Consider the following 142731-nt stretch of genomic DNA (forward strand, 5'->3'; position numbering starts at 1 on the left):
GGAAGGCGGGGCCTAAGTAGGCACCTGCGCACTAGCTGAAGTAAGGCAAAATGCCCGACTTTGGGGGCGGGGCTTCTGGCTACTGTACTGTATACGCACGCGCAGAGGCGACCTCCCCTCTGCCAGGTGGGAGGGGCGGTGACAGGGGTTGCTAGGGTCGCGTAGCGCCCTTTGCGCCTGCGCTCGGGCGCAAGGTGGGGCTGCGGGCGCCTCACAAGGGGTGCGCGCGGAGGTAGGGGGCAGCTGTCACCTGTCACCCTAAAGGGGGTGGTGGCGGCGGGATGGCGACGGCCCCTGGGTCTTCGGACTTGGCCGGCTCCGGAGCGCCCTCACCTGGCGGGGGAGTCCAAGCGGCGGCGGCTGAGGAGGAGGAGCGAGAGGTGGTACGGGTTCGAGTCAAGGTGAGGTTCGCTGACGCTCAACCAGACTGCCCGGGGCTATCTTGGAAGGAGAAGGTGGTGGCTGTCCTAGGATGGAGGGCGGGACCTGAGATTTGGGGTGTTGCCTTGGGGGCGAGGCTTGAGGGCCTAGTGATGGTGGCAGGGATTGGAGTAAGGTGGAGCTGGGAATGTGGGGCAAGGCTGGAAGGCGTGGAGACGAAAATGGAGGGGTAGGGGCCTATGGAGTTGAATGAGTGGAGATTATAGGTAGAGAAGAGAGGCTATAGGGTTGGAGGAGGGGGCTTAATAGTTGAGGAGTGAGGCCCTGAGCAATGGGGGGTGGGTGATGTGTGAAAAGGAGGCACCGAAGTCAGTTAACATGTATTGAGAGTACACTTTTGTGCAAGTCTCCACCTGGATGAACTGACATGACAGTTCGTGGGGGAGACGAACAGCTACATAAATGAGATGCTGTGGACACTGGCGAATGTCATGAGGAAATAATAAAAAAGGTTCTGAACTAGGGTGTTACTTTACCCAAGGTTGTATAGGGAAATTCCCAGAGAGGTACTGAAGAAGCAGAGACCGGAATTAAAAGGAGTCAGCATGTGCCTATGGGGGGGGATGAGTGTTCTAGGTAGAGGGAATAGCAAGGGCAAAGGCTGGGAGGTGTGGATTAGCTCGGCATATGCCCTTAGGTTCCCTTATTGCTGGAGCCAAGAGAGTGAGGGGAAGAGTGGATGAAGGTGAATCACAGAGGTGAGAGAGGGGAGATTGTGAAGGGCCTTTGATGTGTACTCTTAGTAAGAAAGCTGTTAGCCCTGGCTGGTGTACCTCAGTGGATTGAGTGCAGGCCTGTGAACCAGTGTTGCTGGTTCAATTCCCAGTCAGGACACATGCCTGGGTTGCAGGCCAGGTCCTTAGTAGAGGGCACATGAGAGGCAACCACACATTGATGTCTCTCTCCCTCTCTTTCTCCTTCCCTTCCCCTCTCTCTAAAAATAAATAAATAAAATTTAAAAAGAGAAAGCTGTTACACCTAGTTCCAGCAAGCAGTGATGGTGACTCAGACTAGGGTGGTGGCACTGGTGGTGTTAAGAAAAAAGTAGATTCTGGAGAGGAGTAAGTGCATCTCTTCAGTGTACTAGAGAAAGCTCTAAGGTAGAGGTTTGAATGTTCAGAAAAGAGATGATACCTGAGCTGAGTGAACCATTTGAAGAAAGTGGGAAGGACCCCCAAGAGAACAGAATCAGCACAAGCAAAGGCCTGAAACCAAGGGTGCATTCCAAGTAACTTTCAGCAGCTTAGTAGTACCAGCATGTAAAGTTATAAAAGCTGACAGGAGACAGGCTGGCTACGGTCCTATAGGCCCACCTGTTGGGGACCCTTTCAAGATATTTAAGCAGGGAAAATAGGGGAAGGGTCATCAAGGAACATGTATGAAGGGCACATGGACAATGCCAAAGTGGGTAGGATCGAGGGTGGGAAGTGAGGATGGGTGGGGTAGGGAGAGGTAGTGGGGGAGAAATGGAGACAACTGTACTTGACCAGCAATTTATCAAAAGATATTGAAGCCGGGAAGTGTTGTAGCTTGATGTACTAGATTAGTTGCAGCATGTGGGACTGATTTAATAAAAGTCAGACTGGACATGATGATCCTGGCAACCATTGTTGAGGGGATATAGAAAAAGGACTGAGTGCCTGGACTATTGTAATAGCCCCCTCCTCACTAGACTGCTGCAGTCTCCCTTGCCCTCCACTCTGTTCTAGACAGAGCAGCCAGAAGGATCCTGTAAATCTTAAGTCAAGTACATCCTTCCTTTCTCAGAACCCTCCCAATGCTCCCACCTCACTCAAAGCAAAAACTTAAGTCCTCACCATTGTCTAGAATGCCCACCTTGATATGCCACTTCTCTGACCTTGCCTCCTACTGCTCACTCTACTTCAGCATGATGATATGCCCCTGATAGCCTACCCCATGTCTTCTCTCCTCAGAAATGTGAGAACTTCTTGCCACCTGAGTTCCGTTCTTTTGCTGTTGACCCCCAGATCACCTCACTTGATGTGTTACAGCACATCCTCATCCGAGCATTTGACTTGAATGGGTGAGTAATAGGATGCTGGTGATCCACCAGTGGGCAACCTACCTCAAAAGCAATTGTTTGGATTTCTGTTGTTGTTGTTTGGTAGGTTATTTGTTTGTTTTATTATCGTAAATAAACCCACAGTGAACAGCCATATATGTGTATCTTGGAGGCTTTGAGGAAATCTAGTCATGGATTAAAGGGTGTATGCTTTTTATTTTTTAAATTTTTCCAAAGATTTTATTTATTTATTTATTTATTTGTTTATTTATTTATTTATTTTAGAGATTGGAAGGGAGGGAGAAAGAGAGGGAGAGAAATGTCGACGCGTAAGAGAAATATCTATTGGTTGCCTCTCATATGCCCCCAACTGGGGACCTTGCCCACAACTCAGGCAAGTGCCCTGACCAGAAACCAAACCAGTAACCACCCCCACCCCATCCAGTTCACAGGCTGGCACTCAGTCCACTGAGTCACACCAGCCAGGGTGGGTCTGTGCTTTTTAAAATTTCAATTAATTGGCCCTGGTTGGTGTGGGTCAATGGATTGTGTACTGGCCTGTGAACCAAAGGGTTGACAGTTTGATTCTCAGCCAGGGCACATGCTTGGGTTGCCAGCCAGGTCCCCAGTAGGGGGCATGCAAGGGGCAACCACACATTGATGTTTCTCTCCCTGATGTTTCTCTTTCTGTTCCTCTCTGTCTAAAAATAAATAAAAAGTCTTTAAAAAATTTCAATGGATGGTTCCAAAATGCTCTCCAGACAGGTTTTATCAATTTACAATCTCACCAGCAGCATATAAAATATGTTTCCCTGACACCCTCATAAACGCTGGTTATTAGAAAACACTGGAAATTTTGCCAACCTGATGAAAAAGTGGTGTCCCTCAGGGGCAAGTGTGATGGCTATTTTGTTGTGGTTATTTTGGAGGAATACATGCACATGGTAACAAAACTTAAAAGAGTACAAAAGTGATGGGTATTGGATGTTTCCATGGTTACAGTAGTCATCACATGACACACCTCTTTGCATAGTTACACAAGTGTATCTGAAGAACAAATTTCTAGTTATTATTTGACCTTTTTTTCTTAAACATCTTTTGTTGTGAAAAATGACAATCATACAGATTGCTTTTTTATGCAGAAACAAGACTGCTTTCTTTCCACTTCTATCCTTCAACTACCCTGTCACCCTCCCTAGAAGGTACCAACATTTTACCAGTTTCCAATGTGTCCTCCAGATATAAGCAAGTGTGTGTCTGTTTCTGTTTGTGTAACAAAGATGAACAACCTGCTCACAATCCTTAGCATAATACCTAGCATATAGTAAATAGTTGTCAACACCATCTACCACCCCTTGATTCTTTTGAAAACTGTCCCTGAGGCCTCCAGGGCAACTGGGGCACTGAGAGCTGCCACACCTCTCACGAGCAGGAAGAAGAACTTTGGCATCAGCTACCTGGGCCGGGATCGGCTGGGGCAGGAAGCTTACCTCTCACTCCTATCTGACTGGGATCTCAGCACGGCTTTCGCCACTGCCTCCAAACCTTACCTGCAGCTGCGTGTAGACATTCGGCCCACTGAGGACAGTGAGTACCCAGTGTCCTTCACAGAATTGCTCTGGGACCTACCTACCATGTCCCCATATGATGACTCTACCCCTTGCAGTACCCTCCTTCACATCAGGCTAGGGAGCAAAGTAGCCTAGTTCCAAGTCTTGGCTTGGCCACTTTTCTTTACCTGTAGACTTAATGGTATCTTAGGGCTATCGGGAGGATTAAACAGGGAAATTTATGTAAAATACCTGTAATAGTGCATGGCTGCATAGTGAATACTCAAAAAGTATTAGCTCTAATAACAATAATTACCATTTTATATTTACCATGGTAGCATATAATCTAGTAATATACAATTATATAATGCAATATAACAATAGAGCTACTGATTGTATGTTTCAGTTATGATAATATGTAAATATAACAATGCTGATTATAGTAATGATAGTTGTATTTATTCATTCACTCATCTTATACTCATCCATTTGTTTGTATTCTTTTTTAATATCAATACATTATAGTTTCTATGATTTTTAAAATTTTTATTGTACTTTTTTACAATTTGTATTATTTTTTATCTTTTTAATTTTTTAGATTTTATTTATTTATTTTTAGAGGGAACTGGAGAAAGGGAAGAAGAGAAACATCAATATGTGGTTACCTCTCACGTGCCCCCTACTGGGGACCTGTCCTGCAACCCAGGCATGTGCCCTGACTGGGAATCCAGCCAGCGACCCTTTGTTTCGCAGGCTGGGACTCAATCCACTGAGCCACACCAGCCAGGCCTGTATTCTTGTTTTTTAAAGATTTGTTTACTTATTTTTAGAGAGAGGGGAAGGGAGGGTGAAAAAGAGGGAGAGAAACATCGATGTGCAAGAGATACATCATCAGTTGCCTCTCCCCCATCCCCAACTGGGGACCTGGCCTGCAACCCAGGCATGTGCCTTGATGGGGAATCAAACCAGCAACCTTTTGGTTAGCAAGTGGGCACTCAATCCACTGAGCCACACAAGCCAAGATGATTTGTTTGTATTCTTGTTCACTCATTCATTTGTTCCCTTGATCTCTCAGCTACTTGTTTTCTCATATTTATTCCCCCACTCTTGCCTGTGCTGGTCCCTCAGAACACACAGATTCACTTCAAAATTATATGTATACACACAGAGAGAATGAAATTAAGCAAATATGCCAAAATTGTCAATAGTTAGATGAGCTAAATGAAGGATGTATGGATGTTCAATGTATTCATTTTTTTAACTTTATTATAGATTTGAAATTCTTTAAAATAAAAAAAATTGTGGATTGAAAGACATGGTTCCCAGCCTTAGGGAGCTCCTGTGGCCATTTGGGGTGACTGAAGCATTTTATTGACATCATAATAACATATAAATAGCTAATGTGTTGAGTGCTTGGGGCCATTTTACACACAATAGTTATTTATTGGATTGTCAAGACAATCTACAGGGTAGGGCCAATTGTTATCTCCATATTATAGATGAGGCCACTGAGGCTCAGAAAGGAGACAGAACTCATCCAAGTCACACAGTAAGTGGGGGAGCAGGATTTGAACCCAGGTGGAGATTGGAATGACGCCTCAGTCTTTGCTCATAACCATTTGACTGTACAAAATTTTGCCCTTGTTAAGATTGGCAGCCTTGAGAAAAGAGAGATAGGAGAAAGACAGAGGTAGAGAGTGAAACAGGAGTCAGAGAAAGATGGCGACAGAGACAGACAGAGAAACAAATGGAAAAAGACAGGTAGCCAGAGGTACAGGAACCTCTGCCCCTGAGCAGCCCTATGTGCTTTACTCATGCACTTAACTTATTCTTCAAGCCTTGCCTTCCTCCCTTGTAAAATAGACAGTGTAGTGCTACTTCAGCAAAGAAATTAAGTCTGCTCAGCTAATAAATACATGAAGAAAATTTCAACTGGGTAAGAACTGAGAGGAATGTAAATAAAGCAGGGAGACAAATTTTTTTAAAGAGAATCAACTTTCTGGTTATCAATGAGTCCATTCTTTTCCTCCTGTTGTCTTATTTACCAAATTCCTTCACCTATACAGGCTTGTTTCTAAATTCCTGATTTTCCAACCTTGATCTCTGTTAAATCCTAAACCAGTTCCACGTTGTTTTAATCACATAACTTTATGGTATATTTAGTGATTTCCTTTCTAAATTTTTTTCTTGATAATTCTGTGTACCTACTGTTCTTTTCACTTAATAGAATTAGCCCTGGCTGGTGTGGCTCAGTGAATTAAGGGCCAGCCTGTGAACCAAAGGGCCACCTGTTTGATTCCCAGTCAGGGCACACGGCTGGGTTGTAGGCCAGATCCCCAGCATGGGGTACGTGAGAGGCAACCACACATTGATGTTTCTCTCCCTCTCTTTCTCCCTCCCTTCCCCTCTCTCTAAAAATAAATAACTAAATAAAATCTTAAAAAATAAAATAAAAATTCCAGATAGTCAATTATGCCAGCATGATTTTCATTGTTATTCTATTACAGTTGTCCCAATTTTTTCCCTTTGCTCTCCTCTGCCCATCCCACCCCCCACTCCCAAGGTCAATCCCCACACCATTGTCCATGTCCATGTGTCATTTATACATGTTCTTTGACTAGTCCCTTCCCCTTCTTTCCACCATTATCCCCCTCTCACCTCCCCTGTGGCCACTGTCAGTCTGTTCCATGATTCCATGCCTCAGGTTCTATTTTGCTCATTTGTTTATTTTGTTCATTAGATTCCTCATAAGTGAGATTACATGGTATTTGTCTTTCACTGATGGCTTATTTCACTTAGCATAATATTCTCTGTTCCATCCACACTGTCACAAAAAGTAGGAACTCCTTCCTTCTGCTGTGTAGTACTCCATTGTGTAAATGTACCACAGTTTTTGGGGGTTTTTTTTTTTTTTTGATCCACTCATTTACTGATGGGCACTTAGGCTGTTTCTAGCACTTGGCTATTGTAAATAGCACTGCTATGAACACAGGGGTGCATAAGTTTTTCTGAATTGGTGTCTCAGGATTCTTAGTGTATATTCTCAGTAGTGGAATCACTGAGTCAAAAGGCAGTTCCATTTTTAATTTTTTGAGGAAATTCCATACTGTTTTCCACAGTGGCTGCACCAGTCTGCATTCCCACCAACAGTGTAGTAGGGTTCCCTTTTCTCCACATCTTCACTTGCACTTGTTTGTTGATTTATTAATGGTGGCCATTGTGACAGGAGTGAGGCGACAACTCATTGTAGTTTTAATTTGCATCTCTCTGATGGCTAGTGATGTTGAGCATCTTTTCATATGTCTACGGCCATCTGCACGTCATCCTTACAGAAGTGTCTATTCACATCATTTGCCCATTTTTAAATTGGATTGTTTGTCTTGCTGGTGTTGAGTCATATGAGTTCTTGACACTTTGGAGATTAAACCCTTGTCCAATGTATCATTGGCAAATAGGTTCTCCCATATGGTCAATTACCTTTTTTTTTTAAAGATTTTATTTATTTATTTTTAGAGAGGGAAGGGAGGGAGATAGAGAGAGAGAGAGAAACATCAATGTGCGGTTGCTGGGGGTCATGGCCTGCAACCCAGGAATGTACCCTGGCTGGGAATCGAACCTGGGACACTCAATTACCTTTTTATTTTGAGGATGGTTTCTATTTTTTAAAAAAGATTTTATTTATTTATTTTTAGAGAGGGAAGGGAGGGAGATAGAGAGAGAGAGAGAAACATCAATGTGCGGTTGCTGGGGGTCATGGCCTGCAACCCAGGAATGTACCCTGGCTGGGAATCGAACCTGGGACACTCAATTACCTTTTTATTTTGAGGATGGTTTCTATTTTTTAAAAAATATTTTATTTATTTATTTTTAGAGAGAGGGGAAGTGAAGGAGAAAGAGAAGGAGAGAAACATCAATGTGTGGTTGCCTCTTCTGTGCCCCCACCCAGGGACCTGGCCCACAACCCAGGCATGTGCCCTGACTGGGAATTGAACCAGCAACCCTTTGGTCTGCAGGCCAGCACTCAATCCACTGAGCCACACCAGCTAAGGCCATTTCCATATAAATTTTTAGAGTATTTGTTCTAGATCAATGAAACATGCCATTGGTATTTTAATAGGAATTGCACTGAATCTCTAGATTGCTTTGGGTAGTACTGACATTTTAATGATGTTAATTCTTACAGTCCATAAACAGGATATATGCTTCCATTTATTTGTATCTTCCTCAATTTCTTTCTTCCATGTTCTATAGTTTTCTGAGTGCAGGTCTTTTACCTCCTTAGAAAAATTTATTCCTAGGTACTTTATTTTGATTGTTGCTATAGTAAATGGGATGTTTTTCCTAATTTCTATTTCTTATAATTCATTGTTGCTGTACAAAAATACCATTGATTTCTGAATATTGGCTTTATATCCCACTACTTTGCCAAATTCACTTATTAGGCCGAGTAGTTGTTTGGTGGAGTCTATAGGGTTTTCTATGTATACTATCATGCCATCCACAAATAATGACAGTTTTACTTTCTCCTTCTCTGTTTGGATGCCTTTTATTTCTTTTTCTTGTCTGATTGCTGTGGCTAGAACTTCCAGTACTATGTTGAATGAGAGCAGTGGAAGTGGACATCCTTGTCTTGTTCTTGATCTTAAGGGAAAAGCTTTTAGTTTTTGCCCGTTGACTATGGTTCTGGCAGAAGGTTTCTCATATATGGCCTTTATTATGTTGAGGAATGCTCTCTCTATTCCCACTTTGCTGAGTGTTTTCTTCATAAATCGGTGCTGGATTTTATCAAATGTTTTTTTTCTGCATCTATTGATATAATCATGTGGTTTTTGTCCTTCATTTTGTTTATGTGATGTATTACATTTATTGATTTGCAAATATTGTACCAACCTTGAGTCCCTGGGATGAATCCCATTTAATTATGGTGTATGATCTTTTTAATGTATTACTGGATCCAGATTACCAATATTTTGTTGAGGATTTTAGCATCTATGTTTATCATAGATATGGCCTGTTTCTTTCTTTGTTGTGTCTTTACCTGCTTTTGGAATTAGGGTAATACTGGCCTTGTAAAAAGAGTTTTGGATTCTTTCCTCTTTTTGAATTTTTTTGGAGTAATTTGAGAATAGGGGTTAGTTCTTCTTTGAATGTTTGGTAAAATTCTCCTATGAAGCCATCCAGTCCAGGGCTTTTGTGTGCCAGAAGGGTTGTTTTTTTTTTTTTTTTTTTCTTTTCTTTTTAGATTTTATTTATTCATTTTTAGAGAGAGTGAAAGAGAAGGAGAAAAAGGGGAAAGAAATATCAACATGTGGTTGCCTCTCACATGCCCCATACTGGGGACCTGGCCTGCAATCCAGGCATCTGCCCCAGTCAGGCATCGAACTGGTGACCCTTTGATTTGCAGTCCACACTCAATCCACTGAGCTACACCAGCCAGGGCTGCCAGGAGTTTTTTTATTACTACTTCAATTTTGCCAGTTGTTATTGGTCTATTCAGGCTTTCTGCTTCTTCTTGATTCAGTTTTGGAAGACTGTATGTTTCTAGAAATGTATACATTTCATACAGGTTGTCCAATTTCTTGGCATATAAATTGTTCATAGTAATTTCCTACAACCCCTTGTATTTCTGTGGTATCAGTTGTTACTTCTCTTTCATTTCTGATTTATTTGGGTCTTCTCTCTCTTTTTCTTGATGAGTCTGGTTAGAGGCTTGTCAGTTTTATTCTTTTCAAAGAACCATTTCCTGTATTCATTGATCTGTTGAATTGTATTTTTTTTAGTCTCTATGTCATTTAATTTTGCTCTGATCTTGATTATTTCCTTCCTTTCACTCACTCTAGGCTTTGTTTTTTGTTGTTCCTCCAGTTCTTTTAGATGTAGGGTTAGGTTGTTTATTTGAGATTTTTCTATATTTTTTAGGTAGGCCTGTATTGCTATGACTTCCCTGGACTGCCTTTGTTGTGTCCCATAGGTTTTGGACTGTTGTGTGTTCATTCTCATTTGTTTCCAGAAACTTTTTGATTTCTTCCTTGATTTCATTGTTAACCTATTCATTGTTTAATAACATGTTATTCAGTCTCCATGTATTTGAATGATTTTGAGTTTTTTCCTTGAGGTTGGTTTCTAGTTTCAAGCCATTATGGTCTGAGAAGATGATTGATATGATTTCAATTTTCTTGAATTTGTTGAGGCTTGTTTTGTGCCCTACCATGTCATCTGTCTTTGAGAATGATCCATGTGCACTTGAGAAGAATGTATATTTTGCTTCTTTGGGGTGAAATGCTCTGTAAATATCAATTAAGTCCATTTGATCTAGGCTGTCATTCAGTGCCACAATATCGTTGTTGATTTTTTGTTTGGAAGATCTATCTATTGTTGACAGTACGGTGTTAAAATCCCCTATGATGACTGTATTGTTGTTGATCTCTTTCTTGAAGTCCTCCAAGATTTTCCTTATGTACTTAGGCTCTCCTGTGTTGGGTACATATATGTTTACAAGAGTTATATCCTCTTGTTGGATATCTCCCTTAAGTATTATGTAGTGACCTTCTTCATTTCTTGTTATGGCCTTTGTTTTGAAGTCTGTTTCATCTGATATAAGTATTGCCACCCCAGCTTTTTTTCTCCTGTCCATTTGCTTGGAATATTTGTTTCCAGCCCTTCACTTTCAGTCTGTGTAGGTCTTTTGTTCTGAGGTGGGTCTCTTGTAGATAGCATATGTGTGGGTCATGTTTTCTTATCTATTCAGCTACCCTATATTTTTTGATTGGAGCATTTAATCCATTTAAATTTAAGGTTATTATTGATAGGTATTTATTCATTGCTACCAGCATTGGTTTTTAAATTGATTTGAGAAAGAAAGAGAGAGAAACTTCAATTTATTGTTCTACTTATTTATGCATTCATTGGTTGCTTCTCATATGTGCCCTGACCAGAGATCGAACCTGCAACCTTGGCATATCTGGATGATGCTCTAACCAACTGGGCTACCTGGTCAAGGCATGCCAGCATCTTTTTTAAAAATATATGTTTATTGATTAGAGAGAAAGGAAAGAAAAGACAGAAAGAGAGAGAGAAACATTGATTGGTTGCCTCCCACCATGCCCCAGCTGGTTCTCAAACCCACAAGCTAGATATCTGCTGTGACCAGGGATAGAACCCCCAACCTTTTGGTGTACAGGACAACACTCTAACCAACTGAGCCACACTGGCAAGTGTGCAGACATCTTTTTAAAATAACTACCTTTTCTATGGTGACTTGAAATGCTACTTTTGTGAATGTTGAGCTTCCATGTACACTTGGAATTAACATGTACTTCTAGGCTTTCTATTGCATTCCACCAATTGGCTCTCTTTGTTTATTGCATGCTAACATCATATTTTTATCAAAATGCTTTTGTGGTAAATTTTAATAAGGCAAGCTTTGCCATCCTCCCACTATTCTTTTTCTTGGCTCTTCTTTTTCTTAACTATTCTTAAATATGAATTCTTCCATATGAACCTTAAAATAGTTTTATCCATGTCTATAGAAAACTCCATTAGATTTCTGATTAGCATTGCACAGCATTTACATATTAATTTAGGGTTTGGGAAGCTTGATAATTTTATGATGAGGAAATGCATTACATATAGCATATATTATATAATACTGCAAACAGGGCCTGAGGTCACACCCTATAATGAAACACTTGGGTGTTTCTTCAGGAAAATGTGTGCATATTCACACTTAGTGGGGTTACATAAAGACTATGTATAGTCTCGTGTTAGTTCAGATCAGGTTTTGCCACTAGATGAGTTTGTACTTGTAGAAATCCTTTACCCATTTTATTAATGGGCTCTTTCTTTTTAAAATCAATATAGATTTTCTGTAATGTTTTTGGCCTCAAGTGATGCTTTTTTCTGACATTCATATTGCTGTTCTTGCTTTCTGTTTGTATTTTCCAGGTACAATATCCCTTCAGGTTTCTTCAGTTTTCATCTTTTCTCTGTCACCTAGTTTTGGGTATATGTCTCATAAAAATCCCATAGCTGGATTTATGCTTTTTTACACAATTGGCAGTGACATCTTTACAACACTTTTCCACTCCAGTGTTCCCCACCCTCCCTAGCCCTCAAAATGGAAGCTTTGGCTTTGGAACACTTCTACTTGTAATTCTTCCTCTGATCCCTAACCTTTAACTTCTGGGTTTTTTTTTTTTTTTTTAAGATTTTATCTATGTATCTCTAGAGAGGGAAGGGAGGGAGAGAGAGAGAGAGGGAGAGGGAGAGAGAGAGAGAGAAACATCAATGTGTGGCTGCTGGGGGCCATGGCCCGCAACCCAGGCATGTACCCTGGCTGGGAATTGAACCTGGGACACTTTGGTTCCCAGCCCGCGTACAATCCACTGAGCTACGCCAGCCAGGGCTAACTTCTGGGTTTTTTTAAGACAGTAATTTTTGTTTCTTTTTAAATTCCAGGCTATCACTATCTTTTCTTTATAGTTGGTTACTTATGTTTCAGGAATGCTAAAGTAACACTTAAGATTACAAACTCCCAATCACAGTGTCTCTTTCAGCTTATGTTTAACTATATATGTTACAAACTTTTGGCCCATCACCCTTTACCCTTCCTTTGCCTTCCCTACCTTAAGCCCTTGTAATTGTTTCCTTAGAGAACTTCTTTGTTCTCTTCCAATAAGATACATGGGTTAGATGTACTCTAGTGATCAAAAATGTCTTTCTTTGGCCTCCATAGATATGTACTGTTTTGGCTGGGCATGGAGCCCTTGGATCTTAGGCCTTTCTTCTCAGTGTTCCATAGGTACTGCGAGCTACTGTCTTCTTGCTTCCGGAGTTGTGGAACAGAAGTCCATCACCATTCTGACCTTCTTTCTGTTGTAAGCAGCCTCATCCTTGTCTTTGGAAGCTGGCAAGAGTTTTTCTTCCTTCTTGGAATTTGGGCACTTCACCAGCATCTGGATAGAGTCAGAGGAGGCCTGCTGTATGTGTTGTTTGTTAAATAATGCTATCTAAGATTTGGTGAGTCATTTCTTCATCTCATGGACCTTCTCCTTCATGCCTGTACAATTATACTGTCTCCTCCTGATCCCTGTTTCCCCCTTGCATTTCCCAGTATTTGTGTATTAGGTCTCCAGGTCTCTCGACTTTTTCACTCAAATCATGATGAAGCTTTAGCTCTGTGCCTTGAAGGGGGTTTTCTAGGTCTTTCAAACCATTATTTTGACCTTCTTCATTTTACCTGTTCAGTAGTATGACCTCCATTTTATCTGTTGTGTTTTAATGCTCTCATTAATGTTATAGAAAGACCACTCTGGCAGCTGTCGGGAGAGTGGAAAGGGGTAAAGAGGAAGCAGGGACTGGTTAGGTGACAGTTTCAGGTGAGAGATATGGTGGCTCAGACAGGGTGACAAGGTACAAATGAGAGAGGTGGTAGAATTAAAGTATGTCCTGCAGGCAGAAGCCATGGGACTTAGCAAAGGTTTGGCCCTGGGAGTTGAGAAAGCGGGAGATGGCGAGGATGTCTCTCAAGTTTCTGGCTTAAGCAACTGAACAGATAGAGACACTGTTAACTCACATGAGGAACAGAGGAGGAAGTCATGTCTAGATGAATTCCCAGGCTCCCCTTTTAGACCCCTTAGGTTTACAGTCCACTGTGAGACATCCAAGGAGGGGCAGTGCCATCCAAATGCGGCCTAGGGTTTGCTTCCCCTTTAGCTCTGAGGGACAATGTACAGTGAACTCCATGGACATGTTGCTTAGGGATGGCACTTGCCTACAAGTGACAATACATTATACAAATCCAAGTTGATTTGTTTCCCATAACAGAGTTTGAAAACCACTGGATCTTGCTGTTGTTTTGCCCACCACAGCACATTTGAGGTGGAAGAAAGGATGCAAACAGGTTTAAAGATGAGAGAGAAGGGACAGACTTCTGCTGATGTTCCAAGGGCCAGAACTGGAGAAAGTCAAGCATAGCATTGTTTCCTCTGTCTAACATACACAACACACCTATTCCAAAAGTATTTTTTCTAAAATCTACATGGGCTCTGGACTAAGGCAAATAAGGTTCAGATCCCAGCCCACCATTGCTTAGCTGTAGAATCTTGGCCATTTACTAATTGTCCTAACCCTTTTGTCATTGTCTATAAAAATGAGAATGATCATGGTAAATTATATTGTTTGTGGGAGAAAAACTAGCATGAATATAGGCCTGGCTGGTGTGGCTCAGTAGATGAGCACTGGCCTGCAAACCAAAGGGTTGCTGGTTCGATTCCCAGTCAGGGCACATGCCTGGGTTGTGGGCCAGGTCCCCAGTGTGGGGCACATAAGAAGCAACCACACATTAATGTCTCTCTCCCTTTGTTTCTCTCTTCCTTCCCCTCTGTCTAAAAATAAATAAATAAAATCTTTTTTAAAAGAGTATGAATAGTTTTCAAAAACTAGCATGAATATAGATTAATAGTTTGGAAACTCCAGCTTTGGACCTGGGCTTCATTTTTTGGTTTGTTCACTCCCTACCTGTAGGGCTTTGGACAACTATCTAGTCCTGACTATGCCTGCTTTCTCATAGAAATTGGCAGTAATAATAGTGCCTAATTTATAGGGTGGATGTAAATATAAAATAAGCTAATATTTGCAAGGGCTCAGAACACCTCCTGGCACTTAGCACTATGGCAATATTGTCTAATATTCTTATTGTATATATCAAAAGCTAAGACCTTTTCACAGTACCTGGTGCATAGTAAATATTACTTTTAGAATCTGCCCAGCAATTTTGTGAGACAGTTACCTAATATAAAAGATGGTCTAATAGAAAAACAGTTATGTATGGCTCTGTTTTTTTTATGATTTAGATGACATGGGAAGAGAAAGTGGGAGTCACTCATTGTCTTATGGTAGCCTGGCGTTGGTAGGAGAGGAACCGTGCCTGGAGGACTGGAGTTCTCATCCCCATTCTCACGTTGTTTCATTCCGTGTGTCCAGGCCCACTGCTGGAAGACTGGGACATAATCAGCCCAAAGGATGTCATTGGCTCCGATGTGCTGCTGGCTGAGAAACGGTCGTCACTGACAACGGCTGCCCTGCCCTTCACTCAGTCCATCCTCTCTCAGGTGGTTTCAGGGACCCCGGGGCCCTGCTGTGGTTGTAGGGCAGGAACTACCTGGCTCCCCTCATTCTGAGCCTACTGGTTGGCACCATCCCTAACCTGCCCAACTGACAAGTGGTCTCCCTCCCTCCTTCACAGGTGGGCCGCACCTTGTCTAAGGTCCAGCAGGTGCTAAGTTGGTCATATGGGGAGGATGTCAAGCCCTTCAAGCCACCCCTGAGCGATGCTGAGTTCCACACATACCTGAACCACGAGGGCCAGCTCTCCCGCCCTGAGGAGTTGCGCCTGCGGATTTACCATGGAGGTGTTGAGCCCTCCCTGCGAAAGGTGAGCTTCCTTGGCCACTCATTGGGCCCATCGCTCCTGCAGACATGAGTAATTCATGAGACACCTGCAGTGGACCACATAGTAATGGAATGGAGTGGTGATGGTTCAGTATAGCAAGCTCTCCTTTACCAGGGGCTAGGAGTCAGAAGTGAAAGGCAGATCTTTCTGAAGGAGGACAAAGGTCCAGGGCAGGTGGGTAGGTGGTGATAGATATACCCTGGGATGTGGTGGCTCATCTGTAGAACTCTAGCCTCGTCCTTTTTGTCCCTGGCCAGGTGGTGTGGCGATACCTGCTGAATGTGTACCCAGACGGGCTGACAGGCCGTGAACGGATGGACTACATGAAACGCAAGAGTCGGGAGTATGAGCAGCTTAAGAGTGAGTGGGCTCAGCGAGCAAGTCCTGAGGACCTGGAATTCATCCGCAGCACTGTCCTTAAGGATGTGCTGCGTACCGACCGGGCCCACCCCTACTATGCGGGGCCTGAGGATGGCCCACACCTGCGGGCACTGCACGACCTGCTCACCACCTATGCCGTTACCCACCCACAGGTGTCCTACTGCCAGGGCATGAGTGACCTTGCCTCACCCATCCTTGCTGTCATGGACCATGAAGGCCATGCCTTTGTCTGCTTTTGTGGCATCATGAAGCGCCTAGCCGCAAACTTCCATCCTGATGGCCGTGCCATGGCCACCAAGTTTGCCCACCTCAAGCTGCTGCTGCGACATGCTGACCCTGACTTCTACCAGTATCTGCAAGAAGCTGGTGCTGATGATCTCTTCTTCTGTTACCGCTGGCTGCTGCTCGAGCTCAAGCGCGAGTTCGCCTTTGATGATGCCCTCCGCATGCTTGAGGTCACCTGGAGTTCATTGCCCCCAGATCCTCCTGAACATGAGGTAGAGCTTGTTGGACCCCCCAGCCAAGGGGCAGAAACTGGCTTCGGTAGCCACAGGGGGCGGCCCGTACGACAGAGGCACATGTTAAGGCCTGCCGGTGGGGGAGGCAGTGCTTTTGAAGATGCAGTTGACCACTTGGCCATGACCAGCCAGGGGCCTGGTGGTGGGGGGCGTCTCCTGAGACAGGCCAGTCTGGATGACCTCCAGCAACTCAGGGATAACACCGGACCCAAGAGGGACCCCCTGGTCCAGATGCCCCATCCCATTTCCCTCATCAGCTCCAAGTCCCTTTCCGAGCCTTTGCTCAACTCCTCAGACCCACTGCTCTCCTCCTCTTCCCGCCCTGATTCCCCATCCTCATCATCTCCTCCATCCTCCCAGGAGGCCTCTCCTGCTGGTGATGCAGCTATAGGATCCCCCTTGATACCAGAGGTGGGCTCCCCACAAGACCCTGGGAAGTCCCTGCCACCCCAACACCCATTGGGCTTGCCCCCACCCCAGGAGTTTGGCCGGGGGAACCCATTCATGCTGTTCCTCTGCCTCGCCATCCTGCTGGAGCACCGTGACCACATCATGCGCAATGGGCTGGATTACAACGAGCTGGCCATGCACTTTGACCGACTCGTGCGAAAACACCACCTGGGGCGCGTCCTACGCAGGGCCAAGGCTCTCTTCGCTGATTACCTGCAGTCTGAGGTGTGGGACTCAGAGGAGGGAGCTGAGGCCACAGCCTCATCTTGATTAGGCTCCCTCCGGCCCACCATCAGCCCCACCACATCTCCATTCTTTGCCATGAGGGCCTCCACATGAGACCCCACCTCCCTGCCTGTCAGCCCTAGATCTGTTGGAGTGTGAGAGCCTCTCTCTGCAGGTCTGAGAGTACGGGGCTCTACTTCAGCACTGTCCCATTGAGACTACAGCCTCTTTTCTGTTTTTGTTGCTTTGTTTTTAACAACTGTAATTTGCACACATGAAGGTCACTGTGGTCTATTTATTTCTCTGTCCTCTTTCTGGTTTTTGTTGTAAGTGGCATTCTCAGGGTCTTTTTACATGATGGAGCTGAAATAGTTCACTTGGTGGAGGGCAGGTCATGCAGTGCCTCCTTCCCCAGTGGTGGAAGAGTGGATGCTGAGAATTGGTTCTAAAAGGTGAGCCCGGGGCAAGGACTGCTTGAGGAAGCCTTGAGGCTGTTGTGCGGTACATATGTCTGACTGTATGGATCTGGATTGTGGTTGTGAATGCATGTTTTCAGGACAGGCACCTGAATGAGGAATGACAGAGATCCAGGCTCGAAAAGGGCAAGATTTATACAAAGACTAAGGAGTATGGCTACTTAGAGAGAAACATTGGGCCAGCCACCTCTAGCTTTCCACACGGCATTGGTTCCAGGATCCAGACCCTTCCTTATGAGTCTTCTGCAGTGGTGCTGGCAGTCCTAGGCAGGGGTTTAAGGCTCCTATCTTGTTACCTGCTATAGGGCTAGCTTGAGGGACTGGAGCCTTGCCATGCCTAGGGCCCTAAGCCCTAAACTGGATTTCCAGCTCATGGGTACCTTTCTTAACTGTTTCACTAATACATACCTTTTATTTTCCTTCTCCATCCCACTACTGTGGACAAACAAATCAAGCACTGATAAAGCTCGGGCCCTAGAAGAAGTCACCTACTTATTTAGAAGTTAGTCACTAAAAGAAAGTCCTTTTTCCCACCTACATTCTCCAAAGGTGGATTGTGTCACAGGTCAGATGCTGTTGTCCACAAGGATGTGGCAGACAATGGGTAGGGTAACTGGGGACCTACAGGTGGTGGCCTTGCTGTGCTAGGTTCTGGCCAGAAATTGCTGCACAAGGCAATGTTAACAGAGATGAGGGGCATTACAGCAGTCATCTTCTCATCTGTCTCCCCAAGAATGCCATGTAAAGCTGAAAATCACTCTTAAAAGGCTCGTATCACATCTCAGTATTGGAGGGGAAGCTGACCATTCCTCAGATAAGGGCTCAGTCACTGGAAGAGCAGGACGAGACCATTCTGTGCATGGGGTGCTTCAAGGCTGTGGGTCTAACAAGTACATATAAGGGACACAGGTAGCCCCACACACATATACCAAGGAGCATCCAAGATATTGGGGTATCTGGCCCTCTGAGGACCTGAAATGTTCCTCACCTTCAGTAACCAGATGACACCCTCCTGAGTATATTCTATGATTAATGATCTCATATATTTGAGGGGCAATACAAGTCAATTCTATGTATGGCAACTTGGGACCTCTGAGAACCAGAGGAGTCCTTTCTGTGAATAAGAGGCTGAGATAAGCCTGAAGGGCAGAAAACTCTATTAGTCTCTGAGGATGCCTAGCTGGGGCATCTGGTTCCTGCCAAGATGGCAAACAGCACAAACCATTAATTCCCTTGCCCGAAAGGAATTCTGGAGAAACCACAGAGGGAAACAGAAGTTCCAGAAACTTGCACAGCTATGAAGACCCATAGGGAAATGGAAGACTGTCTTTAACTGGCCAGTATTTCGAGTGGTAGATGGCTAGAGGTAGCAAATACAGAATAGGTTAGAGATTTAAGTTCTGGCTCTTACCTCTCCTCTGTGTTGCCTTGAGAGGGCCCTTGTCTGCCCCATCACTGCAGAAATCATCCCAGCCACGAGTACAGGTATCTGGGGGTCTAGTGTCAGGGCAGCAAACAACCTGCTGGTGGTGACACCTAGGGTAATGACCTTGTCTGAGGGTTTAAAGATGAAACCCCTGCCATAGGAATTGTCAGGTGGTGTGATAGCAGATGGGACTGAGAGCTCTGTTTCTGTGGTGCCTGGGACTGTCCAATCTCTGGCTTGTCTCCCCACATATCCCCTAATCCCTTGAAGTCCAGGTGATTGAACAGAGTTGAGTCTGGCCTTCAGCCTTCCCTTAAGATGTTTTTCCAGCCAGAACAGCTGCTCATATCAGGGGAATATGCACTCAGCACCAAAATAACTAGACACTGGGACAGTATACCTCCCAGAGAAAAATAAACTGGATGTATTGTCTATTACTGCATAACAAATTACCCCCCAAACTTAGTAGTTTAAAACAACAAATCACTTTTCTCAGTTTCTGAAGGTCAGGAATTTGGGGGCAGTTTAGTCCAGTGGTCCAGGGTTTCTTTTGAGGTTTCAATCAAGTTGTGAGCCAAGACAGCAGTCAGCTGAAGGCATGACTTGACTGAAGGGCCCACTTTGAACATAGCACACTCATGGGGCTGTTGGTAGGAGACCTGAGCCTCTCCACGGGCCTCCTCACAGCTCATGGTCCCAACAAACAGGTGAGAGACTATAACAAAGACAGAACCACAGTGTCTATTTATAACTTAACCTCAGAAGTGATATTCCATCACTTCTGCTGTGTTTTCTTAGTCACATAGACCAGCCCTAGTGCAACATTGGAGGGAACTATACAGGAGGCATGGATTGTTGGGTGCTATATCGGAGGCTGCCTTCCACACTGGGTGACATACAATATCTAGAGCAGAAGTATTGAGACAGATGAATAATTTTAAATAAGTATAATAGATAATATAAGAAAGATAAAACAGAAACACAAGACATAAAAAACGCCCAAAGAAAATAGGCATGAGTATGATGGTAGAAAAAAAGGAACAGAATAACACTAACTGGAGAATATGAAATGATATGTTAGAAGTTTTTTAATTCTTTTTGAAAAGATTTTATTTATTTTTAGGCAGAGGGGAAGGAAGGGAGAAAGACAGAGGGAGAGAAACATCAATGTGTGGTTGCCTCTTGCACACCCCCTACTGGGGACCTGGCCCGAAACCCAGGCATGTGCCCTTATCTGGGAGTTGAACCAGTGACCCTTTGGTTCACAGGCCAGCACTCAATCCACTGAGACACACCAGCCAGGGCTGATGTAAGAAGTTTTAATGGTAATTACAAAAACAGAGCACAGAGACCTCCCTCACTGGATTTTTTTAAAAGGTCCAGTGGTATATACACACATACAAAGATTTAGAAATGTTGAAAATGAAGGAATGAAGAAAGGCTACAGCAAGGGATTTGTAATTGGACCAAGGGGCCCCTGAAAATCAACAAGAAGAGAAATACTGGAATATGGGAACTGGCCTAATAGGAACATGAAGAAGATATGAAGAAGCAATTTCATGAGGAAACCCAAAATCAAACAAGTACATGAAAAGTATTCAAAATCATTATCAATCATTTTGAAATACAAGTTAAAAAATTATGAAATTTGTACCAGATAGACTGGAAATTTTTATTTATTCTTTTCAGTGCAGTGTCAGAAAGGAGACGGGAATGGAGGGGGTGTGCAAGATGCAGGGTCAAAGAAGGAGAAGAAAGGAGAGGGGGAGAGAGTGGAGGGGCAACTGAGTGAGCGGGAGGAGTGAAGCGGGGAGGATGGGCAGAGGGAGTGGGAGCTAAACTGGAAAATTTAGAATGCTGGGTAATGCTAACTGTTGACAGAGACAGGGGAATGTAAGCACCTTCATTTGTTGTCCCACTCATTCCAGATAACAATCTGGCACTGCTTACAAAAATTAAATATGTACATCTCCTATGCCCCAGCTTATTTTCTGAGTACACATCCAAAAGAAATTTTCACACTGGCCCATAAGGGAGCATTCACAAGGCATTATTTATCGAAATGGGGGTGTTGGAGGCAGCCCAGTGTGTCTTGTTGGGAGTACCCAGGGATAAAATGATGCAGTGGATGTACACGTTGGAGTTTATTGCAACCATTAGAAGCAACATATAAGCCCTGGCTGGCGTAGCTCAGTGGATTGAATGCGGGCTGCGAACCAAAGTGTCGAAGGTTTGATTCCCAGCCAGGGTACATGCCTGGGTTGCAGGCCATGACCCCCAGCAACCGCACATTGATGTGTGTGTGTGTCTCTCTCTCTATGTCCCTCCCTCCCATCTCTAAAAATAAATAAAATAAAATCTTTAAAAGAAAGAAGCGACATATAGTCTAGATGCACCCATGACAACACAGAGAAATGTTAACATAATGCTAGCTGGGGAAAAATATATAACTACCATTTAATTAAGAGCATGGAGAAAATGTGGATTTTATATGATATAACAAAAAAGATACACATTAAACCCAATAAATTGGTGAACTGTGGGAGGAAGAAAATGATATTCAGGTGCAGGAATAAAAGAATAAATAAAATGAGATTTGCATGGAACAAAAATGACAATGTGTCATGAACTATGGAATATGATCAGAGGGCAGACACTTTGAAAGGCAAACAAGCACCCCCTTTTTTTGCATGAGGCTCAGATTCTCTGAGGGTTATCCAAGACCAGTATGTATGAGGACAATGAAATCTGTTTATATCCATCCTGGACATAGGTCTGAATATGGCAAAAGCCAAACAAGTTCATTTTGTGGATGCATATGATACTGTACTCTGAAAGTTAACAAATCTAGTCTGTTTTGGGGGATGGGGCTGACCCTTAGAAAACTACACAAGTCCGTTCTATGGATGAGAAATGTAGTCTTTGAAGGCAAACTAATCCATTCCTCCTGGATGGAGAGCTCAGAAACGAAGTCTGTCAAATGCATTCACTGCAAAGGTAGCTAAGACACGCTGAAGGCTGCACAAGACCAAATTGTGGGTAGTAGATTCAGGCACACCTTGCTTTGGATAAGTCTACTGTGTACTGTCAAAGTTCTTCCTGTGGATCAAGGGCTCAGTAGCCCTGAGTGACAGCAAAAATTGTTTCGTGGACTGGCAATTACTTCCTTCGGAGACTGGAGCATCCAGTTTTGTGGAAGGCATCTCACGCAGTCTACTGGTGGAGAAATCAAAAGACAGTCTTCAGGACGCTGTCAGATAAAGATGAGGGCTGAAGTCAGAAATAAGAAGGAATGATGCCAGGAAAACGGGTACCATAACAGGCGGCTAGATGTTAGGTACAAAGAAGAAAACGTAGAGGTCCGGATCAGACACTGAGAAAATGTAGGGTCTGATGTTAAGAACTATGAAGGGTCAGGGAAAGTGGGGGATTAAATATCGGGCCCTTGGGGTATAAACCATAGGGCCCTCAAAGGATATGAGGTTAGAGGGGCTAGAAGGTGAAGGACGTTATCAGAGGGCGGTAATGTCATCAGAGACATAAAAAAAAGACGACTGCGATCCTGAGAAAGTCGTCAGAACCAATGGGAAAATGACGTCAAAGGAGTAAGGGCAAGAACAGAAAGGGATGTGTGAGAGAAAAGGTTCATGCTCATAAGGGATGAAGATGGCTGGGACCGGAGGGATGCTTATGTCATTCTGCACAGACCACACAAAGCTCGCCTAGGTTCCAGAAGCATAATGAGCACTTCGCTTCCTTTGCTCGGCGGTCCTTTCCTTCCACCCCTCCCCTCGCTGGCTTCAGCCAATCGGCGCGCGTGGGGGACGTTCCGTGACGTGTATGATACGTACACTTTATTAAGCCTCTTCCCGCGCCCCAACCTCCTCAGTTGCTCTCCTCTTCAACGGTTGCTGTCTATCTGGCCATTCTACGTAATTTCTAGGTAAGCGTTGTCTGACTTAAGAAGCCTCTCTTCTCCTCTCGGGTGTGCGCCGCGCCGTCCTTGAGCAAGGCGCGCGAGTGGGAAGAGAAGCGGCTTCAGACACCTAGGGTTGGGCTTCTCTGGGGCGGGTGGGTACCGTGCTCCGAGGTTAAACTTTTGGTTTGGTGGGAAGCTGGCACATTGTATCCAAGCACCAAGAGTGCCAGGAGGGGCTGAAGGCATTGGTGGCGGGAGTGATCATGCGGTGGCCCAGACGTGCGGGGTGGGGGTGGGGGGTGGGGGGGGGGTGCTTTTCCCACGTGACTACCGCCATCTTGTTCTGCGGGAACAGAGTGAAAGTGTGGGTGTTCTGGGCCTGCGCGGCGTCACAAAATGACTGGCGTGTTGGCAGGGGATGTGGGCATGCGCGGAGGAAGCCCTCAAATGGCTACCTCTCTGAGCCTGTCCCACGGATTTCCGTCTTCTTGGTCCTGCATTTTCATTTTCCCCTTAGTTACGTGTCTGTTTTCTGTTGTGTCCTTTCCTATTTATCCTCTCTTCAACCACTTTCTCCCTCCCACTGCTCTCCCACCCTTTTCCATATTCTTATAGGACTCAAATTCACTGCCATGTCCTCTGAAGAAGGGAAGCTCTTTGTTGGAGGGCTCAACTTCAACACCGATGAGCAAGCTCTGGAAGATCACTTCAGCAGCTTCGGGCCAATTTCTGAGGGTGAGACGTGGGCCAGACTCATAATGGATGGGTACGGTAGAGGAAGTCTGGGGCCCCCGGGTTTTGGAGAATCTGATAACTTTTCATTGAGTCTTAGTGGGAGGGGTCCGTTCTCCACCTGATACCTGTCGCTTTTCCTCATGTCTATCTTCTCTTCCCCAGTGGTTGTCGTCAAGGACCGGGAGACTCAGCGATCCCGAGGTTTTGGCTTCATTACCTTCACCAATCCAGAGCATGCTTCAGATGCCATGAGAGCCATGAATGGAGAGGTGAGGCCTTCTACCTGCATTAGGGCCCTGCCCCCATCTCTGCCACTTCCACTGTTCTTTCTGTTTTTCCCTCTGTGTCTGCTAGGGGCAGCGCGGCCACCAAACCCCACGGTGCCCACTCACAGGAGCGTGACTGCCTTCTGTTCTAGGGGGTGGAGGGCAGCGGCAGACAGAGCCGGGCTGCCTGGGAGGCGACGACTGGTCCTGCATGAGGCCGAGAAGCCACCCGTGGATGGTTGACCTTGACCTGCCCTGGGCTTAGGTAGTAGAGTCTGCAGACCTGTGGGCCTGGCCCGGAGAGGACCTCGTGAGTCTTCTGGGATGGACTCTGAAGCCTCAAACCAAGAGAGGTGTCTGTCTAGCCCTTGTAGTTGGGCAGCTTAGAGGAGTGGGGAGGAGAACTCACCTGAGATCAGTCAAGATGTAAGTAGTAGCAGGGGAACATGGTGGATTCAGGTCATTTTGTGGGATTCTATAGCTCCTGATAAGGCCATTCTGGTCAGAGGAGCTTGTTGTGAACATGGCACCCAGAATCTGGTGCCCAGCAGGAGTTTCTGGGCTCTTTTGCCCACCTGCCCCACCCACTCTTTCCTCACCACTTCCCTGGGTGACCACCAAGCCATCCTCTTTGTGTCTCCTCATACCTAGTCTCTGGATGGTCGCCAGATCCGTGTGGACCACGCGGGCAAGTCAGCCCGTGGAACCAGAGGAGGTGCCTTTGGGGCCCGTGGGCGTGGTCGAAGCTACTCCAGAGGTGAGTACAATGGTAAGTTTGATCACAAGGTCTGAGGGAAAACCAACTGTTGGTGGTGTGTGTCTGGACAATTGCAATTTAAAATAATTGTTTGTCGTAGGTGGTGGGGACCAGGGCTATGGGAGTGGCAGGTATGACAGTCGACCTGGAGGATATGGATATGGATATGGATATGGAAGGTCCAGAGACTATGGCGGCAGGTGGGTAACCAAGGGGTTTGGAGCACTCTGGTGGTACTGCCTTTCTCTTTAAGAACTGGGCTGCTTGGGTGTTCATATATATATATATATTTCACTGTGGTGTTACTAATGTTTGTTTTACAAATTATAATGAAACTATAAAAGAAATGTGAAGTATAATACTTTGAGTTATGTGTAATGCATTGGGAAATTGTAAGGTACTATAATTGCAGTATGTGATGATGTGTATGTTGTACCGTGTTGGTTAGTTGTCTATTGCAGTAATGTTTAGTATGATTTAATGTACAATGTAAATTATAAGCCATATAATTATGTGATTTCTATATAATGTTCATATGCTTCATATGTCTTGTTTTGCAAGTATTAAAGTTTATAATGTGATGAAATATGTAAATATGGTTTTTACTATTATCTGGGGGTATCTGATACATTCCTGCAACTTTTTTCCCCAGAAGCCAGGGTGGTTATGACCGCTACGCAGGAGGAAATTACAGAGACAATTATGACAACTGAGATGAGGCATGCGCACCTAATGTAGGTGAGGCTTGTAGGTTGCCACTGAACAGACCTTGTTGTGTTCCCTCACCTTTACCCTGCCTGCATGTATGTCACCTGGCCCGCCTGACACCATTCCTAGACCTCCCTTGATCTCAGGTGCTTGTCAGGGCTATTCTGCCTTCCAGGGTATAGGGGAGGGGTATCTGAAAACCTTGTCCCCCTGTAACCTACTGGGCATGGAGATGAGGGTGTGTAGTTGTGAAGTCCTCAGTGTCCTTAACAACCCCAGGAGGTGAGCGTGTCAACTTGTTCCTTCCTGGCATCACAATTCTTCCTCTTCTTACTGTTCTCAGATACACAAGGAATAAAACTTCTGATCCAGGATCGTCCTTCCAATGGCTGTATTTATAGAGTTTTGGAGCTACACTGAAACATCTGTTTTAGTACATAAACATATTTTTGAATTGAGCTCCCAAGGTAGCTTGTTGAAGACCTTTTAGAAAGCTCCGTGTGTTTTTATTTTTAGTTTTCTCTCCCGTTTCAAGACAAATTCTGAGGCATTTAGTTTGTGCTCTCAGGATTGGTTCTGGCAAAAAAAAAAAAAAAAGTTTGACCAGACCTCCCCCCCCCCCACCCAGAAATCATGTGCATCTAGGGACATTTTAAAAACTCGTAGACAGTGTTTACCATGTTTAGGAAGCAATTTCCAAATGTAACTATAAGAAATTAAGAACATGATTACTTAGAGGTGGTGTTTTTTATTGAAATCACTGACCTGATATATAGATGTTTCTTAAAATACTTGTGAATGTCATATTTTTTTAATACTGGAAGAAAAATATTCTGTTGTGTTTTCATGTAGCATTTAGGATGTCCTTCATGGAGCTGATTAAAAAGATGAAACCTGAAAAACAAATCGATATTGATAGTGCTTTTATCCTTACTCAACCCAGTTTGTAATGTAAGAACAGGGAAGATCACTGGGAAGGGAGTCTTTGAGCAAAGGATTTAGTTGAGGGGTGGGGTGGGCAGAGATTGCCAAAAATTTAAAGTTTGGGATTGATTTGGGTCTATACAAGCACACAGTAGAGGTACTGTGGGTTCATTCTACACCACAGCAGTAGGGGTGAGAGTCTGACTATAAAGTGAGTCACACCCTTTTTGCTGGTGGAGGGCTTTGCTTTCCGTTTATTAAAAAAAGATGTGTGAGATGCAGTAGAATGGGGTATGCTTGAGGTGAAGTCCCCTAATAAACCAGAATTGGGTTTCTTCATGGTCCCATTGTCTTGATCTTGTCAGCATTTCCTGTTGAAGATAAAGCCCATTTATTAGGCATATGGAGCCATTGAAAACAGTTGGCCACACCTTCCACCACAGGGGGTCATAAGGTGGTGGCAGAGGCCTGGACTGCTTTTGTGCTTCTAGTTAATGTGAGTTCGTTCCTCAATTCTCCCTTCAGTCAGGATTCTGGTGGTTGCATTGGAATCCCACAGGGTTTAGCCTTTCATCCTGAATTTCTAATCAGTTGTGTCCATGGCTTCTGCCTGGCTGATGTTGAGCTTAAGTGCCAATAGATTTTGAAACAACCTAAACTGCCTTATTTTCACATTACTGGGACTTAACATTAATAGACTGATCATGTTCCCTCAAAATGTGTTGGAACCCTCCCTGATATAAAGGTATTAGGAAGAGAGGTCTTGGGGGGTTACTTGGGTTAAATGAGGTCATGAGGGTGGGGCCCTCATGATGATAGCTCACTTCCCTGCTCTGCTCCATGTGAGGACACAAGGCATTCTGGAAGAGGGCCTTCACCAGAGCTGAACCAGCCTGATATCTAACTTCAGCCTTTGGAACTCAGAAATTTCTGTGTCCAAGCCACCCAGTCTGGTAGCAAACTAGACTGACAGCATGGGTCCATGTATTATGAGTACCAGTGTTGGCAGCCTGGTTCCCAGGTCCACCAAGCTAGTTGGGACAGGCCCCAAGGACCCTTCCTCCCATCCAGATGGTCCTGCCAAGCCCACAGCAAGGCCCAGAGAAGGGCATTATGTGCTGGACCTTCAGGGACCCACAGCAGTGAACCACTATTAACTGCCTTGTGAGGGGGTGGGGAGAGGCTTCTCTGTTGCTCCTGAGGGAGTGAAATGTCCTCACCACCAGTGTGGCCTAAGAATAGAATCCCATAATTAACTACCAAATTCCTGTAACAAAATGACCCCCTAAGTGACATCAATAAAGACTATAAGTAGCCTCCTATATCTGAATGACACCTTGATCAGCTTGTTCTGCTCTCCTGGTTTAAGGTGCCTTGTAGTCTAGCCCAATCTCTATTTGCTCTAAGGAAAGGGCCCTAGAGAACAGTTGGGTTCTTTTGGCAGTGAAATTGCTGATAAAATTTCCTGACAAAAATGCCCATTAGTCCTCTGCTTAACCAGGATCTCAGTAATGTGCATGTTTCCCCAAGAACCTACCAAAACCAGAAACTCCCAAACACTCGCCTTGGGAACTTGTGTCCCAAGGCTTGTGAAGACCAGATTCCTGGCCTGCAAATACTTTAAGTTTTTTAAATATGTTTATTGATTTTAGAGAGAGACATCAATCGGTTGCCTCCCATACCCACCCTGGCCGGGAACTGACCTTCCAACCTTTTGGTGTACAGGACAACGCTCCAATCGACTGGGCCCCACCGGCGAGGGCTGCAAATACTTTTCAAGCCCTGGATCGAGCTCTTACCAAAAGCTATCTACAAACATCCCATAGACAGCCCCTGCACTTCAAGTTCCAGAGTAAATCCCAAGACCTGCCCCTCCCACCCCAGGCAAGCTGAATCACTGTCACCTTAGGTTCAACATGTATAAAAGGAATAGTGCTCACCTGATGGTGGGGTCAAGGATGTTAAATGCAACATGTATAGAACAAGGCAAATCCCTGATACCCCCATATCCCCCTCCCCATTTTAGATATAGGGGTGTAGAAAACCTTCAGATGGCCTTTTAAATAAAAATGCTGTGAATACTTAAGGTATGTCAAAAAACATTGGACAAAGATCAGTAGCCAGTGTTCTTATCACTCTGCTTATCAAGACAAAATATTCCCGGTTCTGCCCTGGCTGGTGTGGCTCAGTGGATTGAATGCCAGCTTGGGGTCACTGGTGTGATTCCAGGTCAGGGTACATGTCTGGGTTGTGGGTTAGGGGTATGCAAGGCACATTGCTGTTTTTCTCACTTTCTCCCTCCCTTTCCCTCTCTAAGTAAAATCTTAAAAAAAAAAAAACATGCCAGGTCCCTGTCCAGCTGCATACCTCTTCTATCTCCCCCCCTCCCTGGGCTAACATAAGGATTGTGATCCCTTGTAATTCATCATGCCCCAAGATCTGGAAAACCGGAAGGGTGTTTTGTTTGTTTTGTTTTTGGTGACAGGCCTGACCTGAAGCTTTTTATAATCTTTATTTTTTCCACTCAGTGTAGGATACACATACAGTATACTGGAGAAATGTTAGTGGTTATGGAGAGCCTCCCTAGAACCTGTGTGAGGTGGGAGGGGGGACTTCAACATAGAGTGAATGCACAAAGACAATTAAGGCTTCTAAATTGTTATATATAATCTGTGGAGCCCTGACCCGTGTGGCTCAGCTGGGTGTCTTACTGCAAAGTGAAAGGTTGCCAATTTGATTCCTGGTCAGGGTACATGCCTGGGTTGTGGGTTCAGTGGGGCATGTGTGTGAGGCAACCAATGGATGTTTCCCTCCCTCCTCCTCCCTCTAGAAATAAATTTTTTTGTAGTTTTTAAAAATTTATTTTTTAGAGAGGGGGAGGGAGGGAGAAAGGGAGAGAAACATCAATGTGTGGTTGCCTCTTGTGCGCCCCCTACTAGGGACCTGGCCTGCAACCCAGGCATGTGCCCTGACTGGGAATGGAACCAGTGACACTTTGGTTGGCAGGCCAGCATTTAATCCACTGAGCCACACCAGGCAGGGCTAAAATCTTTTTTAAAAGTGAAAAGATCTTAAGACACTTATTTAAAAAAATACCATGGCATTGTTCTGCATAGACATTTCTAATATGCCATCAAGTAAGATTTTTAAACTCAATTTTAAACTTTCTGTAAGCAAAACTCATCTCTGAAAGTTTCCTTTACTCTCTAGTTCTTAATAGTTTTCAAAGCACAGGATTTGTGACCCATTTTTAACTTTATGACTGCAGTCCACGGTGATAAGTACATTTTTCTTGAGGTACAGTCCACCCATTTATGTAAGTGGAAGGAAGCTTTAATGAATGAAATTTGCAAAGTTCCCTGATGGTTCTTAGTTTATTGTACTTTAACAAATTCAGCTAGACTGAAACCATACATATACTATGGAGGCTGCAGTCTGAAAAAATGCTCTGTTTATAATTGTTGAATCTGGGTGATTGGTACATGAAAGTTCATTCTATCAATACTAGTGTAAGTTTGAGATGTTCCATAATAAAAAGTTAAAAAACTGTTTGAGGTGTGGTTTGTTGGACTTCCACATTGGCATGGGAGGTAGGTAGCTGTCATCAGTTTTCTGAAGGCCTGCTTTGTGTCCCAAAGCCCTCTCCATAGTTGCAGGCATTTCTATTCCAAATGGGCCTCAAGACACCATGGTGTATAAATGCTAGCTTCTATTTCTTTCTTTTTTTAAAGATTATATTTACTTATTTTTAGAGAGAGGAGAAGGGGAGGAGAAGGAGAAGGGAAACATCAATGTGTGGTTGCCTTCTCTCGAGTACCCCCTACTGGGGACCTGGCCCACAACTGAGGCATGTGCCCTGACTGGGAATTGAACCGCAACCGTTTGGTTCACAGGCCCACACTCAGTCCACTGAGCTACACCAGCCAGGGCTATTTCTTGACATCTGATGCTCCTTAAGTTAATATTTTCCAGACAATGGCCCTAGAACCGCTTCCTGCTTCCCCACCCATCATGACCCTTCTGGCTTCTCCAAACAGAAGGAACATCTATTTGCCCAGCACCAGAGGTCCTGCCTCCCCTCCTCCAAAACCCAGGGCCTCTAAAAACCTGTCTCTTCACCTGTAATGTGGGGTATAATACCCATTAAATGAGTCAAGACATGGAGAACATCTAGAACAGTGTCTGGTAGTTAGATGTAGTCAGTAATGTTATATAGTGCCAGATAATAACAGGGACACAGCAAAGAATACAACATAATTTCCTTCCCTCAAGAATCATGCATGTATTAGAGGGGTCCACAGACAATAAAGTGGTAAACTGGTGCATAAGGTAACACGAGTGTCAAGCATTAAGGAAAATAAGGGGGGGGGTGGAGAGTGATGGGATGTGGTATTTATTTTTCACAAGGTGGTCAGGGAAGGCAATTCAGAGGAGGAGACTTTACAATAGAGACCTGCAGACAGAAGGAGAGCAAATGAGGAGGATATCTGGTGTAGGACAATGGTTCCGCCACAGTGCTCCGTGTGCCTCGCACGTCTCCACATAAGCCAGGTAGGCAAGCTGATCTAAGTATTGGCAGAACACTCCGTGATCTTCGGAACACAGAGCACTAGAGGCTTGTGAGGAAATGCTTTGAGGCCAGCTCTCATTAACCTCCCCATCTACCAAAGAAGCTGTCATGAGACAGTTTCTCATTGCCTGAGGTTCTGATGAAGTCAGAGGTGTCCTATCCCTCTCCTCCCCCCACCCCCGAATTCAGGCTATAGAACTGCTTAGTCTGGAGTGAGTTCCTCTGCAGCAGGGTGCTGTAGCACTCATGCTGTAGTGATCTGGCCCCTTGTATTTCAGTGCTACCTCCACGAGGAACATGACCTGGCATCTGAGACTATTCTTGCTTTTGCTGTCTATGTAAGTAGCAAACACCCGAATCGAACAAGGGCTCGTTTCTTTACTGGCCAAATCAGTCAGCCTTTCCCAAACCTGGGAAAGAAGAATTACAGGCAGAAGGAAAAGCAAGCTAGTACAAAGGCCCTGAGGTGGGAGTGTGGTTGGTGTGTGTGAGAGAACAAGGTCAGTGCAGCAGGAGCAGAGAGAGCCAGGGGCAGGGGGCAGGAAATGAGGTCGGAGAGCTGACAGGCGCCTGGTCTGTGGGGCCTCACTGGCCATGGGGAGGACTTTGGCTTTTTCTGTGAGAAGACTGGAGCCACAACATGGGTCTGAGCAGAGGAGGGCCTTGGGCTCCCTTGGGCTGTAACAGGACCCACTGGCTTCTGTGAGGACACATGAGGGGGTGAGGGCTAAAGCAGTGAGGAGGACACTGCAGTAGTCCAGGCAATGGAGGCAGTGGAGGCAGTGGACATGGAGAGGAGTCGGATTCTTGATAAATTCTGAAGGTGGAACTGATAGTATTTGCTTGCAGATCAAGTGAGGAAGGTGAGGGGAAAGAAGGTACTTGTTATGAATCCACACTAGAGGAGCTCACATGGAATAATTTGGCAGTTGGTGTTAAGTAGAGTAGTGATGCCCTGGGCAGGTGGCTTGGTTAGAGCATCTTCCCATACAACAAAATGGTTGTGGGTTCTATTCCTTGTCAGGGCACATACCTAGGTTGCAGGTTTGATCCCTGGTCAGGGGGCATACAGGAGGCAAATGATTGATTTTTCTCTCTCCCTTTCTCAAATCAAAACAAAACAAAACAAAAGACATATCCTCAGGTGAGAGTTTAAAAACAGTGTAGTAATTAAGAACAAGGATTCTGGAACCAGGTGACCTGGGTGTAACTTCAACTCCATTGCTTACTGAGTGCTCTTGGGCATATAACTGTTTGCCTCAATTTCCCCATGTATGACACAGGATAATTGTACCAATTTCACAGGGTTGTTGTGAGGATTAAATAAGGTTTTCTATGTCTGCAAAGTGCTTAAAACAGTACCTGGCACAGAGTGCTTGGTATTAGTAATATTACTGTGGGGTGAGTTGACATGTTTACTGCATGAGTACATAGAAGAGAGCGTTCCAAATCCCAGGAACAGTTTGTGCAGTTTTCAAAGGATGTGCAATTAAGTCAGTGTGACTGGAACATACCCTGATTGAGGAAGAACAAAGGATGAAGTTGGAGAGTAGGCCTATGAGATCAGCTTCTACTCAGAGCAGCTGGGGGCCACTGTGAATTTCAGGGTGGATCTACCAGTGCAGGAGAGAGGTTGGGAGAGAGACAGGAGAGAAAATTGATTTAGGACTTGATGCAGGAGCATGTACAGAGAGAAGAGAGAAAGGAATGGGCACTATTGTCAATACTGCTGGCTGGTTACCATGTGGTTTCTGGTGCCCAGGATGAGAAATTTAGTCCAGTTCTACTTCCTGCCTGGTCCAACTGCTAATTCTAAAAGATTCTACATCTGTGACCATGGGAAGTAAACCCCTTTAGGGGTCACTTCCCTCGTCTTCAAAGTGGGGCTCAATGTTGCACCTACTTCATTAGGGTGACCATGATAATTACCTTGATGGATGTTATAAGAGCTCAGTAAATGCAGGTTATTACCAAAAGCAAGCGGGCTTATCCCAGGAACGCAAGGGTGGCTTAACATCTGAAAAGCAATGAGATGTAATCCAGTGTATTAGCAGGAAAAAAAAAAATGGGAAGAACTAGGGGCTGTACCCATTTCACTATACTACCTGGGACTGAGGTACCAAACCCAGGGTCCAGTCTTTCCCGGGCCCACAGTCTGGCCCTGAACCTCTCACTGAGTCAAAGGAATTGCAAACCAAAGAGCAGAGCAGCCCTAGTTCCAGCCCCGCAAAGTGATTTCTTCCCCTCTGAGAATTGGTCACTGACTGGCCTCACTGGCCTTATCCACACATTCGGCATCCAGAGATGTGTCTCTGGTTCCTTTTTATTCTGGTTCCAGCTTAAACTTACTTCTCATCCCTTTCCCCATCCCACAGCTCAGCAACACTAAGGGAACTACTTTAATGACAGTAAGTACCAAATTCTAAACGATCTTCATTATTGCTTATTTTTTCAGTTAGAAGGGCATTTCCATGAGTGGAGACCATTTGTCTGAGTTACTGCTGTTGCCCCAGTGCCTGGCACCCAGTAGGGAATTGATCACTATGTGTTGGAAGGCTAGTTCCCTGTTTCAGTTTGCTGGGGGTGTTCAAGTGGTTTGTGAGGCTTTTCCTAACTGCAAGAATCTTGTTTATGACTCATGCCATGGAGAGTTATCATCATTCAGATTTTGGGGACTGTGAGAACTTTGGCTTCAGAGGCTAATGTTCTCCTATTAGGAAATGGTAAAATGTCCAACCCCCACTTGTCCCATATCGGAAGAAACTTCAGGGATAAGATAAATAAGGACTTAGCATTTACATTCCAGTTATACCTCAGTTCCATGTCTTCCCCAATTACTCTCTGGCCTTGATTCTTGTCACCCCCAAGCTACCCAGGCTTTCCCTCAAATCATGTTCCTTATTTGTTCCTAGGATGGACCCCAACTTCAGGTTTCATTTTAGCCTGTGTTAGTAATAAAAAGTGGACATAGCTCATGTGGTCCAGTGCTCGCCTTTGCATTTCTGAACTCTGGGGGCCAAATAGGCAGGAGGTGTATGAAGGAAGGAGTCCAGGACAGACATGGCCCTGCCTGTTTCTGCCACTATTTGAGTCACTATTGTGATGTGGTGTTCTCTTCAAACAGCTCTGGCTTACCTGTCTTTTCTGTCCAAATCTGTTTTAGTTTGTTCATTTGGCTAGGACCCTCAACTGTCATTCTGACAGTGAAATAGCCCTGATCCTGTTAGAGTGAATAGGACCTGTGGTCCCCTATGGGCTTGAGCTTCTTTTCCAGAGGTCATGAGATGGTAACCAAGGTCACTCACAATCTCCAGGAACTGATTCTCATGACTTGATACCACAGGCCTGAGACTCTTTTCCCTACCCACTGACTTGCCATTCATGGTGAGAAAATCTGCCCCTTCTCCCCAAACTCCCAACAAACTGAAAGTTGTCTTCTATCATCAGCTTATTATTCAAAACCTATTTTTTAATCTTCTTCCAAGGATATGTTTGTTGATTTGAGAGAGGAAAGGCGAGTGGAGGGAGAGGGGGAGAGAGAGAGAGAGAGACACTGACTGGTTGTTCCTGTATGCACTCCAACCAGGGATCAAAACTAAAACCTAGGTATGTGCCCTAACTGGGGATCAAACCTGCAACCTTTTTTGGTGTATAGGACTACATTCCAACCAGCTGAGCCACTCAGCCAGGGCAAATCCTATTTTTAATTCAGTGAGAGTGTGTAAAAGCTTAAGAAGAAAAACTGAAAAAATGCAGAACACCTAATAGGTGAAAGAAACAGTTGTGGTCATTCTTTTTTTTAATTTTTAAAAGACTTTATTTATTTATTTTTAGACAGAGGGGAAGGGAGGGAGAGAAACATCAGTGTGTGGTTGCCTCTCACATACCCTCTACTGGGGACCTGGCCCACAACCCAGGCATGTGCCCTCACTGGGAATAGAACCGGTGACCCTTTGGTTCGCAAGCCGCTGCTCAATCCACTGAGCCACACCAGCCAGGGTGGTCATTCTAATTCACATTAGTTCTGCACCATATCTACCCTCTGGCAGATAGATCTATTAATGGGAAAAGTTTTTAAAACATCTAACAGTAGCCAACATTTAGTGGGTATTGCCTCTGTTCCAGATGTTAGTCTAAACTTTACAAGTATTAACCTCATTTAGTCCTCCCAATAACCCTATGAGGCAGTATTTTCAGAGGGGGAGACTGAATCACAAAGGAGTTAAGTGACTTGCCCAAATACACAGAGCTCCAGGTTGGCAGAGCCTGTGGCAGTGATCAAGGTAGACTGCCTTGTACACATTATTGTACTACCTCTCAGAATAATAGCAAACTATTCACGAAACAGGTCTTATGAACACTTCTTTTTATCCTCGCCTGAGGACATGCTTACTGATTTTACAAAGAGGGGAAGGGAGGGAGAAAGAGAGGGAAACATCACTGTGAGAGAGAAACATCAATCAATTGCCTCCTGTATGGACCCCAACTGGGGACAGACCACACCAGCAAACTAGGCATGTGCTGTGACCAGGAATCAAACCAAACCTGTGACCTTTCAGTTTACAGGACAACGCTCCAACCAATTGAGCCACACCAGCCTGGGTATGAACACTTTTTATGCATTAGTTAATTTATAACAACCCTGTAATTGGGTTGTTTTATCTAGTATCTTATAGCCTTATAGGAATGAGGTTTTAAAAAGCTTTTGAAATTTTAACATACAGATATTGTAAAAACAACAAAAGAATCAACTCTGGTAGTGAGACAGTAAATCTCCCTGGCTTCTATGACTTTCCTGTGACTTCTTCCCATCATTTGTCTTTGGAAGGTGAGTGGTAGGATGAAGGGCACGGCTCTGTCCAGGGAGGGTCAAGGTGAATGGGAAAGGCACTGATCATAGCACCCTTTATGGTGAAATGCACATGGAAAAAAAAACCCAATGCTGGTCACAAATAGGGAACCAGTTTAATAAAAATGTCACTCTTGAACTCTCTGGGCTTCAGATTTTATCATCTGTAAAGTGGGGATAGTCAGTCATAGGTCCCAAAACACTCAGTTATCAGGATTAAATAGATTAATACATATAAGTCACTTTGAACAGTGTCCAGCACATTGTCCAATAAGTTATGCATTTGTGCAGTGAAATAGTTTATTCTTCAGCAATCATGAAATAGAAGGGTAATTAATATCCTGGAAAGACACCAGTAGCTTAGTTACATGGCAAGGGAGGTGCCAAATCCATAAAACACAATGTGGTCTATTTTTATTAGGACACAAAAAAAGGGCAATACATTTTTGGATGTGTCTCCTCATTTCAGGTGGCTTTAGAACATTTTTCAGATTGTAGTATTTGTGATAAAAATAGTGTAATAACAGTTTTGAGAATTGTATCAGTTGATGTTAAGATCCAATAGGAAGCTACTAAACCTTGTATTTCAACTTTGTAAATTGTATATCCTGACCACGTTAAGATGAATAGAGAGGTGGTTTCCTGTTGAAGTCGCAATAAGGATGATTCAGATAGGCTTCTGGGATTGTTGCGCTTAATTATTTAGTGATTCACGCCCATACCAAGTTTCCTGGAAGCACCAAGCCCAACGCCACACCCATCCGGCGCTGCGCGCGCGCAGGCACATACACACACTCCCGCTCTCCTCAAAGAACCTACTCTTCCCATCCTGGGGGTGTCTGGAGGCCCATCAATTACTCTAAGAACTGATGAACTTTGTAGGGCCCTCTGCATGTGTGATTGATTATTTTATTCTCTGCTTCAAATCTTGCTTGGCCAAGATTGTGCTACTAAAAAGCCGCTTATACACCACTCCTTTACAAGAAAATGTTTCCTTTTTTTGAAAGTCGTATATCTGATTTTTAGCGAGTGATTCGCATACTCGCCCCTGTCCCTATGGCCATTGGACATTATTCTTGTGTATACAAAAAGTGCCTTTAGGCACGGGGTGAATTGAATTTAAGGGGAGGAGCCTCCGCCCTGGTGACGGAAGCTACTGTACCTTAGAGCGCCTGCGTAGTTCTCCCACGCTATGGGGAAGATTCCCATCCATTCGCTCTACGCTTGGCAGCCCTTCCTGGCAGCAGGCAGCCATCTTGCCGGGAGCCTGGGAGAGGGAAAGGAGAGACAGAAGGAAAGGGGGACACTGGTCTCAGGGCCGCCCTGGGGGCCTCAAGAGCCGGAGGCAGCCCCGGAGGTGGTCCCTGATCTGGGCCCTGTTCTTAGACCCGGAAAGGGAAGGCGGACGGTGGGGGCAAGATGGGTGGGGATAGCCAAGGATTGCTAGACTGGGGGAGGAGCGTTGCTATGGCGACTGGGGAGGGGCGAAGTCAGGTCAGAATCCCTGCTGTGAGCCTTCCGGGAGCTCCCAGAGCAGGGTTGGGGTGTTGACCATGCTAACAGCCGGGTGGGATTTGACATTTCGGCGTGGAGGGACTCAATGTCTGTGGAAATGATCACCTGGCAGAAGGGGCGGAACTAGATCCCTTCACTTAAGACGCTGACATTCCAGGCCCTTGTCCTGCAGGCGCCCGCGGGCGGATACGGCGGAAGAGGAGGCCGGGTAATGGCCGCGGTGTGGCAGCAGGTCTTAGCAGTAGACGCGAGGTGAGACGTGGGGTCAGATCCCAAGGGAGCGGAAACTACTGTGGTGCATGCGCAATGGTGATAAGTGAGGCTGGGCGGGGAAGTTTCTGTGGCTGCGTGAGCTTGCTGGGGTTGAGCATGCGCAGTATCAGAAGAGCCGGCCAGAGAGGGTCCTAAAAAGCATGCTGGGAAAATGCAGTCATATATGGGCATGCGGAAAAAGAGTGTGTTATTAGAACCTTTGGGTGTGGGGGAGGTGATGGAGCTGACGCTGGTGACATCCTATTTCCCACCATTGCTCGCCAGAGTTAATCTTACTACCATCACTTCTCTAGTCTCACCCCATCACCATCCCATACTGATCCTTCCATTGCCCCACACTAACCATCACCATGTCAGACTGACCCCTACTGTTGTGTACATTGACCCAGTCACCCCATATCAAATTAAGCAAAGCTTCAGACTGCCTCCATCATCCCCATACTGATCTCATCTCCATGTCCATTCTTAGTAAAGACACACTCTCATCCCATTACCAGAGGAACCCCCATCACCACTGCTGATCACTTGCCATACTGACCCCTACCTGCCACACACCTCATTCTCCTTCCCTATCCCCTGAGCTGATTGATTCCCTCTGTCCTGTGCCTGCTGCTCGCCTGCCTCCTGCCATCACAGGTACAACGCGTACCGCACACCAACGTTTCCACAGTTTCGGACACAGTATATCCGACGGCGCAGCCAGCTACTACGGGAGAATGCTAAGGCTGGGCACCCCCCAGCACTGCGTCGGCAGTACCTGAGGTTACGTGGGCAGCTGTTGGGCCAGCGCTACGGGCCTCTCTCCGAGCCAGGCAGTGCTCGTGCCTATAGCAACAGCATCGTCCGCAGCAGCCGCACTACCCTTGACCGCATGGAGGTGAGCTCCCTCCACACCACCTACCATGCATACCATGTGGCTTCATGTATATTCACGCAACAGACTTGTCAAGCACCTGCTATGTGCAACGCATTGTTCCAGACTCTTAGGATGAGCAGAGGGCAAAAAGAGATAATATATGAGATAAGTCAGTAAATGGACAATAAACAAGATAAACAAGGTGATAAGTATACAATAAAGATAAATAGGTGCCCTGGCTGGCGTAGCTCAGTGGGTTGAGCGTGGGCTGTGAACCAAAGTGTCGCACTTTCGATTCCCAGCCAGAGTACATGCCTGGGTTGCAGGCCATGACCCCCAGCAACCACACATTGATGTTTCTCTCTCTCTCTTTCTCCCTCCCTTCCCTCTCTAAAAAATAAATAAATAAAATCTTTAAAAAAAGATAAATAGGTCAATAAACATAGCAAACCAAATAAACAATAATTACCATGGCTTATAGTGAGGCATGCTAAGATACAAAAATAAAGTAGACTGGGAGAACAAATCAGGACTGGTGTAGGAGACAAAGGGAAGCTACTTTTTATGGGTATGAAGAAGGAAATCCCCTGTGAGGAGTTAAAAATTGAGCTGAGACTTGAATGAAGCAAGAGACTGAGCTGCATGGTTTTCTGGAAGGCATTCACTCTTTATCTACTGAGTGGGGCAAGGGTGGGAGAAGGCTAACTAATGCAGAGGCCACCACAACACAGGTGATGGTGGTGGCACTGGATGGAGTGAGAAGGGATATGGTCCTGGATATATTTTGAATGCTCCAGACCTCATAGGTTCTTGAGGGCTGTTTGCAATATGTGCCCACCCTGACACTCTCCGTTCACAGGACTTTGAGGATGATCCTCGGGCCCTGGGGGCCCGCGGACACCGCCGTTCAGTCAGCCGAGGCTCCTACCAGCTACAGGCACAGATGAACCGTGCCGTCTATGAGGACAGGTAAGCACCAGGGCTGAGGGTTTGTAAGGAGGAAAGGAGCCATGGGGCAATGGCAGGCTGAACACTAGTACCTTCCTCCTCTCACCTCCTACTCCTGTTGGGGCCCAGGCCCCCCGGCAGTGTTGTGCCCACATCAGCAGCAGAAGCAAGTCGAGCCATGGCTGGAGACACATCGCTGAGTGAGAACTATGCCTTTGCGGGCATGTACCATGTTTTTGACCAGCACGTGGATGAGGCAGGTGAGCCAGTAGATAGCAGGTCCCATCACCATGAATTTTCCCCAGTTGTAACAACCACCCAGTATATCCTTTTCTGGAACACAAAGTCTCTGGCCCAACTCTGAGGGAGGAATTATCCATGAAACCTTTCACAAACCTAAAAGCCCTCTACAAAGTTGTCTGTAAAATCTCAGGTATTTTGTCTGCCATAAAGGGGCTCGGCATCTTAAAAAATCCCTTTGCAGAGGCTTCTGGGGTCACGAGTCACTTGAACAAGTTGAAAGCTTTTGCTGCACAGAAATCCTCTTGCAAAGGACAGACTGGGTCTGGCAAACTGCTAAGACCTTGGGAATTGTAAAGTGCTTGCTGAAATATAGAGGCCTTTTCACACTGTGGAACTCTCTCAATCCATACAGCACCTGCTAAGATGTAGGAAGCTTTTGGCAGAGGGCTTTCTGGGGTTCCAGCTCCCTTTCTCAGTGAAGGAAAGCCCTTTGGTTAGACTACTGTGCCTAGTGCAGTGGGTTCCTCCCCTCAGCTCACACATCAGAGCCTTTTATAAACAAAAAGCATCTGGTGAGTGTACTGACTCCCACAAGTGGCTCCTTGGCATTGCAGTCCCAAGGGTGCGCTTCGCCAATGACGACCGGCACCGCCTGGCTTGCTGCTCCCTTGATGGTAGCATCTCACTGTGCCAGCTGGTGCCTGCTCCACCCACCGTGCTCCGAGTGTTGCGGGGCCACACCCGCGGTGTCTCCGATTTCGCCTGGTCCCTCTCCAATGACATCCTTGTGTCCACCTCACTCGATGCTACCATGCGCATCTGGGCCTCTGAGGACGGCTGCTGCATCCGGGAGATCCCTGACCCTGATGGCGCTGAATTGCTCTGCTGCACCTTCCAGCCAGTCAACAACAACCTCACTGTGGTCAGGCTCCAGGGTGCCTACTCACTGGGGGTGGGGATGCTGGGCCAGGAGGGCTGTTCTAGGGCATCAGTATGCAGGGGGAGGGAGGGTTACCTCTAGTCCATCGCCACAGTCCCCTGGTAGTCAGACTCAGAGGGAAATAAGTCAGAATGAGGACATGCAGCTCTCAGTTTGGGTTGGCCTCACTGTGGTAGACTACAGGGGTGACTAGTTCGCAGGGGCAGAGTCGTAGGTCTGCCACTCCTTTGGTCCCATCAGCTGCAGTCCTACCATTTACCAACTGCAGGGGCTACTGGTTGGGGAGTAGGATTACTAGTTGGAAACCTAATCTCATCTCAGTGGAAGCTTGACTGAGGTCTGACCTCAGGATAGAGAGTCAGAGGGTGGGCAGTTGGGGAAGGACATGAAAAGCCTGGCCTGGCCCTGAGCGGGTAGTAGAGGGGAACTGGCCAAGTGGTCCTGTGCTCTGGCATCCTTTTAGTTGTGGCAGCAGCAGCAGCCCCAATGGAATCAAGGCTCCAGGAAGGGCCAGCCAGGGAGTGGATGAGCTATTATCAGGGGTCTGGGATAGTGCTGTATTTTGCTGAGCACAGGGAGCGCTGGCCAAGGGGCAGCACTATGGGTCTATGACCCCTGTAGTCCCTGCAGCAGCTGTCTACTCTGGTCAGATTGCAAGAAGGGCTGACTTGGGAAGACTGTAGGCCTGGGTCACCTCTACATTACCCACCACGACCCCACTGTGATTAAATTTCAGTAGGGAGAATTGAGTCCCATTAATAGCAGTCCCATTGTGGTCAGATTCAAGATGGGACTGGCTGGGAGCAGGATGATGGTATGTGGTTCTCATCCACAGGTGGGGAATGCCAAGCATAACGTACATGTCATGAACATCTCCACGGGAAAGAAAGTGAAAGGTGGCTCCAGCAAGCTGACAGGCCGCGTCCTCGCTCTGTCCTTTGACGCCCCTGGCCGGCTGCTCTGGGCGGGCGATGACAGAGGCAGTGTTTTCTCCTTCCTCTTCGACATGGCCACAGGTAGGCAGGCCCCAGGCCTTCATCTGAGTGCTTGCACTCCTGCCCTCCTGGTACACAGGCCTCCCCCTTACTTTTGTCTCCTGCCTCCTCCATGGTTGCAGGGAAGCTGACCAAAGCCAAGCGTCTGGTGGTGCATGAGGGTAGCCCTGTGACTAGTATCTCCGCCCGCTCCTGGGTCAGCCGTGAGGCCCGGGACCCCTCACTGCTCATAAACGCTTGCCTCAACAAGCTTCTGCTCTACAGGTTGGTCTCCCTATCCCGCCACCTGGAGATGTAGGGCCTGCCGCCTCCATCAGACTAGGAGGGGAGGCCTATCTCCTTCAACAGGTTAATTTCACTGAGAAAAGAGGTCCAGGTTCCTCCCTCTCCTCCTTGTTCTTAGCATCATAATATAATGATGAGCTCAATAGTGGCAGTAATAGAAATAGTAGTAGCTGGCACTTAGGTAACAGTTGCTGGTACCAGGTCCTATTCATAGCTTCTCATACGCATCACCTCATTTAATCCTCATAACAACCCTGTGAGGTGGGTGCTGTTATGACCATTTCACAGATGAGCGAACTGAGGTGTAAAGTGGACTATGGCCCCTTAGAAGAGTGACCTGTTTTCCTTTCTCTCTCTCTTTTTTTTTTTTTTGAGGCAGAGTTTACTGTTCCCACTCACATGTGTCATGTTTCTCAAATGCAGTTCTCAGCCTCCGCCACATGCTGGAATGACCTGAAAGGCTCCCAACATTCATGACCAGGCCCCAATCCAGGTCAGGGATTTCAGAAGCTCTTGGGCAGGCTGGACATCAGTATATTAAAAGTTCCCCAAGTGTTGTCCAGCCAGGTCTGAAAACAGCTGCCTGACAGGATGCTTGCCATTTTGCTATTTTATTTTTCTTCTCCCCTTAAAAATTATTTTATACACAAACACTGACAATTTTTAATTTAAGTGTACTCCTGAGTTTCTTGCCTCTTTCCCCCATCCTCTGCCTTCTCTCATCCTCATTCCTGCCACACTGGCCGCCCCCTGCCATAGTTAAGCATAACAACTTCATATGTACTGTTCCATGCTTTACTCCCTCTCCCACAGTCCTCAGCATGTACACACCCATGCATTTCTAAGGGAGAGTCATTATTTTACAGAAGTGGGTTCCTTTTACATCCTTTTCCATGTCTCACTTTTCTCACCAGATGACGCTATGGACATGCCTCAGTTGATGCCTTTCAACAGCTGTGGGGTAGCCATGGTACAGGGGTGCCAGAGTTTGGTCAGCCATTTCTTCTCTTTGCACACATCTGAACACCAGAGCTCTCAGAGGCCCTCAGAAAGAGAAACTAGTGAATTATGCTGCAGAGGCTTCCTATTTCTATCAACATTTAAAGTGTCCAAACTGTCACTAAATCACATACCAGCCCCTGCTTTACAGGTTTCTGCCATTGTCTCAAAACTGGATTTCATGAACCTTGAAAAGAACTCAGGCACGGGGGTGGGGACACTGGCTAATGCACCATGTGTTCACCTCTGGGCTGAGGCCGTGCCCTGACCTGCTCTCATTCTCCCCTCAGGGTGGTAGACAATGAGGGGACCCTGCAGCTGAAGAGAAGCTTCCCCATCGAGCAGAGCTCGCACCCTGTTCGCAGCATCTTCTGCCCCCTCATGTCCTTCCGCCAGGGAGCCTGTGTGGGTGAGTTACATAGGGTCGGGGTGTCTGGGTGACTGGGGAGGGGCAGGCACTGGGGCTGGTGCTGGTGTGGCTCATATATCATGACACTTTAATGCCCTGACTTCTGGGCCTTGAGACCTGTCATACCCCAACAGCCTTCCACTTTGAACACAGAGCCCCAACCAGCCCAGAAACTTCACGGCATAAGAAACAGACTTCCCAAAGAGCTGAGAGACCTCACTTTCTAGACACAAAACCAAAACAGCCAGTTAACCTCCCATCTAAATAGGGCCCCCCCTAGACCTCCCCAGGCATGCTGGGACCTCATACCTTGGACATGACTCCCTCAACACCTGAGTCACCTCAGAGACTTCACGTCACCACATGCAGCACCTTCTGATGACCTCTCCTTCTCACCTGGGCAGTGACTGGCAGTGAGGATATGTGTGTACACTTCTTTGATGTGGAGCGAGCAGCCAAGGCTGCAGTCAACAAGCTGCAGGGCCACAGCGCCCCTGTGCTGGACGTCAGCTTCAACTGTGATGAGAGCCTCCTGGCTTCCAGTGATGCCAGCGGCATGGTCATCGTGTGGAGGCGGGAGCAGAAGTAGGAGCCTCCCGGCCCTGCCATGTCCACCTTCCCACCTGGCCCATGCTCCAGCCTTGTGTTTGTAAATAAAGTTCCTGTGCTTGTGCCGATGGCTGGCTCCCAGGGCTGCTGGGGGCAGAATAGTGGAGAGGGCAGCTCTAGGGCCCAAGATGGGAATGGGTTCACTTACTCATTCACTCATGCATGTATTAATTTATTCCTTCCTTCAAGAACCATTTACTGAATATCTGCCATGTCATGGGCAACAGTTTAAGTGTTTTACGGTCATGCATTGGACGAACATTACTGAGTATTCACTGTGTGCCAGGAACTGTTCTAGTCTCTGAGGGTACTGCTGTGACCTAAACTGACAAATCCCTGTCCTCCTGGGGCTTGCTTTCTAATGGAAGCAAGTAGGTAACAGAAATATTTAATAAGTCAGCTAAAAATGATTGTTGTGAAGACAAATAAAGTGAGGACAGGAGATACCATTGCAGGAGTGGAAGGCTGGGCTCTTTTTGATGTCATGATCAGGGAAGACATTCCTGACTGTGGCATTTAAACAAAGACCTGAATGTAATGAGAGGGAGCTGTAGTGCATGGCGGAGGACAACATTCCAGGCAGAGAAAAGGCAGTGCAAAGGCACTGAGGCTGGAGTGTGCCAGGAGAGTGGTTGTAGAAGCGGGTGCTGAAGGTGATGAGGTTGGCCAGGCCCGATCCTGGAGGGCTCTGTGGACCATGGTGAGAACTTGGGCTTTTTATCTGAGCAAGGGGTGAGTGACCAAGCAGTTTCGAGCAGAGGATTCCTCTGTGTGCTGTGAAGAGAACATACTGGGGGGCAAAGGTGGAAGCAGGATGACCTGTCAGGAGACCCTGCAGTAGTTGAAGCGAGCATGATGAGGACCTGCACCCGGGTGGGGGCAGTGGAGGAGTTGAAGTGGTGAATGTTGGCTTCTACCACAAGGTTTCATCCTAGGAGTTTGCAGGGCTCTGCTGCCTCAGGGAGGCCCAGGCTTCTTCTAGCCACTGCCTGGGCCTCATATCTATCTATGCAGCAAGCAGTCTGTTGCCTACAAGCATGGAGCTGAGGACTTGGAATACGCACCAGTGTGGGACCAACCATGGACTCAAAAGCTGAGCTAGTGGCTTCTGCTGGGAGTGGAGGGGATGGGGCCTCTCTCCATCCCCAGAGGAACCCCAAACCACCCATACCTCCTGTCATGCCCACTCAAGACCCAAAGTCAAGGCCTGGAACTGTTCCGAGGCTACCAAGTGATGTTCATTATTTCAGGGGAGCCCTGAATGAGGAGAGAAAACTTGGGGTATAGATGGGACAGATCACCAAAATCCCTTGTCAATGACCTGAGTCACCAGATGTCAAAGTTGCTGGAGATGTCAAAGAGTCTCTTGGTCCAGCTGCCCCCTTTCCTTCACCTCCATGGGCTGCCGTGTCTAGATGCATCAATGGGAAGGGTGGCTACCACCTTGAGTTCTCAGCATCAGTCCACAGAGTCACAGAGACTCCAACCTGGCCCAACATCATTGAGCTGCTGAACTAACACCAGCAGTCTTGTTGAGGGAGGAAAATAACCTTCTGTTTTTTTTAAGCCACTGTTATTTGACCATGTGGTTACTTCAGAAGCATTTCTACCTGGTACAGCAGGTCCTTGAATAATATTTTGTCAATGTCATTTTGTAGAAATGTTGATGAAATGACATAGCAACTTTTATTTCTATCAAGTAGGTTATGGTAAAATTGGTTTTATTATATGTTGTTTCACTTAAAGTACAGAACCTATCGACAGTGTTAAGTGAGGACTTGTGTACTTCCATCTGAGAGACCTTAAGGTAAATGATGTGAGATGGGGCCATCAGAGAGCTGGAGTGTTCACAATCAAGGTTATGTATGCATGTATGTTGGAGGGCCTCAAGACTACCCATACTCAAGGATTTGCTAGAAGGACTCTCATTCTCAGTGTACACATGACGATGATTTCCTCCAGCAAAAAGACACAGAGATCAATCAGCAAGGGGAAAACAAGTCCAGGGGAGACCATGCACAAACCAGGGATCCTCTCCCAGTGGAGTTGCACAGGATACACTTAATTTCCCCAGTCCTAGGTTGTGACAACACATGGGAAACATTGCCAATGAGGGAAGCCCCTTAAGAGACTCAGCATACAGTGTTTCTAATGGTAGCCGGTCACCTAGGTAACCTCTCGTAGGCATATACATAACTTCCAGACTCCCAAAAGGGAATCAAGAGTTCAGCATAAACCACACTGCTTGTATGAATGGTGAGAGAATGGTAAGAACCCTTCTGAAGTCTAAGTTTACAAATGCCAGCTAAGGGCCAACCTTACAGCAGACCTTTCCAAGGACAGCAGTTTAGGCCTGCTCTGTTAACTCTTCTTCCCAGTATGCAACACTAAAAAGATGCTCAGTTTCAGCAAAGGTCAGTGTATGGGCAAGATCATTCGGGAGAACTTCATTTATCTGTTAACACTTTCTTCACACTCTTGTTCTTTATTGAGTCTGGATTCAAGATGGCTGATTATGGATATTGTTATACATGACTGTGGGTTTTCTCATTGTGAAATTAATTCTGAGGTGGCAGAGTTAACATCCTATTTTAAAATCATCTTCATGATATCTTTTCTTGATTTACAACCTATGGGGAAATAAATAATGAGCATGTAGTAAAAATAATCTTATTGATCAAATTTGGGCTTCTGTTAATTTGTCCATCATCACTGTGCCTCTGGTTAAACATCAGATCTGGAACTCTTAACCATTCTGCCATCAATGCCACTCTAGTCTTGCCTCAAATCCAGGTCTTCATTAACTGTTCCACATTTTTTGTCTCACTTGAAATCTGTGTTTTTTACTTCATTAAGAGCTTCTCTGGTCTGAGCTTGAAGCTGGGCCTTAGTTGACTATTATCCCATTAGTGTACCACTGGTCAGTTCTCAAACCAGTGTCTCTCTGTGAAGTTCTGCCAACTATAGTCTTCTGACCTGACTTTGAATTTTGGGATTCTGTTAATTGTCATGAGTGCCTTTTTGCTCCTTTCCAACCTTGAGGACCCTCAGTCCTGACCTTGAATCTGAGCATCCATTAATTATTTTACCATTAATACCCTCATGGTGCCAATTCCACATTGGGGTCCACATCCTACTCTGTTGCCCCAAGCAGGGGACAGTTGAACTGTAATGCAGGCCCCACAAGACCTTGGTGACCTAGTGGTCAGCTCTGAAGCAACCACTGCCAGTCAGAGCTCAGGCCTGTTGGGAGGAAATGCCCAGCTTCGTACCTCTTCCCAGCTCAATCACCATGTGGAGTGGCCCAGTCAGGGCATAACCTTGGGAAAGGTGGCTCTCCAAAGCTGGGGCCAACCCTGTGGAGCTGACAGTTGCCCAGCAAGCACTTCCTTGACAGGGGTCTGGGTGGTGCCAGGAAAGTCATGAGGAAAGGGGCTGTGAAAAACAGATATGTCACTTGGTAAGTAACTGGGGACCCAGGTAAAATCCTGGTCCCTCCATTATTCAACCCATGGTCATGAGTCAGTCACCTCACCATCATTCTGTGCCTGTTTCCTCCAAACTCAGTTGAGGGTTCGAGAGTCATTTTATTTATTCTGACATAAGTTGACTAAGTCTCTACAGTGTGCCAGGCACTGTGTCAGGACTAATAGTGAACAAAACAAGCAAAACCTCTGCCCTCAGGAAACCAACATTCCCAGTCACCCTTAAAATCCATCCAGTGATGCAGACTCGGATCAGAGGTCACCCCTGGCCTCACTTGAGATGATTGTTAGACACACAGTAAGCACCATGGCTTCAATGCATATTCAGACAAATGACAGGGGCTGGTGTGGAAGCTGAGGAAACAATCGGCTGGATTCACATAGTAATGGGAGGGAGCCACAGCAGGTTCTTGAGCAGGATTGCAAAGAGGTAAGTGTGGAGTTTTAGAAAGGTTATTGCACCAGCAGTCAATAACCAAAGTGCAGAAAAAAGAACTCTTTACTGCATATCACCCTTCTAACATAGGTCAAATAAGGGAAAATGTATAGCCAAGGCCAGGCCACACTGCGGGTCTAGCTCTATGTTAAATGTTCGTTTTTGGCTGGTTTGTAGCCAAGTTACTGCCTGTCAGTGGCAGCAATGATTGGGGTTTTACTTTATGATCTGACCATTTGGTGAGCTCTGTGAATGAATGGATGAGCGAGAGACAACAGGGCAACTGGTTTGTTAGTCTACATCACTTGCAGTTCTTGCCCTGGGGCTAACAGTGTAGAAAATTGAAGCTTTAAGCTCTCTGTGTCTATGTGTCTGTCACTCAGTATGCTGTGTAAGTGTATAATGTTTTCCTGTCTCTGGAAGGCTTTAACAAATTATTTTGTGAAGTCTCTTAAATTAAAGGAGCTCTGTTCTGATTGGCACATACAGAGAAATAAGCACTTATATATATATTCCTAAAATTCCAAGAAAATGAGGAAATTGAACTTCTAATACTTTAAGTGCACTAGACTTAAAAAGATTCATCTTTCAGAAACTAACTTAGAGGCTTTTAAAGAATCCAGGTTGAGGCCCTGGCCAAATAGCTCAGTTGAGTAGAGTGTTGTGCCGATATGCCAAGGTTGTGGGTTCGATCCCCAGTCAGGGCACATACTAGAATCAACCAATGAATGCATGGGTAAGTGGAACAACAGATCTCTCTCTCTCTCTCTCTCCCTCTTTTGCACAGTGACAAGAATTGAACAGACTTTGTGGGATGATTGCATTTTGAGCTGTGTACATGTCGAATTGCTGTATTGTACACCTGAAAGTAATATGCTATTGTATACCAAATGTACTTAGAAAAAATTTTAAATTTAAAAAGTGTTAACATTCATTTACTACCTGCCCCCTCAATCCCTCTCCCTGCCAAACACCACCACTATCCCCTTCCTCCTGCCTCCTGTTTGGAATAAATGTAGAAAAACGTATCTTCTGTGTCTTCTCTGGAATTTAAACAGTAATTGCTGCATTCCTACAATTGTGAGCTTGACTGCGCCCTTGCTTTCCATGCACCACAACCAGTGAGGAGGAGAGCAAGGGGCCTCTGGCAGAAAGAGAAGGGAATGTAAAAAGAAAGTCTGTTCCTTATCTGGCATAGCTTGAGACTGACCTTGGGGTGCATGATTCCCCCACATTGAAGAGCCAAGAGACCCCATTGGAGTTGTGGAACAACAGTCTTTTTTTTAAAGATTTTATTTGTTTATTTCTTAGAGAGGGAAGGGAGGGAGAAAGAGAGAGAGAGAGAGAGAGAAACATCAATGTGCAGTTGCTGGGGGTTATGGCCTGCAACCCAGGCATGTACCCTGACTGGGAACCGAACCTGCAACACTTTGGTTCACAGCCCGTGCTCAATCCACTGATCTACACCAGCCAGGGTTAGAACAATAGTCTTGAAAATCCTTAGAGGACGTAAACATGGCCCAGAGACTGCCTGACACCCGATGTAGAGCCTGTGGAGGCAGTGGCTTGCCCTGGGTACTAGTGGCAAAGGACACACAAGAGCACCTGCCCACCACCTCTGCCAGTGCTGAGTGCTCTAGACTTGAGGTGGCCTCACAGTTGGAATACTGACAAGTGAGAGCTGATACATGGGCCTATGCATGCAGTGCAAGCCCAAGGATCAGCAGTGGATTGTTCAGACCCAGGGCTTTGAACATGGCCTGTAAACAACATGAATGAGGGTCACTCAAAATCAGCATGTCAATACCACACTGATGGCCCAATCTCATGAGATCCGGTGAAAGAAAGCCACACTAGCCAGCAGAAGTGATCCATTTGCTAGGTCAGATCCCCTGGAGCTGCCACAGAGCCCTGGGATAGCCTCATAGGGATAATAAATACCAGAGTTCATCAGGGAATCTGTCTGACCCCCTACATAGGGTAAAGAAAATACCTTTAAAAAACAAAAAGTGGGGATCAGGACCCACTTGGGTCCTGGTCCAGACTGAAGGCACCTCTCTCAAATGAACTTCTGGCCCTAGCCAGTCCCGGCCACTAGAGGGAGTTTTAGACCACTTTGAGGAAGGCAAGCCAAAGCATGGGGCCCCCTGCGGCCCAGGACCCAGAGCAGGGGTCCTACTGCTTGCTTGTGGCTTGGTTCAAGGTATACTAGGTTCCATAGGGTCTTACTTTAAGGAATTATTGAAGCCCTGGCTGGTATGGCTCAGTACATTGAGCGCCAGCCTGTGAACCGCTCAATTCTACTCCCGGTCGGGGCACAAGCCTGGGTTGCGGGCCAATGCCCAGTTGGGGGCGTGTGAGTCTCATTGATGTTTCTCTCCCTCTCTTTCTCCTACCTCTCTCTCTCTAAAAGTAAATTTTAAAACAAGTGATTAAAGAGCATTAGCTTGTAATATATTAGTGAGCTGCATTTAAAATATGTCTGTAAATTCTTTGGTACTCCCATATTGAAGAGATGGTGCTTAATTCTCCTCCCCTTGAGAGTGTGCTAGACTTAGTGACTCACTTCTAACAAATGGAATTTGGGGACATGACAACCTATAACTTAAAAGGCATCAAAGTTTTTTTCCCTCTCTTTCTCTCTCACTAAAAAAAAATAATACTGTCTACAGTGTAAAGAGAGTCACATAAAATAATACACACAAAGTACTTAGCATAGTGCTTGTAACATGGTAAGTGCTCAGTGAAAATTAGAAGTTATTGTCAATAATCATTATTGAACAATGAGACATCTTGGTACACCTAAGACAAGGTGTTGTAGGTTGAAGTATGTTGCCTCAAAAAGATACATCCAAGTCTTAATGCCTAGTACCTGTGAATGTGACTTTATTTGGATCTCAGGTGTTTGCAGACGTAATTAAGATGTAAATTAAAATGACCATGGTGGACTGTAAACCCACTCACTAGTACCCTTATCAGAAGAAACAGAGACACCCACAGGGAGAGTGCCATGTGACAATGGGGACAGAAATTAGAGTGATGTAGCTGCCAGCTATGGACCACCAGGGATTGCTGGCAACCACCTAAAGCTGGAAGAGGTGAGGAAGGATCTTCCCTTAGGGCCTTCAGAGGGTGCATGGCCCTGCCGACGGGACACCTTGATTCCAGACTTCCTCAAGACCCCCCCCCCCCCCGTTTTGATGACTTGCTTTGAAGACTCCAGACTCCATGTAGTCATACTCACAGCGATGATTTATTACAGTGAAAGGGCACATAGCACCATCACCAAACGGAAAAGGCCCATGGGTGAAGTCTGCAGGGAGCCAGGAACAAGCTTGTATGACTCCTCTCCTAGGGGGAGTCACACAGGCCATGCTAACTCTTCCAGCAGTGAACTGTGGCAACACATCAGAAAAGGAAGAACCACCTGAGCCAAACAGTCCAAGGCTTTTATCAGAGGCCAGTCCCATAGGCACCCTCTGGCTAGCATATACCAAAGTCCCAGGAGGAAGGCAGGTGTTCAGCATAAACCACAGTGTTTGTACGGTTTAGGCACAGTGTGAGCCACACATTATTTACAGAGGGGAGGGAATCCCTCCTAAAATCTGAGCTCTCAGATGCTCAGGCTGCCTACGAGACAGCACTGACTGTGTGGCTTAAACAACACGCATTTGTTTTCTCACAGTTCCGAAGGTTAGAAGCCCAACATCAAGGTGCCACCAGGGTGGGTTTCTGGTGAGGACTGCCTCTCTGGTTTGTAGATGGCTGCTTTCACACTATGTACTCTCTTGGCCTTCCCTCTCTGGTGCAGGGGAAAGAGTGATCTCTGGGTTCTTCTCCATATAAGGACACCAGTCCTATTGCATTAGGGCATCACACTTGTGACCTTATTTAACTTTAATTACCTTCTTAAAGGTGTCATCTTCATATATAGTTGCTTTAAGGGGTTAGGGCTGTAGCATATAAATTTGGGATGTGGAGGAACACAATTCAGTCTATAGTAATAACCAAGGGCCAACTTGCAAGCAGGCCTTTCTAGGACAAGTCTCAGGCCTGCCATGCTCTTTCCTGCACAAGCTCCGTACCAGATTCCAGAAGCCTTGAGATGGCTGCCAATTACATTGCTCCCTGGGAGGAAGGGGTTCCCATTTGATGCTTACAGTTCAGATTACAATGGCTCTCTCCTTGCTCATTGAGAACCTTCCTGCCACCTTGGCTACAGCTGACGAGACCAGAGGTTGATGTGTGAGCAGAAGGCAACTCTACATGGAAAGAACCTAACAGCTCATGCCAACAGAAGCACTTGTATTTGGTGGCTGTGATAAAAGCCTGTCTTTGGGAAGTGACATGAAAGGGAAGCATGTTGGACATCAGTTCAATACATGGGCTTTAGAGTAAGGAGGCAGTTTGAAGTTAATGCTGGATTGGATTTCTGGCTCTGAAACTCTTATTGGTACAAACCATGCTGCTCTTTAATGAATATTTGAAGAGTGCTTGAAATGCATGTCTACCCTTGGTGAAATTAATTCTTTAAGTCTTGGTTTTATCATCTGGAAAAATTATGATGGTAACTCGTTCAATAGATTCAATAATTTAATGTCATTTAAGTGCTTTTTCACAATGCTTGGCTCTGAGTAAGTGCTGAAAAAAGGACAACTAGCATTCTAAATGGTTAGGGAATTAAGTACTATAAACTAAGAATCACATGAATGCAGGTGATTTCCCAATGCTGCTGCTATAAGCCATCAGCTTTGGAAGTGACTGAATTCCAAATGACTGGGTGGATGGTGAAATAATATTTCTGATCTTACCACATATTCTCATGAATCCTTGCAGAACAAATCTCCAGCATTTAATATGTTTATAGTTGGAGTAGTTGGAGTCTTGGAAGCCTAAAGAAAAGGAGTGCACAAATAAATAAACACTAACTGAAAACATGTCATATGCTCAAAACATAAAAGTATGATATTGTTCAACATTTAGCACTGGAGATCCAGAATGACTCCACAAGCACATACAGTGCTAAAGAGAACAGTTCATAATAACGCTATAATGTCATAAACCTGAATGTACTCAATAATAGAGTGGCAAGATGCAAAATGTATAACCTCCAGGAAATGCAAGAAATAAATAGAAACACAGCAGCAGCCCACTTACTTACCTTTGTCAGCTTGGATGGACTCAGTAGTTACAGCACAAATAGTATAATTAATAAAGCTCCAACAAGCTTATTCTTTTATAACAGTGGATGCATCTTTTAGTAACCATGGTAAATTAATAATCATTGAACCTAATATTAGGCCACGAAGAAAATTTCAATAAATTCCAAAAGGAAGAATGGATATACATTACATTCTCTGGCCATGATATTATAAACTGGGATTTTAAAAACAAAATCACAAAAGTCCAATAGCCTCGAAAAAAATTTTTAACATCTCTCTTAAGCAACTCTTGCATCAGTGTACAAATAAACCAAAATTTGAAGGACTGGAGTAATAATATTGAAACAATTTTCTGTTATGAAAACATCACATATCAAAATGTGTAAGATTTAGCTAAAAGGAATCTCAGAGCAAAATGCATAGTGTAAGATATACAAGATATAGTTGAAAAACACTAAACAACTAAATGTACCCCAAAACAAATTCAATAGACAAATGTTAAGCTGGGGGAAATAGCTGCAACACTTGAAAGACAAAGGGTGTGATATTGTGATTTATATTTATATTTGGTCTTTGTCCACAGTTCCTGGCTCACAGCTCCCAAAACCCTTGGAATTTCCCAAGTGATGGGGGTGATAAAGGTGTCTCTTATTATGTTAATGAGGTTACTTTGCAAGTCACCTAAAGATTGGGGCTGGTTGCCAGGGAAACCAGCCAAGTGATTAGAGGATTACAATTTTTCAGTACCACCCCCTGGCCTCTGGGAAAGGAAGAGGGGCTGGAGATGGAATTCAATCACGGAAGGCTGTGATTTACTGTAATCAGCTATGCCTCTGTAATGAAGCCTCCATTAAAAAAAAAAAAAAGATGAGGTTCAGAGAGCTTCTTCTGTTGGTGAACACCAGGAGATTTGGGGAGAGTGGCATGCTAAAAGAGAACATGGAAGCTCTGTACCCTTTGCCCAAACCTTGCCCTAAGCATCTTAGTGAAACAAAGGAAGGGCATACGGTAGAAGAAACAATAGGAAAGACAAAAGAAGCAATAGTGCAACAAAAGAAGGGCTTATGGTAGAAGAAGCAGCAGGAGAGAGTTTAGGATGTACTTTGTTTTGACACTCTAGAAACATTCCAGGAAAGGAGTGAGCCATGGTGGGGCTGCTGTTAGCTCACTAAAACGTCAGAGAAAAGGGGGCCTTGGAGGCAGCTTCAGGGACGAGCTGCCCATAGCTCACCTGGTTGCAAGTCTCCAGGGGATCCTTATACTTTAGGAGAGAAGTAAAAATGCACACCTGAGAAGGAAGAAAGATGTGGGCATGCTTCAGAGAGAGCCCACCCAATTTAATACACATTTTAACCCAAGAATTCCACTGCCAGGAAGTTACTCTTTAAATTTATTTTTAAAACATCTACCTGTCTAAATATTTTTAATGGAAGTGTAAACCAAAACATGTATAGACAGCTATTTTCAAGAAAGTCAATTAAAAATAAGGAAGATAAAGTGAGTGCCTATGAGAGAAGGGGAGGAGACAGGGAGAGAAGCTAGATTTCTCAATATAACATTCTATTATTATATTGGGAACCATTCAATATAATATGATAATCATGTTACAGAATTATATTCTATTTCAGAAGTCTTGTCACTCCAATGCAAGAAAATTATTGAATATTACTGGGATCACATCAAGCAGGTTTAAAAGGCTTCCACTTGCCAAAAATGGAGCAATTTGAACATCGAAAAACGTAACTTCAGGCCCTGGCTGGGTTATTCAGTTAAAGAGTTATCCCAATACACCAAGGCTGTGGGCAAGAATCAACCAATGACTACATAAATAAATGGAACAACATGGGGGGTGGGCTGGGATGGGAGTAAAAGGCAGAAAACTATACTTGAACAATTAAAATAAAAATAAACCAACCAACCAACCAACCAACATAAATAAATAAATAAATAAATAAAACTGATGTCTCTTTATCTGTCTCTCCCTCTTTCTCTCTAAAATTGACAAATAAAATTTTTTAAAGGAATAACTTCAGTGAATTGAAATATATCAACTAGGCATGAGATGATGATGAGGCTAAAAGATATCACTGGCTGCCTTTGGAGGATGCCAGTGGACCAGCGTATTATCCTGAAAACTGGAAAATACAAAGAAAAAGTAACTGACTAGATAATTGAAGATATTAAAGAACTATTATTGAATTTTTGAGATATGATAATGATGTATAGCTAACTTGTTTAAAAGAGTTCTTGTTTACAGGAACATCTTGAAATTTATGGACAAAATGATATGATACCTGCTTAGTTTCAGAATAATCCAGTGGGGATGGGGGAAAGGGTGGAGACTATAAATGAAACAAGATTGGATGTGAATTGATAACTGTAGCAATGGAGTAATGCATACATGGAGATTTATTGCATTATTCTCTCTCCTTTTCTATGTGTTTGAAATCTTCCATAGTAGAAATATAATTTTATGGATGCAAAATTATATTGAGAGCGTGACTTGAGCTGACACTGCTAACCATGGTGTTTTAAATCATGTTTGCTTTGGTTTGTTTTAGAAAACAAAAAGAGGTTAAAACCAGAACTGCTACAGAGAGAAGGGACATGTAAGCAATGTCTTTTTTAAACATGAGTAATTTTTTACCTACAATTCCAAGCCAAAGATGGACTGTGGACAAATGCATGGCTACTTAGAATTCTATGTCATTTCTGGGAGAACTGAAAATTACTTCTGGAGCCAGATAGCCTAGGTTCACATCTCGTTTCTGCCACTTACTCCCTGTGTGATTCTGAGCAAGTTATTCAACCTCTCTGTGCATTAGTTTCTTCATCTGGAAAACGGGGATGATTGTATCTAACTCATGGGTTATTGTGAGGATTAATAAATTAATATGTGGAAAGTATTTAGAACATTGGGTACCTTGCACATAATAAGCACTTGATAAGTACTGGCTATTGTGATTGCATTTATTGTTGGAGTGTATAGTACAAGGGAGAAGTGATGAGAGATGAGGCTGGAGGAAGTAGGTAGTTTTGCAGGTTAAAGGAAGGAGTGTGTCTTCTATTTGGCAGAAATTCATTGAAAGGTTTTGAGGCACTGCTGACTGAGGACAGAAGCTTCATTTCTCACAAGTAGTTGATGAAACATGAATATTTCTTTTTTTAATCCTCACCAAGGACATTCTTATTGATTTTAAGAGAGAGGAGAAGAGAATGCGATGCATCGATGTGAGAGAGAAACATTGTTGCTTCTGTTATGTACCCTGACCAGTGACTGAACCAGAAACCTAGACATGTGCCCTGATCGGCAATCGAACCCGCAACCTTTCAGTTCATGGGATGATGCTTCAACCAACTGAGCTACACAGGTCAGGGCAACATGAATTTCTTACATGTACCATTAACTATGAAATGGCTCAGGGCAAGCTGAGAACTTCTGATTGTGTTTACCAGAACCCTATGAATAAAACCTAATTCCAAATTCTAAGTGTGTATAAAATGCAGCACCACACTAATTCAAGTCTGTCTTTACTAGAAAAAGAAAAGCTAAAGGTGGACTGAACTGCTATCTTCTTAACAAGTAAGTTGGTGCCATGGGTTTGGGAAATGATTCATAAGTGGTGACATGACTCAGGATTGTCTAAAACTTCAAGACACATTTTAAGAAAGCTCTAGGTATACAAATTATAGAATTGGAGTATGTTCCAAGTATGTGTTCAAGGCTAGCTCTGAATTAAGGGCACTATGCATTTAAAAAGCATAATTCAAGTAATCAAATTTTGTTTCCACTTTTTATTATGGCAAATTAGAAATGTACACAAAAATGGAAAGAATAGCAAAATAATCAACATTCCTTACTCATCACCCAGCTCCAACCTTTATGAACTTGTGGTCAATCTTATTTCATCCACATCCCACCCACTAGGGACCCCTCAGCTATTTTGAAGCAAATCCCAATATATTATTTTCATCTAGAGTATGTAAGTATACATTTCTGAAAGATAAGGACTCATTACAAAATCTAACCTCAATACCAATTTTTCAACTAAAAATAATAATTCCTAAGTGTTGTCAAATATCCATTCAGCCCTGGCTGGCATAGCTCAGTGGATTGAGCGTGGGCTGGGAACCAGAGTGTCCCAGGTTGGATTCCCAGCCAGGGTACATTCCTGGGTTGCAGGCCATAACCCCCAGCAACCACACATTGATGTTTCTCTCTTTCTCTCTCTCTCTCTCTCTCTCTCTCTCTCTCTCTCCCCCTCTCCCCCTCCCCTCCCTAGAAATAAATAAATAAATAAATCTTTTTAAAAAAAGAGTTTAAAATAAATAAATAAATAAATAAATAATATCCATTCAACATTCACATTACCCCGATTTTTAATATAATTAGGCACATACTGTTGGTTGTCTCCGTCTTACTGATGCCATCAGTCATTGGTGAACATTGGATCGATCCATTTATTCACAAGGGGATGATAAAATGGAATATTTTGACCTCTCCTTCCTTTTTCAGTTCTTAGCTCTAATATATTTATAAAGAACTTACCCTGGCCAACTCTTTGGCTTGTATAAGAAAAAAACAGGATAAATGCTTGATTATTCCCTGTATTTACCAGTTTTCAATATAAAGAATTGTTTCCCAAGCATCTTTCCCAAGGTGACCAATGATCTATCTTTATTTGTATCATCCTGAGCTTGTGCACTGTAAGCATGTTTATATTTAATGTGTTTCACGCCATTGCAATTACAATCCTTGTTGGTGTTTCAATTGTCCTATCTACAGTCAGTGGGATCATCTACAGCTTGCCTTCTGGAGCCTTTTCTCAGGACTTCTGGATTTTCAGCTGTAACAAAGCCTGCCTTTCTTTCTGGTATCAGGCTCATCCTGTTTGCCCACATGGCCTGCCACTTTGTCAGAGGTTCCTCTTGGTGACAGTGTTGCTCCAGAAATACTAACAAACCTGCATTTCCTCACCCCACCCCCATCTACACAGTCTCTTTTCCCACCCTTGGACTTAAGGAAAAAAAAAATGCTCCCAGAGCCAAAAGCTTCTGGAAAGGAGGCTGCCTGCTGCAGGGCTTGCGCAGGGTTTGCCAGAAACTTACTCACTGCAGCAGTACTTGCCTTTCTTCTTTGAATCTGAAATCAACCTAAACTGCCAACTCTCATCAGACATCAATTGTATAATTCCATTTCTACTTGACCTACGCTTTGTGAGTAGGCCCTAGTTAACCCCACGTTAGATCCCACAATTTTCCTGTGTTGTCAAGAAATGGCTGGAAGCTAAAGGCCTAGAGGAGAGCATCCACAGGCACCAAGCTGTGAGGGGCAGGGCTTCACACACCTTCTGGGCTAAGGATGGCAGTAAGTGTGGTCCTGGGATGCATCTGCAACAATGGGAACTTTTTAGAAATGCAAATGCCGAGACCCCTCACTCCAGACCCTTTGTGGCGATGGGGCTCCCAGCCTATGTTTTAACAAGCCCTCCATTGGATTCTGAGAACTGGTGCCCTAGGCCAGCTGTGCTAAGTGAGAAGTAACTATTTGGGACAGCCCTCAGAGGACCAGTCGAAAGGTCCCCATCAGTCCATTAGCTTGTCCCATACAATACACACCTGGAGGACAAACACACGGTTCTTACTTCTTTTACTTTAACTTCAGAAATAGTGTTTTCTTGTACCATTAGAAAAGTCATCCACACTGCTGGCAAGTTTTTCAGAAAACAAGGAGCTATGTTGCAGAAATAAATGGCAAACATAAACCCAACATCCTAGCAATAATTTCTCATTTCTTTATTTACATTTATATATTTTTAATCACTGTGTGTGTATATCTACATATAGATATACACACATATGCATATATATATATATATATATATATATATATATATGATTTTATTTATTTTTAGAGAGAGGAGAAAGGAGGGAGAAGGAGAGACAAAAACATCAATGTGTGAGAGATACATCCATCAGTTGCTCTCACAAAATTGGTTGCCCATGACACAAACCCAACTGGGGACCTGCTGTGACCCAGGCAGGTGCCCTGACAGGAATCCAACGAGCAACCTTTGGGTTCACAGGCCGGTGCTCAGTGCACTGAGCCACACCAGCCAGGGCTTCACGTTTATATTTACATAAATATATTTCTGTAAAATTGTGTTCACTTGTACATATCATTTTGGATCATACTTTTCCACTTCTGGCCTGTATTATTATATAATACAAAGTTTTTGCAGTAACAATAACTTATGAATGCATGTTTCACCATTTTTAAATAGAAATGTAATACTTGATTAGAGTGAAAAATTCAGGACTACAGAAACAAAATAAATATTTAAAATCTTAATGACTTTCTAGAAATATATCCAATAATATTGACTTGGTGTGCATAACTTTAGACTATATTTACATACAATGAATTATATCTAATACATATGAGCATGGATACAGAATGCCCAGTGCTCATCAGCACAATCCATATAATATTTATCACTCATTTTAGCAGGTATATTTAAGTACATATGTAAGCAAATTTACACACAATCACATTTTTCCCATTTATACAATCATGTCACATAATATTTCATTGCCTCAATTCATTATTTACCCTCATATTATAAAAATGTCCCATACAGTTATTCTCAAAGTGCCTACCTACTTCTTTATATTTTTAATAGCTTTTTTTTAAGTAGGGTTTATTCTGATTGGAAAGTCATCATTCATTTGCAAAGTTCAGAAAAATTTAAAATTGATAAAATCATTTACTTTATCCCTCATATAAAATTATACATTAAAAAATTTAGGTGCATTTCATTTTATACATATATAATTTATATTTCACATAAAAGTGAAATTGTTTTCTACAGTTTTACATAGTATTTCTGCATGCATCATGTTATGATGTTACAAGTTTTTATTCCACAAATTACCCCCAAAAATGAAGGCCTAATGACCTTTTAATCTAATTAGCATAATTATTTCATTTAATTAGTTGTATAACCTCTAACTTTAAGCCACCTATATATATATAACTAAAATTTTTTGAATTATTTTATGTTCTTTTTTTATTGTTGTTCAAGTACAGTTGTCTCCATTTTCCTGCCACCACATGCCCCACCACCCACCCTTACCTCCTACCCTCAATCCTTCCTTTTTAGATATCTTTTTTTTAACAAAATATCAATATATATTGTGGACAAAAGAGGGGCCACGGACTAAATCTGATAAGCTCAGGGAGACCAGCATGGTGGAACTTACAAACTCAGATAATGTAAGTGACCACACAGGATGGTCTGAAATTAAAACTTCCTAACTAAAGGCAGATCTTGGCAGGTAGTCAAGTCCTAAAGCAGTGTTTTTCCCTAACAAAGGTTAATCTCCACATTAACTGAACCTGTTCTCTTTTTGCATCCAGAATAACATACTTTCGGAAAAACAAAGTAATCTCCTTTTCCTATCCCCCTCCTCCAAAGCACTACCACCACAGGAGAGGGGAGACCACAAATCCCCTCATTGTTATTGTTATCATGTTAATTGTTAACTGTTAACTATTCAGTACTCACCTAAGTAAAAGAAGTATGTGCTTATTCATTTTACTTTTTACCCAGATGTTTTCCGGCTTTGCTTTCTCCCACCTCCCAAATCTATCACTAGTGGATTTCATGTAACATCTTTCCTTTTGATTCTGATGTATAAAATAAGTGGTAAAACTACCATTTTCTGGAGCATTTTCTCAATTTGTTGAAATTTTGCTTCCTGGCAATTGTCATAAGTTTGGCTAGATTAAACTCATAAAAAAATCCTTACAGGTTTGGATGTTTCTTATGTTGACAACATGTACATTTATTTCACTTCCAGGATTGGTTTAGGGGTTTTTATTCCTTTTCTCCCCCTCAATGGCTTGGAAGTTATATTTTCTATTCCTGTTTTAATGTTTATGTAGAATTCTTAACAAACTGAAACCTACACTTTTCCTATGAATAACTAGTTTATCAGTATCCCTGTTGTCTGCTTTTTAAAAACTTGATGTGTCACTTTACTAACAAGAACAGATTCATTAGCATCACAGAACAACTTCCTCCTATCCTTCATATTGATATTTTCAGTAATTTAATGTCTAGCTTGTTATCAGAAGTGTAAAATATATAATTACTGTTATCTTTTTTTTGATAGTCAATATTTGAGCCCTGGCTGATATGGCTCAGTGGATTGAGTGCTGGCCTGTGAACCGAAGGGTCACTAGGTTGATTCCCAGTCAGGGCACATGCCTGGGTTGCGGGCCAGGTCCCCAGTTCAGGGCGTGTGAAAGGCAGGGAATCTGTTTCTCTTCTCTTTCTCCCTCCCTTCCCATCTCTCTGGAAATAAATTAATTAAATCTTTTTTTAAAAATAAAATAAAATAAAATTGTTTTCATCCCCAAGTTTATAACAAACAAAAATAGTGGGAAATAACTTGAAAATACATCAAAATAAAAGCCAAAGAGTTAATATCCTTAATACAGAAAGAGTTTGGTTGTTACAAAAGACACACGTTTTAAACTGGGCAAATTATTATTTTTAAAAGTCCTCATTGGAGGGTATGTTTATTAATTTTTTTAAGATTTAATTTTTTAAAGATTTTATTTATTTATTTTTAGAGAGGGAAGGGAGGGAGATAGAGAGAGAAGCATCAATGTGAGGTTGCTGGGGGTCATGGCCTGCAACCCAGGAATGTACCCTGACTGGGAATCGAACCTGCGACACTTTGGTTTGCAACCCACGCTCAATCCACTGAGCTACGCCAGCCAGGGCTATTAATTTTTTTAGAAAGAGGAAGAGAGAGAGAGAGAAACATTTATGTGAGAGGGAAACATTGATTGGTTGTCTCCCATACATGCTCGGACCTGGGATCCAACCAGCAACCTAGGTATGTGCCCTGACAGGGAATCGAACCCCCAACCTTTTGGTGTATGGGAGGATGGTCCAACCAAGTGAGTCACATGGGCAAGAGCACAAAATGGAGTTTTTAAATTTTATTGTACAGTTACATGGCTTTCACCACATATAGATATTTGTGTGAGCACCACCACAACCAACATACAGAACAGTTCCATCACACCTGAAAAATTCCTTCACATTATCCCTTTCTAGATACACCCTGTCCCACTGCTACCCATTATAAACCACTGAGCTGTTCCCATCACTAGAGTTTTGCCTTTTCCAGCATATCATGTAAATGGAATCACACAGGATGTGACCTTTTCAGACAAGTTTCGTTCACTCAACATAAGGACAATGTGGTGATAATCTGCATATCCTAATGGCTAATGATGTTGACCAACTTCATATGTGCTTATTTGTCATCCTTATATTCTCTTTGGTGACATGTCTCTTCAACTCTTCTCCCCATTTTAAACATTGAGCTTATTTACTTACTGTTGAGTTCTGAGAGTGCTTTACATATTCTGGATACAAGTTATTTGTCTATGTGATCTATAAACATTTTCTTCTAGTCTTGTAACTGCTGAGCCAGTCACTGTCTGCAGTGGTGCTGAAACAACCGGAGACACTGTCAGATGGGAGCTTCTGCAGCTTGGCAGCCCCATGTCCCCTGCCCAACTTTACTTATTTCTAGCTGCAGCTTCCAAACCAGCACCATTTCAAGGGACATCAACACAGCAGCCAAGTTCACTGAGGCTGCCACAGTAGGAGTAGCTGGCTCTGGGGCTGGAATTGGGACTGTGTTTGGGAGCCTCATAATCGGTGATGCCAGGAACCCTTCTCTGAAGCAACAGCTCTTTTCCTACGCCACTCTGGGCTTCGCCCTCTCAGAGGCCACGCAGCTCTTTCGCCTGACCGTGGCCTTTCTCATCCTCTTTGCCATGCGAAGAAGCTGTCTCCACGTCCCATAACTCTTTCTCCCATGTCTCATCTGCCAATATGTTGTTGTCCTATACCTCCCCAGGCAACCTCGAGAAAGAGGTTGACTGCGGGTTCAACAGAGGGAAGACGAGTGAATACTTTATTAATAAGATGTTTAAAAAACACTTAAGAAAAGCATGGGTATTCTTAAGTGTTTTTTTAACATAATCAACAAAAGAAAAAAGCAAACTAAATATAATCAGAGACATTGAAATTAAGAAGAATCTGGCAGTAACCAGAGGGGAGTGGGGAGGGGACAGTGGAGAGAAGGGTTTTCAGGAACTACTGTAAAGGACACACGGACAAAACCAAGGGGAAGGGTGGAAGCAAGGGAGGGAGGTGGGTTTGGAGGGGGTGGGGAGAAAATGCAGACAACTGTAATTGAACAACAATAAAGTAATTTTAAAAAGAATATCCATTAAATAAAGAACTTATAGAAATATTTTACATGAAAAGTAAAATGTTTACTACCTAAAATTTCAATCACCTCAGGATACCCACTGTTGAAGTGTTAATACATATTTTTCCAGTGTTTTTTCAATGAATATTATAAAATAAAAATATTTTTCCTCAGAAAAGACAAACCATAGACTTGGAGAAAATATTTTCAAATCACATATGTGATAAAAAGGTCTTATATCCAGAAAATACAATGAACTCTTAAAACTCAATAAGAAGACAAACAACCTAATTTAAATATGGCAAAAGATTTGATTAGACATTTCAACAAAGAAGATATAAGAATGGCTAATAGCTACATGAAAAGATACTCAGCATCATTAATTATAAGGAAAATGCAAGTTAAAACCACAATAAGATACCACTACACACCATTTATAACGGCTATAATAAAAAAGACAGATAATACCAAGGTTTACTGAAGACAAGGTGGGGAAACAAATCCTCATACATTGCTGGTGGGGATATAAAGTGGTGGAGCCATTTGGAAGGGAGTTTGACAGGTTTGTTGAAACTATGTACATGAACTGACTATATGATATGACCCAGCAATTTCACTTCTAGGAATCTACCCAAGAGAATAAAAAACATGCCCAGACAGAGACTTTTATGGAAATATTTATAGCAGCATTATTTATAATAATCAAATTCTAGAAACTATCCAAATGTCCATTACTGGTGAATGGATAAACAAAAAGTGATATATCCATATAAGGGATTACTATCAGCAATAAAAAAGAACAAAATACTAATACATTCTACAACATGAATGAGCCTTAGAAACATTATACTAAGTGAAAGAAGCCAGATACCAAGGCCCACACAATGTATAACTGCATTTATATGAAATGTTGAGAAAAGGTAAATCCATAGAGACAAAAAGGTTGGTGGTTACCTGGGACTGGAGGGGCAGGGTTTGGGAGTGGGGAGTGACTACAAGTGAGTGAGCTTGAGAGCAATTTTGGATGTGATGGAAAAGTTCTGAAGCTGGATTGTGATGATGGTTGCCAATTCTATAAATTTACTAAAAATTATTGAATTATACACTTATAGTGGGTGAATCTTATGGAATATAAATTATACCTTGATCAAGCTATAAAAAAAATGTGGCTAGAACTAGGAAAGATGGATAGGCTTTATCTGGCCCCAGCAACCAAAGCAACACTAACCAGAGTTTGAGACCTGAAGATAAGCCTAGGCAGGGTTTACCCTCATGCCACACATGAGAAATGAGGACTAGGAGACGATGGTGCACCACCATGTTCCTGACCAAAGACTGTTGACTTCCTCAAGGACCTGTTATTACAATTATGAGAAGCCTTCCTAGAAGTCTTCACAAAAATAGTATTTCATTTTCTTGGCTTGAAATTAGATTTTTCCAGGCTTTCACCAGTAGACCAAGGTTTCTGTCTAGTTCCCTCTTTCCCCGCAAATCATCACCAATAACAAGTGAGGTACAGCCACACCAATTTCTTAAACCAAGAAGAGATCACAGGTGCTCCTGGGCCTTAACACCATGAAAAATACCTTTGTTTGTTGCGAAGTTTTACAAGTACCCCCAAGCTTATTTCCTTATCCCTTCAGCGGATGTCTCATCTTACAGAACTTGGAAAAGTAAAAGTTTCCTTACCTTTCTTCTCTCCTTCCTGTTTAGTCTTTAACATCTTCACGCCCATTCTTGCTTCCTCCTCTGGAGCACTAGACAATAATGTGGCTATGTTCTGAGATTACGTCCTTCATATTTTTAAATTATATTTTATTGATTATGCTATTACAGTTGTTCTGATTTTACCCCTTTTGTGTCCTTCATATTTTTATGTGAAGAGAATGTTTCTTTTGTAAAATGATGGTGAGAATAGTTAGAAGTTGAGACTTTGTTAGTTTGTTAGTGTCCTAAATTGGCAAATTTGAAAGTTAACCGACCTCTGCCCTCTCCTACACATACCCATACATGGCTACACGTGTGTGTGTGTGTGCATGTGTGTGCGTGTGTGTGTGTGAGAGAGAGAGAGATTCATTAGTCCATAAAATTTTTGACTAGTCTCCATATTATTCATTTAAATTTCCTTACACTTTAGCCCTGGCTGGTGTGGCTCAGTGGATTGAGTGTTGGCATGTGGACTGAAAGGTTGCTGGTTTGATTCTCAGTCAGGGCACATGCCTGGGTTGCAGGCAACCACCCATTGATGTTTCTCTCCCTCTCTTTGTCCCTCACCCCTCTGTAAAAATGGATGAAATATTTTTTTTTAAAGATTTTATTTATTTTTAGAGAGGGAAAGGAGGGAGGAAGGGGGAGAGAGAGAGAGAGAGAGAGAGAGAGAGAGAGAGAGAGAGAAAGAGAGAAACATCAATGTGTGGTTGCTGGGGGTTATGGCCTGCAACCCAGGAATGTACCCTGGCTAGGAATCGAACCTGGGACACTTTGGTTCCCAGCCCGCGCTCAATCCACTGAGCTATGCCAGCCAGGGCTTGAAATATTTTTAAAAATAAACTTTCTTCGATTCCCATCCAGGGTACATGCCTGGGTTGCAGGCCATGACCCCCAGCAACCGCACATTGATGTTTGTCTCTCTTTCTATCTCCCTTCCCTCTCTAAAAAAATAAATAAAATCTTTAAAAATAAACTTTCTAAGCCCTGGCTGGCATAGTTCAGTGGATTGAGTGTGGGCTGCAAACCAAAACATCGCAGGTTCGATTCCCAGTCAGGGCACATGCCTGGGTTGCAGGCTACGGCCCCCAGCAACTGCACATTGATGTTTCTCTCTCTCTCTCTCTCTCTCTCTCTTTCTCCCTCCCTTCCCTCTCTAAAAATAAATAAATAAAATCTTTTAAAAATCTTAAAAAAATAAATTTCCTTATACTTTAAAAATGTATGCAATATTTATCATAAATTAATGATTTATGATAAAATCAACAAAATTCTCCATATTGTCTCTAAGAAAGTGGCAACCTTTACAGAAGGGTGGATCTTCTAAAGAAATATCAAATAATAAGAAGAAAAACATAGTATTAGCTACAAATCAGGTCCAGGTACTGGCTGAAGGAAGTGGCCAGAGACAATCTTAGAGGAATGAGAAGAAATGTGGAGCCTGGTACCCAGCACAATGGGGTGTCCTGGGGGCAGCAGGAACTGAGAGAACTTCTCAAGTAAAAATCCTGTATTTAATGTTACATTTTCTACTGTATGGCCCAGGATTACCATCCTCCTCCTGTGGCCCTGCAAACAAATGGAAACAGAAAAACACAAAATTTTTGGAGTCAGTGATATCAGCTGCCAGTAATAACATGTAATGTAATAGTAAAAGAAAAATTGATGATGATGATGATGATGAAGACAGAAAGATACAATGTAGGAAAACTTGTATTCTTGGTTAAGGGGCTTTGTTTAATTAACTATATGGAATTAATGACAACTGCCTCTGTCAAAATTCTGTTTTCCAGTGTTCCCTGTTCTTTGCACTCTACCCTGTCTTTTGGTTTATTTTAATTTTAATTTTATTTTTTTCAATTATAGTTGGCCAAATGACTTCACTTATATGTGGAATCTAAAGAACAAAATAAATGAACAAAGAGCAACAGATTCATAAATACAGAGAACAGACTACTGGTTGCTGGGGGTAGGGGGTGGGACAGGGGTGGGAGGGGTTGGGGGACTGAGTGAAAAAGGTGAAGGGATTGAGAAGTACAAATTGGTAGTTACAAAATAGTCATGGGGATGTGAAGTACAACATAGGGATATAGTCAGCAATATAATAACTATGTGTGGTGCCAGGTGCGTACTAGACTTGTTGGGGGAAATCACTTCATAAATTATATAAACGCATTCTACCCTTTCTTGACTGTTTCCAAAATGTATGAGTCTCTGGTTGGAGTATGTTCAGGGAAATAGTTTTCTAGGCTTCTATTGGCTCACCCTGATTAGCTCTTCCTCTTGCACCCCTGAACCCTTCTTTAGTGATAAATTTCTGGAGAGAAGAAGCCAGGTCTATTTCATCACCCTTACACATTGCCTGGCAGAGTGCCTCATGCAACAAGGTAGTTAATAAATTAATACATAAAAAAATAATTTCTAATCCCTTTGGAATCATTGGAGAACTGCAGCCAAGCACAAGCCATAGACTTCGGTGGCTGATTAAAGCCTAAAAAAAGGTATGGTATTTCTGCTGTGAAGATCAAACACACGTCAACTGCTTAGTAAAGGAATTAATGAAAAGGATGACTCTTCAGCAAGATCCAACGTTTTCCCCTTTGACTGTACTCTAACATTGAGTTTGGTTATTCACTTTCCCACAAGGTGGCAGCAAGAATCTCTTCTTAGCCCAGAGTCTCCTAGAGGGGAGAAAAGGAACAGCGGGGAGCAGGGGGAAGGGGTGGCTGGTGGAGCAACAGGGAGCAGCAGAAAACAAGGGGATCAGTGGGGGGCAGGAGGAGCAGGGAAACAAGGGGCAAGGGGAGGCAGGTGAAGCAGCAGGGAGCAGGGGGGGCAGGTGAATTAGCAGGAAAGGGGGCAGGTAAAGCAGCAGGAAGGGGGCCAGAGAGAGCAGGGAGGGGGCAGGGAGGCAGGGGAAGCAGGGGGGCTCCTCCCCACCTGTGGCCCAATTAGGAAGCCAGGGATGTAACAGAAGGCCAAGAAGACTCACAGGGCCAGGCCTGGAGTTGTCTTTGTTCCACCTCTTTTCCCATGCAGAGAATTGAAAGGAAAAAAATGCTGAATGACAAGAATTAATGGTGTCACACAAATACCATCAAAGACAATTTAAGAATTGTTCTTCTCTATCCGAAATGAATGAAGAAAACAGAAGAGTGGTGGCTTCCTTTTTACCATTAAGTACTCTGTATTTGGAAAGAACAGATGAACGGTGTTTTTTTTTAATACTTTTTTTGTTTGCATTGTCATTCAGCTTGATTAATGCTCACAAATTTACAGTTCAGAGATTTTTTTGAGGGAACAGTTTGCTACAAATCATATAGTCTTGATTGATTGTAACCATAACATTGTTTGTAATCTCAGAATGCCATTATGCCTACCATGAATATAGAATTGTTGTTTTAAATATTTTAAAGCAGACTTTTTTAAGAGCAGTTTTAGGTACACAGGAAAATTGACTAGAAATTGTAGAGGGTTCCCACATACTCTCTACCCACACACACGCAGCCTCACCCACTGTGCACACCTGCACCAGACTGGTGTATTTGTTGCCTGTGTTGACAGAACATTGTCATCCGAAGTCCATTGTTTACATTAAGGGTCACTCTTGGTATACACTCTATGGATTGGGGTATATACATCATGGCATTTATATATAATTTATATTCATTATAGTATCAGAGTATCTTCACTGCTCTAAAAATCCCCCATGCTCTGCCTATTCATCCCTCTCTTCTATTGAACTGCTGACAACCACTGAAGTTTTTACTGTCTGCATAGTTTTGCTTTTTGCGTAACATCATATTGTGGGAATCATACAGTAGGTAGCCCTTTTCAGATAGGCTTCTTTCACTTAGGAATATGTATTTAAGTTTCCTCCTTATCTTTTCATAGCTTGATGGCCATTTCCTTTTAGTGCTGAACAATGTTCCATTGACTCAATGTATCACGGTTTACCCATTCACTTACTGAAGGACATCTTGGTTGCTTCCAAGTTTTGGCGATTATGAACAAAGCTGCTGTAAAGATCCATTTACATGAAGATAAAAGTTTTCAGCTCCTTTGGGTAAATACCGAGTAGCATGATTACGAAATCATATGGTGAGAGTATGTTTAGTTTTCTAAGAAACAGCCAAACTGCCTTCCAGAGTGGCTGCACCATATTCTATTCCCACCCACAATAAGTGAGAGTTCTGCTGCTCCACATCCTTGCCAGCATTTGTTGCCGCCAGTGTTCTGGATTTTGGCTGTTCCAATAGGTGTGTGGTGGCATCTCATTGTCACTTTAATTTGCATTTCCATGACGACATATGATGTGGAGCATCTTTTTATATGCCTAAGTTGCTACTTGTGTATCTTCTTTGGTGAAATGTCTTTTCAGGTCTTTGGTCCATTTTTAAATCAGGTTGTTAAAAGTTTACTATTATATTTTAAACTGAGATGTAATTAACACATATCTATCAGTTTTAGGTGTACAACATAATAATTTGACATATGTATACACTGCAAAATGATCACCATGATAGTTTAGTTAATGTGTTTTCTTATTGTTGAGTTTTAAAGAATTCTTTGCAGTTTGGGATAACAGCCCTTTAACAAATGTCTCTTGCAAATATTTTCTCCCAGTCTGTGGTTAGTCTTCCCATTTTGTAATCACCTTTTTTTAAAATGAAAGAAATTAAAGGAAATTAGCCACTTCTAAACCTTTCTTTGCAAGCAGAACAAAATTCCTGCAGAGCTAGTGTGTGGTGCTAAAGGGGAGGGGTGGGCAGAATCAGTCAGCTTGGGCTTCAGTACTTATTAGCTATGCAATTTACTTAAAGTCTTGATACTGCACTTTCATCATCTTTAAAATGGGGATTATAATACTGCTTATCTCACAGGGTTGCTGGAAAGATTAAATTAATTAACATAAGAAATATAAGAGATTTAAAGCAGGTCTTGAAATATTTACTATAAAATTGTTTAATAATAATTTCAATATTTAAAGTACTTGCTTAGAGCAGAAGCTATAGTTTGTAGTTTCAGAGGCTTGAATGAAAGGCAAGGGTAGGTGGAAATCTCTAAATTGAAGGGCATGCAGGTTGAGATTATTCTCCACTGAGTAGCACCACTTCAGTTTTGGATGCTGCATCAAAGCTACTTTGGTTTTTGCAAAGCGATTTCCATTTATTTTGCATAGAATGCTAACTTGCTGTGTGAAAAGTGACAATGAAGTAAACTAAGTTGAGACATCTAGAGGTCTCTGCACAAATCACTTTACTCTTCTATGATGAAGTTATATATTAATCACCTCTTCAAATTTTCTGTATTTTATGGTTTCCATACTTTATAGTTTGACATTTTGGGGTCTTGCTAATCCTGGACAGACTTCCCCTCCCAAGGCTAGCTAACTCCTAGAGAGAGCAAACAACTTGACCTTGAGTGCCAACTTTGATATGCAGACCAACCAATCCCAAATCCAGACCCTCTACCCCTACTTTATCTGCCTTTCATGCATTTTAGAACAACTACAGACAGTGAATATGTATCAACCCATCCTATATTTATAAATCCTAAGAATTTTGTAATTGATTCAAAGGCGATTTTCTCCTTTTCCTTTATGTTTTGGGTTTTGAATTGCAATGTTGAAGCAATGCGCCAAAATTGCTTTTATTTTCCCTAATTAAAAGCACGATACTATCTGTTCCCACTGGCAAAGAAACAAAAGATACATTAGAGAAGGAAAGGTAAAATGAAAATAGGGTAATATATTTCCTTTCAGGATCACAAATAGAACTTACAGAATTAAGCTCCATACATTTTCCAAATCCTGAGACACAGAAACCTCTCATCTAAGTTCTAAGTCTACACCCTCTAAACATTTCTGTGGTTCACCCACCTGCCCTCATGCTGGCAAGCTGCTGATGACTGCAGCAGTGATATCTGAAATTATTAGACCAGGAAATTTAGAATTAGGGTCTGAGGACAGATTGCTGTACACATTTATATGGAAGCAGTGTATTACCTATCACACGCATATATACCTTTCTCCATCTTTGGTCTGATCTGAACTGAGCACCGTGGAAGGAGCACAGAACTATGAGTGACTCACTATTCTTATCCTTAAATTGCTTCCAGCCTTCTTGGGAGCTCAGCCCTGTACTACCCAGAGAACTGGCCAAGCGAGGATGGGAGCTGGGAGTCTGGAGGAGAGGGAATGTGTGACTGAGTAGGGCAGCTTCCGTGTAGGACCTGGGATTGAGAAGATGAAAGCAGTGAGAAGAGGACAAAAGCCAGGCAAAATGCACTGGAATTATTGGCAAATAATAAGCCACTTGTAATAATATCCACCTGTATAATCTCATTCACAGGTATAATGTGTTTATCCTATTCATTAGCATCTGATTCTAAAGGTATCAGGTTCAATTCTCCAGTTCATAATTTATATTCATGTTATTTTTCTCAAATGTATTTGAATTGGGAAACTAATTTGGACAAACCAAATGTTATTTGCTTCATCTCCCATGACATCGGTTTATTTTCCTTCCCTCAGCAGCCCTTCCTCCACCCCACTGTTTTCTCCAGCCCAGGGCACACAGCATTACCCTCAATTGTTTTCTGGATTGTCTCCCTAATTAGCGGTGAACCCACCAGGTGGGACTCATTCATTTCTGTCTCTGTACCTCATCCCAGGGGGCTCAGCCCTGGGTCAGCCCAAAGTAAGGAGGCACTCTGTGTCTGATGGGAAACTATGGGGGGTTGTGGAAACCTTTGGAGTGCATCGGTCACGCATTCATTTATTCAGTCATTCAACTGCTATTTTTTCTTTGTTTAACATCTTTTTTATTATTGAGGTACCATTGGTTAATAACATCATGTAAGTTTTAGGTGTACAACATTGTAATTCAATATCTGCATACACTATAGTGTGCTCACCACCAGAAGTCTAGTTTCCATTCCTTACCATGCATTTGACCCCCTTTACATTTTGTCCTGCTCCCCACCTCTCTTCCCCTCTGGTGATCATCAATCTGTTGCTGTTGTTTTTTAATCTATTAGTTTGCTTTTGTTGTTGTTTTTTTTTTTTGCTCATTTGTTTCTTTCTGTTTTTGGTTCATATTCTACATATGAGTGAAATCATAAGATTTTTGTCCTTTTTCATTGGACTTATTTCACTGAACATAATACCGTTAAGGTCCATCCATGTTGTTGCAAATGGCAGTGTTCTGTCCTTTTTAAAGGCCAAGTAGTATTCCATTATACATATGCACCACATCTTCTTTATCCATTCATCTATGAATGGTTGCTTCTATATCTTGGCTATTGTAAATAATGCTGCAAAGAACATATCAATGTGTATATCTTTTCAAATTAGTGTTTTCGTATTCTTTGGATAAATACCCAGAAGTCAATTGCTGGATCATATGGTCGTTTTATTTTTAATTTTCTGAGGAATCTCCATACTGTTTTCCATAGTGGTTGCACCAATTTACATTCCTACCAAGAGTGTATGTGTTCCTTTTTTTCTCCACATCTCTCCAAAACTTATTTTTTGTATTTTTGATAATAGCCATTCTGACAGGTATGAAATCATATCTCATTATGGTTTGATATGCATTTCATTGATGATTAGCGATGCCAAACATCTTTTCATGTGTCCCAACAGCTATTTCTGGACTGGTTCCTATATATCTGGAATTGGGGAATAAGGCCAGCAATTTAGCAATTGCAGAGGAGGGAAACATGAGCATAGTAAATGTGATGCAGTACATTCTAGGGGCCACGGGGAGCATCCATGAGAGGCAAAGAACCTGAACTCGGGGTGTCAGAATATATATCCTAGGGAAAGTGAGGTCTCAGCTAATATCCAAAGCATGAATAGGAGTTTCATAGATGAAGGAGATGAAGGGATGGGTGAGCTGGAGGCCAGAGTTTTATATTTTTTGTATCCTCACTCGAGGACATTTTTTCATTGTTTTTACAGAGACGGGAAGGGAGAGAGAGAAACATCGATGCAAGAGAGAAGTATTGATTGGTTGCCTCCCACAATCACCCAGACCATGGACCAAACCTGAAAGCTAGGTATGTACCTTGACCTGGAATTGTGCCCATGATCTTTGGGGAAGACACTCCAACCAACTAAGCCACATTGGCCAGGGCGGGACCAGATGTCAGAGCACACAGTTCATTCTCAGCTTTATTTGTGCTGGCTGTGTGGCCTTGATCAAACAAGTCACCTAAATTCTTTGAATTTCAGTTTCCTCAGTAGTAAAATAGGGACAAAAGTAGCTACCTCATGTATTCATTCTGAGGGTTAAAGGAGAAAATGTATATAAAGCATCTGGCAGAATGCTGGCATATAGTAGATGTTACGTAGACATCTGATGGAGTAGAGATACCTGTCATTCATTGGGTCAATCTCCCTATGCTAAAGCAGGGATAGTTCTCTTGTTTGGAGGCAAATGTCCAGTTTTTTTGACCCAATCACTTCGGCTTTACAAACTGAGTAGATTAGACTAAGAGTGGACTAGGAAGGCATCAAGAGTGCAGCTATTAGCCCCAGCTGGTGTGGCTCGTGGACTGAGTGCTGGCCTGTGAAACTGGGGTAGGGGGTCAAAGGTTTGATTCTCGGTCTGGGCACATGCCTGGGTTGTGGGCCAGGTCCCCCAGTAGAGGGTGTGTGAGAGGCAACCACACATTGATATTTCTCTCTTCTTTATCCGTCCCTTCCCCTCTGTCTAAAAATAAACAAATACAATCTTGAGAAAAAATATATACTATCACTTGCCTATAGTACAACTTGCGTGATGCTTCTTTGGTGAAGGCTCATAACTGCATTTTTTAGCCCTAGGTAGCTCACTTGGGTAGCTCACTTGGTTAGAGTGTCATCCAGCTACACCAAGGTTGGGAGTTCAATCTCTGGTTAGGACACATACAAGAAGCAACCAGTGAATGCATAAATAAGTGGGACAACAAATCAATGTCTCTTCCTCTCTCTCAAAAAGAAATCTTGTTTTAAAAAAAGTTCCAGTAGTCATTACCACAATTTTAAAGACAGCAAAGGCTATTGATTCTGAATCTGGGAAGAGAATTAAAGTGGACAAGTGTCCAGTGTCACAGTGGGGCTTCTAGCCTGGAGTGTCTTCTTTATCTACTTGTGGGAGTTCCCTGGCTTACCAACAAGGACTGGTCCTTTATCTGCCAAAATAAAGTTTGCCCTATAGGAATATTGTCAGGTTCACTCAGCCCCAGGGAGAGAATGCTGTGTCAGCTTGGTTTCTGTTGCAAAGCAAATGACTTCAAAACTAGTGGCGTTGGACTGGGATGATATACAGTGGGCCCTTGAATAATGTTTTGTTCAGTGTTGTTTCCTTATAATCCTCAATGAGAAAAAAATTGATTCCTTGCAGGGCCACTGTGTGGAGTTCACATGTTCTCCCCAGGTTTGGGTGGGTTTCCTCCTGGGACTTTGGTGTACTCTCACATCCTAAAGATGTGTATGTGTGAGGTGAGCTGGCATGTCTACATTGTCTCAGTCTGAGTGAGTGTGGGTTCAGGTGTGTGTGTCAGTTCGTCCTGTGAGGGGAAGATGACCTGTATAGGACTAGGTTCCTCCTTGCATCCTGAGTTGTAAGAATAGAGTCCTGCTACCCAAGACCCTGAACTGAAATAAGTAGGTTGGAAAAGAATGATATTCCTTGTTTCTGTGATTCTCTTTTTTGTTAAATCCTCACCCGAGGATATGTTTATAGATTTTATAGAGAGGGGAGGGGACAGAAATATTGATGTGAGAGAAAAACATCGACCGGTCACCTCCAGTATGTGCCCCAACCAGGGATTGAACCCACAACGTAGATATGTACCCTTACCAGGATGGAACCCACAACCTTCTGGTGCATGGGACAATACTCCAACCAAATGAGCCACCAGGCCAGGGCCTTGTTTTTATTATTTTTTTCTTAAATGTATATATAGCTCACATTTATGTCAATGTCTAATACTAGAAGTGTTTTGGGTGTTTATTTAAAAGTTTGGTGATTTTGTGTGTGTGTGTGTGCGTGACCAGAAATCTGCTGCAGGAACTTTACACTTATTTGTATCAATTAGCCTATGGTAAAACTGATTTCCTTGTAGGTTGTTTTTCTTTTCTTTTTTTGCATTACGGGAGGAGAGAGGAACAGAGAGACAGAAAAAAAGAGAAACATCGATGTGTGAGAGACATCAATTGGCCGCCTCTGCGCCTCCACGCGGGGGCGGGGGGTGGGGATAGAATCTGCAGCCTAGGTATGTGCCCTGACAGGGTGGGGGGGGGAGAGGGATGAGGACGGGGGATGGAACCCACAACCTTTTGGTGTAGGGCAGGGGAGCAGGGGAAGCTCGCCTGAGTTCCGCCTTCTGACTTCTCCCCCTCCTCCAGTCCTCCAGAGCAGTCGAGGAAGCAAAACTCACCCGAGGTCCGCCACCCCTCCCCACCCCCATCTTCCACAAAACCGGTCTCTGATGTCAAAAAGGTTGGGGACCGCTGGTGTAGGAGACACGGTCCAACCAACTGAACCATCTGGCCAGTGCTATAGGTTGTTTTTCTTGAAATCACCGTTTCCAAGCACCTATTGAGGATGTTAAGTGAAGTCTATTTGCTTACAATCCTGTAAGTAGGCAATTTGAGCTGGGAGCAGCTGGTGGTTCCTCTCTTGGATTTCCCTCTGCTCACTGGTGTGGCTGCAGTCAACTGGAGGGTGATCAGGGCTGGAAGGTCCAGTGGCCTTGCTCACACATCTGGCAATTGGTGCCGTTTGTCGGCAGGGATGTTCTGGTTCTCTGGCACATCCTCTATCATCTTGCAGTAGGCCAGACCAGCTTCTCAAATGCAGAGCTCAGGGCAGTGCTCCACTAGGGCCATAGAAGAAGGATCTAAATCTCATATAACAGCACTTCCTTTGCATTCTATTGGTCAAAGCAAGTCACAAGGCCAGTACAGGTTCAAGGGGTGAGGAAATAGACTCCCCCACTGGATAGGGGAACTGTACAGCATCTCTGGTGTCTCTTCCTCTTCTTATAAGGACATTGGTCCTATCTGGTTAGGACCCCACCCTAATGACCTCATTTAACCTTAACTACCTCCTTAAAGGCCTATTCTTAAATACAGTCACATTAGGGGCTAGGGAACCAACACATGACTTTTGGAGAGACATATTTGGTCCATAACATCATCTTTGCAAACAACCTACCCAAATGCATTTAGTTATAAGCCAATTATAATATGTTTTACTCCATTTACTTGTTTTGATTTCAGGTACATGCTTTATTTCTTCTGGGAAAATAAATCTTTGGGATGAGGTTCAGAAGCTAATGGGCCATTAACTGCATGGTAGCCTGGCATCTATTTTTACTGATTGCAAAATCCAAACCACTAGGGTGTTCATGGATATCACAAGCAGATATTCAGAGTTTTGTGGTGGGAGCAAAGATCCTGTTTGGTACTTGACCTCATTCACTGCCAAATACCTGGCAGTGCTATAGTTCTTTTTAATTCAAATTTTACATGAGGAGTTCATCTATTTTTTCTAACACTATTACTAATTAGTCAGAAAAAAAGCTCTGAAAGGGTGAATATTTTCTTTTTTTTTTTTTTAATCCCTGCCTTTGCCCTGGCTGGTGTAGCTCAGTGTATTGAGCACAGACCTGCAAACCAAAGCATTGCTAGTTCAATTCCCAGTCGGGGCACATGCCTAGGTTGGGGGCCAGGTCCCCAGTGTGAGGCACACATTAATGTTTCTCTCCCTCTCTTCCCCTTCTCCTCTCTCTAGAAATAAAATAAATCTTGTAAAAATAAAAATAAAAATAAAATAAAATCCCTGCCTTCAGGAATGCTCCAGGGCTGTGCAGCCAAGTCCTGCTCCCACTTTTCCCCTATTGTGCAGCCCCCATGCCTAGGCATCTGAATATTTTTAAATATTGACAAAATATCTTTCAGTCATTAATAAAAAAGTTAAAAAGTAAAAGATCTTTTACACATTTTTATTTTCTTACTTTCAGAGAGCAGGGAGGGGAGGGAGAAAGAGAAGCACAGAAACATTGATGTGTGAGAGATACATCAATCAGTTGCCTCTCACACGTCCCCCACCGGGTATCTCGCCCACAACCCAGGCATGTGCCCTGACCGGGAATCAAACCAGTGACCCTTTGGTTCGCAGGCTGGCATTCAATCCACTGAGTCACACCAGCCAGGATAAATAACATATTTACAACTATTTTATGTACAATGTAAAAATGGCAAACTTTAAAATAAGTAACTGGACGTATCACCTATGATGTATAGTAAATAACACACGCAGGTACCCTGAACCCATCTGACCAGGCCTAATGCTCCTTAACCATCACTGTGTGCACTGAAAACTGGGGAAAGTGTTTGCTCTCTTAAACACACTTTGTCAAAGGCATCACCATTAGGGCTTTTAACTGCTGTGAACTTTGTAATCAGGAGTAAAGTCAATAATTTTAGTACATTGAATCCAAAGGCCACAAGATGCCTACTTTGAGAATTATGGTATTAGGAAAGCCAGACACCCCGAGGCAGGACTTAAATTTTATTACTACAGTTTATGAGAGTTTTCCTAAAACCCAAACGCAAAGTAAACTAGAGAATAAACGAACACAGAAACCACCCGGTGCAGGCACGAAAACCTTACTGGGATTGTTACAGAATTTATTTATTGGATCATGCCACACACCATTGTGTGTGATCTCACTAACTCCTAGTAGCAGTAAGCACCCTTCTATAGGTGATAGCTAGCTAGCTAGCTAGCTAGCTAGAGATGGGAAAGAAGGGAGAGAAACATCCATGTGAGAGAAACAACGGTTGCCACTGGTTGCCTCTTCCACTACCCCAACTGGGGACCTGGCCGGCAACCCAGGTACGTGGCCTGACCGGGAATCAAATCGGCAACCTTTTGGTCTGCAAGCCCGGCGCTCAATCCACTGAGCCACACCAGCCAGAGATACACGCGATATTTTAACCCATCATCCCATATCCCCAAAGTCCCCGCTTCAATCGCCCAGCACACAGGTCTGGCATTCACTGCGCATGCCTAGAACCCGTGACCAATGGGAGCCCGGCTCATGGAAGCAGGGGCGGGGATATGTTGTTCTCAGGGGCCAGGTAGCTTCAAAGAGCAGCAAAGAGAATGTGGCCGTCGACCAATCAGAGCCCACGATGTCCCGGTTCCTGCTCTCCCCACCCTTGAGCCAATTGACAGCTTTGGTGCTTGAGAGCAATTGCGGGGGGGGGCGGTGGTGGTGAGTGGTTAAGGTGGCGGATGTGAGAGAGGCCCGGGGCGCGACTGGAAATTGAGGCTCGCCGAGGTGGCTGGGAGTCGGGAGGTTGTGATAGGGGTCGTAGGACAATCGGGATTGCAACATTCCCCTCTCCATTACGGGATGAGGCAGCCATCGTATTCCTTGCCCCCAAACAAAATGGTCTTCCAATATGGGCGCCTCCTCCCCAGTGGTGCGACCCTAGGCAGACTGTTCCATTTTGCGTCCCTCCCCACACCCGCTGTGGTCCGTTCCAGGCTGCAGCGTTAACACACTTCTTGATCACCTGGTTGAGGATGTGGGCCGCTGGTGGGACCAAAAGGCTGGGGAGTGGACACCCTCTGACTCATATACACAGGGATCTTGGACACACAAGGGGTCGTACACATTGGGGAGTAGATACCCCTAGGGGTCACACACTTGGGTGTGGACACCTGGTATCACAGGCTGGGGAATGGACACTTGGGGGCACATAGATTGGGATGCAGGGATGTAGAGAACACCCATGTCGGGAGAGTTGGTTGTGACCTAGAGGATGTGGACAGTGTAGGGAGAAGGAGGGGACTTCTGGCTCCATGGCTAATAGCCACTAACCTAGAAGGGAAGGAGAGGGCTGGCTGGCACAGTGATTTCCTGTGCAGGTTGAGGGAGTAAGAGCAGGAATCACTGGTAAGACTTCTGAGGTTGGCAGGGAAGGTTCCAGGACAATGTGAGAGCCCTGGAAGAGTCTGGACAGGCCAGCCCATAGAATAGGTCTCTGAGATGGGCTTTGCATCAGGGGGAAGTAGAGAAAGGGCAGTGGTGGTCATGTGTTCTCATCACTGACCATCTGCCAATGGTGGTGGGACCTGAAAGTCTGAAGGAGGAGGATGAGGAAAGGATAGGGGGACACGGAAAATGCTAGGCTGAAGGGATGGTAGTTCATTTATCCAACTCAGCTATTTCATAAAAAAATAATGATAATACATAACATATTAAGCTATGTACTGATCACTATACATGAACTATCTAATTTATTCTCAACAACCTTAACTGCTATTACGACCTTCACTTTAATATTTTATTTATTTATTTATTTTTTAGAGAGAGGGGAAGGGAAGGAGAAAGGGAGAGAAACATTGATGTGTGAGAGATATATCAATTGCCCCCAACTGGGAACCTGGCAGGCAACCCAGGCATGTGCCCTGAGTGGGAATCAAACCAGCAATTCTTTGGTTTGCAGGCCAGCTCTCAATCCACTGAGCCATACAAGCCAGGGATATTACTACCTTCACTTTAGAGATGAGAGAACTGAGGCATTGAGAGGTCACCAGACTTTAAGGTAAGTGCCAGATCCAGGCTGTAGGGCTCCAGAATCTATGATTCTAACATTTAAGCCATTATTATTTCTATAGGTGTCTCTGCTTTCTGTGCATACCCTGTCCTCACTCCATCCCACCAGGACTAGAAATCAGCACCTCCCCTGAGGGCCCCTGAAGCACCCATTTACTCTAGCATCAGTGAGCAGTGTAAACATCTCTGTGGGAGGAACTGATCCCTGCACACTCTGAGTTTTTTCTTTCTCCTTCCCCAGGCATGGGGTTGAAGAAATGACAGGGGAAGCCCCATGGGAAGAGGACAGTAAATCACAGCAGAGAAATCTAGACTGTACAATGATTATTTAACAAATATAGGTTGGGCTTCTGCATGCAGGGTTCTGTGCTAGTACATGAACAGAAATGAACAAGACAGACAAGGGGTGTACCTTCCTACCCTGGGGGTGTATTTTGGGAATTCCTAGTAGGCAGACTTTGGTTGTCAGAGTGATGGAGGTGCCTTGTCATTGAATGAGCAGAAGCCTGAGATGCTGGGGGACAGCCACGTACCACCAAGACTTGTAAGGTACATGAATGTCAATCTAGGACGGTACAATGAAAGGAGATCTCCCAACATGTTTCTTTTTTTTTTTTCACCTCACAAAGCACATTTATGGAAATCGAACACGGGTGGGGATGGCCCGCTGGCCTGGCCAGGCCCAGAAAATCCTGGTCACATGTTGGCTCGTTCTCGCTGCAGCCGCAAGTTGTAGGCTCGGGATACGGTGTTCCAGGCATCCATGTAGCGATCCATGCACATGGCGATGCATTTCTGTTCCGAATTGTCCAGGGAGCCCCCAGGCTTCCCGATGCACTTCTGGAAGCATTTGTCTGTCATCCTCTGCAGCAGCTCCTGCGCGTTGGCCACAGCGATCTGCACCTTCACCTGCTCCATGATGAGCCCCGGGTCCAGCTTGCCGCAGCCCGAGCCCCCGAAATCCGAACCGAAGCCACCCTCCATGGCCCCGCAAAGTTAACCAGCCGTTGCCGCGTGCGCCGACCCGTACCTGCGCCGGAAGTCAACCCCCAACATGTTTCTTATTAAAAGGGAGCATTGCCTTGGAGGGTTGAGAACTGCTGTTTCCTTAGGTTGGGCCTGTTCCCAGGAAGCACCCCTCAGTCAGGGTACAGAAGACCATGAGGGGCAGGAAGGTAAGGGGAGGTGAAGGATGGCTTGGCAGTGGAAATTCTGCCATCTTGGCCTCAGTTTGCTCTTAGACAGCAGTAGGACCCTACCTGTGCCTATGTCTCCTTCATGGACTCAATCATGTGGTGATGACCACAATATGGAAGACACTGCCATGTCTTTCTCACGAACTGTGTCTTTTTTTTTTCAGGACCCCAGTGAGACTTTATTTTATTTTATTATTTTATTTTATTTTATTTGTTGTTCAAGTACAGTTTTCTGTCTTGTGTCTTCTTACCTACACATGGCTTCAGGTGTGGCAGTCAATCTTGTAGGCAATATCCTTTCAAAATAAAGCAAAATAAGCCCTGGCTGGGGTAGCTCAGTGGACTGAGCATGGGCTTGTGAACCAAAGGGTAGCTGGTTCGATTCTCAGTCAGGGCATATGCCTGGGCTGTGGGCCAGGTCCCTAGTATGGGGCCCAAGAGAGACAACCACACATTGATGTTTCTCTCCCTCTCCTTCTTCCTTTTCCCTCTCTCTAAAAATAAATAATTAAAATCTTTTAAAAAATAAAGCAAAATAAGCACAAGATATACACAAATTCTCCATCTGGTGAGTCCTGGGAGTTTGGCAGGAGGAAGTGGTGAGAGAGGAGGTGGGTGTAAATTACTGGGCATATCCTAATTCTTGGGGTTCCTGGGCATTCACTGGATTACTAAGACTTAAGTTAGAACTGCTCCCAGCTGTGTTGGACTGGCTTGTATTCTACCCACACTCCTGCTGAGGACAACTGGAAAGGCTGGATTAAGGTTTTGTTCTCTTTAAATCTATTTGAAGGCCCGGGAGAGCAAAGTACCTTTGAGGTCCTCACCTCCCTAAATACTGTCATTCAGTGCAGAAAAGCAAGAGTGGATGGGGCACATAAAAATAAAATAAACCAGCTCCAAATTATTCATGTAGGTCAACAGTAATTCAATAGTCTGAATAATATGAAAAATGGTATTAAGATGATTAATTAATCACTATGTTCCAAAATGGAGAAACTTATTCTATTAGGGACTCAAATAGCAAAAATCTACTTTAGTTTTTTTTTTTTTTTTTAGACAAAATATACATTTTAAACCTGTCTGCTGCTTAGAAGTAAGAATAGGAAATATACTTTTAAATATTAATTTAAAAAAAAGAACCAGTAGATGTAGCAGAGATTTAAGGCCCCCTGATGTAGACTTAAAGGGAACAGATGTAGAGTCAGAGAAAGGAGTGGGAAGGTGGAGAACGAAAGAGGCAGAGAAGGAGCAGAATTTTATCTCAGCCCCCATGTGGCACGTAACAGTTTAGGAATTCACATAATTAGCTTCAGCTCCACAAGCTCTGTGATCACAGTCAAGTTAGCTAAGCTCTGGGCCTCAGCTTCCCTATCAGTGAAATGGAGGTGACAGTTGTGCTTATCTCCTGGCCTCGTCTGTGAATATGAAATGAACTAATAAAATAAAGCGCTTAGAAAATACTCAGAAAGCATAAATCAATTAGACATCAACTCCTCATTCATTCCTTCATGTACTGAGTGTCTGGTTTGTGCCAGATACTGGAGATATGCTTTGCAGATAGTGAGAGCTCAATGGGCAGTGTTAAAATGAATGAATGCAAAGGCTTTTTAAAGGAAAAGCAGTGGCTTGCCCCAATGGACAGGCTGGAAGGCGGCCTAAGCCTGGAGGTAGGAAATTGCCTGGTGAGTTGGGGTCACCATGAGCTGAGTTGTGAGGGTGGAGGAGAAGTGGGAGAGAAGTTGGAAATGCCACACCAGAAGGGGCTTTGAACCCAGGCTTAGGAGAGAATCTTTGAACCTGCCGGCATGGGGAGCCAACCAGCTTTCCAGGCAGCACTGTGGGTCTCATCTTGAGATGTGTTATTTCCCTTCAGGTACCCAGGAATCTGTCACATTTTCAGACATGCTAAGCTTCCCCAAACTGCTCTATGTGTGCCTGAGAGTTTTGTGTCCCCAAACGGGAGACTGAGACCCAGCGAAGAGCGGGGACTGAGCTAGCATTCACTTGGGGACACAGTCCGGCATTATCTGGTGAAGTTAGAAATATGCAAACCTTACAACTTCCTGACTCCCCTTCTGAGAGTGTGCATGCCTGTGTGGGCCAGTTAATGTGGACAGGAGTGAACACAGCACTATTGCTCCCAACAGCAGCAGCCAGCAACAGCTGTTAGCAGGAGAATATGAATAAATAAGTTGCACAGTCACACTACATAGCTGCAAAAATGAACTACCATTACAGGCAAATACAAGTCTCAGCAACAGGCAAGGAGAAGGTGTGGCGCTTGGTGATGAAAAGTGTGCTCTCTGCACCTAGCCAGTCTGGCATGCAATCTGGGCTCTTCCACTTGCTAGCTGGGAGCTACTGGGAAGATCACTCAACCACTCCGTGCCTCAGTTTCTTCATTTCTCTCTGTCAAACGGACATGGTAATTTTGTGTGCCCCACAGGCTGTTAATGAGGATTTAAGTGAGTCAGTATTTACAAAGGGGTCAGAACAGTGCCTGGCACACATACTCAGTGCTACATGTATGTTAGATAAAAATAAAATGTTGAGTGGGGAAAAAGCAAGTCTCTGAAGATAACATACTTTAAAAATTTGAAAGCAATGAAAATGAAACAAGATATTGTTTAGGCATTCCTTTCTTGAAAAAAGGGTGATGATAAGCAGAAAGTAATTTCGGAGCTGTGGGAAGGCAAGGGTAAAGGATGGGGAAGTGAACCAGGTTGTTGGGGTCTCAGGGGAAGGGTGGGATCCCAGGCACTCACCACTCACTGTGTACTTAAAGGAAACGTTTTAGCACAGTAATCCTTCGGCACTATGGGCTTTGGACCTCAGGACCTGGCTAACGGGATACTTTGAGGAGGAAGGAGGCCTCTCAGCCCCATGACTGTTCCCAGTCATGGTAGAACGCCCTACAGAAGTGCTGTAGTGGCCTAGCTCTTGCTGCCAAACAATCAGAGGGAGCAGGATCTCAGCCAGTCGGAGGGAGATGGGCCCCAGAGAGTAAGAAAGAAGGAACAGTACATGAACTGGTCCAAAAGATGGGTCTAACCAGTCAAATGGAGGAGGGTCCCAGTCTGAGGGCAGAGGGTCCAATCCTGTCCTAGGGAGGAGGAGCCCAGGCCCACCGAGGGGCCTCTGGAGGACTTGTTTCTCTTGTGGTTTTCTGCACTTCCTGTTCCCCTGCTCACTGCGGAAGTTCCTCTTCTTACCCTGCACCCAGAGACTAGCTGGAGAGGACAAGGGCAGGAGGCACCATGAGTGGGGGCCCTGCGGGAGGCAGGCCTGGGGGCCGAGGAGCACTAGCAGTTCAGCAGAACATACCCTCCACCCTCCTCCAGGACCAGGAGAACCAGCGACTCTTCGACATGCTGGGAAGAAAATGCTGGGTGAGCTGGGGACCTCCTGCCCCTCCCTGTCTTTCTCCCTTTCCTCTTTTTCCTCTCCTCCTCTACCTCCTCCTCCTTTTTCGAATCCTTCCCCTCTCCTCCTTTCCTCCCCTTTCTCTCTCATCTTCCCCATTCTTTGCCTCCTCCTCTTTCTTCCCCTCTTGCCCTCCTCTTTTCCCTCACCATCATCTCCTCTCCTAGAATCCACTTATCCCCATCCACCAATCCTGGGAAGATCTTCATTTCTATCCACTGTCTCCCTGGTTGTGGCTTTTCCTTTGGGGTCATGACAGCCATGGGTAAGGAAGGACCAAGTCTAGCTCCCAGACCCTCTGGTCGCCCCAACCAGACTCCACTGAGCCCTGCTCTCCCCTCCCAGACACTGGCCACCGCAGTTGTTCAGCTGTACCTGGCGGTGCCCCCTGGAGCCGAGCGCTGGACCAAGGAGCATTGTGGGGCTGTGTGCTTTGTGAAGGATAACCCCCAGAAGTCCTACTTTATCCGCCTTTACAGCCCTCAGGTGATCACTGCCCCTCCCCACTGCACATGCAAACCTGCTTTCAACATGCAAACCTAGATCTGTGTCCACCATAGCCCGGAGCCCTCAGGCAGATCAATGAACCCCTGGGCCCCAGAACCAAAGACTTCATCCAGACATCACACTCTGGTTTGCCCTTCTAAGTCTGTGATGGCTGACCCTGGAGTCTCCATGTGAATGTCTACACCCCCCACATATTATGATACTGCCTAAGTCTAGTGTGTCTCACAAACTAAAAAACGAGTAACTGTATTTTTACCTGAAACTCAAATCTACTCTAAATCCAACATTTTGGGCCCCAGAAATTCCCCATCAAAACTCCTGAATTACAAATGTTTACTTAGCTCTGAAGTCATAAATCTATTCCCGAAACTCCAAACCTAAATATGCCATTGAGACTTGAACTCCAAATCTACCCTTTTTCCCCCACAGCATGGATCCCAGAATTCCTGAATCTGTTCTACAACCCCTCAACTTGAACTCTGCAGGCACATACCCCAAATTCACCCTTCTAAACTCATAAAGATGAACCAGCATAACCACATCAGGATCCCAGAGCCATGAAATACTAACCGAACTCCTAAGCCATAACTCTGTTCCACAAACCTCAAATTACACATATGTTGGCTGAACCCTCTTCCCCCCAAACTTCCAAGTCTGTATATCTGAACCTCAAATCTCAACCCCAACTCCCAATACTGGAGCTCTGCCTGCCCAAATGAAGGGGGAATGTGGGATGGAGTTTAGAATGGGCTCAGTTTCTCAGGACTGAAGTCCAAAACCCTCAAATTTGAGCCCCCAAATCCCACATCTACGGCCACAAACCCCAAATCCAAATTTCTTACTGTGGTGTCCAACTCCCATACTATAACAAATCTCTCCACATCTGACCCTAGATACCCAACTCTTAGATGCTGAGTTGGAAATATCCAAATCAGATCCTGGGGCCCAAATGTGGACACCATGCTCCCTACCTAGATAACAGAAACTTGCCACCCAGGGCATGCCTCAGTGTTATTGTGTTCCCCACCTCTCCAGGCAGGCCGGCTGCTCTGGGAACAGGAGCTGTACTCACAACTGGTTTACTCCACTCCCACCCCCTTCTTTCACACCTTTGCTGGAGATGTAAGTGACTACCCAACCCCTGGACCTCAGTTGGGTTGTGGGGGGAGATGGAAACCATATGGGGGTGTGGAAGGCTGCTGACCTTAAGGTATGCACAGGACTGCCAAGTGGGGATGAACTTTGCAGACGAGGGCGAGGCCAAGGCCTTCCAGACCCTGGTGCAGGAGAAGATACACAAAAGGAATCAGAGGCAAAGTGGAGGTAAGTGCAAGAGTGAGGAGCTGTAAAAGCCCCTCTCATGGTTCTGGTTCCTAGTCTACCTGTCTCTACACAGACAGACGCCATCTACCCCCACCACCAGCACCAGCCAATGAAGGTGAGTCTTCTAGTGTAAATAGGAGTAATAAGGGGCTAGCCCAGGAACCTGTGACAGGATTGTCAGAGCTCTCTACCCATTCCATTTTCCCAGAGAGAAGAGGAGGGCTCCCACCCCTGCCCCCGCACCCAGGTGGAGACCAAGGGGGTGAGTGCTAATTCTTCCTTGGACAGGAGGGTGGGGAGTGGGTGGGTGGATGAGTAATTTGGTGGGTGCAGAGATAAGTGGGTGAATGAATGGATGGATGGGTGAATGGATGTGTGGGTGGATGCAATGGTGGTGGATAGATGGTTGAGTGAGGAGATGAATTGATGGGAAGATCAAAATAGAGATAGATATATAGATGCATAGGCAAATTGGTATGTGGATAAGTGGATGAATGGATAGAGGGATGATTGAGTAAATTAAAGAATGAGTGAATGATTGAATGAACTGAAAAGTGAACAAATGAAAAAAGTGACATAAAATTTCAATCAGCTCTGGCTGATGTGGCTCAGTAGATTGACCACCGGTCACAGACTAAAAGGTTGCCGGTTTGATTCCCAGTCAAGGTACATGCCTGGGTTTCGGACCAGGTCTCCAGTTGGCAGAGTGTAAGAGGCAACCAATTTTTCACACATTGGTGTTTCTCTGCTTCTCTTTCTCCCTTCTTTCTCCCACTCTCTAAAAATTAATACATGAAATCTTTAAAATTTTTTCAATCAGCAAAGAAAGCAATGATTGAATGAATGAATCAGTGAACAAATAATTTAACAAATTAATTAGTTAATGAGCCAATGAATAAATGAGTCACTACTTAAGTGATAAGCATGAGTGAATGAACAAATGAATTAGTGAATGAAATATATGAATGGTTTGTGGGAACCACCCATCTACTTCTCCATAACCCCTCCTTGGATCACTTACCTACTACCTCTGTGACCATCAAATACACCCAGAGATTTCCCCAGCAGTCTTCCTGTCTCTTGCCCCTGTGCTCTGGTAGTAGGTAAGTGGGTCAATGGTTTAGTCACCCTATTTTCCCCACAGGTCCAGCAGCTGGCCCACCATCCCTGGGGCTGGTAACAGTGGACATCCAGAACCCGGACATCACAAGTTCACGATACCGTGGGCTCCCAGCACCTGGGCCTGGCCCAGCAGATAAGAAACGCTCAGGGAAGAAAAAGATCAGAAAAGCTGATATTGGTGCACCCTGTGGATTCAAGTGAGAACCTTTCTCCAGTGGGCCCACAGACCCCTGGGAGGGAGGCAGATGAACAGGTGGACGGGGGAGAGCTAAGTGGATGGAAGGATGGGCAGATGGATGGGTGGGCATGAGTGGATGGATGGGTGGGTGGGTGCAAAGCCAGGACTAGGGAGAGGCAAGTGAGGCACGAAGGCTGAAAAATTTACAGAGACAGTCAGTTTCAGGGTCATGCAAGTGCAATTCATGACTCTGAGAGTGAGTGCTTCCTTAAATTTTGTACTCTAGGCATCTTACTTGTCTCATTCTTGTCCTAACCTGGGTGGGCTGGTAGAAGAGTAGATGGGTGGGTAGATGGATAGATGGATGAATGAAATTAATAAATGAATGGGTGGGTTGGAGAATAAATGGATAGGTAGTTGGATGGATGGTTAGGTAAATGGGAAGTGGGTGGATAGAAGGATGGGTGAGCGAATGAGTGTGTGGACAGATGTATATATAAGCTGGTTGGTTCACAGACAAAGTGGATCCGGATGGATAGGTGGCCAGACATGTGGATGAATGAACAGTTCAACGGGTAAATGGACAGAAGTATGTGGTTGAATGGAGACAAATGAGTGGATGGATGGAAATATGGGCACATGGGTAGATGGATAGGTGGGTGGATAAGTGTGTGAGAGGACAGATTGGTGGACAAATGGGTAAACAGATGTGTGTGGGCAAATAAGTAGAGAGACAAATATATGACAGATCAGTGGTCTTCAGGTGAATATGATTGGCTAGGTAGACAAATGAATGGATGGATAGACGGTGGAAATAGGGATGAAATGGACAGATGGGAACCACAAACTATGGACCCCTTCTAATTCCATAACTACTGTTCTCACTCATTCACTCATTCATTCATTTATGGCTCATTTATTTAATTCTGGCCCTTCAGAGTTCCATGTGGCCAGAAAGGGCAGGAGGGCTTACTAGGAAGGGAGGGAAGGAATGGCAGTGGGGCTTCACTGGGGTCTCCTCATCTCCCCTAGACATGTCAGCCATGTAGGGTGGGACCCCCAGAATGGATTTGACGTGAGTAACTCCAAAGTCCCTTGGACCCCATTCAACTTTCACCTACCCTTCCATAGTCCAGCAATCAGACCTACTCCCAGACTCCACCCTTCCCACATCCCTTTCAGATCCCTCTCTGGGGTGGAAGCAGTGATAACCCGTACCCCTTCCTTCCCCACCTTATTCACCCACCCCGCCCCTGACTTTTTCCTCCTGGGCAGGTGAACAACCTAGACCCGGATCTGCGGAGCCTGTTTTCTAGGGCGGGAATCAGTGAGGACCAGCTCACTGATGCTGAAACCTCCAAACTTATCTATGACTTCATTGAGGATCAGGGCGGGCTGGAAGCTGTGAGGAAGCAGATGAGGCGCCAGGGTGAGTCCCTCCTTCTGGACACCCCCTTCTTTTCCAACCCTGGTAGCTGACTTCCAAAAGATACACCAGTCGCTCAGTCCTTATGGAAACCTCTCTACTGCTTGAACTGGGAGTTGGTCAGTTGGGTACCTATTTTACAAATGAGTGAAACAGGCTTGGAAGGGAAGTATAATAATAGCTGTGTTATTTCCCCTCCTCAGAGCCACTTCCACCGCCCCCACCACCATCCCGAGGAGGAGGAAACCAGCCTCCCCGGCCTCCTTCTGTGGGGAGTAACAAGGGTCGTTCTGGTCCACTGCCCCCTGTACCTTTGGGAGGTGCACCACCCCCGCCAACTCCCCGGGGACCCCCACTTCCAGGACGAGGGGGCCCTCCACCACCACCCCCTCCAGCCACAGGACGTTCTGGGCCACCACCCCCTCCGCCCCCTGGAGTTGGGGGTTCGCCCCTGCCACCACCACCACCACCACCACCACCGCCACCGCCACCACCACCACCACCCTGCCCTGGGGATGGACCAGTCCCTCCCCCAGGCCCTCCTTCTCTGGGGCCTGTGGGGGGCCTGGCCCCTGGTGGAGGTCGGGGGGCCCTTTTGGATCAAATCCGACAGGGAATTCAGCTGAACAAGGTGAGGACCAGCAGGATGAAGGACCGGGGGTCTGGGATTCTGGGGTGTACTGTGCAAGTCAGGATGTTATGGTGCTGGGGCTGAGATTGATGGGGGGTCCCAGGCTTTTGGGGTTCAGTGATAGTGTTGGGAGGTTAATGCAGAGAGGTGGGCTTTGAGCCTTGAAGGGGACTGAAAAGGGTGGGGAGTAGTGCTCTCATAGACTCTGAGCCCTCTGTGCCGCACCCTGCTTACTGCAGACCCCTGGGGCCTCAGAGAGTTCAGCGCTGCAGCCGCCACCTCAGAGCTCCGAGGGGCTGGTGGGTGCCCTGATGCACGTAATGCAGAAGAGAAGCAGAGCCATTCATTCCTCAGGTGAGAACCTGTCCTTGCCTTGCCACCTGAGAGCTGCCCTCTCTGAAGCCCATCCTGCCAGGACAGTGACCCTGTTTCCCAGAGCTAGTATTGCCCCAAGAACAACCCCAACAGTCTCCATCAGTAGTAACATTAGCCCCATCTGTTGATGGTAGTGATATTATGAATCTTGTATCAGTCTCCTTTTTGACAATGTTAACATTTGTCATTATGTAACAATAGTATAATTAACTCTATCTTCGACAATAATGTTGACGTTAATGACAAGCTATGTCCATACTATTAACATTAATCCTATTTGTTCAGCAGTGTTAATGTTAGCTCACTATGTGATGATAATATTAAAAAGAATCCCATCTTTGACAGTAATATTAACCTTAACTCCATGTGCCAACAGATTAACACTAACTCATTATGTGATAATATTGGAACTAATGCCATCTTTTTGCAATAATGTTAACAGGAATCCCCTAGTGTGTCAACAATATTGTCAATTATGTGAGAATAATATGAAACTCAACCTGTTATGTGACAATAATATAATTAACTCCAATTTTGATAATACTATTAACATGAACCCCAGAGTGCGTTCACATGATTAACATGAATCCATTATATGACAACATTGTAATGAGCCTCGTATCTTTTGACACTGATATTATCAACACCATTATGTGTCAACAATATTAATGTTAACCCACTATAAAACAATAATATTGTAATTTACTCCACTATTAGTAATAATATTTAAATTCACCCCAGCCCTGGCCAGGTAGCTCTGTTGGTTATAGTGTTGTCCCTATATGCCCAAGGTTGTGGGTTCCATCCCTGGTCAGGGCACATACATACAAGAATCAACCAATGAGTGCATAAATAAGGAGAACAACAAATGGATGGTTCTCTCTCTCTTTTTCTGTCTTCCTCTTTCTCTAAAAATTAATACATAAATTTTTTTTTCTTTTAATTTTATTTTTTTAATTTCTTTTTTTTTAATATTCTTTTTTTTAAAGATTTTATTTATTTATTTATTAGGGAGGGAAGGGAAGGGGGGAGAGAGAGAGAGAGAGAGAGAGAGAGAGAGAGAGAGAGAGAGAGAGAGAGAGAGAGACATCAATGTGTGGTTGCTGGGGGTTATGGCCTGCAACCCAGGAATGTACCCTGGCTGGGAATCGAACCTGGGACACTTTAGTTCCCAGCCCGCGCTCAATCCACTGAGCCACGCCAGCCAGGACTACATAAAATTTTTTAAAAAATAAATAGCCCTGGCTGGTGTGGCTCAGTGGATTGAGCCGTGGCTTGTGAACCACAGGGTCACCAGTTCAATTCCCAGTCAGGGCACCTGCCTGGGTTGCAGGCCAGGTTCCTTGATTGGAGGTGTGTGAGAGGCAGGCTATCGATATGTTTCTCTCACATTGTTGTTTCTCTCTCTTCCTCCCTCCCTACCTCTCTCTCTAAAAAATAAGTAAATAAAAATTTAAACAAACAAATAAATAAATTCACCCCATTAAGTGACAAACCTGTTAATGTTAATCTTTTGTGTAACAATAATATCCCAGCTAAGCACACATTCTTGACAGTAATATTAACTACAACTACAACTAGAACCCAGACTCCAACAGGAAACCTCAGCCCCCTAGGACCCCGAGTCCCAACTTCTCAGACCCTGGGAAATCCCCTCTCCAGGGCTTGTGAACCCTCCTGCCAATCTGAGTTCCACTCTTTCTGTCCTTCTCCAGATGAAGGGGAGGACCAGGCTGGAGATGACGATGAGGATGATGAATGGGATGATTAAGTCGCCACCATCCCCACCTGTTTTGCACCTGATCCACAGGCAGCTGCTGCTTGCTGCTTTCCTCTTTTGGCTTCCAGGCCCCAAAGGCTCATGTCTTCCCCACCAACCCCTCCAATGCTGTTATCTCTGACTGGCCCCCAGTTGCCTTAGCAATGGCGCTTTTTATACAAAATTTCTCAGTTCTCAGTCAAGGATTTTAAAACAAAAATAAAATAACTGTCCTTTTATTCCTCTAAATTTCAGTTCATTTATATTTCAAATGTGGGTATTTGGGGTCATTTTCTCCCAAAGTCCCTTTTATTCATCTATCTCATTTCATTCACTGAGCTTTACACATATATATTCATTTATTCACTTGTTTGCTCAGTCATTTAGCCTGTATTTCTTTGTTTCCTTCTGTCGTTTTTTGTTTTAGCAAACATTTATTGCCAGGCACTACTTTAGAGTCTGGGGATAAAGCAGTGGAAAAAAATCGACAAAAATTCTTGCCTTAGTGGGGCTGACATTCTAGGTGCTGACATTCTAAGGAGGAGACAGACAAAAAAGAATCAAAGAGAAACAAAAGATAGTTACAGATCATGATAAGTGCTATGTGCCAAGGGGAAATGACATTCAGATAAGGTGTTCAGGGAAAGCCTCTTGGAGGGAAAGTGACAGTTATGCTGAACCTAAAGAGAGAGGAGTCAACCAGGTGAATATTTGGGGGAAGGGCATTCCAGGCAGAGGAAGCAGCTAGTGCAAAGGCCCTGAAGTGGGGAAAGGTTGGCATGAGGCTGGGTGTGGTGAATGAATGGGAGAGTTATTTATTCATTCACATATTTATTTTAAAAAAAACTGTTCAATCAACACAATACTAGTCAAGAGAGTTCTTGATGGTCAGATTTCTCAACTCTCCATGCACACAATTCACATAGGATCCTAATGGACAGACCCCCTCTCAATATTAAAATTGGGTTCTGCCCAGTTCCCAGTGTAAACCAAGTCTTGGCCAATGGCAATGGAAGAGGTAAAGACTAATCAAATAGATCTGCTCTAGAACCTGTACAAGATGCCACACCTCTGAGTCTCAGTTTCCTTATCTATACAATGAGAGTAACAATATGTAACAGATTTCCAACCGGGATCCCACGGGGTCACCCCTCCTTCTCCTCCAAGACTTGCTCTCCAGAAAAAAAGAGCAACTCAAAACTGTCCCTGGTATTTAAAGCATTTTCTATGAAGTAATTAGAAACTGTTGTACATTAAAGCCTAGAATCAAGGTGTCTGCGCCTTTCCGTTTCTGAAATCTGGTGGATTAAAGGTCTCAGAGAGCCTGCCTTTAGAGAAGGAGAAGGGGAGAAAGACCAAGGTGAGGGAGATTCCAGAGAGGGCAGGCTTCTTTCATCTGTAAGAGCAGTAGAAGAAATTTGGAACTACTGGGGTGCAGGTTGGGGGGTTAGTGGGAGAAGGCATTGGGGGCAGCTAGGGTAGTGAGGTTGCAGGTGTGGGGAATGGGAGCTGGCTTTGCCCCTTAAGAATTCCCCGACAGCTGGAGAAGCTGGAAAAGGAGGGAGTCTCAGGTTCTGTTTAATTCTTTTACTAGTCTTCATCTCCCACTCAACTTCCCACCCCACCCAGGCCAGGTCCTCAGAACAAGCACTGACTCTAGGAAGGACTTGTCATACTACTTACCCCCTCCCAACTCACCCCCTCAACCCCAATGAAGCCCTAGAAATCCAGTGTTCTAGGACCCCTTGGACAGGCTTTGTTTTAGAAAAGACGTTACATCATACTACCTCTGAATACCCAGTAGCCCTGGCTAGGGCAGGTACAGGCCTGGGGTAAAAGAATTGACTATGGGCAAGTTGCTTAACTTCTCTGAGCCTCAGTTTTCTCAGTCTTTTTTAAAAAATATTTTATTAATTTATTTTTAGAAAGAGGGGAAGGGAAGGAGAAAGAAAGGAAGAGAAACATCAATGTGTGGTTGCCTTTCCTGTGCCCCTCACTGGGGGCCTGATCTGGCCTGCAACCCAGGCATGTGCCCTGACTGGGAATCAAATCAGTGACCCCTTGGTTTGTAGGCTGGCACTCAATCCATTGAGCCACACCGGCCAGGGCAGTTTTCTCAGTCTTTAAAATGAGGATGAAGATGCTTATGTCATAGGATGTAGCCAGAATTAAAGTAGATGCAGATCTAAGTGACTGGCTCCTTGTAGGCATCTATAAACAGTAGCTTCTGCTGCTGTTATTATTGGCTGTCACTAATCCTGAGTCACCATTAATTATAAAATACATGATTATTTAATGTATCACTAAGAAAGACAAAAAAGTACTGACAATTGAATTATATGACCCACCAGTGCTTAAGAGATTCAGCCTGATTTCAGAGATGTTAAAAAATTAAATGCTTCTGGTGCCCTGCCTGGCTATGCTGTTCTTTAACCTGTGTTCTGGTTCCATTTGTATATTTGCTGGTGAAAAGTCACTCCACCAATCACCCATGGTCTGTATACTCTCCATATGTGTGCTACACTCCAATATGAGGTTTACATTAAAACAGGTGAAACTCGTGCAGCTTGGAGTGGATAAAACTCTGTTTTGGTTCTAGCACTGGACTAGGCAATGTACACACTAGGCACTAAATTAATGCTGAATGAACAGACAAGTGGCTCAGAGTAGGACAGAGCAATAAGAGGGAGGTCTCCTGAATAGGTGCTAGTGCTTTTGAAAGATTCATTTACCAGGTGAGTGGGACTCCAAGGTCACTCGTCTCAGGTTTTGCAGATGAAGAATCTGCCTAAACCCACACAATTTAGTTTATGGAGGAGTTGTGATTTGAACTCATGTCATCAGACTACCAGAATCTAGGCCTTTACCAACTCTCCTATATTGTTTGAGGAAGGCCAAGGAATGCTCCCCCCAAAACCCCCACATCGTCCCTCCAGGTTCAAATAGAAAGAGGTCATGCTTTGATACATCCAATAAAGGGATTAATATCTAAAATTTATGAAGAACACATACAACTTGGCACCAATAAACCCAAATAATCCAATTTAAAAATAGGTGGAGGACCTGAATAGACATGTCTCCAAAGAGTACATATGAATGGCCAATAGACATAAGAAAAGATGTTCAGCATCACTAATCATGAAAGAAATGCAAAGTAAAACCACAATATCACCTCACACCTGTCAGAATGGCTATTATCCATAAACCAACAAACAACAGGTGTTAGCTAGGATGTAGAGAAAAGGGAACCCTGGTGCACTGTTTAGTGGGAATGCAGATTGGTGTAGCCACTGTGGAAAGCAGTATGGAGGGTCCTCAAAAAATTAAAAATGGAACTGCCTATTACTCAGCAATTCTACTTCTGGTATATATCCAAAGGAACCCAAAATACTAATTCGAAAGAATATATGCACCCTGATCTTCATTTGCAGCATTATTTACAATAGCCACGCTATGGAAGCAACCCACGTGCCAATTAATAAATGAGTGGATAAAGAAGTGGTGGTACATATATACAATGAAATATTACTCAGCCATAAAAAAGATGAAACCTCACCATTTGTGACAGTATGGATGGACCTAGAGGGTATTATGCTAAGTGAAATAAGTCAGTCAGAGAAAGACAAATACTATACGATTTCACTTATATTTGTAATCTAAAGAACAAAATAAGTGAACAAACAAAATTGAAACAGACTCATAGATACAGAGACCAGACTGATGATTGCTAGAGGGGAAGGGGCTTGAGGAACAGGATGAAAAAGCGAAGGAATTGAAAAGTATAAATAGGTAGTTACAAAATAGTCATGGGGATGTAAAGTACAGCATAGGGAATATGGTCAATAATATTGTAATAACTATGTGTGGTGCCGAGTGTGTACAGGAAATATCAGGGGAGCACTTTGTGAGGTGTATGATTGTCTGACTACTGTGCTGTATACCTGAAACTAATACAAAATAACATTGAATGTAAATTGTAATAAAAACCTATATATTTATATGTGTATAAATAGAATACTTACTTTGGAAATGTATATATAGAAAAAACTGGAAAGGAACAAGGAAACATCATGTTTAGGGAGTTTTTTTCCCTTTTAAAATTCCTTTAACAATATATTAAAATATTAATTTTTAAAAAAAGGTGATGCTTTAAACCACTCTCATGGGTTGGACAGATCTCTTGGACACCTGGGAGTGGGAGGGTCCTGCCTGCTCCAGGACACTGGAGACATGTGAGGACTAGCAATAGACTCTGTTCTAGAAGGAATAAGGGAAAGAAGGGGAATCCATGGTGGGAGTTATGCTGCTGACTGTTCCACCCACGGCAAGGAGGGGCTGTCAGTTCTCCAAACAGTTCACAGCTGGACTGACAGACAAGCAGACAGACCAACCATTTGGTTAACTGTATAACTGTTTGGTTGACTACATAACTCATGGACTGATAAGGAAAGGGGCAGTTTCAAGAACTGACAGTGAGTTTTCCCAATGCTGTGTGGTACTAAATACCTAACAATTACAGACTGCCTGGGACTAAGTAGGGCTGGTGGTCTCACAGTGTAGAAGACCAGAAACCTCCTGAGGGATTGACATGCTGGCTAACTCCTGACCCATGGTTGGCAGGATGCTGTGGATGGATGTCTATTGCTAGGAATCACACCTGGCCCAAGGGAGTGTCTGGATGCTACTGCTGCCTTATGCTATACAAAGGAGGGTTACCCTGAGGGGATTTCAAGCTAGCTGATGGACAGCTCTATGGCTCTCTGACAGGCACCCTGATAGATGGCTGTCTGCCTTGACCAAATCACAGCATGCTTGACAGACCATGTGCTCAGTTGGATGCTGAGTATGGCTACCTGGATGACTGACAATATGAGGGGCAGGCAGAATGAGTCACAGGCCAGCTGACCAACTGAAAGTGTATTTGTAGCTGCCTGACTCTATAGCTGTACTATGTTGGAATCACAGCTGCCCTGATGGTTTAGAGCATAGGTGGCAAACACAAGGCCCACAGGTCAAATCTGGCCCTCCACCTTGTATTATCCAGCCCGGCACCTTGTCTCTACCTGGCAGCAGTGCTGAGCTCTCGCTTAACTGTTAAGGAGTAGTTACATTTATACAGTCCTAAAGTTACATTCGGCCCTTTGAAGGCAACCTCGAGGCTGATGTGGTCCCCGGTGAAAATGAGTTTGACACCCCTGGTTTAGAGGGTACTGTCTAATTGTTGGGGGTATGCCTCCCTGAGAAAGGACAGACTGCTGGCCACTGACAGGCGGTGCGGAGGCTTAACGCTACTTTTAGTTGCTGTGACTATTTGCTCTGAGGGAATAAACTATCTGATCATGGTGGGAATGACAGTCATTGACCAGTGATGGTGGATCGTGTGATTGCCTGTCAGGGCTACATGAAACGTGGACAATTCCAGCCAGGCCTGACCTAATTGCAGCCTGCCTGGGGGCATGGGTGGTCGCTGGGGCTTCCTGAGCAGGCATGAGATGACTTCCCCGGGGGGATTCAGAGCAGGTGCCAGGACAACGGTAGCAGGAGAAACCGCTGCTGGTGTGACTGCTAATGAGGAAAGGATCGTCTCAGGCAGTGACAGGCTGACTTGACTAGCAGTGTGGCTGTTAGTAAGCACTGCATGTCCGTCTCTAGGGACTTGCCTCTGGCGGGGAGGGCCATGAATGGTTGCTGCTAGTGACTGATGGTGTGAATCGCGGGTGGGGTCTGACTCTGCAGTTGTGATGACTGACCCTTTGTGCTATTTGAGTCTGGACGGATTTTGAGACTGAGCAGCAGTCTGGTCCTGGTCCACCATAGGAGGGGTGTCATGGCCCGCTTGGGGTTAAAATGTGGTGACGGGATGCCTGATGGTAGTAATTGGGGGTCTGACAGAACGAAGGATTTCTGCCCCCCTCCCCCATCCCCCTGCCTGGGTCTGGCAGGCTGGCTGACAACGGGATTGGCTAATGGCGTGACAGACAGAACCGCGGACAGTTAAGGCACCCAGCAACCTCGGCAGCCGCTTCCGATGCTACCGCCCAGACGCACGCTGGTGTAGCGCTGGCGAGCACCCGCCTTCGGACCGAGCGGAGTGGCGGGAGGGGTTCGGTCACGGCTCGCCGGTTGGTCCGCGCGGGCGTTGCTCAAGGTGCGGCGCGGCCAATAGACTACGCGTTCTCGGCCACGCCCGCGCGAGCTCTCTTCTCGCGAGGCCAGTTAGGCCCGAATGTCGTTAGCCGTGGGGAAAGATGGCGGAAAATTTAAAAGGTGAAGTAGTGGTAGCAGCAGCGGCGGCCTGCTGGCCGGGCTGCGTGGGCTACAGGGGTAACGTCGCGGGCTCAGGACCCAGGCGTCCGAAGCCACGGAGCTGGATGCCGGAAGCCCAGCACCGAAAGGCTGGGGCTCGGGGAGCGCGGGCCTGGCGCGCGAGGCTGGGCGGGGCTGAGAGGAGGGGGCGCGTGCTTCGGAAGGCTGCGGGCGCGGGGCGAAGTGGGGACTCAGGAGGGGGGCGCGCGCCTCTACCAGCGACCCGAAGGCGGGCGCGCGCGCGCACGCGGGGGTGGCTGGTCCCCGAGGCCGCGCCCGCGCGCGGGAAAATCGGTCGCCGGTGACCGTTACCCGCTTGGTGTCCACGCGAGATGCCGGAAGGAGAGGGAAGGGAAGGGGACGGACCTCATTTTCAGAATAGGGTTATAGAGGAATATTGTGGGAAGGGCATCTCCTCTCAACGTGATGAGGGGAGAGTCTGCAGTAGGGAGGACTCCCTTAGGAAGAGGGGCAGGGGTTTCCCGAATGGGAGAGGTGATTTCCCCAAGTGTGCAGGGAAAAGGAGGTGACTTTGTCAGTATGTTGAGGGGTGGGCTTCTCTGGGTAAGGAAAGCTGAGGGAAGGATGGGTTCCACAAGTGTGGGGGGACCTCGAAGGGACAGGAGATTCCACCTGTGGTCAGTGCGGCTCCAGCAGCTGGAGATGTGAGTTGGCAGCACTTTAGTGGGGTTTCAAATGCAAGTTCAGGGGTTTGAAAGGAAGAGACGTCATAGGGAGAGGAAGGCTTGGGTACAGGCCGAGTCTCCACTAGGCCTGGCTAGGTGGAAGAGGGGTTAATGCACATGAAATAATGTTGTAAAGCTCTTGTACATTTTTAGGTTGTCATCTAGTGCATTTCATCATGAGTGTTTGATTTTTTTAATGAGAGTTGGAAAATGTTAATAGGATGAGGACTGACTGACCACATTTGGAATAAATGTTTTGTGAAATGATCTGATAAAATAGCTTCTAAAGCACATTAAGAATGTCTTTAATCTTTGATTTAGAAGGCTTTTTAAAAAATCTGGGTCTCGAAAAATGTTGGTAGCCCCAGATCCATACGTTCCAGGTATATTTAAGGAATCATTGTCACTGACCTATTACTGTTTTGCCTGTTCCTGAATTCCTCTGGGCAAGCTTTACCCTTCACAGAAATGGGGATGAGGCAGAAAAAGTCAAAATGCAATGTGAAAAAAATATACCTTCTGGGTTAAGGCACCCAGACTAATCATTCAAGGATGATTCCTGTGATCTAATACTACTTCACAATGTCTTATTCATAATGCTGAAATCTAAAAAGACCTGAAAACTTAAGTTTGGCATTATTCAGTGGTGAAACTAGACTATAAGGTGGGACTATCCTGTGCTGCTATCTCGCATCTTTATTTCTCCTATTTAATGTGAAAATTCAGACTTTTGCTGCAGAACTATTGAAAGCCACTGACCACACTGGGGGTGTTAGGTAATGTATGGGATACACCCAGAACTACACTTGTGAAAATACAAAAAATAATAATAATTCCAAAATACTTCCTGCCCTGGGGATTTCAGATTCAGACCAGTCTTTCCAGTTTGTTTGGTGCCCTGGAGGTTTTAACACCCTACCTATGTATGCCCTTGCAGCAAAGCACCCTACTGAGATGGGAGGTCGTTCTCTTCCTTTTTGCAAAGTCAAGGAGGATTAGTTCCTGAACACCAGGCTGGTTTTGCAGGCAGTTTTAGGAATGGTACACAGGGAGTTGGGAGCTCTGGGAATATATTCCTTTAGGACAATCCATACAGGTAGATCTTTCTTTGAGGTCTGCTGCTCCAAGGGGTAGCCTTGGATAGTAAGCATTGGGGTTGAAGGAACTGGCACATTTTTATGGTAGAAAGGTCTTAGCATTGGGAAGACCTGTGGATAACATTTCACTAAGGCAGTCCTTCAGAAGTCCCAGGAAAGACTTGGGGTGCCTTTTGACCCTAGGCCTTGACAAGATACGCAGTAATGTTCTTTGTGGACCCCTTGTTCTAGGCTGCAGTGTGTGTTGCAAATCTTCTTGGAATCAACTACAGGACCTGTGCCGCTTGGCCAAGCTCTCATGCCCTGCCCTCGGTATCTCCAAGAGGAATCTCTATGACTTTGAAGTGGAGTACCTGTGTGATTACAAGAAGATACGTGTGAGTCTGGGGTGACCATGATAGGGCAGGGGTGTCTCAAGGAGCTGGCTTCCTCCCCTTTGCCCCCCACTGTCTGCATTTGATTCCAAAGGGAATTTTCTCCTCTGATCTTAAAAAAAATAGAGTTAGTAGGCCCTCTTCTCATCTCTGTCTTACTAGTAGGGAAACCAAATAGTTTTCTGAGGGAGGCAAGAGTTAGGAGGAATACCCAAATAATTCTCTCCTTCCACCTTCCCAAGAATATAAACCAGCTGCAATGATGGAGCTGCTGAGCCCTAGGAGTAGGGTGAGGATAGCTAGTGGTTATTGAGCACTTTCCATGTGCAAGGCATTTCCCCTCAGAGACTTATTTAATCACCCCAACAGCACTGAAATGGGAACTGTTATCAGGGCCAGAGGAGATAATGGCAGCATAGTTAAGAGAACAGACTGGAGGTAGCATACTTGGGTTCAAATCCTGGTCATGCAACCCCCAAGATATTTATGCAAATTCTCTGTACTTTATTTTTTTCATCCGTAAAATGGCGATGCTTAGTAGTATCTATCTCATGTAGAGGTGTGAGGATTAAATTAGTTAATACTTATAAGCTGCTTAGAACAGCACATGCTACATAATGAATGCTAATTTTTTTTTTAGCTTTTCCCCTTATTTACAGATGAGGAAATAGAGGCCCAGCAAAATTAAATAACTTGTCCAAGGCCACACAGCTAGGGAGTGACAGGATCAGAATTTGTACCCAGGGTGTCTAACTTAGAATCTGTGTAGTTAAACTGTGTCCTGTAGCCTTCTCTCAGCAAGAAAAGGTCCCTCTAGCTGCTATGTGGAGAACAGGATATAGGATCAAGGGTGGAAGCAAGAGGACCAGTGAGGAGGCTACTGCTGCACTCCAGGAGTACATTGATCGTGGTGGCAGTGCTAACGGTTAGAAGTGGTTGGATTCTGGATGTTGTCTGAAGGTGGGACTGACAGGATTTGCTGAGGGCAGATGTGAGGAGTTTTAGAGAAAGGAGTCAAGGATGAGTTCAAGAGTCGGGGCCTGAACACCTAGCAGGAGGGAGCTGATGATGGGGAAGACAGAAAAGGGAGTAGGTTTAGGAGATTAAATTAATAGTTGTAATTTAGACAGATAGTATAAGTAGAGCAGGATTTAAACCTAGTGAGCCCGGCTTTAGAGCCCATGCTTTTTAACCAATGCATGGAGTCATTCCAGAAAGGCGGGAGGAGTGGTTTGGGTGTTATCCATTGGTTTTGGGATGGAAGTCCCACGAGGGCTGGCCCAAGGGTCTCACCACTTATGGTGGCCCCTGTCCCTCTTGTCCCTCCAACAGGAACAGGAGTATTACCTAGTAAAATGGCGTGGATACCCAGAGTCAGAGAGCACCTGGGAGCCACGGCAGAATCTCAAGTGTATACGCATTCTCAAGCAGTTCCACAAGGACTTAGAACAAGAGTTGCTCCGGCGGCACCATCGGTCAAAGCCACCCCGTCATCTGGACCCAAGCTTGGCCAGCTACCTGGTGCAGAAGGCCAAGCAGAGACGGGCACTCCAACTCTGGGAACAGGAGCTCAATGCCAAGCGCAACCATCTGGGACGCATCACTGTGGAGAATGAGGTGGATCTGGATGGTCCCCCTCGGGCCTTTGTATACATCAATGAGTACCGTGTTGGTGAGGGCATCACCCTTAACCAAGTGGCTGTGGGCTGCGAGTGTCAGGACTGCCTATGGGCACCCGCTGGAGGCTGCTGCCCTGGGGCATCACTGCACAAGTTTGCCTACAATGACCAGGGCCAGGTACGGCTGCGAGCTGGGCAGCCCATCTATGAGTGCAACTCCCGTTGCCGCTGTGGCTATGACTGCCCCAACCGTGTGGTACAGAAGGGCATCCGCTATAACCTCTGTATCTTCCGCACGGATGATGGACGAGGCTGGGGTGTCCGCACACTGGAGAAGATCCGCAAGAACAGCTTCGTCATGGAGTACGTGGGAGAGGTAGGGAGACAGGGCCACGCGTGTGTGCGGCTCTTCCCACTTTGTGTTCCCACTGTGTGCGCTCAGTTCTCATCATTGTGTGCCTGCAACTTCCCTGCTTTTCCTGTGGTAAAGGTGGTGGGGGGTGTTTAATCCAAGTTATAGGAATATCCTGGCAGGGGAGAGTATTCCAAGCTGGGAGTTAAAAGCACATTGAAACACTTCCTGACTGGGTTGATTTCATAAGGGTACCTAGTGAAGAGGAGAGTGGGAACTGAAATCCAGGCAGTGTTCCTTTTTTTTTTTTTTTTTAGTATATGTGCTACTGAAGCGAGCATAGGCAGGCAGTTTTCCTTTTAATGGGTCTTGTGGTCTGCACAGGGTTGTGTCACCTGAAAAGGCACTTCTCTTCTCATTTTATAAGGGTCCAGCTTATTGCTAAGCAGCATCTTCCCAGAAAGAGCACCTTTTACTAATCTGCACAAAAGGAACACAGCCTGGAGCAGGACATAGACCTGCCTTGAGGTTGGCTGCTTCCTCTTCTAGACTTGCAGGACACTGAAAGACCAGCAATCTGCAAGTCTTAGTGTCTTTGCATGTTAGAAGTCTGTTTGCTTCTGTAACAGTCTAGCATGGGTGCTTGGGTAGTATCCTGCTACACAGCAGCCTGGCTACTTAGGCTCTTTCCTTCTTATGCCTTTGCCATGCCTGAGAGCCTTAGGCTGATTTGGATCCTCAGCCATGCCTGATAAGCGGGCCAAGAATGGGGGGAGATGGGAAGATTCCTAATGGCCTGTACACACTGTATATCATTACTGTCCATATGCACTGGCTGGGACCGAGTCACTGGCCTTACCTCCATGCAGGGGAAGCTGAGAAGTGGGATTAGCCATGTGCACAGGTGGAAAACAAGGGATTTGGGTGAATAACTGTCAAGTGCCTGCAACTTCAAGTGTCACGTTCAAAGGTGGGAGACAGTGGGCATTTGGGGAGGGGTAGTTTTTTGTTATGTATGATCATCTGATGCATTGAGGCACATTTTACATCCCTGGACCATTTAAATTCATGACTACCCTGTCATGATAACAACCCCAAATTCCTCCATATTTCCACAGGTTTCTTAGGGGTTGCTGTGGTTGGGAAATGACAGAGATTGGTGTAAAGGGCACACCCTGGAGGATGTCTACACTGTAGTAATGACTCTGATTAGTAGGAGAGGCTCCCACTTTAACTAACTATAAAGTAGAGAGGGTCATAGCCCTGGGTGTTTGAGATGATCTGGAGGCATAGCAGTCCACACTGCAGAGGACCCTGACAATCTGGATGAGGAGGTGTCCACACCCTAGATAATCCAGGTGGTCTGGTGGAGAAAATGTCCACATGCAAAAGGACCTGACAGTCTGGAAGGAGGAGGAGGTGGCCATACCCCAGAGAGATCCTGACAATGTACAGGAAGAGGTATCCATATCCCAGAGTGACCCAGAGGATGAGAGCGAGCCATCCACACTGCAGAGGACCCTGGTGGTTGGCCTTAGAGAGTGTCCACATCCACACTGTCCTGACAGGAAAAAGAAGTATCCTCACCCCAGAGGGATTGTGACCGTCTAAAGGAGATCAGGTTTACAACCTAGAGGATGTGTCTACACCCTCAGTGTACTGACACTCTGGAGGAAGTGTCTAGACCTCAGATGGATGCTAACAGTGGGGAGGTGATGTTAACACCTCAGAGGATGTCACCATTCTGGAGGAGGATATGTGCACACTCCAGAGCACCTGATGGTCTACAGTGTCCTGACTGCACAGGAGCCCAGCAGTACTAGGGGAAGTCCAACACAGGTTGTATCTCTGGCCTCACTCTACTGTTCTGACCATCTCAAGGAAAGGCTGTCTACAGCACAGAAGATCCTGGGGCAAGGAGAAGGAAGACTGCAGCCCTTAGGCACCCCAAAGTCCCCTGGGCCAGGGTACTTTTCTGGCTGCTCCTCCTTAGTGTCCTTACTCATCTACACTGTTAAACATTGGGGTTTTCAGCGACTCTGGTCCTACTCTTCACACATTCTCTCTGAACTATTTCTTAGCCTTCCTCTTGCTACATTCAGCAACTTGCAGGCCCCCCTCCAATACCCTCAAACCTGTGGGACTTCCTGATGGCAACAGAGGCCAAACTAATCTATCTCTCTGTGAGTAGGCAGCATGGCAAAATGGGCAGGAGGGTGGACACTAGAGCCTGGCTGCCCAGGGTTGAATCCCAGCTCCACCACTCAGTGGCAGTCACTTCACCTCCTTGTGTCTCAGTTTCCTAATCTGTAGAATGGGAATGATAAGTGCACCCACCTCATACACCTGTTATGAGAACTAAATGAGTCATCGTGTGTGAAGCACTCAAACACTGTTCGGTATACAGTAAGTCTTCACTCATTGTAAGCCATTACATTCCAAGATTCAAAAAACCAGAAGTTTTTTGTAATCCATCTGGCTGTAAAACTTAATTGGGCTTGATTTGGGCCTATTTAGTCTTTTTATCCTACTTGGTATGAATATTCATAAATTTCATTGTAGGAATATTAATTTACTTGACTGTGTGGTGCTGTCCCAGACACTATCTACTGTTACATAATTGAGGGCACACAGCCCGCACAATCTGGACAAAGACCTTCACTGTCCTACCTCTACCTCTGCACCGACAGTCCCTTAACAGGAGCTGCCCTTCTCTTGCCTTTCCACCTTTCCATCTTTCCACCTTCTGTCAGAACATCTCCACCCTCACCCAACAGAGAATGATAGCTTGTTTTATTAACAGCTCTGAAGTGATGGTGAGTCTCAATTAGTTTAATTAAAAGGGCGTATCATTTAATAAGCAATTTTTTCTTTCTTGGGGAAGGGCACATAAAATAAAGGGAGCATCTTAAATTTTGACAGGATCCAGGACTCATAACCCCTCTGAACACTGCTTGGTTACTAACTAAAACAAACAAACACCTTTCACATTCCTCATCTTGTTGGATCTTTACAACAGCTCCTGTCTGGCTGGGATTATTGTCATTGTCATTCCCATTCTGTAGATGAGAAAACTGAGGCCTAGAGTGGCATAGTAAAGTGTTCAGAGTCATCAAGCTAGTCAAGTGGGTAGAAGGAAAGGCCCAAGTGTCTAAAATTGGTGCCCTGCCAAAACGTAGTGGAGTTTTTTGTTTTCTGGGGTTTTTTTGTTTGTTTGTTTTTTCGGCTGAGCAAACAGGCGCAGGGAGAGAATATTCTGGATTCTATATCAGGGAGGGGTCAGAGCAACAACCGTACTTTGAGTGTTCTGGTTCCTGTTCACATCAACAAGCTGCCAGGTTATAGCCCATCCATCTTACCCAGTCATTCTAGAGAGTTGCTAGGGAGCAGAGGACATGGACTGATTTTGATTTGTTCCTGAGTTCTCAGGGTGGCCCAACCCTTACAGAGTGCCACTGAAAAGGTAGCAGGAACGGTTTGTGCCCTGGAGGGCTTGCAGTGTGACTCATTCCTGGTGAGACTGGGGAGCAGGTAGGAGCAGAACTGGCAGGAAGATGAGACTGGGGTGGTTGTAGGGCATTCCCTCTTGTTGGGGAGGGGCTGAAAAGGCCAGCTCAGATAACGATCCAGCGTGCTCTGAGCCCAGCAGAGGCTGCCCTTTAATCCCAGGGCTTCAGAGAGGTTGTGGTAGGAGATTCAGGAAGGCTGCACAGAGAAGTGACATGTGGAGCTGATGCCACAAGAGGAGTGCACATTTTCCAGAGGGAGACTGGCCTCAGTGTCCTCCTCAGAATGCTTCTGTGCCTCCTGTTGTGTCCTTCAGGAGAGAGCCCCCACTCTTCAACCTGGTGTCAAAGCCCTTCATGATCTGCAGCTTGCTTTAGATGGTGTCTCTCTTTCTCATTGCCCCTCAAACTCTGAGCACTGTGGATGTCTGAGTCCATCTCTCTGTCACAAGACTGACCCATGAAGGGTAGTATTGGGTCTGGTCCCTGTGACTGCCCCCTAAACTGATCCCTGACAGCCAGGACCAAACTTGGTTCCTGTGTTGTCTTTCCCAGTCAGTTGTGACCCCTGAGAACAGGAACCCAGCCTGGTCCTTGTGTCTTCCCCAGTAGCTACTGACTCCTGAGTGCTAGGACCAGGCACAGGGTAAGCCTTATAAAAATCCACTGAATGAATGAGTGAATAAATAAATAAAAACTTGGGGTATAGAGGAGCCAGGTTCCTGAAGGAAAAGCTGAAGTATGGGGCAGTGAGCAGTGTGATCTGAGGGATAAATCGTGGTCTTCTAAAGGTGTTGCTCAGCGTTCGACAGGGAGCAAGGCTAGATGATGGTGTAAGAAATAAGGAGGCAACAGGACACTAGTGTGGCCATCTTGACTGAAGAAAACGGTGGTGAAGGCTAGAATGAGAGATATGGAAGTAGAAACAGCATGGTCACTAGCTGGCATGAGGGTGAGCAAGGAAGAAGGCTGGTGTGGATCCAGTGTCAGGAGGGGGCTGGTGATGGGCAGTGGGGGAGGAGGGGAGAGTGTTTGAGTTTTCTACAGGACCACTGCTGAACAGAGGATAGGTTGCTGGGCTAGAAAGAATAAAAAGGGCATTTCTTAAGTGTCTGCTGTGTGTTGTACACCATGTTGACACTTGTCTTTGAGAGCTGGGAAGAAACCTGCAAGTGGAGAATGAGATAAGCCTGGTCTGGAGGAATCCTGGGCTGAAGTGTGGGCAGTCTTGGGTACTGGGGGACTCTCACCAAGAGACTGGCATGGTCAGGATTACCAGAAGACTGTGGTTGGCCCCAAGGGGGAGAGGGAACTTGAGGGATGGAGAGGAGAGATTGTGTTGGGCAGGGTTGGAGTGGAGAATCCATCTACAGCATTTGGGAAGCAAGGACAGGTCAGGGCTAGGATGGTAGTCCTGCTACCAGAGGTAAAGCAGCCTCATGTTTACTAGGCCAGCAGAGGACCCAGCCAAGGAGGAAGAGAAGCCTGGGGGCTGAGGAAGGGGTTCCTCTCTATCTAGTTCTTGTCTCTTTTCATCTTCCTTCTGTGTTTTTGGCATCAGCCTCTTGTTTGCATCTGAGAATCTCAGGGATCTGGGTCTTATTTCTGGACCTGGGTCTTTCATATTTAGCTTCTATCAGTGTTTCTTACTCTCTGCCTCTAGCTCTCCTGAGTCTCCTATTCAGTCTCCCTTTCTCCACCAGCCCAGAGCTCTTCTCAGTCTCTGTGTCCTTTTCATTACTGTGTACATGGTTCTGCACTGGTTCTCTTGTGCTAGATCCTGCAATGCCTCAGGCCCTCTTGCCTTGGATCAGTCAGCCTCTCCTCATCTCCCCTGCTCTACTATCCCCTCTGTATTGAGCCCTAGGTCTTTTCCTTTCTTGCCCTTGATTTGGGTCTATGTCTCACTATGCTCTCTCATGATGGAGGTATATCTGTGTTTCTGTCTGTCTGTCTGACTACTGTCTCATTACTGGACCTTGTGGCCAGCCTCTGTCTACCATTAGAAACTTCCTAGACCATCCAGAGGCCTGAGGAGGGATGGGTGGTAGGCAGCTGAGACCCAGCCCCCTGAGGAGGGCTGACAGACCCTGTGCCTCACTGCCTCCTGTGTGTCCATGCCTGCCAGCCATATGGGTGGGGGTACCTTCCTGTTCACTTGTTCTTCTCCTCCTGGGGGGCCAGGCACTGTGCTTGCTTTCCTGAGCCTTCTTGGCCAATTCCCCCTCCCCCATGACCCTCTCCCCAGATCATTACCTCAGAGGAGGCGGAGCGGCGGGGCCAGATTTACGACCGCCAGGGTGCCACATACCTCTTCGACCTGGACTACGTGGAGGATGTGTACACCGTGGATGCCGCCTATTATGGCAATATCTCCCACTTTGTCAACCACAGTGTGGGTATCCTGCAGGCGGGTGGGGGTCGGGAGGAGCAGGCTGGGCCCCTCCTTACCCTCCTGCTATTCTTTTTCTCCCAGTGCGATCCCAATCTCCAGGTGTACAACGTCTTCATAGACAACCTTGATGAGCGGCTACCCCGCATTGCTTTCTTTGCCACAAGAACCATCTGGGCAGGCGAGGAGCTCACTTTTGATTACAACATGCAAGGTGGGGGTGTCAAGGGACTGGGGGCAGGGGCACACAGTGACATGGGACACAAGGACCTCTCCCCAAGGAGGTTTTTTTATTTTATTTTATTTTTTATTTTTTAAAGATTTAAAAAAATTATTTTAGAGAGGGGAAGGGAGGGAGAAAGAGAGGGAGAGAAACATCAGTGTGTGGTTGCATCTCACGCATCCCCTACCGGGGACCTGGCCTGCAACCCAGCCATGTGCCCTGACTGGGAATTGAATCAGTGACCCTTTGATTCACAGGCCAGCACTCAATCCACTGAGCTTCACCACCTAGGGCCCCAACGAGCTTTAAGACGCTCTTTCTGACTCCCAGTCTCCCATCTGGACTTAGGGACCCCTGCCTACCTTTTGGGATTCCCCTCATTCCCAACCCTTGGACCAACTTCTCCCAGTACTCCTGGGGGAGGAGGACATTTGGCTCAAGAGTTATAACTATACTTTTCCTGACTCCAATCTTGTCTGAAATATCCACAGTCCCCCAGCCCTCCTCACTCCTAACCCTTTTTAGCTTTCCTCTTTCCAAGCTGCCAGATACCCTATAGCACAGGTGGCAAACACAAGGCCCTTGGGCCAAATCCAGCCCTCCACCTTGTTTTATCCAGCCTGGCACCTTGTTTCTACCCAGTGGCAGCACCAAGCTCCTTGCCCCTAGTTAAGGAGTAGCTACATTTATACAACCTGAAATTACATTTGGTCCTTTGAAGGCAACCGCAAGGTTGATGTGGCCCCTGATGAAAATGAGTTTGACACCCCTGCCCTATGGCCTCCAGCCAGTCCCCTACTTGACAATCTGGCCACCTCTGAGACACTCAAGAGGGTTTCTTTGGCAGGAGAGTTCAGATACCCCTGTGATGCCTAGGTGAGCCTTCATTCCCAGACCTCTGCCTAACGTAACCCTCCTGGTTCTTGAAGACAACCCCCTGCTCCCCACAACCACCCAGTCCCTGGCCATCTTCCTAACACTTCAGCACCCTCAGGTGCTAAGCCCTGGCTCTAGTCCCAAACTACCAATTCCGTGATCCCCTCCTGACCCACATCCCAGACCTGCTCCCATCCCCCAAGATCCCTGGGTCTCATGGTAAAGGGGCAATGGGACACTTCACCTAGGCCTTCTAACAAGTCCCCCCCCCTCCCACCCTCCCTGGCTGTGTGACTCCACAGTGGACCCCGTGGACATGGAGAGCACCCGCATGGACTCCAACTTTGGCCTGGCCGTGCTCCCTGGCTCCCCCAAGAAGCGGGTCCGTATTGAATGCAAGTGTGGGACTGAATCCTGCCGCAAATACCTCTTCTAGCCCTTCAAAGTCTGAGACCAGACTGACTGTGGGGCCTAAAGCCACTCATCCCATCCACCTGCTACCCACTTGCCCTCCAGTTGAGGAATGACTGCCAGGGCTGCCTCCTGTCTGCCTCTACCTGCCCCCACCTGCCCTGTGCGTGGGGTTGTGGTGAATACCAACTTCCAGAAATCCCCTTTCCCAGTCCCAATTCCATCCATGGGTTGCACTTACAACCCCTTGCCCACCTTGAGAAGTAATTTGTTAAAATCAGGAGTTTCTGAAGTTAGGATTCATGGCCTGTCAAGGAGGTCCAAGGGGTAAGCCCCAGCTGCAGAATAAAAAGGAGTTTATGTACCTGTTTCTGCCTGGAGCTTGAGGGGTCTGTTGCAGGCCTTCTCCTTACTGCTCCAAGAGTGTGGAAGCTGCCCCAGGGCAGGCTGACATAAGAGCACAGACTTCCCAGCCCACTTGGTGAAAGAAAGGGGGTTTGCAGGGATAGGGACTAGATTCTGCTTATGCTCACATGTAGGCTGTATATCCAAGAAGTAGATGCCTACATGCCCCTGGAAGGAGAGTGGATGCCCATGGCCCACTGGCCAATAAGAGCAAGGCAGTCCTGACTCTCCAAGCCCTTAAGGTGGGCTGAGATTGAGCTCTGCCCGTGAGGTGCACAGAAGGCGCCTGGGACCCCTGTTGGCGTATGATGACTGCTGGGACTACTCAGAGTTGGAACCAAGACCTAGGTAGGCTGTAGATAGCACTTAGGACAAAAATGTGCATTGATGGGGTGGTGATGAGGTGCCAGGCACTGAGCCAAGCACCTGGCCCACATAGATTGTCTCAGGGAAGCCTTGAAAACTGTGGAGGTGGGTCCTAGGAAAGGGCCCATATGGCAGGCCAAGTACAGTCTCAAAAGTTACCTGCCCACAGATGTACAGAAGATGAAGGCTCTGATGGCTGCCTCACCCCTTCCTTCCCTTGTGAGGTCTTCTCCAGGAAGCCTTCCCTGACTACCTGTGCCCAGAGTGCCCCTCTGTGAGACTGTGCCCTGCCACCAGATCTGTGTGGCTGTCTGTGTGTCCGTGCTCCCTGACCCTAGACTGACTTTCAGGCATGGACTGAATCTGCTTTTTCTGTTGTATATTCCTTGGCCCCACCCAGCCTGGGGTGGGCATCAATAAAGTGAGTTGTTGACTGAACAAACCAAGGTGTGGGATTGAAGACCTCATGTAGGTGGGGATTGGGGGTATGAGAGGCTGGTAGCTGGGGTACCCAGGGACATGTTGCTTAAACCTCAGCCATTTGACTAGCACACCCCCTCACAGCACCATCCACTTGCACCATCATCTACCTAACATCTTGACCTAAAAATAAGCTTGCTTTATACTTAAATTTTAAAATGCACTGAAAAAGCAAACTAAACCCATTGATGTCTAAATGGGCAAACCATTATTACTTGCCACAAACAAAAGTGACTCAAGAAATAAATATAGTAGAAATACAAAAATATACAATTCTAGCTGGACCCTCCCAGCTCTTAGATGCTTTCAACCCAGAACCTGCCTACTCCACTCAAAGAAAAGTCTGTGCTTTTATTATATTTGCATTTCCTGTAAATATTTATTGAGCACCTAATATGGACCAGGTTACGAAGTGGAGAACAAGGAGATAATATTTGAAATACCAGTTTTCATCATCCCTCAACCTAAATCTGAGCCTGTCCCTTTTGTTTTTGCCCAGAGACCTCATACTGTAACAGATTCCCAAAGAGCCCAAAGACTTACACACAGCTAACAGAATCCTAAACAGTTCAGAGACTTCCCCACACAGCACCTAGGACACAGGCCTCCAAACAGCTCATAGACTATATATTCTGGGTATTGACCCCAGACCTCAGGGACCTCACAATTGGAATACACATCTCTATACAACTTTAAGATCTTGTACCTGGACACAGGCCCTGACTAACTCAGGCTGCACCGAAATGCAAAGAGGTCTGAAGCCTAACTGCTGTTCCCTACACTGGGATCTGGATTCTAAACACATCATGGAACTTTCTGGGATAGAAATAAACATCTCAAAGACCTCACAACCTGGGATACTGCTACTTAAGTTATTCAGAGTCTTCACACCCTGATCATCAATTCCCAGACTGCTTGGAGCCCCCGTATCCTGAAACAGATCCTCAAACAGCTGAGATGTCATACCCCAGGTACAGCCCAAACACCTGAGACCTCACACCCAGAACACAGATCCCTAAATGATTCCAAAACCTTATACCTTGGACACTTCACACCTCGGCCCCCAGATCACTCAGAGATATCCTGAAAAATAGAACACTAAACATCCCAGAGACCTCACCCCCTAGAATGTGGTGCCACAAACAACTCAAAGCCTCAAGTCTTAGACCCCAAAGAGCATAGAGATCTAATGGCCCAGAGACACCCCGTTCAGAGCATTCCAACCCTGGGGAACATCTATGTGCAACAGCTCAGAGACCTCACACCTGACTACAGACCCCCACAATGCTCAGAGACTTGAGAACCAAGGATACAGACACCAATTCCTCAGAAAACTTAACAAAACTGAGAGAAAAATGGTCAGACAGTTCAGAGACTCCTTCACCCTGAGCTCATACTATACCCAAGAGCTCCCAAATCCTACACTTGGGAACTCGGGCCCTAAACCAGCTCAGAGACCTCATGTTCTTGACACAGATTCCTGTTTGGAGGTGTCACGTACTGGACACAGGCTTCCTAAAAATAGCTCAGAGCCTCCATATACTGAGACAGATCCCCAAACAGCTCAGGCCTTAGTTCATGGAAGAGCTCAAAGACCTGAAAATCTGGACACAAATCCTCAATACAGACTATGTAGTTTAGAGGCTATAACCAATCTACAGATCCCAAATATTTCTGAGATCACAAACTGGACGCAGACCCCAAACAGCTTATAAACCTCACATCCTGGGCTCAAGTCCCCAAATAGCTCAGAATCTTCACACTCTAAGCACAGACCTCTAAATGATTAAGAAATATCACCCTGGACTCAGACCTCAGAACCATTCATGGAACTCACCCTTTGTGCTCATATCCAGAAAGATTTAAGACACATGACACTCATGGACACAGATCACCAAACAGCCTAGAAACTTCTCATTCTGTGCAAAGTCTGCCACTAACAGCAGAGAGACCTCACAACTGGGACAAAGACCACGACAGCTTAGGGACCTCACATTATCATGGACGTAGGCTCTCAGACAATTCAGAGAACTTCTAACCTGGGGGACAGATACATAAATGGCTCAGAGACAGTACATCTAGCTACATATGTGCACTTGGCTCAAGTACTTCACATTATGGAACAGAAACCCTCAGAAAGTTTATTAACCTCACAATCTGGAAAGCAGACCCATAGGTTTCCCAGAGACCCCACACATTAGACACACAATGCTAAAAAAGATCTGAGTTAACAAAACCTACACCCTAGGACATGGCTCAGAGACCTACTCACCCCCAAACACCTGAGAGACATCATAAACTGGTAACAACTCCAAACTACTCAGAGACCTCAAATGCTGAAAACAGACTCCTCAGTAAATCAGGGACCTCATATCCTGGAACACAGACTCCCTCAATAGAACTGCCGTGCCCTTGGAAACACACCCCAACAGTTAGGAACCTCACCACCAAGGGATATGTAGATTAGAGATCTCATGTTCTGGGATATACACCTCAGAGGTCTGAAACAATAGAATGACATCAAACTCCGGGAAAAAGATTCTGAAACTGCTCTGAAAAATCATACCCAAGGACAAAAGCCAGAACATTATAGAGAACTCATTCCCTAGGACATGGGCTCAAAACTGTTCACAGGGTGACACCCTGAGCACACTCAAACACATCAGAGTCCTCATCTGAGGGCTGTGGGCCCTCACTCCTGAAAGGAGAGACTTCTAAGTAGTTCAGAGACATCGTATTCTGCATAGAGACCACCATAGATAGCATTGAGAGATTTTACACACCAAACAAAGACCCCCAAACAGCTCAGAAAACTAACTGGGGCATATGTGCACATACACACACACCTTTTGGAAGCCTGAAACAAATGCCTAAGGAATCAGATATATCATACCCTGGGACTGAGACCTCCCAAGAGGAACAGACTTCCATACCTGAAAATATACTCCAAAAAGGTCAAGGAACTCTTAAACCAAAAGAGCTCAGGGACCGCATATTCTAGGACAATCACCCAAACAGCTTAGTGAACTCACCCTTGAAATGTAGACCAGAAAAAGCTCAGAACCCTTGAATCCAGGATTCAGAATTCTTCTGAGACTTAGAGTATAGATCCCAAAATGTAATTCAGAGAATTAATTGCTGGATACAGAACATCAAATAATTCAGAGACTTCAAATCGTGGGACATACACACCCAAATGGATCAGGGACCTCACATCCTGGACATAAACCAACAAACAGCAGGGATCTCACACCCTGACACACACACACACACACACACAGCTCAGAGAATTCAAATTCTAGGAAATACACACCCCAAAGAACAGACCTCACATCCTGTGATACACGCACAAAAATATCGGCCACACATACTAAGATATACCCCACAAATATTTCAGAGAAATAGCATCCAGAAACATACCCACAAACAGATCATAGACCTCAATCCTTGTGACATATGCACATAAAAAAATCAGACCCCTCACATGCCAGGACATACATCCACGAACACATCAGAGCACTCATACTCTGGGAAATAAACTAGGGACCTCACACATTGATACCTATATCTACAAAGAGACCAGAAACTCAAATCATAAGACATAAACCCAAAACACATCAGAGATCTCACATGCTGGGACAAAGAAAGATAGGTCAAAACCTAGCAACCTGGGACACACAGCCACAGACAGATCAGAGACCACATACTGTTGACAAACATGCAAGAACAGACCTTCACAACTTGAGACATACAACCACAAGGAATCAAACATCTCACATCCTGATGTACACCCACAAACAAATCTGATACCTTGGGACATGGATGCTCAAATTGACCAAAGACTTCACACCCTTGGATGTACAACCACAGACAGTAGAGCTTGCAAGTTGGAAAGACACATAGAACTAGATGAAAGATCTCTCTCATCCTGGGTCATTAACCTAAAAAGAAGTCAGAGAACTCAGGTCTTAGTACATACACCCATGATCATAACAGAGACCACCTGCAAAACCTCACAGCACACACCATGGGACCCATACCTGCAAAGGGATCAGATACTGCCCACCCTTCAGCATACACCAAAATAGACCAGAGAGATGCACACTGTAGGAAATACACTTCAAAATCCTGGGAAATACATCCACAAAGAGATTAGAACCCTGGCTAGTGTGGCTCAGTGGATTGAGCGCCAGCCTGTGAACCAAAAGGTCTCCTGTTTGATTCCCAGTCAGGGCACATGCCTGGGTTATGGGCCAGGTCCCCAGTTGAGGGCATGTGAGAGGCAACCAGTCCATGTTCTCTCTCACACATCGATGTTTCTCTCCCTCTCTTTCTCCCTCCCTTCCCATATATTTGAAAATAAATAAAATAAAAGTTAAAAAAAGAGATTAGAGACCTCAAACCCTGGGATATATACCCACAAGCAGATTAGAAACCACATACCCATGGATATATACCCACAAACAGTTGGAGATTTCCCATCTAGGAACAAACAGCAAGAAACTAATCAGAGACCTCACAAGCTTGACAACACACATGAAGAGATCAGAGATATCAATCCTGGGACATATAGTGACAAAATGTTTACAGACCCCACATGCTGGGAAATATGCACAGAAACAGTTCAGAAAACTCACATCCTTGGACACATACCCTCAAACAGATCACAGACATAAAATCCTGCAAAACATACCCACAAACCATCCATAAACATTGCATCCTGGAATATACAATGACAAACAAATCAGAGACTTCTCATCTGGAGACTGCTTACCCACAAAAAGAGTAAAGATAACAGATCCTGAGATACACACCCGGAAACATGTCAGATAAAATCCTGGGAAGATGGCCATAAACAGATCAGACACTCACTGACAAAATACACACAGAGTGGAGAGAGACACATTCTGGAACACACATTCACAAACACCTCAGAAAAATCACACATGTTGGAAAATACACCCACAAACCCCTCAGAGACTTCACATCCTTGGACATAACCAAGCGATCTGACACCTCAAAAACCTACAAATCACACATGGAAACATATTGGCCCTCACACATACGGGAATACACCCATAAACAGATCAGAGGGCTCATGTCCTGAGATGTATACTGACAAAAAGATTAGTGACCTTGCAGCCTGGATATATGCCCACACACAGGTCAGAGACCTCACATCCTGGATCATACAAAACAAACAGATTAGAGACTTCAAATCCTACACCAAACATCCACAATCAAGTGAGACACTCTACATGCTGAAAATTACACCCAGAAAACACACCAGATGGCAGGCATGACATTTTACGGCATAGCCCATAAAGAGATAGAGGATTTCAGCATTTTAGCTTCAAATCTCTCTCTCTTTCTCTCTCTGATCTCTGCTCCTGCCATCACATCACTTTTTGTGACTCTACTTCCATCGCTGCATGTCCCTCCCCATCTCAACATACAGAGTCACTTAGTCTTTTCCAATCTTGAAGTTTCTGCCTTTCTCCTATAATGACCCTTGTGATTAGAGTGGACCCTCCTAGATAATCCAGAATAACTGCCAATCTCAGGATGCTGACCTACTATGTATCTACAAAGTCCCCTTTTCCAGGTAAGACAACATATTAACAAGTTCCAAGAATGGGGTGAGGACACATTTGGTGATCTATTATGTGCAAACAGAATGTACATGCACTAAAAAAAAGAAAAAAAAATCCCATCCTGGGATATACAACTGTGAAGGGCTCAAAGACTTCACATCTGAAGTCGTACACTTCCAAAGACATCAGAGACCTTCCACCCTGGGACATATGTTATAAAAGATGAGGGAGCCACACATTCTGGGACATTCACCAAAGAATGCTTAAGAGTCTTCATACTCTGGGAATTAAACCCACAAAGACATAAGAGAACTTACTCTCTGGGACATACACCCACTAAGAGACCAGGGACCCGCATCCTAGGACCTCCAAACAGGCTAGACCTCTGACTTTGGGACATACTCATACAAAGAACAGGAAAAAGCCCTCATTCTCTGACATACATACACAAACGGACCAGGGATTTTACAAACAGGGACATATAACCACCTAGAGAACAGACCTCATATCCTTTACAAATGTATGCAAGGAGACGACCCACTCATATATGTGACATACACACAGATCAAATACCTGATCTGAGAAATACAACCCAAACCACACCAGATACCTCCAATCCTGCAGCACGAACCAACAAAGGGGTTACAGCCTTCACATGCTGTAAATGCAGCTTATAAATACAGACACCTGAAATCTTGGAGTATACAGATTCAAGGAGATCAGACAGCTCAGATCCTGGGATACACACCCACAAACAGAGATCCTCCTAGAAACAACATGCACAGAAATATATCAGAGAGCTGTCAGTGTGGGACACACACCCACAAACAGATCAGAGGCCTCATATCCTGAAACATACACCCAGAATGAGCTCAGAAATCTCACATCAGATAAGAATTTCACTTCATGGCATACATCCCAGCAAACAAATAAAGATGCTTGCAAATATTCACTTAAGATATCAGACATCTGACAACCTGGAACATACTCCCACAAAGAGCTCAGACTTCACACTCAGAGCTATATAGTCACAAAATATCAGAGGCCTCACACCCTAGGACATGCACCGAGAAACAGATCAGAACACTCACCTCCTGGGAAAATACCTTCCAACAACTCAGAGACCTCACGCCCTTGTTCATTCACCAGTGAAAAAATCCGATTCTTCACACTATCAGACAAGTACCCACAAACTGATGAGGAAATTCCTACATGGGACATACACCTTGCTTCACATCCTGCTTCCTTCACCAGCAAACACACCAGAGGGAAACATATCAGCAAACATGTCTCATGAACACCACGAGACAGACACAAACAAACAGGACAGGAAATTTTACATCCTGGGACATAAATCCAGAAATGGATCAGAGGTTCCAAGCGAAGGGAAATACCCACAAAGAGCTCTGAATCCTTACACCATAAACATATACACCTCAGCAGTTCAGACAACTCACATCTTGGGATGTGAACACAAAAATCATACAGAGACTTCCTCTCCTAGCACTTAGACTTTCAAACAGCTGGGCCCACAAATTCTGAGATGCACATGATCAAAGAAATCAGAGACCTCACACCCTGATTCATACACCTGCACACAGATCTAGGCCCCCACATTCAGACACACACTCGAGAACAAATGTGGAATTGACATCCTGGAATGTGCACCAACAGCCATATAGAGACATCGCAACCTGAGACATTATAGTATTTTCTTAAAAAAAAAAAAGACTTTATTTATTTATTTTTAGACATAGGGGAATGGAGGGAGAAAGAGAGGGAGAGAAACATCAATGTGTGGCTGCCTTTCACATGCCCCCAACTGAGGACCTGGCCTGCAACCCAGGCATGTGCCCTGACTGGGAATTGAACCACCAGCACTTTGGTTCACAGGTGTGCGCTCAATCCACTGACCCACACTAGCCAGGGCCATCTCCCCTCCCCTCCCCTCCCCCTCCCCTCCCCTCCCATTCCCCACCTCCCTCTCCCTTCTGGAGTTTCTAGGGGAGAATTCAGTTCCTATAGGACACCTGCACTCCTGAGCTCATGGCCTATTCCTCCATTTTCAAGGTTAGCAGTGTTTCACCTTCAAATCTTTCTCTCTCCACCCATATGTCTCTTCAACATCTGCTTATATTATCACATCACCTTTTCTGACTTTGCTTCTGTCACTATGTCATGTTCTCTGACTGTTACCTTCATGCCTCCCTCATATAAGGACACTTGTGATGACAGTGGGCCTACCTAGATAATCTAGGACAATTTCCTCATCCCAGGTTGCTTTACTTAATCACATATACAAAATCTCTTTTTCCATGTTAATTAATATAATCATAGGTTCCAGGGATTAGGAAGTAAACATCTTTGGGGTGCTATTATTCAGCCACCAGAGACATACATGGACAAATAGCTCCCAGACTTCACATTCTGAGTCATATACTTTCAAAAAGATGAACACTTTCCACCCACTAACATAAATCCTAAAAGAACAGAGACACACATGCTCAGAGTCCTTAATCACTTGGAATTAAACTCACAAACACATAAGAGAATACACCATCTGCGAAATACACACACAAATTGCAGAGTGAAACACATTCTTAGACATATACCCACAAACATGTCATACCTCACAAACTTGGACATGTAACAGCAAACTGAATAGACCTTACACCCTTGATAAACCCACACAGAGATCAGATGCTCACATACAGATCAGAGACCTCACCTGAGAAATACAACTCAAAAGAGATCACAGCTCTCAAATCTTGCAACATGCAACAACAAATAGGTTAGAGACTTTACATGCAGGAAATACACCCAGGGTAAGTACAGAGACCTGACATCTTAAAACACATCCACAGATTAGAGACCTCACAATCTGAGATACAGAGATACCTACAAACAAATCGGAGACCTCAAATCCAGCACTATGTATCCACAATCAAGTCAGAGACCTCATATGCTAGGGAAAAGAGCCAGAAAGTTATCAGAGGCCTGAGATCTTGCAACAGACACTCATTAAAAGATCAGAGGGCTTGTATTCTGGAATATACTCCCAAGCAGGTCAGAGGTTTCAAACCAAGGGAAATGACCCACTAACAGCTCAATTACTATACAGCCTGGGCATACACATCTTCAGATCAGATAAGTATATATAAACATAGATGTAGATACAGATTTAGATACAGATACAGATATAGATATATAAGCATGGACATGTATATATCAGCAAACAAATAAAAAATCTCATGTGCTTGGAAATATTACCCCCAAACCTGAGAGATCTGACAACCTGGAACATGCACACCCCAACAGGTCACAGAGCTCACATTCTGGGATGTACATCCACCAAGAGTCAGAGGCCAAACATTTCCTGGGGCATGCTGAAAGCAAACAGATGAGAGAAGTCAGATCCTGGGAGAACACCCTGACACAGATCAGAGACTTCACACTCTGGTTCACTGAGCAGTGAACACAGCAGACATTTCACAGTCACTACCAGACACTACCTACAAACAGATCAGGGAGTCACATCCTGAGATACATACCAACAAAGAGATTACAGATTTCATGACCTAGACATGTAGCCACCAACAGTTCAGAGACTTCAAACACTACAGATCATTCAGAGCCTTCACACCATGTGACATACAGCATCAAACAGATCCGGGAGCTGAAATCCTGTGGTATGCACCCACAAACAGATTAAATACCACACAACTCACAAAAGACATGCACCATGTATCCACAAACAGATCAGAAACCTCAAATCTTGGAAAGTAACCCTCCTGGCAGATGAGAGAACTCACAACCTGGGATGTACAACCATAAAAAGTAGAGAAACAACATTCTGGGACATAAACACACAAATGATCAGAGACCTTAAATCATGGGAATTAAACACACAATGAGATCAGAGACCTTACATCCTGGTACATGTACCCAAAACAGATTAGAAATGTCATCTTCTGGACAAACACCCAAAAGGATCAGAGACCTCATGTCCTGGGACATATACCCACAAAACAGCTCACACAACCTGGGACAAATACTGGCAAACAGATAGGGTCCCTTATACCCTAGGACATATATGCACAACCAGATGAGAGCACATACCCTTGACAAGTACGTACAAACAGATCAGACTCCCATTCTGTGATATACAACCTCACAGCCTGAGATATACACACAGAATAGACCAGAACACTCAAACCCTGTAATACACACCACCACCAACTGACAGATCTCACCTACCAGGGAACACACTCAAATGAAGCAGGGTACTCTCAAATTAGGACGTACTGCTCAAATGAGAGAAGAGATCTCATATTCTAGCAATATACCTACAAATAAACAAGAGGCCTTGTACCATAAAATATACATACTCCCTCCCACAGGTGAGAGACCTTGCATGTTTGGAAACTCATGTTGTGGAACATATGCCTTTGAAAAGATCAGAAACACCACAGGACATAAGGACATCAGGACATAAGCACTTGTAACGGATCAGTAATGTCAAACTCCAGGAATTAAATCATAAATTGATCACACCCAGATTTTTTAAGTACACCCATGTCAGAGACCTCACATTTTGGGACATACAATGAAAAAAAGGTCATAAACCTCATATCCTGATAAATAAACTCCCAAACAGATCAGAGACCTTACACCATGGGACACAAACCCAAAAAGACTGGTAGACCTCACAGACTGAGATATACACCCACAAACAAGTAAGAGACCTCACACCCAGGTTCATACAACTACAAACATATTAGAGAACTTACTTTCTTGGCATACACTCATGAAAGGCACCTCACACACTGATGATTATAGTGACAACCAGATCACAGATGTCAAATCCTGGGTCTATCTGCACAAACAGATCAGTGACCTCACACTCTGGGACATACACCCATAAACCTATCACAGAACTCCCATTCTGATGAATATACTCACAGACAGATCAGAGGCCTTTCAAGTGGGACATACACACACACAAGATATCAGGGACCTCTCACATCCTGGGACACACTTGCAGAAACAACCCTAAAATTCTAGGACATACAGCCACAAACACAATGCAGACATCACACCTGGGAACTGTAACCACGAAGAGACGAAAAGACCTCAAACTCTTGCTACAGCTATGAAAATATTAGACACCTTACATATAGAGACTTCTTACTCTAGGAAGGTCACCTAGAAACATACCAGAGACCTCATACCCTGGGAGATATACCCACAAACAGACCTTGAAATACAGCAATGAAGACAGACAGACTCACATACTAGTATACAGCAACAAATGGATCAGAGACCTCACATCCTGGGGAATATACCACGCAACAGACCAGAGATCATATCGCCACAAACAAACCTGAGAACTCATGTTATGCAAACTCCTCTCCCCCCCAAAAAACAGCTCAGAGACCTCACTGCCTGCTAATACCAACACAAAAGTGTTAGGGAGTGCATACCCTTGATATACACCCATGAAGAGAAACCTCACATCTTGGGACATAAACCTACAAAGAGTTCATGGAACTTAAATCCCAAGAACTTCATTTTCAAGACCTCATACCCAGAGACACACATTCACAAACACAACAGAGATCTCATACTCTGGGACCTATACCCTCAGACAAGAGTAGTCCTCATATCCTGTAATACACAACCAAGAAACAGATCAGAGTACTCACACCCCCAGGAACACAACCCAAAAAACCTCAGCAGCATAACAATCATGGAAACATATCCACAAAGAACTCAGAGACTTCATATCTTGGATATATGCCCACAAGCAAGTCAGAGAACTCACACATTGGCACTTACACACACAAAGAGATCAGAGATCTAACATCCAGGGACATAAAACCAAAAACAGTTCAGAGCCCTCATACCATGGGACATATACCCACAAACAGAGCAGAAACCTCACACCCTGGACACACATACTCAAACAGATCAGAGAATTTGCACCCTGTTAATACATTCTCACAATCAAATCAGAAATGTCTCATCCTGGGAAACAAACACTCAAAGAGATCAGAGACCTCATAGTCTTTGACACACAAAGAGCTTAGATTCCTCACAACTGGCACATACACCCATGAACAAAGACTTCATATATTGCAACACATAGCCACAAGCCCATCAGGGACTTCACACACATTTGGGACATATAACCACAAAAAGCTCAGGAAACTTATATCCTGGAAAATACACCTATAAACAGTTCAGAGAGCTGATATCCTAGGACACAGATTCTCCCATCCCAAAATCTTACAGCAATATCTTCACATAGACTCTCAAACACTGCAGAGACTTCACATCCAGGGACTCAGTGGCCCAAACTGCTGACACCTGATAGCCTGGATGCAGATTGTAGTCACCTCTGTGCTGTCTCTTCCTGGGACTTAAACATCCATATACCTCAAAGAACAAACAAAACTTATACAGTGCCCTCCAAAGAGTTCAGGGTTATGAAACCTGAGACATAGACTCCCAAACACCTCAATGCCCTCACTCCCAGAACATGGATTGCCAGAGAGCTCCGAGACTTCCAAGCCTGGCCCCAAGGACAAAGTCTCTTAGAATTAAAAAAAGCCTGGAATTAAGAATCCCAAATGGCTATCATCACATTCTGGACATGAACAGAAAACAGCCCAGAATCCCCACACTTTGGGACATAGACTCCCAAACAGTTCAAATGTCTAAAAACCTGGAGATCTAAAAATGTGAAACACAGAGTATCCAAAATAACCCAATGTGGAAACAAGTCAAAAAAAACTCGGAAATCTCAAACCCTGGATAGACGCTCTCAGAGACCCTGGGAACACCACAAATTACCCTAAAACGTAGCAGCTTAAAATAACAGTAAACATTCATTATTTCACAGTTTTGAGGAATCAGGAATTCAGGAGCAGCTTAGCTGCATGGTTCTAGCTTTGAGTCTTTCAGGTTGAAATCATCTGAAGACTTGACTGGGGCTCAAAGCTCTGCTTTCAAGGTGGACCACTCACATGGCTGGCAAGTTGATGCTGGCTTTTGGCTGGGATGCCTCAATTCCGTGGTACGTGGATCTCTTCACGGGGCTGCTTGAATGACATGGTGGCTGGCTTCCAATAGAGTGAATGATCCAAGAAACATCAAGGTGGGAGCCAAATTCCTTTTAAATTTCCATCTAAGTAAGCACCAGTTTGCTGCATTTCACAAATTTGGTGAGACTTATTTGCATTTTCATTTAGTTCAAATTATTTTTTAATTTCTCCTAAGTCTTCTTTGAATCACCGAGGCCCTAAATCCTTCCCCTAAATCTTTCTCTGGAGCTCAGACTCTGCCTCTTGCATAAATGTACAAATCTGACTCTCTTATAACCAGATTTACAGTTTTCACAAGAGGAACAATGTTTTTTCTCACTGTGCATCCTTGCCTTATGATGAGCAGCTTGTTATATATGTTCTTGAGAGAACAGCTGAAGTAAAATTGTGGGTTTACTAGAGATGGAAACACAATTCTGGAGTGTTTACTCTTTCTTGAACCCAACACACATTTATATTAAATGATAGGTCCACATTACTCCTGCGCTTCAAGTGAGACCCAAATTTGGCCTCTGGCCAGAGATGGTATTTACCTAGATCATATCCCTCCCCTAGCCCTGAATTGTGCTTTCAGAAGGAATGTGTGATTAGGGGAGAGGGTGAAATTAGGGGCTTAGAGGTATGTGGGTTGTACGTTGTCCTACTGGGGGTTCCAGGCTCTGAAATAGGGTCTACCAGGCTCCAAAATCCATGTGCACTATGTGTGAACTGGTGGTACTGGGTGTGAACGAGGTCTGAGGAGAGATGGCCTCCCAATGTTCATCTAAGCAATGTCCGTCCATCCTGAGAGACAGGGTAATAACCATTCCAGGGCTGGTGTCAGAAGACACAAGTGCCTCCCTACAACACAATCTCCCTGAACAGTGTGTCAAGGAAGACTGTGACTTCCAGAAAAAAGGGCATGACAGAAATTCTGAAGGAAGTTGCTACCTATAATTCATGGTCTAGACAACAGACCCAGGGTTGCTGTGACCCCTGTGGAAGAGTTCATAACCAATCACATGACTCCCACGTCTCATTACCTTTCTGAACTGGCATATGGCCAGAGCAGCGACAGGGTGCCTCAAACACCTCAGGTCTGGATTTGGGTACATGATGAGGTCACTCTTTCCTGATATAGCACCCCAAAGAGCTGAGCTTTCAAACATTGGGGTAGAGACCCTGACACAGACCGGAGACTTACATCCTGAGACACAGACCCAAACAACTCTCAGAGAACACAAACCTCAGACAGACTCCCAAACTACTCAAACACTTTATGCCCTAGCCCTCAGAGAACATCTGGCAATATCTAGGGACAGTTTTGGTTGCCACAGCTGGGAGGGGGAGGGACTACTGGCATCTCGTGGGTAGAGATCAGGGGTGCTGCATGTCAATGCCTTTTAGCCAAAGACTTCCCAAGAACATACCTATAGTTGAACAAGCTGGGTTTATTACTCATTGCAGTGAGGGAGAGTACACACAATGGGGAACCATAGGATGTCCTAGTAAGAGGGTGTTTGAGAGAAGAAATTATAGGATCTGGGCTTCAGCTGAGTGGTTTGGATGAAGACCTAAGGAAGTGGGAAGGCTCACTCTAGATTGGATGATGTCAGAAAATGTGAGCAATTTTATGATTGGGTTTCTCAATCAATCATATCTATAGGGAAGGCAGACTAGAGTGAGGATAAAGCTGTGATTGGTAAAGAAGCAGCTGTCACTCATTTTAACCAAGAAAAGGGAATGTTTGCTATCCTGTGGGTGGCACATGACCTTGTTTTTGTCTGTGCTTAGACAACATTGTGAAGTAGCTTTGCTCTGTCTCATTTTATCATGGTTTTCGAGTAACCTTGTCTGGGGTTTAGTATTCTGTGAGTTTATGTCTAACAGGAGAATAACGTGGCCTAGCTGTGAGTGCCAGGGCAGCTTCGGGATGTTGGGGGATGCCCCCTCCTTTTATCTTTCCCTCCTTTTCTTTCTTTCTCACTCTAAGTATGTTATAGGTTAGATTGTGTCCCCCAACATGCATATGCTGAGGTCATAACCCCTCAGAATGTCACCTTATTTGGAAATAGGGTCATTGCAGATACAAGATGAAGTCATACTGGAGTAGGGTGGCTCCTTAATCCAATATGACTGGTGTCTTTATTTTTAAAAGGGGGGGGGATTTGGACACACACACACACACACACACACACACACGGAGAATGCCAAGTGAAGATAAAGGCAGAGATTGAGGTGATACAGCAGAAGCCAAGAAACATCAGACTGCCAGCAAACCAGCAGGACTAGGAGAGAGGCCTGTAACAGATTCTCCTTCTCAGCCCTCAGAAGGAACCAACCCTGCCAGCACCTTGATCTCGGACTTCTAGCTCCAGAATGGTGAGAAAATAAATTTCTATTGTTTGAGCTACCTAGCCTGTGGTGCACAGCCCTAGCAAATGAATACAACAAGCAAGAGCGCTCTCCGTAACAAAAAAACTTTGAAGTTTGTGACCCAAAATGTCAGTAGTGCTAAGGGTGAGAAACCCTGCCCTAGCCACAGCACCCACTTACTGATCTGAGTATCTTTGACAGAGACCAATAAACCTAACCAAGAGTACACACAGCTGTGGACTTAGACACCCCCATCAAACCGGTCACAGACTTCACATTCTGAACAAGGAAGTCTAAACAGCTCAGAGAAGACATTCCCTAAGCGACACTCTAATAGGGCAAAGACATTCTCCAGGATGGAGACTACCAGGAAGGAAGACCGAGCATCCAGAAGCATTCACCAAATGCTCAAAGACATCACGACCTGGGACAAAGAATGCACAGGAGCTCTGGGTCCACAGAGCTCAGACAGTTCACATCTTGGACACAAACACCAAACAGGTGAACAACAGCTCAGGATACTAATGTTATTCATTTCCTGGTTTTAAAATTATACTATGGGAATTGTAAGTTCTTTACCTTAGGGCACAAGTAGCAAACACAAGGCCTGTGGATCGAATCCAGCCCTCCACCTTGTTTTATCCGGCCTGGCACCTTGTTTCTACCTGGCAGCAGCACTGAGCTCCTTGTCCCTAGTTAAGGAGTAGTTACATTTACACAGTCCTAAAATTACATTCGGCCCTTTGAAGGCAACCTTGAGGCTGATGTGGCCTCCCATGAAAATGAGTTTGACACTCCACCTTAGGGGAAGTGAGGCGGCATACAAGAAGGGCATACAAGAACCCTGTGTATAATTTTTTTCCAATTTTCTTTAAGTCTAAAATGATTTGAAAATATTTTTAAAAAGGAAAAAAAGATCGAAGGACATAAATGGGTATTTACAAAACTTATACATCCAATACATCTTGCTAACAAGTTCAGAAAACAATGTAAAGCCCCTTTAGTAGTCAGAGAAATGCTAACAAAATGAAAAATGAAATTCAACTTTAGGAAGAAAAAAAAAAGCCTCTTTACATTCAGGGACAAGGACTACGAAATAGCTTAGAGACTTCATCCCTGGGACAGAGAACACAAACATCTGGAAGACCTAAACCTCTGTGACACAGACCCCCAAAACAGCTGACAGACTTTGCAGTCTGTCATACCCTGAACTGAGATTCCTAAACAAGCCTGAGACCTCACATCATGAACACTACTCCAAAATGCATCCAGCATGTAATAATTATGTTGGGAGTTGACTGACTTGAGAACCACTTTCCTCCCACCAACCTACACTTAACCAAACACCTCCCCTGCCTGATGCTTAAAATTCCATCGTTAAAAACCTTACTACTTTGAGTGTAGTCTATCCCCCGCCATGCCCCTGCAAAATTCTCCTTTTCATTGTCACCCACCCTTCCATCCCAAAGCTTGAAAGCATGTGTCTTTCTTTAGTCATTATGGCCCACCCCCTCACTCTACTCCTCCACACACGCCTCCACATACCCTTATTCAGGCCTCGTCCACAGGTGGCAGGACGCCTCCAAGTCACCCTCTCTAGGAGAAGGTGGGTATGTCTTGGAAGAGGATCAAGAGATCATCTTGAACCTTCTCTGCAGCACTCAGACCTACAGGCTGCCTGAAATATAGCTGTCACAAACTCTGGAGAAGAATTTTTCGCAGTGCTCTCGTGAACAGTCGGAGGATCCAGAAATTAATATAATGGGATGCAATAAGCATTGCTTTAAAAAGAAGAAGAACAGAAGAGAACAGAAAAGCCATATTCTGTGCCAGCCAATAATGCCAACTTCTTTTACAGGTGCCCCAATTGAAGTTCCTATATAGGATTCGAACCTATTCCTCCTGTAGCCAAAGCCAAGCCTCTGTAACCCCGAACACCAGCCCAGGAGCCATAGCGCCTGTGCCTGCGCTGAGCCAGCAGCCAATGACAACACATAGCCAAAGGACCTGACTCACGGCTGGTAGGTGATATGGAAACCTTTGCTTCTCTGGACGAGTTTCTGAAGGTAATCTTACAGCGACCAACCAGAGATCAGAGAAGGATTCAATCCCGCCCCACTAGTCCCAGAGCCAATCACCGCTTCGCGACCTTCCCCCCCCCCCCCCCACCTCCGCCGTTGGTTCAAACCTACGGAGCCAACTGGGCGGGACCAGGCATGGGGTTGGCAGTTTCCAGATAGGTGAAGGCTTTTGAGCAAGGGTGGAGTGTGTGAGGGCAGTGCTATTCTCTTCTTCGTCTGGGGTGGAGGCCGATCCACGCACGTGTCCCCACACCTAAAATGGTTTCTTCCAAAATACACGACCCCCCCTACCCCTGTGGTGCCTCCCAAACAGACTATTCCATCTCCCAGTCACGCTGGGGTATGTCTTGAAGCTGTACTGTCTCATCATTAACTCTTCATTCCCATTCCTCACACTCTCCAAGTGTGTGCGACCTAGGAAGGGGTGTTTCATGTCGATGTCCCAGGAATCATTCAGTCTTTGGCTCACCCCAACACAACTGAATAGACTCTTTCATGCCTTTCTTCCCCACCCACTTTTCATCCCCGTCTCCCCTCCACATATCCCCAGTGGACCATTCCAGCCCCATACCCTGATGATCCTTGAGGGCCAGGCAAAGGTGTCCAACCTCTTGCTGCAGAGCCCTGGACCATGAACAGGTATTCACTCTCCTGATGCCACTGATGGAAATGTGAATTGGTGTGGCAGCATCTATCAAAATAAAAAGTTCACATCCCTTCCCGCTAGAATGTCAGTACCACCTGGGTGTACGTGGGTTCCTAGTTTTCCTGTGTTTCCACAGCACCTAAAGCTGCCCTTCACACAATAGATGCTCAAAGAGGGTATGTTGAATAAATGACTCCTTTGACCTGGCAATTCCACTTCTAAATGTGTGTTCTAAGGAAATACACATGCACAGGTCTGTGTGCACAAACATGGGGGGAGCAAACACCTGGGAGGAAAAGTGTAAATGAAAAAAGGTGATTCATGTTACACCATGGAGTACTGGCCAACAGTAAGACAGAATGAGACCTCATCACAGGAAACATACCCCCAGATGGCTCAGGGATGTCACATCATTGGACACAGCACAAAGAGCTTGGAGACCTCACACTGTGGGCACAAACCACAAAACAGCTTAGAGACCTCATACTCTGTCCAAAGGCTGGCAAGAAGCTCAGAGAACTCACATAGTGAGACATAGATAATCTGTTATTTCACAGATTTCATCCTCTGGTCATGGCCTCCAACAAATGTCTCAGAGCCCTCACACCCTGGAATACCAAAACACCTTAGGGACCTTCCACACTAAGACACAAGCCTCAAACAGCTCACATCTGTCATACCATGGACACAGACCCCAAAACAGCCCAGACACCTCACCACCTGAGATATACATTAAAAATCTGGGCAAAGCCCTGACTAGCGTGGCTTGGTTTGCATCATCCTGAAAACTGAGAGGTTGCTGGTTTGATTCCTGATTAGAGCACATGACTGGGTTGCAGGCCAGGTCCCCAGGTGGGGGCATATGAGGGGCAACCAGTTGATGTTTCTCTTGCACACTTTCCTCTCTTTCTCCCACCCTTCCCCTCTCTCTTAAAGTAAAGAAAGAAAATCTTTTAAAAATTCTGGGCAAAGACCTCACACTTTTGACATAAAGCACAAAACAATTCAGAGGCCTAGACATAAACAGAATGAAGATGACACACGTGTACCTACTGGAGGGACTGTTTAAAACACTTGCTGCTCCCCTGGCTACCCTGGCTGGTGTGGCTCAGTGGATTGAGCACTGGCCTGTGAACTGAAAAGTCTTTGGTTAGATTCCCAGTCAATTCCTGGTTTGGGGCGTGTGAGGGGCACATCAGTGTTTCTCTCACACTCTCTCTCCCTTCCCTTCTATCTAAAAATAAATAAATAAAGTATTTAAAAATAATAAAAGATTTGCTTTTAATGGAGGGGTGGGGAGAAATACTCAAAGACAAGGTGAGCACCAGCCCTGCGACTTTGTACTCAAACAGCTCAGAGAGCTGTGACACAAACTTTGGTGACTCCATTCCTTTGGGACCCTAAACAGTTCAGAAATGTGATGCCCTGGACATAAGTACCCACACAACTCAAGAACCTCACACCCTACAACAAGACACACAAACAAAATTAGTACAATGACCTCAGGTTCTGGAAACAGTTCTAAATAGCTTGAGACTTTATACTTAGGAAAAGACATTAAAACACTCAGAAACCCTCAGAGAGCTTCAAAAACAGTTCAGAGTCAGACACCCCAAAACCTGGGACACAGTGTTCATAGACCTGGAAACATTTCACAGATCTTACAGCTTGGCACATGGATTAAATAAATAGATCAAAGATTTCAGACCCTTTAAACAAACCCCAAATAGCCTATGAGACATTGTACTAAAAAACACAGACACCCCACACCTTGGAAAAGAGACACTGATACAGCTCAGTGACCTCACTGCCTGGAAATGACCCTTATACATCAGACACATTATTCTTGACCTGAGACCGCCAAAAAGATCAGAAAATTCATGCCTGGAAACAAACCTCAAATTACTCAAAAACCTTGCACTGTGGAATTCATGAGCTTAGACAACTTGAACACCAAAACTGACGATCCCAAACCACTCACGGATCTCCAAATACAGACACCCAACACCTCATAGGCTTTCTTTACACACTACACACAGACCTCTAAAACATTTCAAACACTCCAGGATACAGACCCGCCATGAGAATAGAGATGTCATATTTCATGACACACCCCCATAAATAGTTGTGGAAATTGACCCCAAATAAGGCAGGGACATCCCAATCAAGAAAGTAATCCCTAATAGGACAAAAATATCACAACTTGGGACTGATATTTCTGAAAGGAAAAGAGATTTCACATCCAAATGGTTCAAAAATATCACCTCTTTTAGCTTGGAATTCCAAGAGCTAAGATACCACACACCCTGGGGACTCACACCATGACACAGACCCCAAACAGATCAGAGACCTCATTAGTTGAAGACACAACCCAAAAACACCTTAAAGATTTCACTCCATGGCATACACACTCATAAAAACACCTCAGAGAGCTCATATTCTGGAAATACACTCAGAAATAAATAAAAAAAACCCCATTCTTATAACTGAGACCCACCCAAATATCAGAGACCTCACACCTGAAAACATCTGCCACACGGCATAATGCTCTCATGTGACAGGCTTTAGAAACACAACAGCAATGAGGACCCACATGCTAGGAAAAAGCCATCCCAGCAGCTCAGAAAACTTATACTGAGACCAAAAGAAGTACAAACATCCCAGCAATCTCACTGTGTCGTACCAAGACTCCAAGACCATGATGACCTCAACACTCTTGGACACAAACAATAAAAGAATTTCAAGGCCTGGCATGCTGGATGCAGACAATGACCCAGAAACATTGCAGAGATCTCACACCCTGAGACATCATCCCAAAGATCTCAGTGATCTCACACTCTAGGCACAGAGCAAAACAATTCTAAGACCTTTGCACAGGAACTACTGCTTCCACCTCTTCCATCTGCCCAGCCTCACAGACCTAGTGAGGACAGAGCAACTCAAAAGCACAGAAATCTTGCATCCTGTCACACAGACTCTTAATATCTTACCGACCTTCAGACCTGGATGTATGCCCCAGACAGCTCCAACAATTCTCACACCAGGACCCACACCCCAAAGTGGCTCAAACAATTCACCCTGGGGCACAGACAACAAATACCTCTATGATCTCATCTGTGGAGATTCAGCCAACCAAAACAGCTCATGGGACATGGCACTATGGGCACAAAACCCAACTGTTAACAGACAGTGATCTCACACAGCTGGCTAAATAGTTCAGAGGCCCACTTGGAAATAGAACAGAGGTCAGAGACATCACACCCTTGACAGTGACTGTCAACAGGAGCAGAGACCACACTTGGAAACATATCCCAAGTGGCTTAGAATTTCCATCATGTGACATAGAATCAAAAACAGCACAGAGAAGTCACACCCTGGACAGAGATCCTCAAATCTAAGAAAGCTCACATCCTGGGACCAACACCCCAAAACAGCTCAGAGAACTCACATCCTTGGGCACAGGCCATTAAACAGTTCAGAGAGCTCATGTCATAAACATAGATGCCCATGAGTTCACAGACCTCATGTTTTGGGACCCAGATACCCCCCCAAAACACTCCACTGGTATAACACTATGGAGTACAGACCCCGAAAAGACTCCTTGCATCTTGGACACAGTCACCAATAACTCAGAGTTCAGACACCTCACACCTTGGCCACAGACCACAAAACAATTCAGAACTTGCTCTGACCAGTGTGGCTCAGTTGATTGGGCATTGTCCTGCAAACTGAGGGGTTACTGGTTCAATTCTTATTCAGGGCATGCCTGAGTTGTGGGCCAGGTTCCTGGTTGGGGGAGTATGAGAGGTAACCAGTCAATGTTTCCCTTCCTTCCCCCCTCTCTAAAAAATACCTCAAACAGCTGAGAGACCACGTATTCTTTTTATTGATTTTTTATTGATTTTAGAGAGCGGGAGAGAGAGACAGAGACAGAGAGGGAAACATCAATTTGTTGTTCCACTTATGTATGCATTTATTGGTGTTTCTTGTATGTGCCCTAACCAGGGATTGAATCTGTAACCTTGGCATATCAGTTGATGCCCTAACCAACTAGGCTACCTGGCTAGGGTAAGACCATATATTCTGGGGAATGATATTCAAATAGTCTAAGGTATCCTGCCCAGAACCACAAACCCAGAACCACAATACCCAACTATAGTCTGAAGAATATATGTTGAGGAGAATTTCTGGGGACTTTTTTTCCTTTTTCTCTCCTGGTCTTACCCCAGTGATAATGGTAGTTGGAAACTATATGACAGCAGTGTAGGCAGCTAAATATCCAAGAAAAATGGCATCATTCTGGCCAAAGGACTAGGAAAATAGGCCTCTGAAGGCTAGAGAATTTGGAGGTAAATTCCATAGAGACAGCTGGAGAAAGGAATCCCCTAATTCTGTGCATAAACTCACACAAGTCTCATGCTCATTCCTGAGCTGAGTCTGCATGAGCAGACTCAAAACATGATAGCGAAGCCTTTGAAAACAGCCCTGGCTGGTGTGGCTCAGTGGACTGAGTGTTGGCCTGTGAATCAAAGTGTTGCTGGTTTGATTCCCAGTAAAGGCACATGCCTGGGTTGTGGGTCAGGTCCCCAGTAGAGGACAGATGAGAGGCAACCACACATTGATGTTTCTCTCCCTTTCTTTCTCCCTTCCTTCCTCTCCTCTAAAAATAAATAAATAAAATCTTTTAAAAAAAGAAAATGTAACTGACATAAGAACCAATGTCCACAGAAGGTGTGACAAAACTTGTGATTTGAACCTAAACAAGTTGATTGCCTGGTAAAACAAATAAATCAATATTTTTAGAAACTTAACAAGACTTAGAATCTAAACAATACAATATTCAAAATGTCTGAAATAGAACCTAAAGTTAATGTATATACAAAGAATCAGGAAGATGCACCCAACCAATTCTCAAGAGAAAAGGTAAGAGATACCAACACAAAAGGACTCAGATATTAGAATTCTCAGACAAAGACTTAAAAATACTGTAAAAAAAAGCTATGTCAATCATTTTCTATGAAGCAAAGATAAATACACTTAAAATTAATGGTGCGATAGAAGTTCTTAGCAGAGAAATACAGAGGTGGCCAAAATAGATTTAGTTGGCCTTGGCTGGGTAGCTCAGTTGGTTAGGGCATCATCTCAATACACCAAGGTTGTGAGTTTGATTCCTGATCAGGGCACATACAAGAAGCAACCAATGAATGCATAAATAAGTGGATCCACAAATCAATCTCTCTCTCTCTCTCTCTCATCAATAAAAAATGTGGGTTTAGCCCTGGCCAGTGGGGCTCAGTTGGTTGGATATTTTCCTGCAAAGCAAAAGGTCACTTGTTTGATTCCTGGTCAGGGCACATGCCTAGGTTACACGTTCTGTCTCTGGTTGAGGTGTGGAGGATAGGCAACCCATTGATGTTTCTCTCCCTTGCTTTCTCCCTCCTTTCCCCTCTCTCTTAAAAAAATGTTGGTTTACTTGTGAGTACATGGAACACAGAATTTGTTCTTGTATTATTATTTATTATTAAGTATTGTATTACTTATTATTATTATTAACCTACTTTTGCCCACTGTTGAATATAAAAAATACAGTGTTTTAAATACTCTATAGAACATATAAAACTATAGATAAACTATAAAAAAGAACCAACTGAAAATTTTAGAATAAAAAATATAACATTTAAAATCTAAAAATTATCTGGATGGACTCAATAGCAGAATGGACGTGACAGAGGAAAGAATCACTGAATTTGAGGACAATTAATAGAAATGATCAAATTTTAAGAACAAAGAAAAAATACTGAAAAATGTGAGAAGAACTTCCGAGATCTATGGAACAATATCAAAAGGTCTAATATTCATGTCACTGTATCAGAAAGAGAGGATGATATTTGTATGAGGAAAAAAGTTAAAGAAATAATGTCCAAAACCTTCCCAAACTTGGGTGAAAGATAAATTAACAGACTAAACAAGTGCAGTGATCCCCAGGCAGCATAATCTCAAAGAAAACTATGCCAAGAAATATAATAATCAAATTGCTGAAAATAAAAAATGAAGAAAAATACCTTGAAAGCAGTTAGAGAAAAGCAACAAAAGGTCTATAGGGGAACAGTGGTACAAATTCCACAAATTTCTCATCAGAAATATAGTGGCCAGAACACAGTGGAATAATATCCTTAGAGCATTGAAAGTAATAAATTGTCAATCCAGAATTCCAATCAGGGAAAAGTACCTTCAGAAATGAAAGCAAAATAAAGACATTCTCAGATAAAGGAAAAGTGAGAGAATTTGTCAACAACAGGCCTGATGTTAAAGAAATGATAAAGAGCCCTGAAGGGGTGGCTCAGTTGGTTTGGCATCATCCAGCAAAGTGAAAGGTCCCAGGTTAGATTCCTGGTCAGGGTACATGCCTGGGTTGCAGGTTTGGTCCCTAGTTGGGGCATGTACAAGGTAAGAAAGGCAACTGATCAGTGTGTCTCTCTCACATCGATGTTTCTCTCCTTCTCTTTCTCTTTCCCTTTCCCTCTTTCTAAAAATAAATAAATAAAATCTTTTTAAAAGGGAAAGAAAAGAATTTTAAAAAAGAAAGAAATGATAAAGAAAAATGATAACAGAGGGAAACTTGGAACTTCAGGAATAAAAAATATAACAGCAGAAATAGTAAATACCTGAGAAAATATAAAATACTATATCTCTCCTAAGTTTTTAAAAATATGAATGACTGTTCTAGGAAAAAATATTATCGTCTACATTTTACTAGAAGTGGTAAAATATGAACTCTAAAAGACTATGAAAAGTCAGGTATATGTATTATAATCCTTAGAGCAACAACTAAAAGTTATTGCAAAGAAATGTAGCCAAAAATACAATAGATAAATTGAAATGGATTACTAAAAAATATTCAAGCAACCCCAAAGAATACTTCTACCCTGCTTACAATATCAGTGAGCCTAAGACTGTTAACCTACAATTTTCTGCTAATGGGGGTAAACAAACCCCTCTCACTTGAAAGCACATAAATGGGGCTTCCTGTTACTTGGAGGGAGAAGAATGCCTAACTGAGAAAGAACATTTTCACATAATCTCTTAGCTGCCCTTTGAGATGACCAGGCTAGATTCTAGCATGGACAGGGAAATTGAGCTACAGAGACTGTGTGTTTTAAATGTCTTCCTCAAGTCTTTTCAAACTCCAGATCTGGTGGAAAGGCAGGAATTTTCTTCGGAGTAAAAATACACTCTACACATGCACTGTCCCAACACATGGTGTGGGCCTGTACTTGCAGGAATAACAGATGGCCCTGAAAGCGGCCATGGTTCGGGAAACCCTGACTGCTGCCCCACTGATTCTTCTGGGGTTTTGTCCTGGGAGAAGTGCTGGGGCCAGCGGTTAGAGAGCATGGTGAGTCTTGGTTACTCAACAGAAAGGGCCTCCATTCTGAAGAGGAAAAGAAATCCATTGTTGTAGGCATTTAGTGAAATCGAAGCTATCTTTAATCCGTCTATGGAAAGGAGTGGCTGAATTCTCCCAATTCTAGGTATATCTTGAAACCTGTTACTGAGGTCTAACTGAACTGCCAAGTACCAAGGCCTCTTTCACCTCTGTGTCTCTGAAGAACAAAGTCCCATGTCCTGCCCCCCGGAGGTGGAAGCAGTGTCCAGCTTGGAGGTGCAAACACCATCCTAGCCTGGCTGGATCTCTGCCTGTTGTAAAGGAAGGACAAGGGATTGTAACAGGCTTGGCAAGAAATATTCAAAGTCATGAAAAGCAGGGACCTACAGTCAAGATTGCTCTACCCAGCAAAACTATAATTTAGAATTGAAGGGCAGATAAAGAGCTTCCCAGACAAGAAAAAACTAAAAGAGTTCATCATCACCAAGCCATTATTATATGAAATGTTAAAGGGACTTATTTAAGAAAAAAAAAGATCAAAAGTGTGAACAATAAAATGGCAATAAATACATATCTATCAACAATTGAATCTAAAAAAGAAACTAAGCAAACAAGAAGAACAGAGACAGAGTCGTAGATACAAAGAGCATTTTTATGGTTGCCAGATGGGAGAGGGCTGTGGGGAAATGGGTGAAGAGGTGAGGGGATTAAGAAGTACAAATTGGTTATTACAGAACAGCCATGGGGATGTAAAGCACAGTGTAGAAATGGAGTAGCCGAAGAACTTATACGCCTGACCCATGGACATGAACAATGGTGGGAGGATTGCCTGAGGGGGTGGGGAGGTGCTGGGTGGAGTGGGGTAAAGGGGAAAAAATTGGGACAACTCTAGTAGCATAATCAATAAAATATAATTTAAAAATAAAATAAAATTGAAAATGTTTTTGCAAAGTGGGAGGGAAACAAGTGATCCTCCTTTCACAAAAAAAGAAACTAAGATCAACCCTGAAGAGATGTGAGAAGCCCAAGGTCACAGGTCCTGCAGACTTGCCAAGCAATGGATTAGAGATGATTCACTTCCTCCAGCAACCCCAATAGCCATGAAAAGAGGCCATCTATGGTCCTTACATGGCGTGGCCCACATTCTAGAGCCTGCCATGTGCATGACTTAGGTGTGTTAAAAGAAAAACTGAATGATGCACATTAAAATTTTCCAGAGTTTATTTGAACAAACATCAGTTCAAATTGGTCAGCATCAGAATTTGGTAGGAGCCCTCCAAGACAGAAGCTAGGGTAAGGCAGATGAGGAAGCAAAACAAGGTGATCATTTGATTGACTAGAGTTTTTTTTTGTGAACACAAGTTCATTGACTCTGGCGTAGGTTCCAGTTTTCTTAGGCAGGTTAGCAAGGCATCAGAGCCACCTCAGTCTACCGGACTCCTTGTCTAACTGCATTAACAGGTGGTATTTGAACTTTCCCTTCTTCATTGGTGATCTCCAAATACATGCCTCCAGCATCATTCTCTCCCCAATCTGTGTGGATCCAAGAGCATCCCCTCCCCAATCTGTGTGACACCATGAGTGTGTACACCCCCATGTGTGAAACCAGAAATATGTGTGACCCTATGAATGTCCACTAGCCAGCTGGGTGACTCAGGAGTGTCCACTCCCTAGTGTGTATAAGCCCAGATATGTCCATGTGCAAATTGGTTTGACCCCAGGACTGCCCACACCCCAGGTTTTTTGATTACAGCAGTGCTGGCATGCTAGTCAACCTGACACTAAAAGCGTCTACACTCTACTCTCGGTGACCCCAAGAGTGTAAAATCTCCAGTGTGTGTGATTCCAAGAATGCCCATTCCAAGAGTGCCTAAGGGTGTGACTTCTGGAATGCCCAGAACCCCGTCTGAGTAACCCAAGACTGTCTATGCCCCAGTGTGTGTTACCTCGTGTGGTATTCATACCCTGCCTATGTGGCCCCAGGCGTGCTCACAATCCAGTCGGTGTGACTCCAGGATTATCCACATGTCTGTCTCTGTGATGTCAAGGGTGTCCACACCCCAGTCCATGTGACCCTAGGAGTGCCCACACAACAATTGCACAAGAAGACCCCCAGAGCTCACACCCCAAAAGAATTCAGGAATATTGCACCCTGAGGCACAGAACACGGAATAGTTTAGAGATCTTGGTCTGGAAACAGGCCCATAAAAAGTCATAATGGTCATATTCTAACTCAGCTCCTAACTTCACAGCCTGGACATAGACTTTCAAATACATCAGAGAACTCACACTCTGGAGAAACACCCATAAAAAGATCATAAACCTTGTCCTGGCTTGTGTGGCTCAGTAGATTGAGTACCGGCCTGCAAACCAAAGGGATGCTGGTTTGATTCCCAGTCCATAATCCATGCCAGGGTTATGGACCAGGTCCCCAGTGAGGGGCATGCAAGAGGCAACCACACATTTATGTTTCTCTCCCTTTTTCCCTCCCTTCCCTACCATCCAAAAATAAAATAAATTAAAAATCTTAAAAAAGATCATAGGCCTCATACCTTAGCATAAAGTCCCCCAATACTTTGAGGTGGGTGGTTTTTCTTCAACCACAAAGTTATCCCTTACACATATATACCTGTTATTCACAAACTGAATGTTTGCACCTCCCCAAATCCACACATTGAAACCCTAATTCCCAATGAGGTGGTTTTAGAATGTGGGGCCTTTGGGAGGTGATAAGGGTTAGATGAGGTCATGATAGTGAGGTCCTCATGATAGGAATAGTGCCCTGATAGGAAAAGACTAGAAAGTTTGCTCTTTCTCTCTGCCATGTGAGGACACAGAGGAAAGGTGGCCATCTACAAGCCAGGTAGAGTAGTCTCCAGAACCTGACCATACTGACACCCTGATCTTGGTCTTCTGGCCTCCAAACTCGTGAGAAAATAAATTTTGTTTTTTTAAGCTACCCAGGCCATAATATTTTGTTATGTTGGCCTGAGCTATCTAAGACACACCTTAAGCTTTTACTTTCAAGGTCTTGAGTTTTATGTCAGAGTCCTCGTACTTGTACCGCCTACTTGCCTGCCTCTGTCACCACTAGCAGTCCTCAGCCTGTGGCCCTCCCATTCCTGCCCCTTGATCTCCAGGCGCTGGGCCAGAGACTGTCTGGAGGTCCCAGGACAAGGACATTTAGCCTGCCATGCTGTGCCTTCTGCTCTCCAGGCTGCCAGCTAGGATGTGGGGCAGGATTTCAGAGAAGCAGGTGAATGGGGTAGTCCCTGGGGGCTTGGGGCACAGGTGTTAGTAACAAGGCTGGGGACCCACAGCTCAGGCCTGGTAACCTGCTTCTCATCTATGTGGGCTATCCTTGTGTGCTGACATCCACTTTCCCCTCTTCCTCTCTCTTTCTTCCTCTTTCAAAGACAAGCAGATGGCAGCAGAGGGACATGGAAAGTCCCTGCTCTAACACACGGTCAGCCATCAACATGTCTGCAGGAGTCAGTCTGGCTGAGGGCCAGCTTCTCTAATCCCTCAGGGTGGCTCCAGGGAGCTAGTTCAACCAAGAACATTAGGATGGGGCAGTGTAGGGAAAGGCCAGGAAACAGCACTGACCTTGAGGTTTGCCATAAGAATTCTGGGGCCGCTGGTACCTTGAAGAGGACTTTGTAGAAAGATAGAAGCCTTCCCTGTGAAAGAGTCAGAAGGGAAGGTGTCATGGCCTGGGCACTGTATTACCTGTATAGGGTTATTGTGAGGAATAAAATGGACTCTATTTTGTATAGTTCTTAGAACAAGGCACATCGTAAGCCTTATGTGATTACTATGTCTTGATTATCTTTTTATAAACCTTGCTCTGACAACCCTGAATAATCTGGCCCTTACCTTTTCCTCCTGCTCATGCCTCACTCACCCTTGGATTCTAAGCCACACTGGCCTTCTTCCTGTTCCTTCAGAGAGCCAGTCCTGCTCATTTTTGAATTTGCAAGGATGGAGCTCCCCATATACAAAACAGGATCTTGGGAGTGAATCTGAGCTAGCAGGGTATTGAAAAATGGGGGTAGGTTGAGTTGATTTCCCAGACTATCAAAATTGTGCATGTGGCTAAGCAGTGCTTAGGGAAAACTTACAGCTCTAAATGCTATCAGAAAACTTGGTTCTTCCAACAGATTAATACAATATTAGTAATTTCTGTTTTCTCTCAAATGATTAAGAGAAAAAATATTAATTACCAATATGAAGAATGAAAAGGGAGTGTTATTACAGATCCTACAGATGTTAAAATGTTAAGATTTTTTAATCACATTTGTTGTTGTTTTTTTTGTTTTAAAGATTTTATTTGTTTATTTTTAGAGGGGAAGGGAGGGAGATAGACAGAGAGAGAGAGAAACATCAATGTGTGGTTGCTGGGGGTTATGGCCTGCAACCCAGGCATGTACCCTGGCTGGGAATCAAACCTGGGACACTTTGGTTCCCAGTCCGCGCTCAATCTACTGAGCTATGCCAGCCAGGGATAAAATGTTAAGATTTTTAAACATGAATTTATTTTCTTTTTTTAACTTTAAAAAAATATTTAATTATTTTTTAGAGAGAGGGAAAGGGGAGGACAAAAGAGAGGAAGAGAAACATTGATGTGTAAGAGAAACATCTATGGTTTGCATCTTACATGCCCCTCACTGGGGACCTGGCCTACAACCCAGGAATCAAATCTGCAACCTTTCAGTTCACAGGCCAGTGCTCAGTCCACTGAGTCACACCAGCCAGGGAATATGACTTTATTTTCAATGGATCCCAAATGTCAGTCATTTTCTCATTCTACTGCTTCTGTGTCCCTGTGGATCCCCTGTATCCATAAGAACAGCAGAACTCAGCAACTTTGCTAATACCTCCTCCACTCATGAAAATGGAACACACAATTTTTTTTGAGCTGGGGCTCAGTGAAATCAGTTGTTTAAAATGCAATAACTTGAATGGAAGTAAACATTGCAGAATGGAACAGAATAAAATAGCACAGGGTGGAATGGAATAAAATGGAAAGGAAAGGAAGGGAAAGGAATAGAGGGGAAAGGAAGGGAAGAAAATAGAAGTCAGATTTTGTGCCAGGCACTGGGTCTAATTATAGTAGATACCTACTAAATGAATATTTGTTCAAAATCTGCTACTTGTTTGAGACACAAATAGGGAACAAAACAGAGAGAAATCTCTACCCTTATGAAGCTTATAGTCTACTAAAGGAGACAGATATTAGCTATGCAAAAGGCCTTGAGACAAAAGATACAAGGATGGCCGTTATGAGGAAAAGGCAAAAGGGCAATGTGGCTTGGAATTCAAGAACAATGGATGAGACTGTAGAAATTAGGGGTCATGGTAGGGAGTCTGAAATTTAACAAGATGACCATGACAACATCATGAGCATCATCATTAGCTCTTATGGCACTTGCTACCTGTCAAGCACTGTTCTAAACCCTTAAATATACAACTCTTTTTCTAAATGTTTACAACAGCTCTATAAGATAAATATAAAACCATGCCCATTTTAAAGAAAGGGAAACTAAGGCACAGAGAGATTAATTAAATATCAGTGTGACTCCAGAGTCTGTTCTTTTAACCACTATACTCTGTTATCTATAGTGCCAGACCACAGGCACCTTACAATCCTATAGGACATGTAATGTAAATATACAAATTACTAAAGAATGCAAATCAAGAGAAAGACCTGGTGGGAAATGTGCAGAGGGAAGAAAGTTGGGGTAAGGAGTTATGCCCTCCCACTGGGTGCCATGGTAGATTTCTAAATACACATGCCCAGAGACATTTATTCCACCTGAGATGCTCCCTTCTTATTTTGTCCTCTGTGATCATAGCTGCAGAGTGGGAAAAGAGGGGACTGGGTTAAACTGGGCAATGGAGGGCTTGTACTCATAGTGCTGGGCCTCCTCTGTGTCTTGTCATTTCTTGCAAAAGAGATGAGTTCCAGCTTGGGGAAACAAGAGAGGGTTTGGTCTTGGTTTCCACTCTTTTTGTCTTTACTTCTCTCCCTCTGGAAGGAAAAAGAGAGCAGTCATGGAATATGCATTGGCTCTTATGAATCTACACATTTGCAATAAGACTCTACCAAAGTTTCTTCCCAGGCCCTCACCAGTTTGGCCCAGTTGGGTGGGGACTGTCCTACAAAGTGAAAGGTAACTGGTTTGATTCCCAGTCAGGGCACATGTTTGGGTTGCAGGTTTGGTCCCTGTTAGGGGTGCATTCAAGAGGCAATCAATCAATGTTTCTCTCACACTTTAATGTTTCTCTTACACTCTTTATCTCTCCCTTTCCCTTTCTCTAAAAAAATTAATAAATAAAACACTTAAAAAAGTTTCTTCCCAAGACTTTCTCCTCTAGATAGGCGTGAGGAGGAAGTATACTCATTGGGGAGGAAAGGGGAGGTAAGGAGAACAAAACAGAAACTTGGATGTGACTAGTAGGAATTTGATCTCTTCTGATTTTTTTTTTTTAGTTATGGAGACACAACAGTCAGACCCCTTCCCCATGTCTTATTCAGAGACTTGACCACATCGTGATGACAGTAAAGAGTATCAAAGACACCACCATGTTTTATTCCAAGATTCTGGGCATGGAGATCATAACATTCAAGGTAATTACTTATGCAAATGCCAAACTTTAGGTGGAATAAAATTTGATTATAATACTTAAAAAAATAACTTTAGCCCTGGCTGGTGTGGCTCAGTGGATTGAGTGCTGGCCTGTGAATCAAAGGGTTGCCAGTTCCATTCCCAGTCAGGTCACATGCCTGGCTTTCACGCCAGGCCCCTTGGTGGGGGGTGCATGAGAGGCAACCACACGTTGATGTTTCTCTCCCTCTATTTCTCCCTCCCTTCCTTTCTGTCTAAAAATAAATAAATAACATCTTAAAAAGATAAGTTAAAAAACACACAACAAATCTGTGAGAATTTAAAGGATCAGTAAAGGAGATTCCAAACTCTGAGTAGTGGAACTTCCAGAGAGAATAGAAAATAAAGGGGAGGAAAGTACCACAGAAATAATTCAAGAGAACTTTCCAGTCT

At 44.6% G+C, this 142731-nt stretch overlaps 7 protein-coding genes and 1 long non-coding RNA gene across 29 annotated transcripts in view; 6 read left to right on the plus strand and 2 right to left on the minus strand.

Annotated features, from left to right (window-relative positions):
- Positions 1 to 97: 97 nt before the first annotated feature.
- Positions 98 to 17319, plus strand: TBC1D25 (TBC1 domain family member 25). Of its 4 annotated transcripts, XM_036016468.1 has the most exons (7): positions 128 to 401; positions 2376 to 2485; positions 3897 to 4051; positions 14998 to 15125; positions 15260 to 15448; positions 15724 to 16344; positions 16726 to 17319. In XM_036016468.1, the coding sequence occupies exons 1-7, from the start codon at positions 282 to 284 to the stop codon at positions 17083 to 17085; spliced, it is 1683 nt and encodes a 560-aa protein (XP_035872361.1). In that variant the 5' UTR covers positions 128 to 281; the 3' UTR covers positions 17086 to 17319. The 4 variants fall into 4 exon arrangements, with proteins under 4 accessions (XP_028378861.1, XP_035872361.1, XP_035872360.1 ...); XM_028523060.2 differs by having other exon boundaries at positions 98 to 401; positions 15724 to 17319; XM_036016467.1 differs by lacking the exon at positions 128 to 401 and adding an exon at positions 3607 to 3713 and having other exon boundaries at positions 15724 to 17319.
- A 5438-nt stretch (positions 17320 to 22757) lies between these two features.
- RBM3 (RNA binding motif protein 3) lies at positions 22758 to 28351 on the plus strand. Of its 11 annotated transcripts, none has more exons than XM_036016470.1 (7): positions 22758 to 22885; positions 23477 to 23596; positions 23759 to 23865; positions 24514 to 24631; positions 24720 to 24819; positions 25272 to 25357; positions 27902 to 28351. In XM_036016470.1, exons 2-6 carry the CDS (start codon positions 23494 to 23496, stop codon positions 25330 to 25332), a joined length of 489 nt encoding a protein of 162 aa, XP_035872363.1. In that variant the 5' UTR covers positions 22758 to 22885; positions 23477 to 23493; the 3' UTR covers positions 25333 to 25357; positions 27902 to 28351. The 11 variants fall into 11 exon arrangements, with proteins under 11 accessions (XP_035872363.1, XP_035872364.1, XP_035872365.1 ...); XM_036016471.1 differs by having other exon boundaries at positions 27906 to 28351; XM_036016472.1 differs by having other exon boundaries at positions 25272 to 25353; positions 27906 to 28351.
- On the minus strand, positions 25951 to 36935 carry LOC118498424. Of its 5 annotated transcripts, none has more exons than XR_004900914.1 (4): positions 36833 to 36935; positions 32751 to 32838; positions 32336 to 32434; positions 25951 to 26221 (listed from the first exon to the last, which is right to left on the minus strand). It is a non-coding gene; the product is annotated as an uncharacterized LOC118498424 (long non-coding RNA). The 5 variants fall into 5 exon arrangements; XR_004900916.1 differs by lacking the exon at positions 25951 to 26221 and adding an exon at positions 26520 to 26622; XR_004900915.1 differs by lacking the exon at positions 32336 to 32434 and having other exon boundaries at positions 32725 to 32838.
- Positions 36839 to 45694, plus strand: WDR13 (WD repeat domain 13). Of its 2 annotated transcripts, none has more exons than XM_028522499.2 (10): positions 36839 to 37027; positions 37358 to 37437; positions 38095 to 38335; positions 39174 to 39283; positions 39392 to 39522; positions 40120 to 40427; positions 41281 to 41461; positions 41563 to 41704; positions 43015 to 43133; positions 43538 to 45694. In XM_028522499.2, the coding sequence occupies exons 1-10, from the start codon at positions 36863 to 36865 to the stop codon at positions 43720 to 43722; spliced, it is 1662 nt and encodes a 553-aa protein (XP_028378300.1). In that variant the 5' UTR covers positions 36839 to 36862; the 3' UTR covers positions 43723 to 45694. The 2 variants fall into 2 exon arrangements, with proteins under 2 accessions (XP_028378300.1, XP_028378301.1); XM_028522500.2 differs by having other exon boundaries at positions 36888 to 37027; positions 38129 to 38335.
- A 34376-nt stretch (positions 45695 to 80070) lies between these two features.
- Positions 80071 to 80502, minus strand: LOC114505146 (mitochondrial import inner membrane translocase subunit Tim13-like). Its single transcript, XM_036017144.1, has one exon. It carries the CDS (start codon positions 80447 to 80449, stop codon positions 80162 to 80164), a length of 288 nt encoding a protein of 95 aa, XP_035873037.1. The 5' UTR covers positions 80450 to 80502; the 3' UTR covers positions 80071 to 80161.
- Positions 80503 to 83876: 3374 nt separating this feature from the next.
- On the plus strand, positions 83877 to 91657 carry WAS (WASP actin nucleation promoting factor). The gene is made up of 12 exons (XM_028523371.2): positions 83877 to 84053; positions 84433 to 84573; positions 85630 to 85716; positions 85815 to 85917; positions 85991 to 86032; positions 86126 to 86179; positions 87062 to 87236; positions 88250 to 88292; positions 88493 to 88646; positions 88847 to 89274; positions 89514 to 89628; positions 91365 to 91657. Exons 1-12 carry the CDS (start codon positions 83922 to 83924, stop codon positions 91418 to 91420), a joined length of 1530 nt encoding a protein of 509 aa, XP_028379172.1. The 5' UTR covers positions 83877 to 83921; the 3' UTR covers positions 91421 to 91657.
- A 5928-nt stretch (positions 91658 to 97585) lies between these two features.
- SUV39H1 (suppressor of variegation 3-9 homolog 1) lies at positions 97586 to 110463 on the plus strand. 4 transcript variants are annotated; one of them, XM_028522700.2, is made up of 8 exons: positions 97586 to 97675; positions 99729 to 99874; positions 101204 to 101866; positions 107597 to 107743; positions 107825 to 107954; positions 108455 to 108514; positions 108736 to 108828; positions 109142 to 110463. In XM_028522700.2, the coding sequence occupies exons 1-8, from the start codon at positions 97657 to 97659 to the stop codon at positions 109273 to 109275; spliced, it is 1392 nt and encodes a 463-aa protein (XP_028378501.1). In that variant the 5' UTR covers positions 97586 to 97656; the 3' UTR covers positions 109276 to 110463. The 4 variants fall into 4 exon arrangements, 3 of the variants coding, with proteins under 3 accessions (XP_028378501.1, XP_028378505.1, XP_028378504.1); XR_004900876.1 differs by lacking the exons at positions 97586 to 97675; positions 108455 to 108514; positions 108736 to 108828 and adding an exon at positions 97997 to 98240 and having other exon boundaries at positions 109142 to 109374; positions 109448 to 110463; XM_028522704.2 differs by lacking the exons at positions 108455 to 108514; positions 108736 to 108828.
- Positions 110464 to 138786: 28323 nt separating this feature from the next.
- Positions 138787 to 142731, plus strand: part of GLOD5 (glyoxalase domain containing 5) — a 9646-nt gene continuing 5701 nt past the window's right edge. The window contains exons 1-2 of the mRNA XM_028523295.2: positions 138787 to 138926; positions 142164 to 142301. Of these exons, the coding sequence (XP_028379096.1) occupies positions 138864 to 138926; positions 142164 to 142301 (201 nt within the window). The 5' untranslated portion in view covers positions 138787 to 138863. The remainder of the gene's footprint in view (positions 138927 to 142163; positions 142302 to 142731) is intronic.

The sequence above is a fragment of the Phyllostomus discolor genome, chromosome X, assembly GCF_004126475.2.
Source record: "Phyllostomus discolor isolate MPI-MPIP mPhyDis1 chromosome X, mPhyDis1.pri.v3, whole genome shotgun sequence".
NCBI lineage: Eukaryota > Metazoa > Chordata > Mammalia > Chiroptera > Phyllostomidae > Phyllostomus > Phyllostomus discolor.

Bases quoted from the DNA above. Each gene is read 5' to 3' on its own strand.
- TBC1D25 (XM_028523060.2), top strand. From the start codon at position 282: ATGGCGACGGCCCCTGGGTCTTCGGACTTGGCCGGCTCCGGAGCGCCC. The intron at 2,486-3,896 runs GTGAGTAATAGG...TCTCACGAGCAG, and splicing joins CGAGCATTTGACTTGAATGG to GAAGAAGAACTTTGGCATCA. The intron at 15,126-15,259 runs GTGGTTTCAGGG...CCTCCTTCACAG, and splicing joins CTCAGTCCATCCTCTCTCAG to GTGGGCCGCACCTTGTCTAA.
- RBM3 (XM_036016470.1), top strand. From the start codon at position 23,494: ATGTCCTCTGAAGAAGGGAAGCTCTTTGTTGGAGGGCTCAACTTCAAC. The intron at 24,632-24,719 runs GTAAGTTTGATC...TGTTTGTCGTAG, and splicing joins CTCCAGAGGTGAGTACAATG to GTGGTGGGGACCAGGGCTAT. The intron at 24,820-25,271 runs GTGGGTAACCAA...TTTTTTCCCCAG, and splicing joins TCCAGAGACTATGGCGGCAG to AAGCCAGGGTGGTTATGACC.
- WDR13 (XM_028522499.2), top strand. From the start codon at position 36,863: ATGGGGAAGATTCCCATCCATTCGCTCTACGCTTGGCAGCCCTTCCTG. The intron at 37,438-38,094 runs GTGAGACGTGGG...CTGCCATCACAG, and splicing joins GTCTTAGCAGTAGACGCGAG to GTACAACGCGTACCGCACAC. The intron at 39,523-40,119 runs GTGAGCCAGTAG...TTGGCATTGCAG, and splicing joins CCAGCACGTGGATGAGGCAG to TCCCAAGGGTGCGCTTCGCC.
- LOC114505146 (XM_036017144.1), bottom strand. From the start codon at position 80,449: ATGGAGGGTGGCTTCGGTTCGGATTTCGGGGGCTCGGGCTGCGGCAAG.
- WAS (XM_028523371.2), top strand. From the start codon at position 83,922: ATGAGTGGGGGCCCTGCGGGAGGCAGGCCTGGGGGCCGAGGAGCACTA. The intron at 86,180-87,061 runs GTGAGTGCTAAT...TTTTCCCCACAG, and splicing joins CCCAGGTGGAGACCAAGGGG to GTCCAGCAGCTGGCCCACCA. The intron at 89,629-91,364 runs GTGAGAACCTGT...GTCCTTCTCCAG, and splicing joins CAGAGCCATTCATTCCTCAG to ATGAAGGGGAGGACCAGGCT.
- SUV39H1 (XM_028522700.2), top strand. The intron at 107,955-108,454 runs GTGGGGGTGTCA...AAATATCCACAG, and splicing joins TTTTGATTACAACATGCAAG to TCCCCCAGCCCTCCTCACTC. The intron at 108,829-109,141 runs GTGATGCCTAGG...GTGACTCCACAG, and splicing joins AGGAGAGTTCAGATACCCCT to TGGACCCCGTGGACATGGAG.